The sequence below is a fragment of the Oncorhynchus kisutch genome, linkage group LG5 (assembly GCF_002021735.2).
Source record: "Oncorhynchus kisutch isolate 150728-3 linkage group LG5, Okis_V2, whole genome shotgun sequence".
Classification (NCBI taxonomy): Eukaryota; Metazoa; Chordata; class Actinopteri; order Salmoniformes; family Salmonidae; genus Oncorhynchus; species Oncorhynchus kisutch.
In genome coordinates this window covers 65,603,297-65,747,475 of record NC_034178.2, presented here as the reverse complement: position 1 = coordinate 65,747,475, position 144,179 = coordinate 65,603,297, and the positions used below count along the sequence as shown (strand labels likewise).

The window sequence follows — 144,179 nt, the reverse complement described above, 5'->3', positions numbered from 1 at the left end:
CCGCCCCCCTTTTCCTGCCTGAGAGCCCCATCTCTACCACGCCTCAGCTCCCAGCCCCCAGTCAACCCCCTTGCTCAATCTGCACACACACACACACACCATGCCAGTGCTGTCCACTTCCATTTATCACCCTTCCATCCCTGGCACCCACCACTCTCTCTTTCTCTATCTTTTTCCCTGGATTTCAGAGGAAATAGCTAAGGGCCAGATTAGGGTTTGGCTGCCTCTTTGAGTTACCAGCTAAAATAAATATTCCCAGGATGACTCCTATTGCCCGGAGGACGTTTACTCTTGTACATGCAGCTCGACACACACACACACACACACACCACACTGCTGCATTTCCGACATACAATGTGAGACAGTAGACGAGGCAAAGGGATATCCCCTCCACTCATCCTGTCCCCTAAACCCATAACCTCATCAAGACCTCCCCTCCCCTCATCCCCTAAACCCTTAACCTCATCATCACCTCCACTCATCCTGTCCCCTAAAACCCTTTATCTCATCATCACCACCACTCATCCCCTAAACCCTTTATCCTATCATCACCTCCACTCATCCCCCTAAACCCTTAACCCAATCATCACCTCCACTCATCATGTCCCGCTAAACCCTTTACCTCATCATAACCTCCACTCATCCTGTCCCCCTAAACCCTTTACCTCATCATCAGCTCCACTCATCCTGTCCCCCTAAACCCTTTATCTCATCATCACCTCCACTCATCATTTCCCCCTAAACCCTTTACCCCATCATCACCTCCACTCATCATGTCCCCCTAAACCCTTTACCTCATCATCACCTCCACTCATCATGTCCCCCTAAACCCTTTACCTCATCATCACCTCCACTCATCCTGTCCCCCTAAACCCTTTACCCCATCATCACCTCCACTCATCATGTCCCCCTAAACCCTTTATCTCATCATCACATCCACTCATCCCCCTCAACCCTTAACCTAATCATCACCTCCACTCATCATGTCCGCCTAAACCCTTAACCCCATCATCACCTCCACTCATCCCCTAAACCCTTAACCCCATCATCACCTCCACTCATCATGTCCCCCTACACCCTTTATCTCATCATCACCTCCACTCATCCACCTAAACCCTTAACCCAATCATCACCTCAACTCATCATGTACCCCTAAACCCTTCATCTCATCATCACCTCCACTCATCATGTCCCCCTAAACCCTTTATCTCATCATCACCCACACTCACCATGTCCCCCTAAACCCTTTACCTCATCTTCACCACCACACATCCCCTAAACCCTTTATCTCATCATCACCTCCACTCATCCCCCTAAACACTTAACCCCATCATCACCTCCACTCATCATGTCCCCCTTACACCCTTTATCTCATCATCACCTCCACTCATCCCCCTAAACCCTTAACCCAATCATCACCTCAACTCATCATGTACCCCTAAACCCTTCATCTCATCATCACCTCCACTCATCATGTCCCCCTAAACCCTTTACCTCATCATCACCTCCACTCATTCCCCTAAACCCTTAACCCAATCATCACCTCCACTCATCATGTCCGCCTACACCCTTAACCCCATCATCACCTCCACTCATCCCATAAACCCTTAACCCCATCATCACCTCCACTCATCATGTCCCCTAAAACCCTTTATCTCATCATCACCACCACTCATCCCCCGAAACCCTTAACCCAATAATCACCTCCACTCATCATGTCCCCCTAAACCCTTTACCTCATCATCACCTCCACTCATCCTGTCCCCCTAAACCCTTTACCTCATCATAACCTCCACTCATCCTTTCCCCCTAAAACCTTTATCTCATCATCACCTCCACTCATTCTGTCCCCCTAAACCCTTTACCTCATCATCACCTCCACTCATCCTGTCCCCCTAAACCCTTTACCTCATCATCACCTCCACTCATCCTGTCCCCCTAAACCCTTTATCTCATCATCACCTCCACTCATTCCCCTAAACCCTTAACCCAATCATCACCTCCACTCATCATGTCCGCCTAAACCCTTAACCCCATCATCACCTCCACTCATCCCCTAAACCCTTAACCCCATCATCACCTCCACTCATCATTTCCCCCTTACACCCTATATCTCATCATCACCTCCACTCATCCCCCTAAACCCTTAACCCAATCATCACCTCAACTCATCATGTACCCCTAAACCCTTCATCTCATCATCACCTCCACTCATCATGTCCCCCTAAACCCTTTACCTCATCATCACCTCCACTCATCCTGTCCCCCTAAACCCTTTACCTCATCATCACCTCCACTCATCATGTCCCCCTAAACCCTTTACCTCATCATCACCTCCACTCATCCTGTCCCCCTAAACCCTTTACCCCATCATCACCTCCACTCATCATGTCCCCCTAAACCCTTAATCTCATCATCACCTCCACTCATTCCCCTAAACCCTTAACCCAATCATCACCTCCACTCATCATGTCCGCCTAAACCCTTTACCTCATCATCACCTCCACTCATCCTGTCCCCCTAAACCCTTTACCTCATCATCACCTCCACTCATCATGTCCCCCTAAACCCTTTACCTCATCATCACCTCCACTCATCCTGTCCCCCTAAACCCTTTACCCCATCATCACCTCCACTCATCATGTCCCCCTAAACCCTTAATCTCATCATCACCTCCACTCATTCCCCTAAACCCTTAACCCAATCATCACCTCCACTCATCATGTCCGCCTAAACCCTTAACCCCATCATCACCTCCACTCATCCCCTAAACCCTTAACCCAATCATCACCTCAACTCATCATGTACCCCTAAACCCTTCATCTCATCATCACCTCCACTCATCATGTCCCCCTAAACCCTTAACCCCATCATCTCCACTCATCATGTCCCCCTAAACCCTTTATCTCATCATCACCCCACACTCATCATGTCCCCCTAAACCCTTTATCCGATCATCACCTCCACTCATCCCCCGAAACCCTTAACCCAATAATCACCTCCACTCATCATGTCCGCCTAAACCCTTAACCCCATCATCACCTCCACTCATCCCCTAAACCCTTAACCCAATCATCACCTCCACTCATCATGTCCCCCTAAACCCTTAACCCAATCATCACCTCCACTCATCATGTCCCCCTAAACCCTTCATCTCATCATCACCTCCACTCATCATGTCCCCCTAAACCCTTAACCTCATCATCACCTCCACTCATCCCCCTAAACCCTTTACCTCATCATCACCTCCACTCACCCTGTCCCCTAAACCCTTTACCTCTTCATCACATCCACTCATCATGTCCCCTAAACCCCTCACCTCATCATCACCTCCACTCACCCTGTCCCCCTAAACCCTTAACCTCTTCATCACCTCCACTCATCATGTCCCCCTAAACCCTTTATCTCATCATCACCTCCACTCATTCCCCTAAACCCTTAACCCAATCATCACCTCCACTCATCATGTCCGCCTACACCCTTAACCCCATCATCACCTCCACTCATCCCCTAAACCCTTAACCCCATCATCACCTCCACTCATCATGTCCCCTAAAACCCTTTATCTCATCATCACCACCACTCATCCCCCGAAACCCTTAACCCAATAATCACCTCCACTCATCATGTCCGCCTAAACCCTTAACCCCATCATCACCTCCACTCATCCCCTAAACCCTTAACCCAATCATCACCTCCACTCATCATGTCCCCCTAAACCCTTCATCTCATCATCACCTCCACTCATCATGTCCCCTAAACCCCTCACCTCATCATCACCTCCACTCACCCTGTCCCCCTAAACCCTTTACCCCATCATCACCTCCACTCATCATGTCCCCCTAAACCCTTTACCTCATCATCACCTCCACTCATCCTGTCCCCCTAAACCCTTTACCCCATCATCACCTCCACTCATCATGTCCCCCTAAACCCTTAATCTCATCATCACCTCCACTCATTCCCCTAAACCCTTAACCCAATCATCACCTCCACTCATCATGTCCGCCTAAACCCTTTACCTCATCATCACCTCCACTCATCCTGTCCCCCTAAACCCTTTACCTCATCATCACCTCCACTCATCATGTCCCCCTAAACCCTTTACCTCATCATCACCTCCACTCATCCTGTCCCCCTAAACCCTTTACCCCATCATCACCTCCACTCATCATGTCCCCCTAAACCCTTAATCTCATCATCACCTCCACTCATTCCCCTAAACCCTTAACCCAATCATCACCTCCACTCATCATGTCCGCCTAAACCCTTAACCCCATCATCACCTCCACTCATCCCCTAAACCCTTAACCCAATCATCACCTCAACTCATCATGTACCCCTAAACCCTTCATCTCATCATCACCTCCACTCATCATGTCCCCCTAAACCCTTAACCCCATCATCTCCACTCATCATGTCCCCCTAAACCCTTTATCTCATCATCACCCACACTCATCATGTCCCCCTAAACCCTTTATCCGATCATCACCTCCACTCATCCCCCGAAACCCTTAACCCAATAATCACCTCCACTCATCATGTCCGCCTAAACCCTTAACCCCATCATCACCTCCACTCATCCCCTAAACCCTTAACCCAATCATCACCTCCACTCATCATGTCCCCCTAAACCCTTAACCCAATCATCACCTCCACTCATCATGTCCCCCTAAACCCTTCATCTCATCATCACCTCCACTCATCATGTCCCCCTAAACCCTTAACCTCATCATCACCTCCACTCATCCCCCTAAACCCTTTACCTCATCATCACCTCCACTCACCCTGTCCCCTAAACCCTTTACCTCTTCATCACATCCACTCATCATGTCCCCTAAACCCCTCACCTCATCATCACCTCCACTCACCCTGTCCCCCTAAACCCTTAACCTCTTCATCACCTCCACTCATCATGTCCCCCTAAACCCTTTATCTCATCATCACCTCCACTCATTCCCCTAAACCCTTAACCCAATCATCACCTCCACTCATCATGTCCGCCTACACCCTTAACCCCATCATCACCTCCACTCATCCCCTAAACCCTTAACCCCATCATCACCTCCACTCATCATGTCCCCTAAAACCCTTTATCTCATCATCACCACCACTCATCCCCCGAAACCCTTAACCCAATAATCACCTCCACTCATCATGTCCGCCTAAACCCTTAACCCCATCATCACCTCCACTCATCCCCTAAACCCTTAACCCAATCATCACCTCCACTCATCATGTCCCCCTAAACCCTTCATCTCATCATCACCTCCACTCATCATGTCCCCTAAACCCCTCACCTCATCATCACCTCCACTCACCCTGTCCCCCTAAACCCTTAACCTCTTCATCACCTCCACTCATCATGTCCCCCTAAACCCTTTATCTCATCATCACCTCCACTCATTCCCCTAAACCCTTAACCCAATCATCACCTCCACTCATCATGTCCGCCTACACCCTTAACCCCATCATCACCTCCACTCATCCCCTAAACCCTTAACCCCATCATCACCTCCACTCATCATGTCCCCTAAAACCCTTTATCTCATCATCACCTCCACTCATCATGTCCCCCTAAACCCTTAACCCCATCATCACCTCCACTCATCATGTCCCCCTAAACCCTTAACCTCATCATCACCTCCACTCATCCCCCTAAACCCTTTACCTCATCATCACCTCCACTCACCCTGTCCCCCTAAACCCTTTACCTCTTCATCACATCCACTCATCATGTCCCCTAAACCCCTCACCTCATCATCACCTCCACTCACCCTGTCCCCCTAAACCCTTAACCTCTTCATCACATCCACTCATCATGTCCCCCTAAACCCTTAACCTCATCATCACCTCCACTCATTCCCCTAAACCCTTAACCCAATCATCACCTCCACTCATCATGTCCCCCTAAACCCTTTACCTCTTCATCACATCCACTCATCATGTCCCCCTAAACCCTTAACCTCATCATCACCTCCACTCATTCCCCTAAACCCTTAACCCAATCATCACCTCCACTCACCCTGTCCCCCTAAACCCTTAACCTCTTCATCACATCCACTCATCATGTCCCCCTAAACCCTTTACCTCATCATCACCTCCACTCATCCCCCTAAACCCTTTACCTCATCATCACCTCCACTCATCCCCCTAAACCCTTTACCTCATCATCACCTCCACTCATCATGTCCCCTAAACCCCTCACCTCATCATCACCTCCACTCATCCCCCTAAACCCTTTACCTCATCATCACCTCCACTCACCCTGTCCCCCTAAACCCTTTACCTCATCATCACCTCCACTCATCCCCCTAAACCCTTTACCTCATCATCACCTCCACCCATCCCCCTAAACCCTTTACCTCATCATCACCTCCACTCATCCCCCTAAACCCTTTACCTCATCATCACCTCCACCCATCCCCCTAAACCCTTTACCTCATCATCACCTCCACCCATCCCCCTAAACCCTTTACCTCATCATCACCTCCACCCATCCCCCTAAACCCTTTACCTCATCATCACCTCCACCCATCCCCCTAAACCCTTTACCTCATCATCACCTCCACTCATCCCCCTAAACCCTTTACCTCATCATCACCTCCACCCATCCCCCTAAACCCTTAACCTCATCATCACCTCCACTCATCCCCCTAAACCCTTTACCTCATCATCACCTCCACCCATCCCCCTAAACCCTTAACCTCATCATCACCTCCACCCATCCCCCTAAACCCTTTACCTCATCATCACCTCCACTCATCCCCCTAAACCCTTAACCTCATCATCACCTCCACCCATCCCCCTAAACCCTTTACCTCATCATCACCTCCACTCATCCCCCTAAACCCTTAACCTTAAAAAAAACACACAATAGAAACACATAAAAAAAATAAAAAAACAGCTCCAAGGGATTTAAAGTTTTCCCACGCATAATAGAGAGATATATGTGATTGTATACAAATATAAGCAAGGTTTGAAATGATCATGTTTTATGCAAATATTACATCTGTTTGGGCTACAAATGATAGCATAAAATAATACTTACTAGTGGCATCACAAAGGTCATACGGTGGAGGATAAAACAGCCCTGTATAATGTAGCCTAGAGTCAATGTAGGAACATTGTATTTAAAGTATGAGTATGTTCCTATATTGACTTGAGGCTGAGGTTCAATCCGATCGGGGGTTTTACACATTGCTGATGCATATGGAAACGCTGCATACGTCGGATCAATTTAAATGGCTTTTTAAAGCTGCAATGTTCCTAACCTCCAATCAGATTGTATCCCGGCCATAATCTAATGAGACCATGTTGGTATAACCTCACAAGGCAGCTGCTGCATATGACAGGAAGAGGAACACCCCTGTTAGGTTATCCACCGTGCCACAGACACTAAATACAGCATTTCACCTTTAAAAACAAACACTACCACCTCCTGCTTCTGTGACAGCTGTCGACTGTCTTACTTCCGAGAAAACTTACCAAGGCTTGGAAGTCAGATAACATGAGCACTTAATAATCATGTATGCCTTGTATGTCCGTTCAGTTTGTCGGCTAGATCCTAAAGACACGGTGTCCCAAATGGCACCCTATTCCCCATGGGCCCTGGTCAAAAGTAGTGCACTAAATAGGGAATAGGGTGCCATTTAGGATGTATGCCGTGTTTCCAGTGCATTAGTCAGCTATTGATTTGTGTTTCTTCTCTTTGCGTTGACGTGTTTACTGGATCTACCCTTTAGAAGTGAAGAGGAGAGGTTGTAGAGGGAAACGCTGGGCTGTAGCTCAGAGCACAAATGACCTGTGATCAGCAGATGTGGCATCCTGGTTTTGTGAGGTCAACATTCCTAACAGATCTGGGTAAAAAAAATAAAAAATAATTATAAATCATGTCAAATGCTCTAACTGGGCTTGATTGAGTTTGGCTGTTACAGTATTGCAGTAACTATTAGAACAATCCCTGTTCAAACCCTGTCCACCCAGGACTCCAGACAGGCTAAAGCAAACTCTCAACACAATTTAAAGTTCTTCGAATAGTATTTGAACCCAGGTCTGATTCCTAGTGTGCCAATTAAATGTTAACTATTTTGTGAGGTCAGCATTTCTAGGGGAGCTAATTCTAAGTCAACTAAGTATTTCAGACATGGATTTCACCTCTGAAAGTGTGTAAATAAGAACCAGGAAGGTCAGGATGTGCAACGCTTCCAAATGTCACTTTACAATTTGGCATCATCCCATGTAGCTCTAGTGTCTACCTTCTCCAAAGGTTTAGTAGACTTGCTCAGTGTGGTTCAAAACGTTTGAACGTGTCTGAACAGGACGATTGTTCACAGGCTGCGCATTTCCCCTTCTCAAAGGATTGCTGTTGACTGGCCTGCTGTGGGGAGGAGGTACAGCTGTAAACGTACTTGTATGTACTGTATACATAAAGTGTGTATTCACACCACATTAATTATTCCACATTTTGTTGTTTTACAGCCTGTATTCAAAACGGATTAAACATATTTTTTTCTCTCTCACCCACCTACACACAATACCCCATAATGACAAAGTTTAAATGTGTTTTTTAGAAATGTTGGCAAATGTATTAAATACTGAAATATCTCCTTTACGTAATTATTCACACCCCTGAATCAATACATGTTAGAATCACTTTTGGCAGTGATTACAGCTGTGAGTCTTTCTGGGTAAGTCTCTAAGAGCTTTGCACTCATGGATTGTACAATGCTTGCACATTATTCTTTAAAAAATTGTTCAAGCTCCCAAGTTGGTTGTTGATCATTGCTAGACAGCCATTTTCAAGTCTTGCCAAAGACATTTAAGCCGATTAAAGTCAAAACTGTAACTAAGGCCACTCAGGAACATTCTGTGTTGTCTTGGTAAGCAACTCCAGTGAATATTTGGGCCTTGTGTTTAAGGTTACTGTCCTGCTGAAAGGTACATTTGTCTCCCAGTGTCTGTTGTAAAGTGTCTCAGTAAAGACTGAGCAAGGTTTTACTCTAGGATTTTGCCTGTACTTAGCGCCATGCCATTTCTTTTCATCCTAAAAAACTCCCTAGTCCTTGCCGATGACAAGGATACCCATAATATTATGCAGCCACCACCATGTTTGAAAATATAAAGAGTGTGATGTATTGTGTTGGATTTTCCCCAAACATAACGCTTTGTATTCAGGACAAAAAGTTATTTTATTTGACACATTTTTTATAGTTTTACTTTAGTGCCTTTTTGCAAACAGGATGCATGTTTTGGAATATTCTGTACATTTCACTCTGTCATTTAGGTTAGTGTTGCGTAGTAACTACAATGTTGTTGATCAATCAGTTTTCTCCTATCACAGCCATTAAACTCTGTAACTGGCAACTGAGTTAGGAAGGATGCCAGTATGTTTGTAGTGACTGGATGTATTGATACACCATCCAAAGTGTCATTAATAACTTCACCATGCTGAAAGGGATATTCAACATCTGCTTTTTTTTAGGTGCCTTTCTTTGTAAGGCTTTGGAAAACCTCCCTGGTCTTTGTGGATGAATCTGTGTTTGAAATGTACAGCTCGACTAAGGGACCTTTCAGACAACTGTATGTGTGGGGTACAGAGATGAGGAAGTCATAAAAAAATCATGTTAATCACTATTACTGCACGCAGAGTGAGTCCATGCAACTTATTATGTGACTTGTTAAGCAACTATTTACAACTGAACTTATTTAGACTTGTCATAACAAAAGGGTTGAATACTAATTGACAAGACATTTCAGATTTAAATTTTTAATTGATTTGTAAAAATGTCTAAAAACAGAATTCCACTTTGACATTATGTGGTGTGTAGGCCAGTGACACAAAATCTTTGTGTCTTTGTGAAAAAGTCAAGGGGTGTGCTGAATATGTTTATGTGTGCTGTAGGTTTGTTTTAGTACAGTAGCTATATGTACAGTACAGTACCTGTATGTATAATACAGTAGCTATATGTACAGTACAGTACCTGTATGTATAGTACAGTACCTGTATGTATAATACAGTAGCTGTATGTATAGTACAGTAGCTATATGTATAGTACAGTAGCTGTATGTATAGTACAGTAGCTATATGTATAGTACAGTACCTGTATGTATAGTACAGTACCTGTATGTATAATACAGTAGCTGTATGTATAGTACAGTAGCTATATGTATAGTACAGTAGCTGTATGTATAGTACAGTAGCTGTATGTATAGTACAGTAGCTATATGTATAGTACAGTACCTGTATGTATAATACAGTAGCTATATGTACAGTACAGTACCTGTATGTATAATACAGTACCTGTATGTATAATACAGTAGCTGTATGTATAGTACAGTAGCTATATGTATAGTACAGTACCTGTATGTATAATACAGTACCTGTATGTATAATACAGTAGCTGTATGTATAGTACAGTAGCTGTATGTATAGTACAGTAGCTGTATGTATAGTACAGTAGCTATATGTATAGTACAGTAGCTGTATGTATAGTACAGTAGCTGTATGTATAGTACAGTAGCTATATGTATAGTACAGTACATGTATGTATAATACAGTAGCTATATGTACAGTACAGTACCTGTATGTATAATACAGTACCTGTATGTATAATACAGTAGCTGTATGTATAGTACAGTAGCTATATGTATAGTACAGTAGCTGTATGTATAGTACAGTACCTGTATGTATAATACAGTACCTGTATGTATAATACAGTAGCTGTATGTATAGTACAGTAGCTGTATGTATAGTACAGTAGCTATATGTATAATACAGTAGCTGTATGTATAGTACAGTAGCTATATGTATAATACAGTAGCTGTATGTATAGTACAGTACCTGTATGTATAGTACAGTACCTGTATCTATAGTACAGTAGCTATATGTATAGTACAGTAGCTGTATGTATAGTACAGTACCTGTATGTATAGTACAGTAGCTGTATGTATAGTACAGTACCTGTATGTATAATACAGTACCTGTATGTATAGTACAGTAGCTATATGTATAGTACAGTAGCTGTATGTATAGTACAGTAGCTGTATGTATAGTACAGTAGCTGTATGTATAGTACAGTAGCTGTATGTATAGTACAGTAGCTATATGTATAGTACAGTAGCTATATGTATAGTACAGTAGCTGTATGTATAGTACAGTACCTGTATGTATAGTACAGTAGCTGTATGTATAGTACAGTAGCTGTATGTATAATACAGTAGCTGTATGTATAGTACAGTAGCTGTATGTATAGTACAGTAGCTATATGTATAGTACAGTAGCTATATGTATAGTACAGTAGCTGTATGTATAGTACAGTACCTGTATGTATAGTACAGTAGCTGTATGTATAGTACAGTAGCTGTATGTATAGTACAGTAGCCGTATGTATAGTACAGTAGCTGTATGTATAGTACAGTAGCTATATGTACAGTACAATAATGTTATGTATAGCACAGTAACAATATGTATAGTACAGCAGTTATATGTATAGGTTTATATTTTAGCTCAGCTCATATGTATGCATATGTATAGGCTTTAGATCAGTGGGCAGTTTTGTGGTGTACCGGAGGCCAGGTTTTGAACCCCATTTAGTCACATATACAGTATTTTACATTAAAATAACAGAGGAATTGCTTAATAAATGTTTGTGCATGTTGGTACTTGCGTGTGTGTGCGTGTGTGTGCGTGCGTGTGTGTGCGTGCGTGTGTGTGTGTGCGTGTGTGTGTGCGTGCGTGTGCGTGTGCGCGCGTGTGCGTGCGTGTGTGTGCTTGTGTGTGCGTGCGTGTGGCATGTCAATAAAACTGCTGACAACATCACGAAAATGATGTGGGTGCTTCAAAGGGGCAGAAGGCCCTGTGTTGTTATGGTTCTGGATGTCCAGATAGTTATTTACAATGACAAGAAACTGCCATGTGGTAAATCGTAAGTGGCATGTTTCAGCTTGTTTATCTTGTTTTTGATACCATGTCTTGTTTTGAGATGATTTGACTGATGTCACATCTATGCTAATTTGGCTAAAATGTGCTAGCTACTGTAGCTAGCTAACCAACAACTGTAACAATGTATTTGAGAGACAATAGCTCAATGTGCAACTTTATGTATGTTTTCAATAAACATTGGAGACTAAATATAGTTTACATATTGTTAACAGTCTAAGCCAACCAAGTCTATTTTGCCCCATAGCTGCTCATGTGTCGGTTTGGTTGCTAAACAACCAAGCAATATATAGGGCGTTGCAATACACCACAAGACTCATTTGTGTTATGATACACAATGAGGAGGTTGCTAGATTTCCACAATGTAATTTAGTACAAGCTCCCTCATGCCCAGACAAAAAGTCTTGCAGTAAAACCCAAAGTGATAATGTGACGTGGTATCATTCTCAATCTGTATTATTCATGTTATAATAACTTAACACAATAACATTTACCCCTCGACACGTCTCTATGGTGACGACCGTCCGATACACACCCAACCCTCACACCTGCTGTGACAATACCCCAGCCAACTGATACCACTGCAGATATCAACACAAATACAGACAAGCACAGGGATGCAAAACAAAACAGGCACTAACACACATGCATGAACATACACACAACGTTGAATAGCTGCACTGATGTCTTGTGAGAATGTGTTTTAACAGGATACTCTGAAATGTGCTCTGGGCACGCTGTTTATCAATGTTATGAGCCAGTAGTCGAATGATTGATTTATTATTATATATATATCTTCTTTTTTTTAAATAAAAATGTATTTTTCAGCAACACACAACAATTGGTGCCCAAAGGTTTTGTATAATATCAGCCAGTAGTTTTGAAAGTGGTGCTCAAGAGCCAAAACGAGTCCCCTGAAAATTGTGCACAATTGAGTACTACAGTACGTCATCCATGTTGTATGATATGTAAAAAAATATATATATATGCATTTCGTATGATATGTTACGAATTCCAATTAGTACAATATGCTACGATTTTCAGTTGCTTAAGATTCCTGTCAAGACACTATTTCTTTAAGTAGGTGTGTGCATTTTTTTTATTTTTTATAATAATTTAACACATGAAATGCATAATTCATAATCAAAACAAAGTACAGCTATCAATCACATTATACAAAAAATACACATGTCATTTTCCTTGCAATGTCATTGTGTTCAGTTAAAATGCACATGACTCCTATTGTCAGGATTGGGTGGTAAGAAACTACAATCAGATAATGCAGACATAAAACCTTTAATCCGTTTGTTTTCTCTGAATACACCTTTGAGATACTATTTTTTATATGGCATATATAGAGTGGAGTGCTTTGATGCTGAATCTTTATTTTGATGCTGATAATTGTACTGTAAGAAAGCTGCAGTTAGTCCACAGCGTAATCAGACAATACTGTGTGCAGCATCTCTCATTGTGAAAACATGCTGAGATAAGACGTTTATCAGCCTCACTGTCTCTGTCAGCTGGGATCCATCTACTGCTATCTCGCTCTTTATCCTCCCTCTCTCTCTCTCCTATTATCTCTCTACTATGCTTCTCTCTCTCAACCTCTCTCCCCCCTCCACTTGACTTCTCTCCCCCTCTCTCTCCATGTCCTCTTCTTCCTGTCAGTCTCTCTCTCTTTCTCTCAGTGCCCTCCCTCTCTTTTTCTCTCATGCTCTACTGTATTTTGGTCGTTTTTTTTCTCTGACATACCCATTTCTCCTGAAGTGGGGGCGTCAGCAGAACCGTTGTCTGTGGTAGTCACGCTCATTTAGTCTCTCTTTACCCAGGACAGACAGGTGCATGGGCGGAGTGCTCTCTCTCTCTCTCTCACACACACACACACACACACACACACACACACGCACACACGCACACACACGCACACACACACACACACACGCACACACGCACACACACGCACACACGCACAGCCCGCAGATAAGAGAGAGAGAGGTTTCTGCATTTGTTCTGTGGTTTGACATTTTAGGCCATCTATGTGTACCCTGCTGTTCATATCTAGCCATTGATGTGAAGTCTCCTCTCCCTCCCTCCCTCTGTTTCACTTTCTCTCTCACACAAGGTTTAATATTCAAAGGCATTGGAAGCCTACCACTTTAATCCATGAAAGCTGGTCTACCACAATTTGTTGCAGCAAAGTAAGCCAATTTAATGCCGTGCACATTACAACCATATATCCCTTTGAAGTTGGTTAACTTGCCAGTGAAGCGACTCTAAAGCAAATCTAACGTGATAATATTCCTAAGCCATCGAGAGCCAGAGTTTCAAAGTAAACAGTTGTACCACCAAAAGTGGAAAAATGTTCACCAAACGCTTTGCGCTATCCTGTATTATTTCAGAAAATGCAAGTTAAGTCAAGTTTTACCTCAAAGTTACATTATGTTTTTACCTCAAAGTTACATGATGTTTTACCTCAAAGTTACATGATGTTTTACCTCAAAGCTACATGATGTTTTACCTCAAAGTTACATGATGTTTTACCTCAAAGCTACACGATGATTTTACCTCAAAGCTACATGATGATTTACCTCAAAGCTACATGATGATTTTACCTCAAAGCTACATGATGATTTTACCTCAAAGCTACATGATGATTTTACCTCAAAGCTACATGATGATTTTACCTCAAAGCTACATGATGATTTTACCTCAAAGTTACATGATGTTTTACCTCAAAGTTACATGATGTTTTTACCTCAAAGTAACATAAACATTTCACTTAGCTTTTACTGAGCTTTAAGGGCTGAGCATGTTGTGTGTGTGAACTAGAATGGACAGCAATACGCTATATCATACCATATCAGAGCTCTTTACACCTCTCAAGTCTCTTGACTTAATGGAAAGATGGGTAGAGAACATCCTGATTTAGGTAGAGAGATCAGCAAGGCTTTTCTTCCTCCCTTCCCTGTTGTTTCAAGATGGGGGAAGCCAATTTGACAGGGCGGCATTGACACTTTTCGTCACCACCTTCCCTCTTTTGGCAGACATCTGTACCCTGGCCGGATGCCAGAGTATACTGTAAGCACTAGTCTTTCTCCAACACATGAATAAGTGGGTGTGGTGGTGAGTATGGAAACTGTTACGAAACAGTATTGTCACCGGTTATAGAATGATGAATAACCCATTTCTTAATCAATGTACAGTGGGGTCCGGAATTATTTGATTCCTTGATAAAGATGAACAACAACAAAAAAGACTGTATAAATGAAATTATAAAGATGCTGAGCTCAGTATTTGTATTTTATTTTCTACTGTCTTTATTTTAATCAAGGGATGCAATAATTCCGGACCCCCCTGTACATACTGCATCCAGCACTACTCTACCAGGTTGCTTCCCAAAACAATCCAAGAGTCTATCATACATCAATTGTTTACTTGAGACTAAAACATTTTGATAGCTCAAATCAGGCATTTCTTTGGAGATATCCAACGTCAATCAAATAAGATTTTTTTTTTAAACATCCCTCTCATCGCTCTTAGAAGATGTCCTAAATGTTTCTCTTTTGGTGTTGTCTATCTTGTCTAGTCCCTAAACTATTGTCATACGGTACATTTAAAGCACAGCCATGGCCCTACCCTGGATAATACGGTCCTCTCTGTCAGCTAATCTTTTCCCCCTCCATCCTGCACATTGCAAACAAGTCGGGACAGCTTGTATCGCATCTCTGCTGAATAAACACATGCAGGAAATGAATGTGGTTTCCAGTGATTCACTCCATACTGGAAGCATTTATTGTAAGAAAGCCCATTCAACACAGCTTTGGCCTCACATGTTCACTATTGCCTCTTTATCAGATACATATCTCATTTTTTACAAAAAATATATTGTAAGCTTCTGACTTATTAATAGTTTATCGAGGGAATTTTTGTATTTAATATTGTATTAATCTTTGATAAAATTTTTGGTGTAGATGTCTGTTTCTATCTCACTGTAACGATTGACTTCCCTCAACTTTTCAATGTAACCAGAACTGCTTTCTTGGTGAAATTGACGGTGTACTCACATATTCTTTTTGGGGGGTTCTCCCTTGCTCTCCTCTGCTCTTCTATCTTTATAGTACAGCTGGTTAGGGACTGTCGGAGGGAGCAACGAGTGTTACCTTTAGCTGAACCATAAAGGCTGGTGCCTATGGGCATTCCCCCCTGTATTCTATCCCTCCCTCCCCTTACAGGACAGGCATTTTCCACACATCCAACTATGCCACAGCAACAACGACCAATCAAACAACACAAACACTGAAAACAAACATGAAAGTGGTCAAGTCAAGACGTATCACAGAATAGCACAGAATATCTCATCCAGATTTGTTTTTGAATTATTGCTGGTTGTAGTAGTTACATGAACTGTATGGTATTAATGTTCAGAAAGAGTCGCTACAATTATCCTGTTGAAGTAAATTCAAATTACGATGATAACAAATGTATTTAATTAAACAACAGTACTGATGAACGAGACTTCCTTACAAGGGTCAACTAGTACACCGTCTACATGTCATCAAGGCCAAGGTTTCACTGGGAGAAAACAATATTTAGTATGGGTTATCCCTTTAAAGGCAAAACTTAAAGATGACAGTTAAGATACTATCCTGTGAAAAGTGTGTATGATGCAAACATCTACAGGTATGACAGCGTATAACATAGACAGGACATGAAGCCAAGGGTCGGGTAGGACCTCAGAGTGGACAAAGGTTCACCTTCCAACAAGACAACGACCCCTTACTTTCTAAATGTAATCCATTACAGTTGCTACTTAACTGTCCAAAATTGGAATCAGTCATGTAATTTTTGGATTACGTAATCTGATTACTTTTGGATTACTTTCCTCCTAAGAGCCATTAGAAAAAGACAAAAAGGATCCATCAAACGCATTTGGTGTGTCATCATATGACTTGTGTTCAGACTCACTCAGGTGGAACAAACTTGAATTTGCACCTTTTTTCAATTATGAATTTAATGTCATTGGGAAAATGACAGAATGGTGTCATAATGTATTTTTTTGCAAACTGAAGTCTGAATTTAAGTAATCATGTAGTTTTTAAAAGTATCTATTGTCTGATTACAATAGTTTTGCTGGTAACATAACAGATTACATGTAACTTATTACATACTATGCATTTGGAAAAGTATTCAGACTTCTTGACTTTTTCCATATCTTGTTACTTTACAGTCTTGTTCTAAAATGGATTACATTTTTTCCCCTTCATCAATCTACACAGAATACCTCATAAGGACAATGCGAAAAAAGTTTTTTTAAATGTTAGCTAATTTCCTAAAGAAAAAAAATGAAATATCACATTTACATACGTAAGTATTCAGACCCTTTACTCAGTACTTGTTGAAGCACCTATGGCAGTGATTACAGCCTCAAGTCTTCTTAGGTATGATACTACAAGGTTGGCACACCTGTATTTGGGGAGTTCCTCCCATTCTTCTCTGCAGATCTTCTCAAGCTCTGTCAGGTTGGATGGGGTGCGTCACTGCACAGCTTTTTTCTTGTCTCTCCAAAGATGTGTGATCAGGCTCAAGTCCGGGCTCTGATTGGGCCAATCAAGGACATTCAGAGACTTGTCCCGAAGCAACTTCTGCATTGTCTTGGCTGTGTTCTTAGGGTCGTTGTCTTGTTGGAAGGTGAACCTTTGTCCACTCTGAGGTCCTGAGCACTCTGGAGCAGATTTTTATCAAGGATCTCTCTGTACTTTGCTCCATTCATCTTTCCCTCGATCCTGACTAGTCTCCCAGTCCCTGCCGCTGAAAAACATCCGCACAGCATTATGCTGCCACCACCATGCTTCACCGTAGGGATGGTTCCAGGTTTCCTCCAGATGTGACACTTGGCATTCAGGCCAAAGAATTCAATCTTGGTTTCATCAGACCAGAAAATGTTGTTTCTCATGGTTTGAGAGTCCTTTAGGTGCTTTTTTTGCAAACTCCAAGCGGGCTTTCATGTGCCTTTTACTGAGGAGTGGCTTACTCTACTATAAAGGCCTGATTGGTGGAGTGCTGCAGAGATGGTTGTCCTTCTGTAAGGTTTCCCCCTCTCCACAGAGGAAGTCTGGAGATCTGTCAGAGTGACAACCAGGAGTCTTGGTGGTTCCAAACTTCTTCCATTTAAGAATGATGGAGGCCACTGTGATCTTGGGGACCTTCAATGCTGCTGAAATATTTTGGTACCCTTTCCCAGATCTGTGCCCTGGCACAATCCTGTGTCGGAGCTCTACGGACAATTCCTTCGACCTCATGACTTAGTTTGTGCTCTGACATGCACTATCGACTGTGGGACCTTAAATCGACAGGTGTGCTTTTCAAAATCATGTCAAATCAATTGAATTTACCACAGGTGGACTCTAGTCAAGTTGTAGAAACATCTCAAGGATGATCAATGAAAACAGGACGCACCTGAGCTCTATTTCGAGTCTTACATCAAAGAGTCTGAATACTTATATAAATAAGTATTTATTTTTCATAAATTTGCAAAAAAAAAATGTAAAACCTGTTTTCGCTTTGTCATTATAAGGTATTGTGTGTAGATTGATGATGATAATAAAAATACAAAAAAATCTATTTTAGACTAAGGCTGTAACATAACAAAATGTGGAAAAAGTCAAAGGGACTGAATACTTTCAGAGTGCACTGTATAATGGTGATGCCTTCACAGACCATGCATCAGACCATTAGTTCAAGACAGAACATGACTAAGGCTGTTGCGGTGACCCCATTACCACCACACCAGCTGACACAAGTCATGAAAGCAGTCAAATTCCAGTTGACAGTTTAGTCACAGTAAATAGGCTTCTCCAAGCTCTTATGCTGCTGCTGGTCATTAGAAGTCTACCAACGTGCTAACTGCCTGGTACTCAGCACTCTATTGTCACTCTAATCACTCTGACATCGATGCTAATTTAATGGAAAATCTATTTAAACACTTAATGAGAGCCCATGTGTTCGTGTTACATAACATTTCTATAGGCTATGCAATTGCGCAAGAAAACAGAGTGATGGCCTCTTCTAAAAAGAGGAGGATCCCATCAGCTTTCTATAGGCTAGGCCTACTATATTCATTTCTCAACTTTCCTAATATCAAGCACATTCATCATATTTACAACAGGAGTATAGCCAACCTGGCTGGCATGAAAATTAACCACAGGAAAAGTGACCTCCATTCGCTATTTAAGTGCATAAATGACATGTATTTTTCCCCCTGCCCCTGTTTCGAGAGGTATATGATAATGGTCCATTCTAAATCAAAACAAATTTCACCCGTATATTATTTAGTATATGTAAAGACAAGATAAAATCAAGAACAGTCTGATGGGTGAAAATATTAGCCTATAACTTGTGAATTATATATTATCACTTGTAAATGATGCCCAGCTTTAAGAAACAATGCCTTTTTTGCAACTTTTTCGAATCATAGTCGCACACCACATGTAGCATAGCCCATAGGCCTATACGTTTTGATAAGGTTTGTATCACAACTAAAGTGGCCAAATAACTTCTTAAAATTAAGCACATTAATCCGCATTACAAGGGGTATAGAATCTAACTGCCATTTGCGGTCACTTTTGATAATGGTGTTTTCCCACTAATGGAACATTGGGGCTTATAGCCTACTGTCATGTGCACACTGCTGCGCTTATAATGTGTATAAATAGCCTAATAGTTGATCAACATTTTAAGCTAAACGTTCTGATCTGTTGCATTCATTTGGGATCTATCGCATCCCACAACTGTCTCAGACTATGTTTGGAGCCACAGCCCTAGAATTGATGCCTTCACAGACCATTCACATTAATTTGAGACAGGACGTGACTCCTTCACAGACCATGCACATTAGTTTGAGAGGACATGACTCCTTCATAGACCATGCACATTAGTTTGAGAGGACATGACTCCTTCATAGACCATGCACATTAGTTTGAGAGGACATAACTCCTTCATAGACCATGCACATTAGTTTGAGAGGACATAACTCCTTCACAGACAATGCACAATAGTTTGAGAGGACATGACTCCTTCATAGACCATGCACAATAGTTTGAGACAGGACATGACTCCTTCACAGACCATGCACATTAGTTTGAGAGGACATGACTCCTTCATAGACCATGCACATTAGTTTGAGAGGACATGACTCCTTCACAGACAATGCACAATAGTTTGAGACAGGACATGACTCCTTCACAGACAATGCACAATAGTTTGAGACAGGACATGACTCCTTCACAGACAATGCACAATAGTTTGAGACAGGACATGACTCCTTCACAGACAATGCACATTAGTTTGAGACAGGACATGACTCCTTCACAGACAATGCACATTAGTTTGAGACAGGACATAACTCCTTCATAGACCATGCACATTAGTTTGAGAGGACATGACTCCTTCACAGACAATGCACATTAGTTTGAGACAGGACATGACTCCTTCACAGACAATGCACATTAGTTTGAGACAGGACATGACTCCTTCACAGACAATGCACAATAGTTTGAGACAGGACATGACTCCTTCACAGACAATGCACATTAGTTTGAGACAGGACATGACTCCTTCACAGACAATGCACAATAGTTTGAGACAGGACATGACTCCTTCACAGACAATGCACATTAGTTTGAGACAGGACATGACTCCTTCACAGACAATGCACATTAGTTTGAGACAGGACATGACTCCTTCACAGACAATGCACAATAGTTTGAGACAGGACATGACTCCTTCACAGACAATGCACATTAGTTTGAGAGGACATGACTCCTTCATAGACCATGCACATTAGTTTGAGACAGGACATGACTCCTTCACAGACAATGCACATTAGTTTGAGACAGGACATGACTCCTTCACAGACAATGCACATTAGTTTGAGACAGGACATGACTCCTTCACAGACAATGCACAATAGTTTGAGACAGGACATGACTCCTTCACAGACAATGCACATTAGTTTGAGACAGGACATGACTCCTTCACAGACAATGCACATTAGTTTGAGAGGACATGACTCCTTCACAGACAATGCACAATAGTTTGAGAGGACATGACTCCTTCACAGACAATGCACATTAGTTTGAGAGGACATGACTCCTTCACAGACAATGCACATTAGTTTGAGACAGGACATGACTCCTTCACAGACAATGCACATTAGTTTGAGACAGGACATGACTCCTTCACAGACCATGCACATTAGTTTGAGACAGGACATGACTCCTTCACAAACAATGCACAATAGTTTGAGACAGGACATGACTCCTTCACAGACCATGCACATTAGTTTGAGACAGGACATGACTCCTTCACAGACCATGCACATTAGTTTGAGACAGGACATGACTCCTTCACAGACCATGCACATTAGTTTGAGACAGGACATGACTCCTTCACAGACCATGCACATTAGTTTGAGACAGGACATGACTCTTTCACAGACAATGCACATTAGTTTGAGACAGGACATGACTCCTTCACAGACAATGCACAATAGTCATGACCTTCAATATATCCTTGGATGTAACATTTATTACTTGAACTAGTCTAACTATCCTTAGAGACAGACTGGTTATAGGGCAGTTCTGGCAAATACAAGATGGGCTGATCCATCTTTAGCCCAGGTGGCCGGTCTAAATTGGGGATTTTGGGCAGAATAATCCCAATTTGGCTGATAATGGGTGCCTCGAGGGAAAAACAATTGGCCAGTTTAATAGTACCAAATGGGTGAGTGTGTTAGAATTGCCTGGGACAATTTCTGGTCCCAGTTCATCCCTGAAAATTGTTCATCTCAAGTGTTCACTCTACAGTCACAAACATTACCATACTTTGAAACCAAGGAGGTTAACTGTCTCAAGGTTCATTTGAAGGCATGATTGATGGTAAACAGACCAGAGAGGTTCATTTGAAGATGTGATTGATTGTAAACAGACCAGAGAGGTTCAATTGAAGGCTGTATCTACTTTGTTGCATGGGTCATTTGAATTCTGCTACAGCATACATTATCTTTCGCCGCAACGTGCTCTTGGTTATCTTTACTCTTCCTGAAATCTTTGTTGAGCAAGACATTGCCTGGACTTATTAGATGGTTCAGTGGTCTGTAAAGAAGTTGAATTACAATATAGTAAGGGGTTGAATTACAATATACAGTTGAAGTCGGAAGTTTACATACACTTAGGTTGGAGTCATTAAAACTAGTTTTTCAGCCACTCCCCAAACTTTGTGTTAACAAACTATAGTTTTGGCAAGTCAGTTAGGACATCTACTTTGTGCATGACACAAGTCATTTTTCCAACAATTGTTTACAGACAGATTATTTCACTTATAATTCACTGTATCACAATTCCAGTGGGTCAGAAGTTTACATACACTAAGTTGACTGTGCCTTTAAACAGCTTGGAAAATTCCAGAATTCTGATAGGCTAATTGACATCATTTAAGTCAATTGGAGGAGTACCTGTGGATGTATTTCAAGGCCTAACTTCAAACTCAGTGCCTCTTTGCTTGACGTCATGTGAAAATCAAAAGAAATCAGCCAAGACCTCCGAAAAACAATTGTAGACCTCCACAAGTCTGGTTCATCATTGGGAGCAATTTCCAAACGTCTGAAGATACCATGTTCATCTGTACAAACAATAGTATGCAAGCATAAACACCATTGGACCACGCAGCCATCATACCGCTCAGGAAGGAGACGCATTCTGTCTCCTAGAGATGAACGTACTTTAGTGTGAAAAGTGCTAATTAAACCCAGAACAACAGCAAAGGACCTTGTGAAGATGCTGGAGGAAACAGGTACAAAATTATCTATATCCACAGTAAAACAAGTCCTATATCAACATAACCTGAAAGGACTCTCAGCAAGGAAGAGGCCACTGCTCCAAAACCGCCATAAAAAAGCCAGACTACGGTTTGCAACTGCACATGTGGACAAAGATCATACTTTTTGGATAAATGTCCTCTGGTCTAATGAAACAAAAATATAACTGTTTGGTCATAATGACCATCGTTATGTTTGGAGGAAAAAGGGGGAGGCTTGCAAGCCGAAGAACACCATGCCAACCGTGAAGCACGGGGGTGGCAGCATCATGTTGTGGTGGTGCATTGCTGCAGGAGGGACTGGTGCACTTGACTAAATAGATGTCTTCATGAGGAGGTAAAATTATGCGGATATGTTGAAGCAACATCTCAAGACATCAGTCAGGAAGTTAAAGCTTGTTCGCAAATGGGTCTTCCAAATGGACAATGACCCCAAGCATACTTCCAAAGTTGTGGCAAAATGTCTTAAGGACAACAAGTCAAGGTATTGGAGTGGCCATCACAAAGCCCTGACCTCAATCCTATAGAACATTTGTGGGCAGAACTGAAAAAGCATGTGCGAGCAAGGAGGCCTACAAACTTGACTCAGTTACACCAGCTCTGTCAGGAGGAATGGGCCAAAATTCACCCAACTTATCGTGGGAAACTTGTGGAAGGCTACCCGAAACGCTTGACCCAAGTTAAACAATTTAAAGGCAATGCTACCAAATACTAATTGAGTGTATGCAAACTTCTGACCCACTGGGAATGTGATGAAAGAAATCAAATCTGAAATAAGTCATTCTCTCTTCTGTTATTCTGAAATGTCACAATCTTAAAATAAAGTGGTGATCCTAACTGACCTAAGACATGGAGTTTATACTGTGATTAAATGTCAGGAATTGTGAAAAACTGATTTTAAATGTATTTGGCTAAGGTGTATGTTAACTTCCAAATTCAACTGTACTTTGTAAAGAGAGAAATCTGAGAAATCTCATCTATAACATTGCTACAAAGTCACAACCAGAATTCCTGCTTCATGATTCACTGCTACCAATCCACTGTTGGTTTTTAAATTATTTTATTCCTTTGGAAATATCAACACTATATGCTTTATGCTCTGTGTGTGTCAATAGGCCATCACATAGATCAGGTTTTGTCCCAAGTGACTTTTCTGATGCATAGAAATGAGCTGTGTCATGCACCTCAGTAATTTCCCTTCATTTTCTTTTCTTTTCTGTAATTTTCCACTTTTGCAATAACATAATGTACGACAGAATTTCATAAAGTGCTTCGTCTGGCTACATTTGAGTTGTATTCCATAAAACCTTTGCTTTTTGAAAATCTGTGTTTATAATTCTATCAGCCTAAATTCTTACATTTATAGTATGTAGGTGTCACACACTGATTGCCAGTTGGCATCACCAAGCCTTCCCATGATGCATTGGGCTGGGCTAGCTAACAGGTGGCTCCTGGGTGACTCCTGTCCCTCTCCCCCACAGAGTCCTCCCACTCAGTGCTAACGGCTAGCACATTACAGCAGCATTAGGAGTCTGCTAACAATCATTAACACCGTAGGCTTGGGAATCAGCCATGTGGTCAGCAATGAGGAGGAGACAAATAGAGAGAGAGGGAGACCTAGAGGAGAGAAGTGGAAGACAAATCAATCATCTTTTCATAATCCATAAGGACCATAATCCATAGAAATTGAAGACAATACTGGACAAATGTCAAAGGATAATACTTATGCGAACAGACATTTCAACTCCATTGTTATGAAGGCTGTGTTTGTCAAGCCATTTGGGCTGTACAGTACCACATCTGTGCACATGTAGTTTGTTGACCAAACAGCTTGTTCCAATTACTGTTGCTGCTCAGTGCTAGATAGGTGGACAGGGCTGCCTGTGTGTTTGTTCGGGAGACGACAGACGCTTTTAATTTGGCTAGAGATGCTGTGTCGGCCATCTTGTAATTTATCTGTTTTTCTGTTGTTGTGCTAAATAGAAAGAGGGAGGAAGAGGAGGCCCTGGCGAACGGGGGGAATCTTGTCCTCGATAAAAGTGACCTCTTTCACATGCGGCAGAGTCCCAGTCTTTTAGCAGTTCCAGGAAGAGGGAAACATCCTTACTTTGGTTCCTAGCAGAGGTAGCTAGCAAAGCTAGTTCTCTGAGAAATCTAGACATCTGTTGTCTATGAGGGTAGTAAAGGGATAGAAGGGTCGCTGTGGCCCCGGCGACATTGCAGCCTGGACTGCAGCCTAATTGGTAGAATTTGTGAGGAGCAGGGAAGGGAGGGGTGTTGGGTCTCCTCTAGGTCTCCCGAGGAGGAAGAGGGACAGGCCACCATGTTCCCACAGAATGAGTCCAAAATAAAATAACAAAAAGCAGAGGAGTCACTTAGGCAGTGAGTGCAACCTCCACCCTCCCCCTTCCCCACTTCCCTGGGTCTATGAGCCCCTCCACCCCACCCTAGCTAAACCCATTCTCATCTGTAATTTAGATGAATTTCTTCCACATTTTCTCTCCACATTTAGTTGTTTATCATCCCCGCTGTATTTAACAAGGACCCCCCCCCCCCCCCCCCCCCCCCCCACTGACCCCCCATGTTTTCAACCTTGTGCTATTCAGTGGTCGAGAGGTTCAGTACCGATTAGAGCGACTGCAAATTACTCTTAATGTAGAGCAGCAGAATTAAAAGGCGGTTATGTTGCGTCTGTTAGGAAACGGTTAAGAATTGAGTGGATAAAAGAAGTGATGAACTTCTAATTGACGTTGACATTTCTTCTATGAAACTGACATTGACATTTTGGAATGCAGTCAATCATACATGAACACATTCCCACTGAGGGGCTGTCAACTGAACCCATTTGTTAAAATCAAGACAGGATAGTTAATTTGCCCAAAAAATGTGACACACAACTTGGGTAACAATTGCGGATTCTTGTCATCTTTGAAGCCAGTGAATGTTTCATGATCTGTCCTCATCTATCTTGAAACAACAGTGTCATGTTACTTCTCGTGACCTAAATAGAAAGGTCATCGAGTCACGGCTTACATAAAATACGTTTATGGCCCGATGAATTGAGAGTTGATAACTAGCTCCGGGCGTCGAAATGAGATCAAACAATTATTATATATTAGCTCATCAATTATGTTTTGGAGAACAGACGCAAATTAGAATCAGTTACAGGTACGAGTAACAGGTCCAAACTTGCTTCACATATAAACCACCCTGTGTTGATTGAAAATGTGTGAGTGGGTGCAGCAGTTTGGCCATGTAGTGATACAACTAAAAAACATAGTTTTATACTGCTGAACTGTCATGCTTCCTTTGCGATCAACAAAACACCATCAAAACAAATAACATGTCTATGAAAAAGGGGAAGGAGGAAAGGGGTTTTCCATAACCCTTACTACCATGTTATGAGTGGAATATTGCCAATGCAAATGAGTATCTAGTTGTGATGAATGTGGGGAAGTGGAAGAGGGAAAACACTTTACAAGTTCATCAACAGGCACAAATACAGGATCATTCAGCTTTTATTGAATATTGTACATGTTGTCATGTAAAGGAGTGAAACGTGTCAAGCTAAAGCCTAGCTACATAGAAGGCCAAGCTATCTCTGACATTACATTCTGAGTGTATGACAGTAAACTCACGAAACTAAGACATCCACTGGAGGCTTTCAAAAGGCCAAACAGCGATGGTGAGAACCTTAAACGGTTACTTAGCTAATAACTAGTTTGTGGCTTAAGCTAACAGCAAAAAAGCAACACCTGAGAGTAGACAAACATTAACAAGAGTTTGATCGTGGAGAGAAAATAAATAAAAGCTCCTCTGGTCGAAGAGGAAGGAAGTGTTGCCGTAACCGTGCTAGACCAGTAATCAAAGACAATTGAAGCAGTTCCTTGTCTCAGCTTTCAACCCCTCTGGAGAAATAAATAAATGTAACTGAAGGCAGTTACGGACAACCGCTAGCAGAGTTCAGCTACAGCGGGGTGACAGGTCTGGTCAAACAGGTTCTAAGGGAGACGCTCCTACTTGTTGGGCTGCTAGACATGACATGAGTCAAACAGCAAACTATTTGTCCAACTAGGCGGGTCTGTGTCCGAATACCCATACTAGCGTACTACATACTTAAACTGCATACTCATTTCGGTGTTTGATCTACTGTGGTAGAATTCGCTTGTCTTTTCCGATTTGCGTGTTTGATAACAGCTGATAATCAGATAAATTGACGCGCTGTACCAAAATGAACGAATGGGGTTCAACGCAGTTGCATATTAGATGGCGCATTTTGAGTACTAGTTTAGACATTTCACATACTATAAAACATATTTTCGCATACTATTTAGTACGCTAGTATAGGTATTCGGATACAACCACTGGTTTCTTAGTGAACAACACCGCAGGGCACAGGGTAGTAAAATAGGGATGTCAGTAGTAACACATTTCAATGAGGCGTTGGATAGCCCGAGATAAGAGGTATGTTGTAGGCTTCCTACATACCATACTGTATGTGTCACTTAAGTGAAAGCTACTCTGAAATCCCGCTGTAATCTTGAGTCAAGTGTCTAACATGGATAATCGTATGATACGTTTGTTTCACATGGGGGCAGGGATTTGTGTTGTGAGAGTTGATGTGATCCATGTAAATAGACTTGCTGCATGAATCAGTGGAAGATTATTAAGCTGCCTTTGCTCAAGAGTCAACACATTGAGCACCACAGCACCTTTGTTCAATCGGTTTTTTCCTCACAGATCAAAATGGTCTTCCCACTATTGTGAAACATCCAACTCACACATTTGTCAGTGTGTCACATGATAAAGTAGAGATCCGCTTAAATTAGGTAACACATGAAAACACCTGTTCCCCAGATGGGCATATGGATGTGAAAAGGGGGAACTTCCTAAAAAATAAAGTTCACAAAATGAACCACAGTTTTAGGGGGACAAACAGGTATGTGTGCTGTGCACCAAATGGTTAACTAAGTGAAGACATAAACTAGCAATGTTTGGCTCAGACCTGAGTGCATGACCCTCAAATGAGTCCTTTTTCTACCATTTTCATGCACCAATCCACATTCCTTATTTGTGTAGCTAAATTACTACATATAATGATGCCCAATGTTCCCATTATTTGTGGGACTCTTACTGTTTATTAATAGGAAAATCTTCACACACATGACTTGTCCATCATTTATGAAACACAAAGCTGAAAAACGGGCTGTTGTACTTTGTGTATGTATGTGTGTGTGCATGAGTGTGTGTGGTTGCGAGAAAGAGAGAAATGGAGAGGGACAGAAGTCCTCTGACAGCTCATTAATGTCTATGCAAGGCTCTATGCAAGGCTCTATGCAAGGCTCTATGCAAGGCTCTATGCAAGGCTCTATGCAAGGCTCTCGCCCAGAGAGGAGAAAATCAACAAAGTCCTTATAACAGGGTTGTCTTTTTATTACTTTTCCTAGGACTTTAAAACAGTTTTACACATATTCAAAAAGCATATCATACCCACTGCCTAACCTCTACATTAGAAAAAGTAACCCATTTAGAAAAGTTTAACACATTGTAAAAAGTGAAGCCATACACCAGAATGATACCATTATTTACATATCCCATTAAATTACAACATCAATTAGAAAATATTTACATTCAGGGTAAAGGTAACGGACAAAAAAAAACACTTCTCGAAAGAAATATAAACATTTTGCATACAGACACACACACAAACAATGAAACACATACACTCTTTCTGGCGTACTGGCTGAAAGAGATACAGTTCAGATGAAAATGTCTTATAAGGGTTGGATACATTTAACATCAATATTGAATAGTTTTTGTACTGAAGGTGAGGGATATCTAATCTGGTCCAGGACTGATTCCTTTTACATTGCAAAGTTTACAAATACTAAAGGAACCAATGGGCAGTATGAGTACTTAAAGACAGGGTTCAAAGTAGCAAAGAGCCCATTGCCTTTTGTCACAGCCCACAAGTAACCATCTGGTATCAAACACTGAGTAACCATCCCTGATCCAACACTGAATGGCTGCTATTGCAAATCGCCTTTAAGGTTTCTGGGGAAAACAGACAAACACACAAACAGGCTTTTTTTCCAGACCTACTAAAAAAACTCCCATGAAAAAAACACAATAACACTGTACCCATTGAAGTCATTTTGAAAATTCAAGCAATGAATAAAAAACGAATGAAGTGGATTTTCTTCTCTTCCGTAGAAAAAAAGTGTCCTTTGGTAAGTCCAATGGGAACTGAGCACCGCGGAAGAGACACAGGAAATCAGTGGCTTTGCCTCCAGACAGAAGAGGGGAAAAAAGCTGAAAAGAATTCACAGCCACAGCAACCCATCTTGAAATGATGTCCTCTAGGGAAACAACAAAGTCTGCTTTCTGTTCCTTACCCCATGTCAACTAAGTCCAGACCCTTTGGCTGTGCACAATTTAAGCACCCACTACTACAGTAGGCACCAAGGTAGGTCGATCTCGCATTGAAAGCAGCCCAAAGGTGGTAGCCGGGCAAAATCAGTGTTATTTGAGAAACTAAACTTGTAAACATTGGCCATAATGGGGTAAAATGTTCAATTCAACTGGGTGGATACACAAAAATATCTAGAATCGGAATCATACAGATCATTTTCGCTTCTACATATGGATGTCATAGAAGTCCAAAGGGGAAAGTGGGGTCTGTACAGTCCAACAGAATAGTATTTCCTCATTTCCTGTGCTTCTCCATTTTGTCAGAGGCTTTGCTACCGTTGTCGGAGGAGCCCTGCGTGTCGCTGCCCGAGCTCAGGTACATTTTGTCCACCTGTTTGAGGGCCTCATTCAGGTAGTTCTGGAGGGAGGTCATGGCGGCGCAGATGGCCGGCGAGCCGAAGCCGTGGGTGATGAGGCTGAAGTGGGTCAGGCAGCCCTGGATGCCCTGATCCAGGATGGGCGCCGGCCGCGTGTTCCCCAGAGGCGAACGGTCCTGAGTCAGCAGATCGGTGAACTCTTTACAGATTTGCCTGGTGAAAAAAAGATGACCGAAATGTTGATAGCGAAATGTACATGACCCAGACATGGAATACTGGATTTATATATAGTTGACAATGATCCAATCAGAGAAGTACACAGCTTCATGTTGACACTATGAAATTGGGATGTCTCAAAAGTAGCATAGTTATCAAGATGTTTTATAAGTCAAGAGCAGATTGAAAACTACAGAAATGTTTTTTGAAAAACTTTGAAAACCGAGTCAAAACTTCACATACCTTCAAAAGCCTGCAGGGCTTTTATGAAAATTATATCCCAGATAGAGAGAGACAGAATGACAGAGAGAAACTCACTTAGCAGCAAGGAGCATGTTCTTGCGGGAGTTGACCTCATTACGTTCCACGTGTGGTCGACCAAGGTATTCAGCGATGGCCTTTGCCGGGAACTCTGTCTCACACGAGTAGCCAAAATCCCTTGCTAAGTGAACGGCTTCTCCTATAAAGACAAAGACACCGTTTGAAAACTCCACAAACAGATGCAAAATAAGACACCAAAACTCTTATCTAGGAGAACGAAATGCAAATATGGTCTTGCTGACATACAGCCCACAGGGGCACTATATGTAGATAGTGGAACAGTGCAAGGAACAATAATCAGTCGTGCTCAGTCTCTTAGCTCGGGGGAAGACAAGCCACTGAGGGTGAATGTATCCCATCTTCAGGGAGGACTTCCTGCATGGTCTTTAATGGGCTGATGTGGCTAACTGCACCCGGACGGCCTGTAGCACCGAACAGAGTCACTTATTGATAAACACGCACATCACATGGGGAATGTAGCAATTCAGAAACGCTAGGCTTTAAGGTCAGTTGGCCCTCCTGGCAAGTGGAACACGTGATAACCAGCCTTGATTCAGACTTTGAAGGTCTCTAAATAACACCGGCCCCGAGTCATTCTCCTGCACCCATTTATAGGGATTAGGGATAAGAGGGAAAAAAGGAAATCACACGTGGCTATGAGGTTAGACGTGATTCAATTAATATTGGGCACACAGCTATGCGTCATTGTTTAGACATTGTCTAGCCGAGGTATGACTGATGAGGGCGTCAAAGATGGGATTGATAAATAAACGGAGGTGACTATTCTGCCTCAAAACAACGAAAGAATCTAGACAAGAGACATCTTCATGAAATACTTCATGAGAGGAGATGGGCAGGGCCGTTGCTACATACAGTTGAAGTCAGAAGTTAACATACACTTAAGTTGGAGTCATTAAAACTCGTTTTTCATCCACTCCACAAATTTAACAAACTATTGTTTTGGCATGACTTGCAAATTACTTGTGTCATGCACAAAGTAGATGTCCTAACTGACTGTTAGGACATCTACTTTGTGCATGACACAAGTAATTTTTCCAACAATTGTTTACAGACAGAATATTTCACATATAATTCACTGTATCACAATTCCAGTGGGTCAGAAGTTTACATACACTAAGTTGACTGTGCCTTTACACAGCTTGTAAAATTCCATAAAATTATGTAATGGCTTTAGAAGCTTCTGATAGGCTAATTGACTTAATTTGAGTCAATTGGAGAAGGACCTGTGGAAGCAATTTTAAGGACTACCTTCAAACTCAGTGCCTCTTTGCTTGGCATCATGGGAAAATCTAAAGAAATAGAACTGTTTGGCCTTAATGACCATCGTTATGTTTGGAGGAAAAAGGGGGAGGCTTGCAAGCCGAAGAACACCATCCCAACCGTGAAGCACGGGGGTGACAGCATCATATTGTGGGGGTGCATTGCTGCAGGAGGGACTGGTGCACTTCACAAAATAGATGCCATCATGAAGCAGGAAAATTATGTGGATATATTGAAGCAACATCTCAAGACATCAGTCAGGAAGTTAAAGCTTGGTCACAAATGGGTCTTCCAAATGGACAATGACCCCAAGCATACTTCCCATGTTGCAAAATGGCTTAAGGACAACATAGTCAAGGTATTGGAGGGGCCATCACAAAGCCCTGACTGCAATCCTATAGAAAATGTGTGGACAGAACTGAAAAAGCGTGTGCGAGCAAGGAGGCCTACAAACCTGACTCAGTTACACCAGCTGTCAGGAGGAATGGACCAACATTCACCCAACTTATTGTGGGAAGCTTGTGGAAGGCTACCCGAAACGCTTGACCCAAGTGAAACAATTTAAAGGCAATGCTACCAAATACCAATTGAGTGTATGTAAACTTCTGACCCACTGGGAATGTGATGAAAGAAATCAAATCTGAAATAAATCATTCTCTCTACTACTATTCTGACATTTCACATCCTTAAAATAAAGTGGTGATCCTAACTGACCTAAGACAGGGAATTTTACTGTGATTAAATGTCAGGAATTGTGAAAAACTGAGTTTAAATGTATATGGCTAAGGTGTATGTAAACTTCCGACTTCAACTGTATGAGTACACTGGCGGTCAGGACCACAGTATGTATTATTATTATTTTATTTTTTAAATAATACTGTTGAGTGTTATAGTAGTAGAATTCACAAGATGCAATTTCCAAACTTGATTGTCTATCAGGAGCTTTCCTCTTTTTAAATTCACTCACTGACAGTCAGTCAATTAGCCCATGTCAGTTAAAAAAATGTAGATTGGTAAATTAGTCTAGTTAGTCTAGCCAGCTAACTTGTAGTAATCATGTCTGAAATTACCGACCGGGCACACAGGTCATGTGCCCAGGGGCCCTGACTTCGAGGGGGCCCCCATTGATTTCGTTATTCACTCTAGCTTTGATACACTACACTTCCAAAAGTATGTGGACACCCCTTCAAATTAGTTAATTTCAGCTGTTTCAGCCAAATCAAATCAAATCAAATGTATTTATATAGCCCTTCGTACATCAGCTGATATCTCAAAGTGCTGTACAGAAACCCAGCCTAAAACCCCAAACAGCAAGCAATGCAGGTGTAGAAGCACATAAACATTGCTGACAGGTGTATAGAATTTAGCCATGCAATCTCCATAGACAAACATTGGCAGTAGAATGGCCTGTACTAAAGAGCTCAGTGACTTTCAACGTGGCACCACCACCTTTCCAACAAGTCAGTTCGTAAAATGTCTGCCCTGCTAGAACTTCCCCGGTCAACTGGAAGTGCTTTAATTGTGAAGCGGAAACGTCTAGGAGCAACAACGGCTCGGCCGCGAAGTGGTAGGCCACACAAGCTCACAGAACGGGACAGTCGAGTGCTGAAGCACGTAGTGTGTAAAATTCGTCTGTCCTCAGTTGCAACACAATACCGAGATCCAAAATGCCTCTGGAAGCAACGTCAGCACAAGAACTTATTGTCGGGAGCTTCATGAAATGGGTTTCCATGGCCGAGCAGCCGTACACAAACATAAGATCAAAATGCTCAATGTCAAGCATCGGCTGGAGTGGTGTAAAGCTCACCGCCATTAGACTCTGGAGCAGTGGAACCGTGTTCTCTGGAATGATGAATCACGCTTCACCATCTGGCAGTCCGACGGACAAATCTGGGCTTGGCGGATGACAGGAGGATGCTACCTGCCCCAATACATAGTGCCAACTGTCAAGTTTGGTGGTGGAGGAATAGTGGTCTGGGGCTGTTTTTCATGGTTCGGGCTAGGCCCCTTAGTTCCAGTGAAGGGAAATCTTAAAGCAACAGCATACAATGAAATGCTAGACAATTCTGTGCTTCCAACTTTGTGGCAACAGTTTGGGGAAGGCCCTTTCCTGTTTCAACATGACAATGCCCCATTGACAATGTATATAGCGAGGTCCATACAGAAATGGTTTGTCGAGATCGGTGTGGAAGAACTTCACATGGCTTGCATAGAGCCCTGACCTCAACCCCATAGAATACCTTTGGGATAAATTGGAACACCGACTGAGAGCCAGGCCTAATCACCCAACATCAGTGCCCGAACTCACTAATGTTCTTGTGGCTGAATGGAAACATGTCCCCTCAGCAATGTTCCAACATCTAGTGGAAAGCCTTCCCAGAAGAGGGGAGGCTGTTATAGCATGATTTTGGAATGAGATGTTTGACAAGCACGTATCCACATACTTTTGGCCATGTATTGTATCATATTAACATGGAATAAGTCATGACAAAATGTGTAGAATTTCAGGAAATTATCTGTAAAACGGCAACATTTTTTTCCACTCTGTAAAGCATTTGTTTACCTATTGTTAATACAATATTTTTTCTGATAACATCTATATCTGTTATAATTTTTCATTCCGGTGCTGAGTTAATGTGAATGAATGTGTATCGGCTAATTGTATAGCTAATAGACTATGTGTTTGTAGATCGACTGAGGTGAATGAAGCTACAGTACCCAATGTGATAATGGCTTGGGTCATTTTAGTTTTTTTGCCATTCTCCAAATAGCATTTTAGAGTTATTAAATTGTATAGAAAACCCCACCCATACCAACACTCACTCACACACATTAAAACTCACACCCTGGCTACAGCTCTGGAGATGTGTACTGTGTGGTGATTTCACATGTTCCCTTTACATCTTTGAAGAGTTTGTGTGATCTGTAAGACAGGAAGATTACAAGCTACACATTTCTTTGGTCATGTGTGTTGTATTAGATAGTGTCACAGCCGTAATAGACAGGCCTGGACTCGATAACGTTTCAGGGCTATTATTGTGCTCTTCGGTCTTGCCAGCTTCTTGATAACCTCAAAATATCACCAAGACAGTCAGTGTGGATAACGTCAACGCTGCCTTGATATTCAAAGACAGAGGAATGCCAGCAAGAACTCAAACAACAGATTGGTCACAGCCATTTTCACCAAAAAGGAATAAATTACAAGAAAAGTACTAGCCACGGTTACTATATACTATATACAGCCAGTATTATAGTAATAATGTCACAGTAGCTTAGGGATCTCAACTTTGCTGTTTATCATAGAAATACTATATAATGAATAGATAGATGGTAGAAACATCATGGGTGTAAGCAACGGTGTCTGATCACCATCTCAGACAACTTAATCAGATATTGCTGATCACATCTCTCCGTGCATAATATGTGCAATAATCAATTAAAGAGTAAAGATGGAGATGAGTTCTATGCATTGTATTTCTATGGTGTTATATGTTAAGACCACTCTGGGGCACATTTACCACAGTTTAAGTTTGAAGAGGAAATTGAGCGGCGTACCTTCTACCAGTGCAGTTAACAGGGTGACGTTAGCAGCCTTTCTCCTTCCAGCGGGCAGGTTGAGCCCAATCTTGTCCAGTTTCTCTCTCAATGACCGGCCACCATTTTTAGACTTGGCTCTGTAGGAAAAATAGCGTCATCATTAATTGACAATATGTAAGCTTTATTCTCTCTCTCTCTCTCTCTCTCTCTCTCTCTCTCTCTCTCTCTCTCTCTCTCTCTCTCTCTCTCTCTCTCTCTCAAATGTCCTTGTTTTTAAAAGAAATGCAAAAAAAACATCACTCCTGTGTTCCAATGGCACGTTGTATTAGCTAATCCAAGTTTATCATTTTAAAAGGCTAATTGATCATTAGAAAACCCTTTTGAAATTATGTTAGCACAGCTGAAAACTGTTGTACTGATTAAAGAAACAATAAAACTGTCCTTCTTTAGACTAGCTGAGTATCTGGGGAAGGCATTTATGGGTTTGCTTACATGCTCAAACTGGATTTTCTATGCAACTCTGCCTAGAAGGACGGCGTCCCAGTGTCACCGCTTCACGGTTGAAGTTGAGACTGGTGTTTTGCGGGTACTATTTAATGAAGCTGCCAGTTAAGGACTTGTGAGGTGTCTGTTTCTCAAACTAGACACTCTAATGTACTTGTCTTCTTGCTCAGTTGTGCACCGGGGCCTCCCGCTCCTCTTTCTATTCTGGTTAGAGCCAGTATGCCCTGTTGTGTGAAGGGAGTAGCACACAGCGTTGTATGAGATCTTCATTTTCTTTGCAATTTCTTGCATGGAATAGCCTTCATTTCTCTGAAAAATAATAGACTGACCAGTTTCAGAATAAATCAAACTGTAATCGAACTCACAAATGCTGACGCTCCAGATACTCAACTAGTCTAAAGAAGGCCAGTTTACTTCTTTAATTAGCACAACAGTTTTCAGCTGTGCTAATATAATCACAAAAGTGTTTTCTAATGATCAATTAGCCTTTTAAAATGATAAACTTGGATTAGCTAACACAACGTGCCATTGGAATACAGGAGTGATGGTTGATGATAATGGCCCTCTGTACGCCTATGAAGATATTCCATAAAGAAATCTACTGTTTCCAGCTACAATAGTCATTTACAACATTATCAATGTCTACACTGTATTTCTGATCCATCTGATGTTATTTTACTGGACAGAAAAGTGCTTTTCTTTAAAAAACAAGGACATTTCTAAGTGACCCTAAACGGTAGTGTATATACAGTTAAAGTCGGAAGTTTACAGGTTGGAGTCAATAAAACTCTTTTTTTAACCACTCCCCAAATCTCTTGTTTAACAACTTATAGTTTTGGCAAGTCAGTTAGGACATGTAATTTGTGCATGACACAAGTCATTTTTCCAACAATTGTTTACAGACAGATAACTTCACTTATAATTCACTGTATCACAATTTCAGTGGGTCAGAAGTTTACATAAACTAAGTTGACTGTGCCTTTAAACAGCTTGGAAAATTCCAGAAAATGATGTCATGGCTTTAGAAGATTCTGATAGGCTAATTGACATAATTTGAGTCAATTGGAGGAGGCCTACCTTCAAGGCCTACCTTCAAACTCAGTGCCTCTTTGCTTAACATCATTGGAAAATCAAAAGAAATCAGACAAGACCCCAGGGAAAAAAATTGCAGACCTCCACAAGTCTGGTTCATCCTTGGGAGCAATTTCCAAACGCCTGAAGGTACCACGCTCATCTGTACAAACAATAGTATGCAAGTATAAACACCATGGGACCACGCAGCCGTCATACCGCTCAGACAGGAGACGCGTTCTGTCTCCTAGAGATGAGCGTACTTTGGTGCGAAAAGTGCAAATCAATCCCAGAACAACAGCAAAGGACCTTGTGAAGATGCTGGAGGAAACCGGTACAAAAGTATCTATATCCACAGTAAAACAAGTCCTATATTCGCATAACCCTAAAGTCCACTCAGCAAGGAAGAAGCCACTGCTCCAAAACCGCCATAAAAAAGCCAGACTACAGTTTGCAACTGCACATGGGGACAAAGATCATACTTTTTGGAGAAATGTCCTTTGGGCTGATGAAACATAAATAAAACTGTTTGGCCATAATGACCATCATTAGGAAAAAGGGGGATGCTTGCAGGAAAAAGGGGGATGCTTGCAAGCCGAAGAACACCATCCAAACCGTGAAGCACGAGGGTGGCAACATCATGTTGTGGAAGTGCTTTGCTGCAGGAGGGACTGGTGCACTTCACAAAATACATGACATCAGGAGGAGTAATATTATGTGGATATATTGAAGCAACATCTCAAGACATCATTCAGAAAGTTAAAGCTTGTTCGCAAATGGGTCCTCCAAATGGACAATGACCCCAAGCATACTTCCAACGTTGTGGCAAAATGGTTTAAGGACAACAATTTCAAAGTATTGGAGTGGCCATCACAAAGCCCTGACCTCAATCCTATAGAAAATATGTGGACAGAACTGAAAAAGTGTGTGCAAGCAAGGAGACCTATACACTTGACTCAGTTACACCAGTTCTGTCAGGAGGAATGGACCAAAATTCACCCAACTTATTGTGGGAAGCTTGTGGAAGGCTACCCGAAACATTTGACCAAAGTTAAACAATATAAAGGCAATGCTACCAAATACTAATTTAGTGTAGGTAAACTTCTGACCCACTGGGAATGTGATGAAAGAAATAAAAGCTGAAATAAATCATTCTCTCTACTATTATTCTGACACATTCTGACATTTCTGACATTTCACATTCTTACAATAAATTGGTGATCCTAACTGGCCTAAGACAGGGAATTTTTACTCGGATTAAATGTCAGGAATTGTGTCAAATGTATTTGGCTCAGGTGTATGTAAACTCATACACTCAAACTCAAACTCGGGTGTATGTAAACTTCCGACATCAACTGTATGTATATGTATATATTATGTATATTATCTTTTTGGGGGGGCAAACTTAATATACTTTAAAATGACTGAAACCAAATAGAAACTGTGTAGAAATTATAATGGACCTACATTCATACAGTTTCTTGACTGTGTCCAGCTCGCCAAATAATCACTAATATGAAATATTAGTGCGGCCCTCCGGGCATCTTTGAAGACCGAATGTGGCCCCCGGGGAAAAATTTGTTTGACAAATCTGCTCTAACTGTAGAATTTAGCATGTTCCATTCTATAGGCTATTTGTGATGGAATGGTTTTTCTATAGTTTTTCTAAGAGCAGAGACAGCAACTCCAGACTTCCTGTAACCCTAACTCCAGACTTCCTGTATCCCTAACTCCAGACTTCCTGTAACCCTAACTCCAAACTTCCTGTCACCCTAACTCCAGACTTCCTGTCACCCTAACTCCAGACTTCCTGTCACCCTAACTCCAGGCTTCCTGTCACTTTGAGAGAGCATAGCAGTGAAAGGCCCATCCCTGAAGGAGGCCTCATCATACACTTTTGAAAACAAATAAATCCAACGAAAAAGAGCCTCCGATACCCTTCCTGACCTAAAAAAAATAAAACACTGACACAAATTATGCTTTTCCCGCCTTCAGCACATAGCAGGGAAATCACACACACACACGATTCAGTTTTCCGCATGACTGATTGGCAGGCTTCGCTCCCTCTTTGGTGGGTGAGAGAGACAGCGTCTTTGGGGAGGCATGTGTGTGACTGCCTCCCTCTCTCCACAGCCCCCACTTTATCCTATCGCTTCATGACCTACTTAACAGTGTCTCAGTGTGTGTGTGTGTGTGTGTGTGTGTGTGTGTGTGTGTGTGTGTGTGTGTGTGTGTGAGAGAGAGGCGTTTAACGTCTGTGGCACTGGCAGGGGCACATGGGAAGTGAGAAACATGCCTTCCCAGCAGAAACAGGCAGGGGCCCTGGTCAGAATCCCATAGTCCCTCAACAGACTGCCTGCTGACATATGGGGCACAAGGTCAACTACTCATCAGCAATTAAAATAGCCCTGCAACCCCCCTGAACACACACTCTGTCTCTCTCGCTCTCTCATATACTGGTGCTAACTACTCTGATGTAACCTTTCCCCAAAGCGAAGTACCAGGAATTGCAGAGTATACAAAAAGGTAGTCAAGATGCTTTCAACCACACAATTACTGAAGAGGAACGGCTGCTTTTAGAGAACCCCTTTTTTTAACATATCCGTCAACGTTGCTATACTGACCTACTGTCTGTCTATGAACCAGGTCGGAACTTTTCTTCACACTACAGACCTGCGAATGATACCAAGCTTTCGTAATGTTTAGTATCCGGCAGCACCCTGAAGCACTGTGCCTTCACAAAGTATTCATACCCCTTAACTTATTCCACATTTGTTGTGTTACAGCCTGAATTCAAAATGGACAAAAGTATATTTTTTTGTATCACCCGTCTATACAAAATGCCCTTTAATGACAAAGTGAAAACAATGCTTTTAGAAATGTTAGCAAATGTATTGAAAATACATAAATATGTAATTTAATCTAGCATGCACACCCCTGAGTCAACACATCTGAAGTAGCTCACTATTTAAAAATATATATATATTCTAAAAACCTTGTTTTGCTTTGTCATTATGGGGTATTGTGTGTAGATTGATGAGTTGTATTTATTTTTTATCCATAAGGCCGCAAGGTAACAAAATGTGGAAAAAGTCAAGGGGTCTGAATACTTTTCGATTGTACTATACATCTGTAGCTCACTAGCTATAGAACAGTGGCATTATCCAACTTTTTATTTGTATTTTTCATTTGACCTTTATTTAACTAGGCAAGTCAGTTCATTTCAATGACGGAGACATGCATGTTATGTTATGTATTGACATCTCTCAGAGACATGCATGTTATGTTTTGTATAGACATCTCTCAGAGACATGCATGTTATGTTTTGTATAGACATCTCTCAGAGACATGCATGTTATGTTTTGTATTGACATCTCTCAGAGACATGCATGTTATGTTTTGTATAGACATCTCTCAGAGACATGCATGTTATGTTTTGTATAGACATCTCTCAGAGACATGCATGTTATGTTTTGTATAGACATCTCTCGGAGACATGCATGTTATGTTTTGTATAGACATCTCTCGGAGACATGCCTGTTATGTTATGTATGGACATCTCTCAGAGACATGCATGTTATTTTTTCATGCATGCTATGTTATGTATGGACATCTCTCGGAGACATGCATGTTATGTTATGTATGGACATCTCTCAGAGACATGCATGTTATGTTTTGTATTGACATCTCTCAGAGACATGCATGTTATGTTTTGTATAGACATCTCTCAGAGACATGCATGTTATGTTTTGTATAGACATCTCTCAGAGACATGCATGTTATGTTTTGTATAGACATCTCTCAGAGACATGCATGTTATGTTTTGTATTGACATCTCTCAGAGACATGCATGTTATGTTTTGTATAGACATCTCTCAGAGACATGCATGTTATGTTTTGTATTGACATCTCTCAGAGACATGCATGTTATGTTTTGTATAGACATCTCTCGGAGACATGCCTGTTATGTTATGTATGGACATCTCTCAGAGACATGCATGTTATTTTTTCATGCATGCTATGTTATGTATGGACATCTCTCGGAGACATGCATGTTATGTTATGTATGGACATCTCTCAGAGACATGCATGTTATGTTTTCATGCATGTTATGTTTTCATGCATGTTATGTTTTGTATTGACATCTCTCGGAGACATGCATGTTATGTTATGTATGGACATCTCTCCATGATTTCCTAAATATACCAAATCAGCTGGAACAAAATTAGTGATCCTTTGAGCTGCTGTCAACCATATTTTAACAGACTAGATGTTGGCCATTGTTCACAATTGCATGAAAAAACAGTAAACCTGTCATTCTAATACATTATGATGCAGTTATAATGCATGTGTTTATTAAACCTTTGGGGTAACACTTTACCAGGTATAGCACATTATGATTGATGTTATATTGCTTTGCAAGACCTGTCATAAGCATGTTTCACACCCTTAAAATGCCTTGTAACCATCTCATAATGAATTCATATTGTGTGGATACTGACCTACGTAGGACTCCCCCTAGCAAAGAGGCGTTGAGGCATTCGGGAGGAGACAGACGCCGTTGCACCTCTGCCACAGTCACCTTGTACTTGGAGGTGGAGCTGAGAAGCGAGAGACGTCCAGGCACTGAGCAGAACACCTCGGTGGGGTTGGACACCATGCCTAACAGGGACTCCTTCTGGAATGGCAGGCCCAATGAGTTGCCCTTGGGGAGGGACAAGGGGCCTGGGGAAGGGGTGGAGAGAGAGAGGAGAGGTTAGTATGAGTGTTGGTTAATAATGTTAATAATGTTAAGAGAAATTATAATGAGAGGAAAAGTACTATGAAAAGTTGGAGTATCAAGGTTAATGTAGAGTATCTTTACTGTCCCATTGGAAATGATGGTTTGCAGAGAGGATAGACAGACATTAGACAACATTATTGGACTTTATGAAGGCTGTGCTACATTGTAAACATGTTATGGGTGAAGAGACTGTTTCTTTGAGAAATTCCTAGAAAATGTTTAGTTTTTTAAAAGGATTTGATTCATCAAGACTGGCTTCATTTGCCGACTGTTCACTCTCCACTGTCTGTTGTCACCCCACAGTGCAGCTTGGATTCCAACTTTAACATGCTTTCTCTTATAATAAATTGTGAAATGTAACATCACCATAATGATTTGTAAAAAAAAATCTATATAACTCAGAATTATTACATGTAAACAACAAACCTGTTTCCTTTGTGGAAGCCAAGATGTACACCATAAGTGGCCATTCACTAAATAACGATGATGAACTGGTGTGTTTTTCACCAACAGTCATTCCTGAGGTTTCACAGCTAAAAGTCCCCTCATTCCTACCACCCACTGCCATGACATCCACACGCATACACAACTGTTCCATGCTACTTCACAGAGAGTCCCTTCTCCCTGCCTGGCCGTAGACCAACCCTGTCTCTACTTCTAATTGAGTGACTAAAATAAAGACTTGTTTTACAGAAACATGGCCCAAATTGGAGGGCCATTTTGGATCAAACGTTCAATGGTCTGTAGCTTCTAATCGAGTGAATAATTAGAACCTAACCGAAAAACTTCTGTTGTACGGCAACAGGGCCCAAACTAGCAAACTGGGTGGCCATTTTAGATCAAAACTTCAAGGGTCAAACAACACAAGTCACACCCAGACAAACATACAAGTACACTACATATACCTTCATCCTCACCCGCAAGAATGCCCCCCTCATAATAAGTCCTCTGTAAGCGATCAAGGTTTCTGCCCCCTCGTAGTCCTAGTACTGAGACAAGAATCACAAAGGGGGACAAAATTACAATTTAGAGCTCATCTATAGGGTACAAGGCTAAGAGTGAAGTATTGCTGCCGCCGTTTACAAGAATGTAGGCTACCCACAGTCTGACCTTGAGTGGAAGATCAATAAAGTGAGCCAGCGCACACTGTACCGAAGACTATATGTCCTTTATCGTGCTGAACAACTTGCTACCTCCTTAATATTGTAGTTTTTTTTATCGGATTGTCGAATTGATTTTAAAACTAATCATCAAAAATGTCCACCAATTTAATACAATCCAAAATGGCTGCCATTGAGAAAAATGTGCAAAGCAAAGCATTGATACCATTTAGGTAGCTTTAACACAAATGCTTATACTGTAGCTGGATTTAATATTTTATTCAAGCTTTCAACTGCCTAAAAAAATGGCCATCAAAAATCCGGCAGATCTTTGTACTCATTTTGTTTATTTGGGCTAAAAATAAAAATAAATATGTGTGCATGCACGTTAGGCTATTCATTCTAAATAATGTTTACTATACATTTTTTCCACTGTATCAGTCTCATACTTCATCCTGTGAAGCAAGCAGTTTAGCATTATACATGTAGGCTTTATTACAGAAAATATATTAACTATTCTTTACCGTTCTTGCCAATGTTGCAAAGGACATTCACACAAACTATTGTCAAGCACCACATCACAATAATGTTATCTACCATCACAGTTCCTGAACCTGTATGTTCACAGTGATGTTGTTTTAACAAATCTCACTAACATCTATTATCAATTTACTACTAATATGATAACCATGAATTCAATATCTACAATTCATTAATCTATACATTCATTTGGTTACAAAGGTGGTGCAGAATTTCAAATGAACGCACAAAATGACTGAATGAAAGACTGTTGAGGGTAGGGCCTACTAGATAACACTGAATCCTCCTCATTCAAAATATTTCATGTCCCAACAAATGACTGAATTGTCCTTTGCATGCAAGGAGGATGCCACACCCCAGCTAAAGCTGGTTCTGCAGAAAGTCAGCCAGCGAGTCTCAAGAAGAGCAGCGACCCATTGGACTGCTTTCAACTGGAATTCAAAAGGAGTCGAATGCACCAGCTTAGACCTCTAAAGACTTTCCAAAGCGCTCCCTCTCCCTCTCTCTCTCTCAATGCAGTATTTCAACGGTTGCACAATGTCCTCAGTCCCATCTTGTCAGCCATAGGCTGCCATTTTGAAAAGGTTATTTTTCTGATGTTCTATTCAAACAACCTCAGCACAGGAATCCACAGAGGACCAAACTAGGCTTAGCTAAGTGAACCTCATGACTACTGGGATTATCAATGTATGTACCAACAAGTACAACTACCAGCCTTTCCTACTCAGATTTTCTATCATCAAATGCAAAGACATGTAACTGTACAAATAATTGCTAAATATTTGTAGAATTAGAATTTTCCAGGTACAGTATGTACTTAGTAACAAGCAATCTCAGCTATGGAGTAAATGTAAACAGCTCTCAGGGTTTCTCTATTGCATTCTTGTTACCTGTTGCACACCAATTTCTGGCACTGTGCCCTTATACATCAAGCATGTGTAACTCACAAACCAGTAAGGGAATATTGTATTGAAATTGTGAAAGCATTTCTCATATGTCAATATATTGTAGGCTACATATTTAGAAAGTAAAATAAACCCACCTTTTTTGATGACTGTCTGATCTGCCATTATAATACTGTGGTCATCTACATGCTGAAAAATAAGTAAAAAAGCAATATGTCATACTTATTCTTAGAATAATAATTAAGGGAGTTAATGATGAAATATGACATTTCCATTCCATTCATGACAATAAAACCATGCCTTTCCTTTGCAAGTCTATTTAGTTTTAGCCTGACCATTGTTTTAGACAGCATTCAATTTCAACCAGACAACAACATCACAATCAAATCACTCACTTGAACATCATCCAGGCCATGGCCCATTTCATGCAGTCCTATGTTATCACCAATGATGGTTGACTCAATGCTATGGGCGTGAGGCGGTAACAGCTCTGGCCGACGGAAGCCTTCTCTTCTCAAGCCGGACGAGCCGCCATCCAGGCCCAGAATCTGGCTCGCGAGTCCGCTTCGCGAATGAGGTCCCAGTCCTTCTTGACCATGTCGCCCCGGCCATGACTGCTGTTGGTTAGAGGACGACTGGTGTATGGAGTTGATGTTGAAAGGGTCGCCGAGGTGCGAGTAGGGGTCACTGGACTGGGGGTATGATATAGGCTGGTATGGAGGTGGGAAGTACGGGGGTTGGAAGTCTGAGTTGGCGGAGTGGGAGAGGGACGGCGACGGGCTGTAAATGTGCTGGCTCACTGCGGGGAGGTGAGGTAAGCGGGGGTTCCCATTGCTACTCCCGTCGTGCCTTTCCTGGGAACAGAAGAGAGACCTTAGTTTAGGTTGATAATGATATAGGGATAAATGATAATATATTGTGCCCCTTGTCAATTAGACAAATCCGTAGTGAATCAACAGTCATCGACAGAATTTATTAAAAAGACAACTGTGTGGACAGCTACGCCTGATGCAGACGTCAATATTTATTTTTCACCATCGATTAGGAAAACATTTGGTGAAATGTTTTACACATTCGTGCGTAATATTTAGAGGCCGAAATGAATCTATATATATAATGTTATTTCAGTACACAATTATCCGAAGAAGGCTGCTTAGAACAACCTTGAAAAGGAAGACATGGTTTCACAATTCAAAGTAAAAATGCATATTTTGTTGCACAGAAAAATAGCTAAAATAATTTTCTTATTTCTGATAGCATGCAATCTACGTGGACTGTTGTGATATTGCTGTTACCACATCACCTCTCAAAAGACAGTCTGGAGGGGACTATTTTACTACCCTTGTGGCCTATATTATTAATAATAATAACAATACTGTGGTAATTGTAATTATTTTAAATAACCTGACTCAGCTCAGAACATTAGGCCTGCCTAAGTAAATCAAAAAGCTTTATACTATCACCTAAATCCAACTCAAGTAACACAAAACGTACTTTATTTAACACAAAATAAAATGTTATTTATTGAAATCAAACCGCATGTCGTCAGTAGCCAATGCACTGGTCGAGATACTGCGGAAAGAGTATTCCATCTGGAATAGCCTATATACAACTTATAATGTTACATTAAGAAATATTTAGGCTACCATTCAAAGAATAAGAAAAAACCTTTCTGCTAATGCACTTGAACTTACACTCGACAATGAAAAATAACATAAGCTAACCACTGATCTTTCTTTTTCAAAATATGCTTCCTAGTTATAACCATTTCCCATGAAAATACTTTTCATTCCGTCAAACTTTTATCAAGTACTGTATCTAAAAGGGATTGCCGCACGACAAATATCTATAAACAAAAAGTCTACCCATTAAAGACGCGATAAAGCGATGGGGCGCATGAGGGCCACAATATTTTATTATGAAATAATGTTATTTCATATTTTCTAAACTTGTTGAAACGTAATGCCGTGCGGTTTGTGTAGCTAAAACTCACCTCACAGTCATCCTCGTACTTCACGTTATCTGCTAGTTTCCACAGCATAGTTTCTGACAGACAAAAGCTTAAACCAAGAAGGTTGACCAGGTAAATTGGTGGTCGTCTACCAGTTAATCCAGGTGGGAAACAAAGTAAGACTGTATCCCACTTCCTAGAAATCACGAATAGACTTATTCAACTCGAGTGGGGCTGCGGTTCCTTGAAGCGCACTGACGTTGGAGCGTGATTCCGGCGGCTATCAACATAAATCTTAACAGCAACTATGAGTAAAAACAGTTTTTCAAGCAAGATCCCTTCCAGTAGTAAGCGGTAAGCAGTTACGCAGTGACTATGGGACGAGGCGCTGAATATATGAAACTCGACTCCCTCTGACGGACAAAGTGATGATGTTCAAACCTTTGCTCCTTACTGAATCCGCTTGAAAGTATGTGTACTATATTTACATAGGTTAGATATTTTTAGAGGGCGTGCCTTTGTCGTGATGTCATCTTGAATATGGCCGAAGTCAAAGTTTGCTGATTGGTTATTATTGGAATAAGGAGCCAATCATATTGCGGTCCGTCTGCAGTTGCTCTCTTAACAAAAACATTATAGGCATATACTTTCGATAATAATGTTTTATTATTATTATGCTATTATTGGTAATTGTGGCCGAATAACTGAATGCAGAATAATGCATAGCCTATAATAATATCATAGTTAGAAACCTTGATTTAAAAAATACTGTAAGTGATAACAATAGCCTATGAATGTAATCGAGAAAATTGATATTTTTTAGCCATGTTAAGTTGACTAAAAGATCTTCAATAGAAATTTGCAAAACAATAGCCTACGAAAAGCCTTTAAACATTAATTTGCCAATTTCGCTAAAAGATAGACTCCTTAGTTGAAACAACCCCCCCCCCCCCCATGATATAAGAATTATAGTTTTAACCATGTTTTGAGGCTATACCATGTTTGTTTACATTTACGTTGTTAACAAACACTGGAGATAAAAGCGTATATTTGGGGTTCTGACAGTTGAACTAAACTCCCGATGCATTTATAGGTTATATTCTTCAAGAATCAATGGGTCAGAATTGGATCTACGATTCCAGTTTTAATAAAGCAAGAGTCAACGCGCTCATATAAAATATTCCGATTTCCATCCTAAACATTTTAAATAATTGACACCTAGACTACTTATACGTACTTAAAAAGGATTAGCTGCATTTCGGGGCTTTACCTTGACGTTTGGTACCTTCAAAACCTTAAAGCCCCAAGGCTTAAAAGCATAGTTCTTCTTCAAACCACTAAGCACCAGGCATCTCAACGAAAATCTCCCCCTTAGAGCTTCATTAACATTTTTGGTGGAGCATTGCGATGTCCAAAATAAAGGTGTCCTTGATGTTTGGATATGCATAACTTCACGCAAAAAGGGAGTTATAGCCTATTTTAAAGACCATATTTGTGTTTTTCTTTTTGTTGTTTCCAATATCATTGTGAAATATGATTTAACCTATAGATACAGCAGTTAGTTAAGCTAAGGGTTTGAATAATTTTCTGTCTGATAATTGTTAATATGCATGGAAAAACAATACACGTGTCTTTATCATTAAGGTTTTGGAAATGCTTAATAATGATTCGACGCCTGGGAAACAATAACGATTGGGGAAGATCAGCTCATCCATGAACGACGTAGTGGCTTTAAGCTGCGTGTGCTTCTTCTGAGCGTGTTAAGATATGAACCAGAAATGAATGCTCACTAATTAAGGGATGTTTACATCGCGGTGGCAGAGAGTAAATGAGGTTAGACACGCAAGAATTGCCTATCCGTTGTGTTTTGAACAGGGGTTTTTATCATGTCAATGACAATCATGGCAATGCCAATTCGTTTAAACAAGAACTCTTGACAGAAAACCCAATTTTAAAGTAGGCCTAAATTGTTATCCATAAAGGCAATGAGTTACAAGTGTTAGGCTTCACGTGGGCCATGTGGTTTAGCGTAAATATGAAATCCTCTTTCGAAATAGAACAAATACGTAGGTGAATTATGCAAAAATTCTGTCACACTGAAGAAGCTAAACTCGTGTAGAATATATAGTCTATGTTTGACTATATTCAGAGACAAATTACCAATTTTTATGGACATGCAATATCAATGTAACAGATTCTCTATTAATAGTCTAATATTATTTAGGCTACTAGTTTATTAGTGTAGCCTATATATTATTTGAAAAAAGGTGCACATTTGGTCTAGGCTATAGGCAACTGAGTATTGTGAGACATACTGATCTTGAAACGAATATTGGCAACTGGTTTACCAGAAAACCAGTTGCCAATATGAACTATAAATCTGAGTTGACGTTGGTTATATATTTTTAAATCATACACGATATGTAATGACCAAGGTGTATGGCAAATGTAGGCCTATGACTATCTCTTCTGCAAAGCTTTAACCTCCGAAGTGGTGAGCACCCGAGTATTTCAAGAGATCAACGTTATAGGGTCTATTATCATAATTATTGGTTTAATAATAATAATTCATTGAAATTGTATATTTAGCAATAGTAAAGCCACTATCAATTGCCGCGCAGTAGCCTAGTACAAACGACCACAAGGTCCTAAAAACATGTATCCTACAATTAATGTAACGTGCTGACTTATTAGGTCAAAAGATAAACAAGTAATAGTCATAAGCATTTTAAATACAAAGCTAAACATGCATTTGCTTACCCGCCAGTCTGATTCGAGCCTCTCGAGTAAAGACATCTGTGAGGATCGCGGTATAATTCCAGTGGAAAGGCTATGAAAGAGAGAATTCGCAAGTCTATATTGCTGAATTCACCTGGTTCTCTTGTCATGCGCACGCGCCCTGCATGGTAATACACCTGAGTGAAACCCTATGCACATTCCTGTGATAGGCCTACTCTAAGGTTGTTCGACTTTCCTACATATCTCTACACATTCGAGGGTAGCCTAAACGATGCGTATGGAAGTGTATCTTCATAGAATAAACGCATTTAAACCATCAGAGGAGCTTCTGAATAGCCAATAGGCGTATTTATTTTAGTTTCTTTCCATTTCAATTAACTACAGTTACATTTTATTTTGAAATGTGTTTTGTGGATTCCTTAGGCCTTCATATAAACGTTAAACGTATTTTAGCCTATCGTAAACTTGTGTAGGGTAGGCCTAATTATTAACACAATACAGAAAGGTCGCTGGTTGGAATCCCCTCGCCGACTAGGTGAGAAATCTGTCGATGTGCTCATGAGCAATACACATAACCCTAATTGCGCGTAAATCGCTCTGGATACGAGAGTCTGCGAAATTAATAAAATGTCAAATGTACAGAAATTCAAATATGTATCTTGAAATAGTCGCAACTCCAAAGCTTAGTGCCAGAGGATAACCAAAACTCTTTATTACAAAGGATAGCTTGCAGCGAAATACCGAGAATTGCCTCCTACAAACATCAAGAAAGTTGCATTGATGCGTTCCAAGTTTCGTTCAACGAACGACTGAAGACTTATAAGGCTAGCCTTTACTGTGACAAAGTAATGACGTAGGTGAATAAATGCATGGTCGCTCTATTTTATTTGATCCATCTTTAAGGAATACATGAAGATGCGTATGAACATACAGTATCTGTAAAAAAAACTGAATAATTAACAAAACATTTACAAGATAGAAATGACAAGGGAAAAAACTATCTAATTTATTTACTTGAATGGGAAATTTCCCCAATGTGACTTTTTCTAGAGGTCATAGGTGACATTTGCACAATCGTTGGCCAAAGAGCTGATATGATTGGTCAAAAGACCAATCAGTGAAAAAAAAAGATGAGAATTGGTCTACCTGCGTAAACGCATATTCTAAATTAGTTGACTCTAGACATCTGCAGAGTAGAATTCCAGAGGTCTGTCTACTCTACACTAAGTAGATTCTAAAGGCAAAGTTAAACCTCTGCTCCCATCTTGTGGCTTGACTCAATTATTAAAGCTAAGTATATATTTTTTCTGCGCTTTCAGTTTCCTTCACACTTTTGTGTGACCCTAAAACACATATTTGCACTCCATTTTGGGTACATTTCACACTTTCATGGTGTGTCCTAGAATAAAAAATAATGTAATATTAATTTAATATGAATTGAAATATAAAGCAAACGCTTTAACTCCAACACAAACCTGAAAACACAGAACATGTGACAAGGCAGTAATTTAGGGATATAACTAAAATACCAGCAGAAGGGAACAAATTGATTGTTTCATTCGACTTAATGCACCTTAACTTGTACACAGTACTATATGTTGTCCTATAATAAAAAGGAATACCCATTTTTAGGGAAAAAAAACTTTATTTTGACATTGTTTGGGTTGAGGGTTGAACAAACATGCCTGGGGAAAGTATTTAAAAGGTATCCGTTTAAATAAAAATCAAATATGAACATTGAAATGTTTATATCAATCTATATTTTGATTGCTGACAAGTTATGTAGAAGAAATGTCAATATTGAGTATAAACAGTGTTAACTTACATAAACAATAAGATGTTATGAATAAACACTCACTATTCCACTTTCTAGAAACTAAATCCTTGTAATATCATTTCAAAACATGTTTATAATATATTGCATAGCAAACCATAATCTAAAGATGAATCATAGTGATACACATCTATAAAAAACAACTAGATAAGACCATCATATAATACAGCCAATTTATAGAAAAAAGAAGAGAAAAATGAGCAACCCTAACCTATAGCACTTGTATTGATTCACCAGCCTGAGCCAAGGATACCTACAAGAGAAAGTAATGTCTAATTCAGTAACACTTTATTAAAATGACACCACCTTAAGGGATTCATCACCTACATACAACACATTCATAAGCAGTGTCAAGTTGATATTCCCTTTGTCACAGAAATGTGCACTTATACTGCATATTTCAACTTGCCGTTGTTGACATAAGCATTTATGAAACGGGCATGTGCTCATGAATACATTAATTATAGATTATAAATGACTTTATTTTTATTTTTAGGTACCCTTCAAATAAAGGGTTACCTCAAAGTGTTTCTCACTGCAAATACACAGGAGCACCTGGTTGTGGGGGGGTGATAAGGGATGGTGGGGTCATTTAGAAGTGGTAGGGGGTGTGGGTGACCCAGTTGGACGTCTGGGCTTTGGTGCGCTTGGCTGAACTGTGGCTGGTGAAAAGAGATTTGTAGGTCTCTGACTTCTCTTCCATGGACTGGATGGACCTCTTGCTCCCGGATTCCGCCAAGCCTCCAGATGCCGCCAAGGGTTTGACCACCTTGGAGGAGCTGGAAGAACCAGAGGGCCCAGGGACTGCTAGGGTGAGAAGACAAAATCACCTATCATGACCACTATTGCTAGGCATAAAATAGAATACTTTGCCACTTTTGTGATAAAATGACAGACAACACAGCTCTTAGCTCCCTCAGTAGATGCCTACTGGACAACATTTGTTTGTATTGCTTTGAATCTTTTTTATGGACTTTATCTTATTAACACTTTGTTCTAGCTAGCTATTTGTGTAGGTAGCTATCAAGTATACACACTGCCTTCAAATGAGCATGCACACACACACACACACACACACACACACACACACACACACACACACACACACACACACACACACACACACACAGGAATCCGGTCCAGGATGGAGAACACTTTAGGGGTTATGTGCCTTGCTCAGGGGCACAGTGACAGTTTTAGGGTTCAGACATCATGCTGTTGAGATATGAACTGTAAGGGGAGTAAAGTGTAGGAAAAAGCAATACAATGAGTGCAAGCTACACACTATGGTGCACTGCGTTGAATGAGTGTTTGTTCAATCCACAAATAAACACCTGGCTGGCTGCGGTCTTCACCATTTTCTGTTGAAGTTTTGCCCTCTGCAAAAACGGTTTCGGTGGAGTCTGGATTTTCTACATAGGAACAAAAAAGGTGAATGTGAACAAGAAATACATAAAAAGTTTTAACAATCCATAACATCAATCATTATCTATAAAGTCCCTCAATCGAGCAGTGAATTTGAAGCACAGATTCAACCACAAAGACCTTTCAAAGTCCTGTTGGGCCTACCTCTCAAGGGAGAACAGATCCTAGTGTCTTGTTCATTTGTTGTGATGTATGGTTTGTGTGTGAATCGTATCGACAACTGCTTTACAAAGTCATAAAATGAAGATAAGATCAAGCTAAGTTAAGACCAAGTTCATTTATAACTAATGTTTAATGTATTCAAAGCATTTGGGAATTTCCATGAATAATATGCTGTACGATTTCCATAAACAAGCCGTTAATAATATCATATGTTAAATCCATTGTGTTTAAAACATTTGAAAATGGCTTGATGTCAAAGTGGAAGTTGAATGCCATAACAGCCTCTTCCTCATTTCCATTTGTTGGACCCTGTTCTCTTCAATTGAGAACATAGACAATGTAATAATATTCCATGGTGGTGCAAATGTTTAGGCCTTGTTACAGTTTTGACTTAAATCAGCTTGAAAAGCTATGGCAAGATTTGAAAACTGTTTTAAACAATGATCAACAACCAACCTGACAGAGATTGAAGAACTTTAAAAAGAATAATGGGTGTACTATTGTACAATCCAGGTATGCAAAGCTCTTAGAAACATACCCCAAAAGACTCACAGCTGTAATTGCTGCCAAAGGTGTATTGTCCCAGGGGGGTTAATACTTATGAAGTATTGTTTGTAGGCCAGAGACACAAAATGTCAAATTAATCCATTTTGAATTCAGGCTGTAACAACAACAAAAAGATGTGGAAAAAGTCAAGGGATGTGAATAGTTACAGCTGAAGTCAGAAGTTTACATAATACTTAGCCAAATATATTTAAACTCCGTTTTTCACAATTCCTGACATTTAATTACATAAAAAATTCCCTGTCTTAGATCAGTTAGGATCACAACTTTAATTTAAGAATGTGAAATTTCAGAATAATAGTAGAGATAATGATTGATTTCCACATCATTTTCATGATGCCATCTATTTTGCGAAGTGCACCAGTCCTTCCTGCAGCAAAGCACCCCAACAACATGATGCTGCCACCCCCATGCTTCACGGTTGGGATGGTGTTCTTCGGCTTGCAAGCATCCCCCTTTTTCCTCCAAACATAACAATGGTCATTATGGCCAAAGAGTTCTATTTTTGTTTCATCAGACATTTCTCCAAAAAGTACGATCTTTGTCCCCATGTGCAGTTGCAAAACGTAGCCTGGCTTTTGAAATTGCGGTTTTGGAGCAGTGGCTTCTTCCTTGCTGAGCGGCCTTTCAGGTTATGTCGATATAGGACTTGTTTTACTATGGATATAGATACTTTTGAACCGGTTTCCTCCAGCATCTTCACAAGGTCCTTTGCTGTTGTTCTGGGATTGATTTGCACTTTTCCCACCAAAGTACATTCATCTCTAGGAGACAGAACGCGTCTCCTTCCTGAACGGTATGACGGCTGCGTGGTCCCATGGTGTTTATACTTGCGTACTATTGTTTGTAAAGATGAACGTGGTATTTTCAGGCATTTGGAAATTACTCCCAAGGATGAACCAGACTTGTGGAGGTCTACCATTTTTTTCTGAGGTCTTGGCTGATTTCTTTTTATTTTCCCATGATGTCAAGCAAAGAGGCACTCAGTTTGAAGTTAGGCCTTGAAATACATCCACAGGTACTCCACCAATTGACTCAATGTCAATCAGCCTATCAGAAGCTTCTAAAGCCATGACATAATTTTCTGGAATTTTCCAAGCTGTTTAAAACCTCTCTAGGGTATGTGGGGCGGTAGCTTCCCACCTGGCCAACATCCAGTGAAATTGCAGAGCATCAAATTAAAAAACAGATATACTCATAAAAATTCATGAAGCATACAAGTGTTATACACACACGGGTTTAAAGATAAACTTCTTCTTAATCCAACCATGGTGTCAGATTTCTAAAAGGCTTTATGGCGAAAGCATACCATGCGATTATCTGAGAACAGCGCCCAACAGACAAATCATTACAAACAGTAACCAGCCAAGTAGAAGAGTTACACAAGTCAGAAATAGAGATAAAATGAATCACTTACCTTTGACGATCTTCATATGGTTGCACTCAACTAACTCGTAAAGTTAGTAGAAACATGTCAAACGATGTTTAGAATCAATCCTAAGGTTGTTTTTAGCCTAAATAATCGATAATATTTCAACCGGACAATAACGTCATCAATGTAAAAGGTAAACAAGAAAGGCACATTATCGGCCGCGCCCATGAAAAAGCTCTGTGACACTGGAGGGTCCAGTCATTCAGACTGCTCTTACTCCCTCATTTTTCAGAATACAAGTCTGAAACAATTTCTAAAGACTGTTGACATCTAGTGGAAGGCATAGGAAGTGCAATTTGAGTCCTAAGTCAATGGATACTGTAGTGGCATTGAATAGAAAACCACAAAAATAAAAAAAATCCTACTTCCTGGATGGATTTTTCTCAGGTTTTCGCCTGCCAAATCAGTTCTGTTATACTCACAGTAATTATTTTAACAGTTTTGGAAACTTTAAGAGTGTTTTCTACCATTATATGCATATCCTAGTTTCTGGGCCTGAATAGCAGGCAGTTTACTTTGGGCACACTTTTCATCTGGAGGTGAAAATAGTGCCCCCTACCCTAGAGAAATTAAAGGCACAGTCAACTTAGTGTATGTAAACTTCTGACCCACTGGAATTGTGATACAGTGAATTATAAGTGAAACAATCTGTCTGTAAACAATTATTTGAAAAATGACTTGTGTCATGCACAAAGTAGATGTCCTAACCGAAATTTGGGGAGTGGTTAAAAAAACGAGTTTTAATGACTCCAACCTAAGTGTATGTAAAACTTCAACTGTACGTTCCCCAGCAAGAGTAATGTCGCCCAAACAGAAAGGGAACTAACAAAGAGTTACTGACAACAATCAAAACATAACAGGTGTGGTTTTAGGAGGGGTTCTGAAAGACACTCATGGGTGTGTCCACTGACTAGCAACAACAACTGGAACCTAAAAGACACCCACAATGAGCGCCCACTAAATTTGCAGAAGAAGATGCAATGAAAATAAAAACCCACACAAAATTTAACAGGAAGCAGACCAAAAAGTGGAGCAAAATTTAAAACAGGGAAGACCAGATAGAGGATTGTTTGTCTAGAAATCAAAATAGGGTTCGTCACATCTATCAAGACAACTGAAGCACTGGGCCAGCCACTTTTATTTAATATAACTAGGCAAGTCAGTTAAGAACAAATTCTTATTTACAATGGCGGCCTACCCCAGCCAAACCCAGACGACGCTGGGACAATTGTGCGACACACTATAAGACTCCCAATCACGGCCAGATGTGATACAGCCTGGATTCGAACCAGGGACTGTAGTGACACCTCTTGCACTGAGATGCAGTGCCTTAGACCGCTGCCAATAGCACTTGGGCCAGCACAGGTGAAACACCTTCCTACTAACGAGATGGCAACCAGTACAGGTGTAACACATACTAACGAGGTGAAACCAATCGGTGCGCCCTACGTGCTAAAGTCAAACCTCAAAACATAAATGGAAAAAACAAAACTTGTTTTTCATCAAACGCCTTGTTCACTCGTCAAGTAGTGCATTGTTTAATCATTTTAGGCTAAAACAGGAAACCACAGAGAGAGAAAGAGAGCTGAGCAGGGAGTCTTGCCTCTCTCCAAGCCAGACCGCAGAAGAACCTCCTCAAAATATGACTGTCTGAACCAAGTTCACACAGTGTTTGTACAGTGGTGGATATGGCGTATACTACTTTTTTCAGTGGGCATTGCATATTCTCACTTCTTAATCCCCACTGATGCGAATCAATGTAGTGTAGTGGAGGTATAATCCGTATCAATTAATAAGGCAGATGGAACAGATCATGAATGTTAATCTTAAAATTGATAAATCATTTTTTATTCACATTTTAAGCGCAGCAATATACACACTTAAGCCTACGCGCAAATGATCCAAAATGCAATTTATGGGGGGAAAAACGGTTCTAAAATGCACATGTGACCGGCTTCATGGCCAGATATGGAAATGTACAAACGGGAGATCTAAAGATGCAACAACTATCATGGGTTTCTAATATGACTAGGATAATGCCTTTGGCTGCTAAACAATGAAATGTTTTAAAAATATTTCCCTTAGATATTTCTATGGTCGGATTTTGGCTGGGTATGCTGGGTATGCTGGGTATGCCTCCATAATATGAAGTAAAACATCCAGGTTTCAAACAATTAAGGAACAGGAAACATATAGATGCTAATGATATGTCTTCTGGGAAAGGCTTTCCCATAAACCTCAATTTAATGTTAACTAGCCTTCCTGGCAGGATAATATCATGATTATTTGCATCAATCCAGTGGCCATTTGTTATGCAAACTCCATCTATTTAAAACATTTTTTTTACCTTTATTTAACTAGGCAAGTCAGTTAAGAACAAATTCTTATTTTCAATGACGGCCTAGGAACAGTGGGTTAACTGCCTGTTCAGGGGCAGAACGACAGATTTGTACCTTGTCAGCTCGGGGATTTGAACTTGCAACCTTCCAGTTACTAGTCCAACGCTCTAACCACTAGGCTACCCTGCCGCCCCATGTGCAGTACAGAAACACCTGACATTTTCAGCTTCCAGGAATTGTGTACAGAGATCCTTGCGACATGGAATTATCATACTGAAACGTGAGGTGATGGGAGCGGATGGATGGCACAGCAATAGGCCTCAGGATCTTGTCAGTGTACATTTGCATTCAAATTTCCATAGAGAAAATTGTGTTCATTGTCCATAGCTTATGCCTCCCCATACAATAACCCCACCGCCATCCTGGGACACCCTGTTCACAACGTTGACATCAGCAAACCGCTGGAGTAGGCTTATGGTAGAGAAATTAACATTAAATCCTCTGGCAACAGCTCTGGTGGACATTATTGCAGTCAACATGCTAATTGCACGATCCAAAAAACTTAAAACATCTGTGGCATTGTGTTGTGTGACAAAACTGCACATTTGAGTGGTAATTAATTGTTCCCAGCACAAGGTGCACCTGTGTAATGATCATACTGTGTAATCAGCTTCTTTATATGCCACACCAGTCTTGTGGATGGATTATCTTGGCAAAGATGAAATGCTCACTAACAGGGATATAAACAAATTTATGCACAAAATTTGAGAGAAATAAGCTTATATTTCAGCTCCTGAAACATGGGACCAACACGTTTACATGTTGCGTTTATATTCAGTGTATGTCTTTACCTTAATTATTTTTGTACTGACCCCCTTGCTGGCTCTATGCACACTCACTAGACTCTGCCCACACACTCTGCACGTACACTGCAGTTACACTGATTATTATATATCCTGATTGCCTGGTCACTTTTACCCCTACCTACACGTACATACTGTTACTTCAACTACCCCGTACGGCTGTACATTGACTCAGTACTGGTACTCCTTGTATATAGCCTCATTACTAACTTTAAAGTACTTTTTTAATTTTAAAATGTTGTGTTACTTTTTAACTCTGCACTGTTGGGAATGGTTAAGCATTACACAGTAGTCTACACCTGTTGTATTCGGTGCAGGTGACCAATACAATTTGATTTGACTATGTCCACATGGCCCATTTGAGTTTTGTAGATGAATAAAATATGTATAAAACAAAAATAAGATATGTCCTCCACACTTCCTATATGCATGCACAATATATCGGTGAACATATCGGAATCGGATGATATTAGCTAAAAAGGCTAACATCGGTGTCGGCCTCGATGTCTAGTTTAAAACCGATGTGAAAAACCGATGTCAAAGCTGACATGCATACCTATATAACGTAGGTACATGAAGTAATGACACCACGTCAAATTTAGCGCTACACATGTAACACAGCATTCCTAACCTAGCCCACAATGTCTGCTGTGTAGATAGAGCAGTCAACAAGTCAAGCAGTCGCTTGAAAGAGTAAGAACATTTCAGCAAGACAACTCAAAGGCGAAATCCATTAACGCCAAGATAATATAATTCACTGCCCTCAACAATCAACCGTCCTCTGTTGTGGGTGATGTTGGCTTTCGTGACTGGTCGAGCACCGGTACACACTAACGTTACCAAGTGCGCAGTTGTTCAGATGTTGCCCTACCGGAGTTACACAGTAATAGCGCCACTACTATTAACTTCACAACATACTATGGAAAGTCGTTTGGGTCTTTGCCTTTCAAAAAAGAAACGACAAATAACACTATTTGACAATAACACTATTTGACGCATTAAATAAGCTTTTAATTTGACACGTCAAATATCACCGTTCTATTATAGAATGTTGTGTGTTCTGAATTTGCAGGTGCAAGCCAAGCTCCACCATTACTATCAGTAGCACTGTCAAAGCTGTACAAAAAAGTGTGCAAACAAGCAAACAACGGTCCCGAACGATGTGTTTACAATACCGCGTTGGTAATAAAACATGATTTGTTTGACTGCAACTTCTGGGGTAGCTAGCTAGCTTTATCTTGGTACCTAGCTAGCAGTAATACAACCAGCCTAAAAACAATGACAAGTAGACACTGCAGTCATTTTCATGATTCTTTGAAATTATTTAAGAATTCTTGTGAGTAAGTATTAGCTATTGAACTTCAGTTCATGAAAATAAATAGCTAGCCAGCTACTTAACCCTGTTGCCCAAAGCTAACATTATAAGCAGGCAGCTAGCTTCATCTGGCTAGTGAGGCTCGATCTGACCGGGTTATGTGTTGTGAAGCTAGCCACAATAAGGATTAGGCACAAGTGGAATTCGCGGTTTGCCTTCAAAATAAAAGTACCTCTTTATAAGTGATGCAGAAGGTTACAATTGGTGGAATCATGACATATTTAGACTAGACAATGTTAAACAATGTTGGAATGTGATACAATGAAATGGGGTATCAGTCTACTCAGTGAGACCCACAGAACACAACTGTGAAGAGTTTACGCAAATATTCGTGTTGTAGCTCTTATCACGGGACTGTGACTGTGTGAAATCACCTGCCCAGTCAGCCTATTGTGTGTATTGACATTCATATTGCACTGTACAGCTTTACCTAAGGATTGGGGATTAATGAAATGGGATATCAGTCTACTCAATACCCAATATATTTTTTCCCAACGCCTCCTCAGACTACAAAACATCCACGCAGTATTATTTGTCCTCTGGAATAGTGTTCAATACACATAGGTTGACAATAAATGTGGTTCAATTCACAGTTGTTTCAGAGTCCCGCAATAAGAGCTACAATTCCAATGTTCTATGGGTGTCACTGAGTAGACTGATAACCCATGTCATTGATCCACAATCCATAGGTAAGACTGTATAGTGAAATAAGTACAACCCCAATACAATTGTAAAGTATAATACATCTAGCGTGATTTCAACAGATTTTTGTCAAATTAACAAATTATTATATTTTGTTGATTTCATATAACATTCCAACCTCGTTTAGCATGATCTATTCAATTATGGCATAATTCTACTATGAGTATTCATTTGCATCACTGTCAATTACACACCTTTATTTTGAAGGCTAACTGCAAAGTCCACTATTGTGGCTAATCCTTATTGTAGCTAGCTTCACATAGATGGATCCGACCACCATTAATTAAAAAATAACTGTTATAAATTAAGGTTATTTTAGATGATGACACCTAGCTATATAGTTAGCTAGCTAATGATAGCTACTGAAACAGATGTTGTTTTTCTCTGTTTTTAGTGAAGAACAATGTTTGCATCCATGAGCTAGCTAGCTTTTTTTATGACCAGCACTGTAGGTGCGCGAGACAACTTTACGAGCATCATAGCATACATAGATGAATCGTGGTGACATATTAAATATGAGTGATAGTGTAATCAATGTGTAATAACTACGTAAAAAATGTATGAACGTGTTAAATTATTATGTGAAGTACAGTCATATTCAGGTCCTGATTGGTCAACAAGCTTATTTGACATGTCAAATAGTGTTATTTGATGTGTATCTTTTTTGACATGCAAAGACCCAAACGGCGTTCCATAGAAATCCTGGTTGAGAATGAAACGACTGAACAACGAAACAGCACAGCAAGTAAGTGAAAGAAATAGGTTTTGATTATGTTTTACTGGTAATGGGGACATACATAAATGCCAACAAAATAACTTTTTGGTCAGTGTGGTGAATGTGTGTGTGTGTGTGTAACCTTTATTTAACTAGGCAAGTCAGTTATGAACAAATTCATATTTAAAATGACGGCCTACCCCGGCCAAACCCGGACGAGGCTGGGCCAATTGTGCGCCGCCCTATGGGACTCCCAATCACAGCCGGATGTGATACAGCCTGGATCCGAACCAAGGACTGTAGTGACGCCTCTCGCACTGAGATGCAGTGCCTTAGACCACTGTGTCCATGTGTGTGTTAACTATTTAACTGTAATAGAATGCTTAAAAAGGCTGCTAAAATGTTAAATATTGGTTATCGGTATCGTTTTTTTTGCCAAGGAAAATATTGGATATCGGTATCGGCCAAAAATGTTTTATAGGTGCATCACTACTTCCTACCTTTTGACTCTGATGGCTTGGAAACAGTCTCAGAAAATTTGCTCTTCTTTGATTTCTAAAAAAACGAAACAAAAAAAACATTTTACCGTAAATTCCAGGCAACTCGCATAACTAGGGGAGAATCCTAACTTCTACCTATGGTGAGTCAAATCTACACTTTGACATCAATGCATCATGCAAGCATCATGAATAGGTGGAAAATTGACTGAAAGGGATAGTTCACCCAAATTACACATTTGTTTCCTTACCCTGTCAACCAGATGTGTCAAACTCATTCCACGGACGGCCAAGTGTCTGCAGGTTTTCGCTCCACCCTTCTACTTCATTGATTAATTAAGTTCACTAATTAGTAAGGAACCCCCATCACCTGGTTGTCTAGGTCTGAATTGATTTGAAATCCCTGAAAGCCACAAACACTCGGCCCTCCAAGGAAAGATTTTTGACACCACTGCTGTAAACAGTCTATGGACAAAGTTTAAAATGCTAACTTTTTAGCATTTGTGGCACAAATCCATTGCAAGTCAATGGTACCTATATTACAATTTTCGCGCTTCCTCTCCAAATCATCCTAAAGTATCTTAAAATTGATTGTGTAACTCAATTAAGTTACTTAAATATGATTTGGACATGAAGCACAAAAATGTGAACCCTTTGGAATTACCTGTACTTCAGATAAAATTGTATGACCAATTTATGCAGATCTTCATCTAAGTCACAACAAGACAAACACAGTCTGCTTAAACTAATAACACAAACAATTATATGTTTTCATGTCTTTATTGAACACACCGTGTAAACATTCACAGTTCAGGGTGGGAAAAGTATGTGAACACTTGGATTTAATAACTGGTTGACCCTCCTTTGGCAGCAATAACCTCAACCAAATATTTCCTGTAGTTGCAGATCAGACCTACACGATGGTCAGGAGGAATTTTGGACCATTCCTCTTCACAAAACTGTTTCAGTTCAGCAATATTCTTGGGATGTCTGGTGTGAACCACTCTCGAGGTCATGCCACAGCATCTCAATGGGGTTGAGGTCAGGACACTCCAGAAGGCTTATTTTCTTCTGTTGAAGCCATTCTGTTGTTGATTGACTTCTGTGTTTTGGGTCAGTCCTTGAGCTTCAATTGGCGGACAGAAAGCCTTACATTCTCCTGCAAAATGTCTTGATAAACTTGGGAATTCGTTTTTCCGTCGATGATAGTAAGCTGTCCAGGCCCCGAGGCAGCAAAGCAGCTCCAAACCATGATGCTCCCTTCACCATACTTTACAGTTGGGATGAGGTTTTGATGTTGGTATGCTGTGACTTTTTTTTCTCCACACATGTTCTCTCCACACGTGTTGTGTGTTCCTTCCAAACAACTCAACTTTAGTTTAATCTATCCACGTAATATTTTGCCAGTAGTACTGTGGAACAACCAGATGCTCTTTTGTGAGCTTCAGATGTGCAAGAATATTTTTTTGGGACAGCAGTTACTTCTTCCGTGGTATCCTCCCATGAACACCATTCTTGTTGACTGTTTTATGTATCGTAGACTCGCCAACAGTGATGTTAGCATGTTCCAGAGATTTCTGTAAGTCTGACACACTAGGATTCTTAACCTCATGCTCTTGCATTCATCTTTGCAGGACGGTCACACCTAGGGAGAGTAGCAACAGTGCTGAATTTTCTCCATTTATAGACAATTTGTCTTACTGTGGACGGATGAACATCAAGGCTTTTAGAGATACTTTTTTAACCCTTTCCAGCTTTATGAAAGTCAACATTTCTTAATCTTGGGTCTTCTGAGATATCTTTTATTCGTGGCATCAGGCAATGCTTCTTGTGAATAGCAAACAAAAATTTTGTGAGTGTTTTTCTAGGACAGGGTAGCTCTAACCAACATCTCCAATCTTGTCTCATTGATTGGACTCCTCATTAGCTGACTCCAATTAGCTTTTGGAAAAGTCATTAGCCTAGGCGTTCACATACTTCTTCCAACCTACACTGTGCATGTTTAAATGATGTATTCAACAGACAGAAATACAATAATTTGTGTGTTATTAGTTTAAGCAGACTGTGTATGTCTGTTATTGTGACTTAGATGAAGATCAGATCTAATTTTATGATCAATTTATGAAGAAATCCAGATAATTACAAAGGGTTCATACTTTTTCTTGCCACTGTAGGTACCATTCTTGCATTGGAATTGTAGTGTACCAAAAAAGCAAAAAAGCTAGCAACCAACATGTCATTTTGTAATTTGGATGAACTTTCCCTTTAAGTGAAAGTTAGGATTAACCCTTAACATTTGATTTGAAAACTCTAGGAACACAAACCTTTGTTGCCTTGGCCTTGGCTCTCTTCTCCTCCATTATCTCCCTCAGTTTCTCCACCTCCTCCTTGGTCCCGTTGAGGACGACGAGGTCTTCTTCTTTGAAAGGGTCGCCACACTACAACCAAGAGAAGGTTTAGCTAAGCCCTGACATTTTTCTACATTATTTTTATGACATACATGCTTTTCAGTATCTTATTTTAATTCATGAATTTAACATAACATTGATGGCTTCATGAAAAGCTTCATTTAGGGCTTCTCACCTACGGTATGTCTATTTTATGCACAATGTTCAAAAAAACAACAAGTTAAACATATGAAATACATTTGGTGTACTTTAGAGCCGCAACAACAAAGACATGAAGCAAAGGTCATAGTTCAGTCAGTGTACTGCGGATCAATAACACAATCCAAATGTCAGTGGTACATAGTTACAATCACAAAACAATAAATAGTTGAATAGCCTAGTACTAAGATATTACAACCCATAGAGATCCTATTATATTACTAGAGGGGCTATGTCGTAAACTCTCAAAGTTCCAAAATGGGGACAAAATGGCAGCCACCTTGGTCAGGGAGAAATCCAAAACCAGTCTAATTGGAATGAATGTCAGGAGGCATAGGTGCAGGAAAATAAAGTAAGGCATGTGATGTATCAGAAATTGTGTGATGGAATTATAGTCAACCTATAATATTGTTATATAATTATAAATACAGTTTATATGGGTTTTATACACATTTTCTATTTATAGCCTCTAAAATATATGTACATAGACCATAAATGTCTCAGATTTTGTTTCCTTAGAAAGCTGTGAGTGTTATTATATGATCCAATATCAGTACTTGTTGCATTTACAACTTGTCTTAGTCCTATCATCAACTGATTAGAGTCAGTGTATGGCTGTCGATTGACTGAATTGTTTGAATGGTATTTTGGCATATTTGCAGTTAATTAAACAAAATTATGGAATCATTCCTCCAAAACTGGCTGGCTGTCGAGTTAAAAACACATACAGTGTAGATAAATTCTTCACATTCAATGTTTTGCACAATATCTTATCACAGCACTAGAACTCCCTGACCAACATGGCTGACCTTTGGACCATCATAAGAAGGCTCATGTCCATCCCAGTATTCTAATTCTATGTTACAACCCCACACAAAGCTAACAGGCATGAATGGCATATGGGAATTTCTTCCCGAGTTAGATTGGGAAGTTAGGAACAAATATACACAGGCTGTTAGGAAAGCTACAGCTAGCTTTTCAAACAGAAAGTTGCATCCTGTAGCACAAACTCCAAAAAGTTCAGGGACGCTGTAAAGTCCATGGAGAATAAGAACACCTCCTCCCAGCTGCCCACTGCACTGAGGCTAGGAAACACTGTCACCACCGATAAATCCACTATAACTGATCATTTCAATAAGCATTTTTCTATGGCTGGCCATGCTTTCCACCTGGCTACCCCTACCCCGGTCAATAGCCCTGCACCCCCCACAGCAATTCGCCCAAGCCTCCCCCATTTCTCCTTCAAACAAATCCAGATAGCTGATGTTCAGAAAGAGCTGCAAAATCTGAAACCCTATAAATCAGCCAGGCTAGACAATCTGGACCCTCTCTTTCTAAAAATATCTGCCGAAATTGTTGCAACCCCAATTACTGTTGAACCTCTCTTTCGTATCATCTGAGATTCCCAAAGATTGGAAAGCAGCCGTGGTCATCCCCCTCTTCAAAGGGGGAGACACTCTAGACCCAAACTGCTACAGACCTATATCTATCCTACCCTGCCTTTCTAACTAAGGTCTTCGAAAGCCAAGTTAAAAAACAGATTCCCGACCATTTCGAATCCCACCGTACCTTCCCCGCTATGAAATCTGGTTTCAGAGCTGGTCATGGGTGCACCTCAGCCACGCTCAAGGTCCTAAATGATATCATAACTGCCATCGATAAGAGACAATACTGTGCAGCCGTATTCATCGACCTGGCCAAGGCTTTCGACTTTGTCAATCACCGCATTCTTATCACGAGACTCGACAGCCTTGACTTCTCAAATGATTGCCTCGCCTGGTTCACCAACTACTTCTCTGATTGAGTTCAGTGTGTGAAATCGGAGGGCCTGTTGTCCAGACCTCTGGCAGTCTCTATGGGGGTGCCACAGGGTTCAATTCTCGGGCTGACTATCTTCTCTGTATACATCAATGATGTCGCTTTTGCGGCTGGTGATTCTCTGATCCACCTCTACGCAGACGACACCATTCTACATACATCTGGCGCTTCTTTGGACACTGTGTTAACTAACCTCCAGACGAGCTTCAATGTCATACAACTCTCCTTCCGTGGCCTCCAACTGCTCTTAAATGCAAGTAAAACTAAATGTATGCTCTTCAACCGATCTCTGCCCGCCCGTCCAGCATCACTACTCTAGACGGTTCTGACTTAGAATATGTGGACAACTACAAATACCTAGGTGTCTGGTTAGACTGTAAACTCTCCTTCCAGACTCACATTAAACATCTCCAATCCAAAATTAAATCTAGAATCAGCTTCCTATTTCACAACAAAGCCTCCTTCATTCACGCTGCCAAACATACCCTCTGGCCATACTACCTATCCTCGACTTTGGCGATGTCATTTACAAAATATCCTCCAAAATAACATTGAACCAGACATTGTAGTCTTCTGGTGACAGCGATGGGGAAGAAATGGCAATCAACAGTGTTGTTGTCACAGAAGTTGACCAAGTTTTGAAATCACTGTGATGCCCGGTGGAAGCAGAGTATGATGGCTAAAGCAGATGGAGAAAGTTCTGGCATTTGATTGCAAATGCCGAGGGAGTCGAAAAGAGAACAAAGATGGCTGTTGTATAAAATACCGGTCCACAACAACCATGGCACCCGTGACAGAGGGACAGAGGGAGAAGCGTTCCTCCATGTATGCGAACATAGCTAGCTAATAATGCCTGTGTACCAGTGCTGGTGTAGGTCTTGGTAAGCATGTTTCCATGATTCTAACAGTTCACATATTAACTAGGCCTATATTTTTTTTGCCCAAATGCTGCATGGACCAGTGTGGAAATGATAATAAAAGTGCAGGAATTCATTTTTTTATTTAACCTTTATTTAACTAGGCAAGTCAGTTAAGAAAAAAATTATTATTTACAATGACGGCCTACCCCTCCCCAAACCCGGACGACTCTGGGCCAATTGTACGCCGCCCTATGGGACTCCCTATCACGATTTGTCCATAAAAACAAAAAACACTGATCTATGTGGATCACTACTGAATGTTTAATTCATTAATAAAACGAGAGGTTAGACACATGCAGACTAATAACGTCACACTCAGCCAAAGGAAGACAAAAGCCAACCAGCAGGGGGGACCTATTGTGTCCTGGTGGCAGCTCAATGTGACCTCTGAACATGTGGCCCTGTTAACACAACGAGGGCTAATCTCAGTCGCTGATCAGGCAGCAAACAAACCTTGGCTGGGGCTGTCGTCGCTGCTGGCCTCCCTCTACTCAGTACTAAACAAACCACAGGCAGCATAACCACCAGAGAGGTCTCAAAGAAAATAAAGAAACACAGACAGATAGAGACCAAGACAGAAAGAGAAACAGACAGAGGCAACGAAATGAAAAAGGCAAAGAGAAAGGCAAACGGAGGCAAGGAAATTATACTCCATGCTGTGACTGCTGCACATCTGAAAATGGAAGAAAGGAGATTGGGGTGGCTTTTTAATTTAAAAAAAATCAGAAATAGGTAAATTAAAGGAAGTGAGATGGGGTGAGAGGATGAGAGAGCGAAAGAGAGAGGAGGAAGAGAAAGAAAAGGACATCAGGAGTAGTTTGAATGGGGGAGGAGACTGTTGGTTGCCGGTGCTTGTGTGTGCTTGTGTGTGTGTGTGTGTGTGTGTGTGTGTGTGTGTGTGTGAGTGTGTGTGTGTGTGTGTGTGCGCCAAATGAGAGAGAAGCCGCCTGTTACCAGGCAGGGCCGGCCAATGTCTCAGGGGAAATGCAGAGGGAGTGCCTCAAAAACAGACGCGAGGGCAAGAAATGACAGACGCAGACGCACACACAAAACAAAAAAAACTGGGAAACACGCAGAGCACAGCGACCTTGCGAGCCACGTGCTTCCCAGAGACAACTACAACAAAAGCAGCGCGCAGCAACAGCTTCAGCTCCACCCGCCCATCGCTTGCCGACCAATGGTTCCAGCTCCCTGTGTGCACCTGGCATGACTCCCTGCTGGTTCCGGCTCGCCATGTTTTGGTCAGGGGTTTAATGCTTAAGATCTTCTTCAGCAAAAGGACCCGGGCTCAACTGCAATTAAGGTAACTGGCTAGCCTTTGCCTGAGGCTCTTTCTCTGTGTGTGGGTTTCATTAACTCTTGGAGTTGATGAAAGATTGTATTTATCGAAATGGTGGTGGTTACACACATCGCCCCGATGAGCTATTAATTACAAACACCTAGGAGTGTTTGAATATTGGGTTCATTAACTGGTGATAAACAAATAAACGTATGTCTCCATGAGAACCAGCAGTGTTTAATCTTATAATGGCAACAGGTGGTGGTAAAGTCAGCTCTTTTTGGCAATCATGACTTCCTATACTGATCTATAGTGACCTACCGTATAAACTGATCTAGAATGACCTACCGGATAAACGGCTCTATAGTAACATACTGGATTAACTGATCTATAGTAACATACTGATCTATACTGATCTATAGTAACATACTGATCTATACTGATCTATAGTAACATACTGATCTATAGTAACATGCTGGATCAACTGATCTATAGTAACATGCTGGATCAACTGATCTATAGTAACATACGGGATTAACTGATCTATATTAACATACTGATCTATACTGCTCTATAGTAACATACTGGATTAACTGATCTACTGATCTATAGTAACATACTGATCTATATTAACATACTACTGATCTATACTGATCTATAGTAACATACTGGATCAACTGATCTATAGTAACATACTGGATCAACTGATCTATAGCAACATACTGATCTATACTGATCTATACTGACATACTGTGACACACTGGATCAACTGATCTATAGTAACATACTGGATCAACTGATCTATAGCAACATACTGATCTATACAGATCTATAGTAACATACTGAATCAACTGATCTATAGTGACATACTGATCTATACTGACCTATATGGATCTATAGTAACATACTGATCTATACTGATCTATAGTGACATACTGGATCAACTGATCTATAGTAACATACTGGATCAACTGATCTATAGTAACATACTGGATCAACTGATCTATAGTAACATATTGGATTAACTGATCTATAGTGACATACTGATCTATAGTAACATACTGGATCAACTGATCTACAGTGACATACTGATCTATACTGACATACTGATCTATAGTAACATACTGATCTATAGTAACATACTGGATCAACTGATCTATAGTAACATACTGGATAAAATGATCTATAGTAACATACTGGATAAAATGATCTATAGTAACATACTGGATTAATTGACCTATACCGATCTATAGTAACATGCTGATCCATAGTAACATACTGGATTAACTGATCTATAGTGACATACTGGATCAACTGATCTATACTGATCTATAGTAACATACTGATCTATACTGATCTATAGTAACATACTGATCTATACTGATCTATAGTAACATACTGATCTATACTGATCTAGAGTAACATACTGATCTATACTGATCTATAGTAACATACTGGATCAACTGATCTATAGTAACATACTGATCTATAGTAACATACTGGATTAACTGATCTATAGTGACATACTGGATCAACTGATCTATAGAAACATACTGATCTATAGTAACATACTGGATTAATTGATCTATACTGATCTATAGTGACATACTGGATCAACTGATCTATAGTGACATACTGGATAAACTGATCTATAGTAACATACTGATCTATACTGATCTATAGTGACATACTAGATCAACTGATCTATAGTAACATACTGAATCAACTGATCTATACTGACATACTGATCTATAGTAACATACTAGATCAACTGATCTATACTGACATACTGATCTATAGTGGCATACTAGATCAACTGATCTATAGTAACATACTGGATCAACTGATCTATACTGACATACTGATCTATAGTAACATACTGGATCAACTGATCTATAGTAACATACTGATCTATACTGATCTATAGTAACATACTGGATTAACTGATCTATAGTACCATACTGATCTATAGTAACATACTAGATCAACTGATCTATAGTAACATACTGGATTAACTGATCTATAGTAACATACTAGATCAACTGATCTATAGTAACATACTGATCTATAGTAACATACTGGATCAACTGATCTATAGTACCATACTGATCTATAGTAACATACTAGATCAACTGATCTATAGTACCATACTGATCTATAGTAACATACTGGATTAACTGATCTATAGTAACATACTGGATCAACTGATCTATAGTGACATACGGGATCTATAGCGACATACTGGATGAACTATAGATCAGTTAACTGGATAAACTGCATTCTACACAATGTTTTGAGTTGTCGAAATTAAACAACTCCAGTCGACGATTTAACTTCCAGTTAAAATGTTTCCTATTAACTGTTACTGCAACAATGAATCAATGGCAGTTAAAACATTTGTCATGAGCAAACAAGACAGCTACTCTACTTCACGGGTCAGTATGCCTAGACAGCTTTCTCTGTCTGTTGACGTAGTTACTGCAGAGATCAAATTTGTTTGTTCTTTTCCTAATGTCAGAATGGCCTGTGTCCTTTCTGTGAGAGACCCTTGTGATCTCATTATACTCTCACACGTTTCCATAACAAGCCCAATGTCCAAATCTCTGCGACAGGTTGCCACCGATTACAGGGTTTCAGCAAGTCTCAGGTGAGAATACGTCTCTCTAGTGTGCTGTTAGGCGACTCTAGAGGGTGTTAAAGAGCAAAACGTCTCCTTTTTCTAGACGATTCTTATTGACTCTCGGTGAACGAAGCAAAGCAGTGTAGCTCACTTCGTAGGGAGATAATTAATCTGTTAGCAGGAGCAACTGGTAGATCGACGTGATGATTAAGCCGTGTCCACTTATTATTGAAAAATGTAAATGAATGAAGGTAACGACGGCCATGTGCTTCTATTTAGAGAAGGGATATTGTATATAGGAGCTAGAGTGTTTCCGCTGTAGTCATTTACATATGGTGTGGCGCCACGGCAAAATCATAGCTAGATCCTCCAGAAAAAGATGTAATATGAAGAAATAAAAACACTTTGAAGATGCTAGAACAGTCAACATTTACTTTTCTTCTACAAACAAAACAGGTAATGAATATAAAAATCAGACTACCCCATAGTAGAAAAGTTCATCTAGTTACAGTGCCTTCAGAAACTATTCACACCCCTCGACATTTTCCACATTCTGTTGTGTTACAGCCTGAATTTAAAATGGATAAAATTGTGATTTTGTGACACTGGCCTACACACAATACCCCATAATGTCAAAGTGGAATTACTAAATAATTATACTGAACAAAAACATCAACGCAACATGTGAAGTGTTGGTCCCATGTTTCATGAGCTAAAATAAAATATCCCAGAAATGTTACACAAGCACAAAAAGCTTATTTCTCACAAATGTTGTACACAGATTTGTTTACATCCTATATAGTGAGCATTTGTCCATTGCCAAGATAATCCATCCACCTGACAGGAGTGGAATATCAAGAAGCTGATTAAACAGCATGATCATTAGACATGTGCACCTCGTGCTGGGGAGGGAAAAAAAGGCCACTCTAAAATGTGCAGTTTTGTCACACAACACAATGCCACATACAGCGTGTATGGTGTCGTGTGGGCAAGCGGATTGCCCAATGGTGGAGGTAGGGTTATGGTATGGGCAGGCATAAGCTACAGACCATGAATACAATTGTATTTTATCAATGGCAATTCGAATGCACAGAGATACCCTGACGAGATCCTGAGGCCCATTGTCATGTCATTCATCCCCCGCCACACCTCATGTTTCAGCATGATAATGTACAGCCCCATGTATCTGTACACAATTCCCGGAAGCTGAAAATGTCCCAGTTGTCATGGCCTGCATGCTCAATGTCACCCATTCGGCATGTTTGGGATGATCTGGATCGATGTGTACGACAGCGTTTCCCAGTTCCCGCAAATATCCAGCAACTTTGCACAGCCATTGAAGAGGAGTGGGAAAACATTCCACAAACCACAATCAACAGCCTGATCAACTCTATAGGAAGATGTGTCATGCTGAAAGAGGCAAATGGTGGTCACACAGGATACCGACTGGTTTTCTGCTCCACATCCCTACCTTTTTTCCTAAGGTATCTGGGACCAACATATGCATATCTGTATTCCCAGTCATGTGAAATCCATAGATTAGGGCCTAATTTATTTATTTTAAATTGACTGATTTACTCATATGAAACTTTAACTCTTTTGTATAGACTAAAAATGAAAAGCTGAAATGTCGGGAGTCAATAAGTATTCCATCCATTTTATGTGCTTAACAAGTCACATAATAAGTTGCATGTACTCACTATGTGCAATAATAGTGTTAAACATCATTTTTTTATGACTACCTCATCTCTGTACCCCACACAAACAATTATCTGTAAGGTCTCTCAGTTGAGCAGTGAATTTCAAATACAACCACAAAGACCAGGGAGGTTTTTCGAATGCCTCGCATTGAAGACAAAAAAAAAATAAAAAAAATAAGTAGACATTGAATATCCATTTGAGCATGGTGAAGTTATTAATTATACTTTGAATGGTTTATCAACACACCCAGTCACTACAAAGATACAGGCGTCCTTCCTAACTCAGTTGCCTCAAGAGGAAGGAAACCGTTCAACGATTTCACCATGAGGCCAATGGTGACTTTAAAACAGTTACAGAGTTGAATGGCTTTGACAGGAGAAAACTGATGATGGATCAACAACATTGTAGTTACTCCACAATACTAACCTAAATTACGGGGTGAAAAGAAGGAAGCCTGTACAGAATACAAATACTCTAAAACATGCATCCTGTTTGCAATAAGGCACTAATGTAAAACAGCAAAAAATGTGGCAATGACATTCACTTTATGTCCTGAATAAAAAGCATTATGTTTGGGGCATATCCAACAACACGTCACTGAGTACCACTCTTCATATTTTCAAGCATGGTGGTGGCTGCATCATGGTATGGGTATGCTTGTCATCGGCCATGACTAGGGAGTATTTTTTTAATATATAAAAATAATTGGAATAGAAGCAAGCACACAGGCAAAATCCTAGAGGAAAACCTGGTTCAGTCTGCTTTCCAACAGACACTGGGAGACAAATTCACCTTTCAGCAGGACAATAACGAAAAACACAAGGCCAAATAAACACAACATTCCTAAGTGGTACAGTTTTGACTTAAATTGACATGAAAATCTATGGCAAGACTTGAAAATGGCTGTCTAGCAATGATCAACAACCAACTTGACAGAGCTTTACGTTTTTTAAAGAATAATGTGCAAATATTGTACAATCCAGATGTGCAAAGAGACTTACCCAGAAAGACTCATAGCTGTAATCGCTGCCAAAGGTGATTCTAACATATATTAACTCAGGGGTGTGAATACTTATTGAAATACATCTGTATTTCATTTTCATTTAACATGCAAACATGTTTTAAAACATTTTCACTTTTTCATTATGGGATATTGTGTGTAGATGGGTGAAAAGAAAAATCTATTTAATCCATTTTGATTTCAGGCTGTAACACAACAAAATGTGGACTAAAGTAAAGAGGTATGGATACTTTCTGGAAGGCACTGTACCTAGTCGGCTTTTTGTTGTGTGTTCTATACAAGATAAATATTCCTCTACAGGTGCATTCATGTGCCATAGGGAGGGAAACATGCATTCTGACAAGCAGTCAATGCACAAGTTTTACAATCACGGGGAAAACAGCAGTTCTGATGGCCATTGTTAAAAATCGGGGGGATCCTAGTTTTCCATTCCTACTTTATTTATTTCTCAACTCCTAAATATGCAGAGTCATGGTTAAGCATGTTACCGCTCCACAATTTGCTATGAGTGCATAGAGGAGAGTGGGGCTAGAGGTAACAAGGCTCAATTACAGGGTAACTTGGTGTAAAACACCACCCCACCTAAAAATATGTTTATCTGAGAAGTAGAGTTACCCCGGGTAGCAGTTTACCAAGTTACCCTAAAAGGTAGTGTTACATTACATTCACTGTGTTTATGTATGTTTTTTGGGACATAAAATTAATCAATAGGATGCTATCTAGTTAAAAGATCACATTTGGTATCTAGAAAATGATTAGCCAAATAGGGTACAGTGGGTAAATGCAGATAGGCAACCCCATGATTTAGCCTATTTATTTATTGCCAAAATACTGCATCAGTTGGGCAACAGGTGATAATGCTCATTGCTAAAAGCATACCTGATAATATGGAACATGCATAGGCTATATGCATGCCCCAATATGTTAAACATAATTTAAACAAATCATTTAGCCAATATGGTGTCAACATAATTTAAACAAAAATCATTTTTGGACTAGAATGTCCTTTTAAAAAGTCACCAGAACTGAGCTTCTCAGTCCTTCTTCATACATTTGATTTTTTAAATGTTTTATTTAACCAGGAAGAAATCCCTATTTTGCAATGTAGACCTGACCAAGAAAGCAGCAGCAGTCCTTACAACATTAAAACATTTCGACATACAATACAAACAGCACAACACGTTATTAAGAGTGGATTAGGCCTACAGGAAACACGTACACACCTCCTCAACAGAAGGAGCACGAGTACATCGATGTGAAACGTAGTTTGCAGACTGTTCCATGCCTCTGTTGCACAAAAGGAAAAGGCAATATTGCCTCACTTGGTAACGGCCCTGGGGACCTGGGAAGCAATTACCTAGTAGACTGCTAGTGGTAAAGGAGAGCAAGCTACCTGTACTGCTTAGTGTTTCATTTCTTCAACTTCCTGAGCCGGGTTCCTAAGTCCATCCAGCTGCACTGGCAATGTATTTTCTCTCTAAACACTTGTTTCATGAGTCTGAATCTGTTGTTATCGGACTACCACGAGCTCCATAGAAAGCTGCTCTTTCTTGCTGTATGCTGGATCGTTAAACACCTCTAGAAAGAACCCCAACTAAGCAGCACCAAGGAAACCAAACAGAGTCTCAGATTGTAAAACATTGTCATGGATAATTTTGGGTCTTCTGTATGGAAGGGTCAGAGTCTTAGAGACTTTTACTGTCCCGAGTCGGGCTTTGTTGTTTCAAAGCACAGCCTAACCTTGGTCTTTTGTTGCAGGTGGTTGCGTGGTGACCGTCCGGTGCTGGACTATTATGCTCCAGCTGGAAGGCACCAAGTGCAGTTTCCTGTTCTGCCTGGGAATCTGCATGTTCATCTGCTCTGTGATCTACCTGAGTACCAAGGCCCCTACAGATCCCCAGGCTCAGCACGGGCCCTTGGGCTGCAGGCCCTTCTCCCAGTACTGCCAAGCCTTCCTCCCCAGCACTGATGGCTCTCCAGCATGGCAACGCCACGACTGCCAGGTGGAGAGCTATCTTCTGGGTATGGGGGGTGTAGGTGGGGACCTGGACTGCTCCCGCCTGGTGAGGGAGCTCCACTTCGTCACCAGCCCGCTGAGTCGTGAGGAGGAAGACTACCCTCTGGCCTTCATCCTCACCGTCCACAAGGAGCTCGAGCTGCTCGTGCGCCTGCTGAGGGCCATCTACGCACCCCAGAATGTCTACTGTATCCATGTGGACGTCAAGGCTCCGCAGGAGTACAGTGAAGCCGTGGATAGCCTGGTGGGCTGCTTCCCCAACGTGTTCCTGGTCAGCCGCAGCGAGATGGTGACCTACGCCGGCTACTCGCGGCTACAGGCTGACATCAACTGTATGAGGGACCTGGTGGCATCTCCGGTGCCTTGGAGGAAGGTGGTCAACCTGTGCGGCCAGGACTTCCCCGTCAAAAGCAACCTGGAGCTGGTGCGCTACATGCAGAGCAAGAAGTGGAGGGACAGGAACATGACCCCGGGCATCAAGCAGCCGGCGTCCATGAGGCACCGGACTCAGCTGAGGTACAGGGAGATCAGGGGCTTCCTTGTGGCCCCCAAGCGAGGAGCACCAAAGAAGGGTGCTCCACCCCATGGGGTGCAGATTTACTTTGGAACAGCCTACTACGCGCTAACAAGGACCTTTGTGGAGTTTGTACTGAGAAGTCAGGTGTCCAGGGACTTGCTGGAGTGGTCCAAAGACACATTCAGCCCAGATGAGCACTACTGGGTGACACTCAATCACATCAAAGGTAAAGGCCAGGCTTTAGAACTGCTCATAACAAGCAACTTTGTAATACAGTGGCCAATAGAAGTTCATCTCCACAACACCCTTGGTACTGAGCTTATGGCAATATATAGGGACATTTAGAACTGTTACATCCGTGAGGAAAACAGATGAGACTTCTACAACCCTAGACCTTTCCATATACAACCTTTCCAATTTTAAATGCATTCCAAAAGCAAACACCTAGGAGACGAAAAAGCTATGCGAAGTCAATAAATCCTGGCGGCCCAGTACCTGTGAGTTCATGTAATTTCATGAAAGGCAAACAAATTTATTTGGGATGTTCACTGTTCAAAGATTACTTTTAGCCTTTATAAAGCTTGAAACTTAAAGGAATGTGTTCAACATCCCCACATTGTTTCAAGTACAGTAGGGCAGCCTAGCTCAATCAATTTTATAAAGCCATTTTTACATGAGCAGTTGTCAAAGTGCTTTACAGATGCTCAGCCTAAATCCCCAAAGAGCAAGTAATGCAGATGCACAGTGGCTAGGAAAAACTCCCTAAAAGGACTTAAAATTAAGTTTGGGGGAATTCATTCATACTGTAGGCTCTGATTTATTTGCAGCTTGCTTTATCTACAGTATATGAGTAGATCAGTGTCCCATGAATCATTGATGACAATCAAAAGGCTTTGAATAATGAAATGTGAGAATGAGATTTAATCTGTTTTGGATCGGTTATCTGCTCCTAGAAGCGCCAGGAAGTCATGTAGACGGAGGTTGGAGCGGCGAGATCCGGGCAATAAAATGGAGGGACCAAGAGGGGATGGAACACAATGGATGCAAAGGTACCACAACTCCTGATCCCAGTCATTGTCAGTTTACAGTCTTGACCTCACTTGTCTAGGGCATGTTTTGCTCTTTGGTTCCAGATTAGATTAGCCTTCTGATTAGGAAGTAAACAGTTTACACAACAGCAGTTGACACTGATCTGATCTCATCTTGATGCCCTTTCTGCTGCTGCTCGTCTTTCCGCAGGTCGTTATGTCAGGGACATCTGCATCTACGGTCTGGAGGATTTGCAGTGGATCATCAACAGAAACAGCATGTTTGCCAACAAGTTTGAGAGCAAGACCTTCCCAGATGCTTTGGACTGCCTGGAGCAGTGGCACAGGGAAAAGGTCCTGCAGCAAGCCACGGTTCCCATTCAGTCATGGTGGCAACTTGCCACGCAAGGCAACAAAACCGGTCTTTTCAACGCCACAGTGGGACTTTGACGAGTCCGTGGGGTTCCTCCTGACCGGAATGTACATCTCCAATAGACTTGTTGGTTACTGAATCGCTTTAGAGGGCTGTACTAAAGTGTGCTGCTAGGGTGTGCTGCTTGGTGCGTTAAGCCCAAATCTTGAGAATGTCACTGCATGGATACGTAATTAAAAGATGAATTCCTCTCCAATCGTAGGAAACCGAATGTGAGGTGACCAGAGAAGACTTGTTATTGACATATCTCGGTTGTCCTAAAAATGCTTTTTGATAAAAAAAAATAAAAAACTTGGTATCACTAAAGCCACATGCCTGAATAGTTTCTGCATATATTATGACAACATTGTGAACATTTTGTTCATTTTTTCGGCTGTTTGAGCACACAACATTTTTTATTGAGACAAATCAAAGTTCAGTAGCCGAAGTCTACGCCCATTCGTCAGTGATTGGTCTACAGTGCTACTCCTACTAGGAGTGGGAATAGGGCTGGGCGATATGGACAAAATATCATATTACAATGTTTTTGACTGTATTTTATTTTTTTGAATAAAAGTTCTAAATATGCTTTATGAGTAGTTCTAGGATGGCTTCAGTGGGGGTTCTCTCTATTTATACCACGTATGAAACTCATTCCACGGAGGGCCGAGTGTCTGTTGGTTTTTGCTCCTCCCTTGTATTTGATAGATGAATTGAATTGAAATACTGTTATAGAAGGTCAAGTAAAAACTCAAACCGGTCCGTGCATCAATACTGGTACTGTATATAGTCAAATAGGGTATACCGCCCAGCCCTACGTGAGAAGTATGGACTGGATTCTTCAATCACGTGTTTGTTGTCATTCAACGAGAGAGGACTAGTTTTCATGCACATTTTTTCTCTTGAGAAATACTGCACCAAACATCTTAGATGTAAAATTGCATAACTAAGACAACCTCTGCAAAAATGTCAACATTTATTACAGATTTCTTGATGAATTTTTCATTAATTTGGGATATTTTGAGGAAGTGTACTGGCTATGTTGTTGCTAGGGTGGCTCAAGAGGGACAAATATTCATTTTTGTAATATTGCCACTTTGTTTCTAGACGAGTTCTGCTTGGAGCAAACCAAACCTCGAACTATGTATAATGACGCCTTAAGGGGCACATTGGTTGAGAGGATGACGCAACCATAATCAGTAAGGAATTCATAAGTCCCCCCCCGCTGCACCACACAAGGCCCTTCAGAGACATGTGGTGCACTTTGTCAACAGACCCAAATAGGCCACTGTACCAAAGGGATTCAGTAAACTGTACAGGCGAGACCAATACACAACTCTGAACATGGTGGCTTGGATGTGTGGCAACAACTTGAAAATGTATTGCCATTTCAAAAACGAAAAAAAAAATGTTTTTTTGTTACACTGGATTACATGTTAAGAACAATCTATTTAAAGTAAGCTATTATATTTGTCCTGCTTAAAAAGCTGTGTCCCTGTGTCTGAATCAAGTTTTCCTCTAGGATTTTGCCTGTGCTTAGCTCTATTCTGTTTATTCCCCCCCCCCCAAGAACCTCCCTAGTCCTTGCCAAGCATACCCATAACATGATGCAGCCACCACCATTGAAAATATGAAGCGTGGTACACAGTGATGTGTTGTGTTGGATTTGCCCCAAACATTTTGTATTCAGGACATAAATGTTATTTTCTTTGCCACATTTTTTGCAGTTTTATTTGAGTGCCTAAACAAGATGCATATTTTTGAATATTTTTTATTCTGTACAGTCTTACTTCTTTTCACTGTGTCATTTCAGTTAGTATTGTGGAGTAACTACGTTGTTGATCCGTCCTCAGTTCTCTCCTTTCACAGCCATTAAACCACGTTAATGTTACCATTGGCCTCATGGTTTCCTTCCTCTCCGGCAACGTCTCTGGCAAAGCCTGTAACTTTGTAGTGACTGTGTTGTATAATTGTAATGAATAACTTCACCATGCTCAAAAGGGATATTCAATGTCTAATTTTCTTAATTTTTTACAAATCTACCAATAGGTGCCCTCCCTTATCTTTGTGGTTGACTCTGGTGTTTGAAATTCACTGCTCGACTTTGGGACATTATAGATAATTGTATGTGTGGGGGTACGGAGATGAGGTAGTCATTCAAAATATCATGTTAAACACTATGGCACAGAGAGTGAGTCCATTTAACTTATGTGACTTGTAAAAAAAAATCCCCCTTAACATTTTTAGGCTTGCCATAAGAAAGGAGTTGAATACGTATTGACTCTACATTTGTTTTTGATTTTGTATTAATGTGTAACAATTTCTAAAAACATAATTCCACTTTTAAATGATGAGGTACTACGTGTAGGCCAGCGACAGCACTGTGTGTAAAGCTGTCATCAAGGTGAAGGGTGGCTACTTTGAAGAATATCAAATATCAAATATCTGGATTTGTTGAATACTTTTTTTTTGTTACTACATGATTCCATGTATGTTATTTCATAGTTTTGATATCTTCACTATTATTCTACATTTGCACCACCAATTGAAGAGAACAGGTTCCAACCAATGGAAATGAGGAAGAGGCTGTTATGGTATTCAACTTTCACTTTGACATCAAGCCATTTTCAAATGTTGTGTAAACAATGGATTTAACATGTGATATTATCAAGGGCTTTGTTTATGGAAATCGTACAGCATACATTTTTTTTTACCCAAAACTTGTTTGTTTTGAAGTGTAGCTATTCATGGAAATTCCCAAATGCTTTGAATACATTAAACATTGGAGTCAGAGAGGTGACCTGTTGTGTTGCTCCCTCTGCCTATACCACAGCAGCATCTGTTTCCTATCATCTGGCAGCTTCCTCATATAGCCTGGCTCAGCCTCCGCTCAGCTGGCAGGAGGCATCATGGGAATAATGACAGGCACAGATCTGGGGGTTATCTGGTTTCCATGACACCGAGGGGGCTCAGCATTAAAGCACCGCTAGCGTGGTGGACGGCTAGGAGTTGGTTGTTCCTGTCGTACGTTCACAGCACATAGATTTTCAGAGGCCATCTGTTGTTTCTCAATAGGACTCCCTGTGTATTGTGTGTCCTATTTCTCTTATCACATTGTTACCGTAAATAGAACATGTCGTCAATAAAAGGCGAGAACACAGTGGGGCAAGCATGGCGAATGGAGTGGTGGATGGGGCAGGTATGGAGGAAGGCATGGCAGATCGGGAAAGCATGGCGTATGGAGTGGTGGATGGGGCAGGTATGGAGGAAGGCATGGCAGATCGGGAAAGCATGGCGTATGGAGTGGTGGATGGGGCAGGTATGGAGGAAGGCATGGCAGATCGGGAAAGCATAGCGTATGGAGTGGTGGATGGGGAAGGTATGGAGGAAGGCATGGCAGATCGGGAAAGCATGGCGTATGGAGTGGTGGATGGGGCAGGTATGGAGGAAGGCATGGCAGATCGGGAAAGCATGGCGGATGGAGTGGTGGATGGGGCAGGTATGGAGGAAGGCATGGCAGATCGGGAAAGCATGGCGTATGGAGTGGTGGATGGGGCAGGTATGGAGGAAGGCATGGCAGATCGGGAAAGCATGACGTATGGAGTGGTGAATGGGGCAGATATGGAGGAAGGCATGGCAGATCGGGAAAGCATGGCGGATGGGGCAGGCGGAAGGCGTGGTGGATGGGGCAGGCATGGTAGATGGAGAAGTAGAACTGGGCGATATAGACAAAATACATATCACGATAAATGTACCCATTTCTTGCGATGAATTATGTTAAATTATTTTGGGGGAAGTGCTAGAGCTGGGTGATATGGACAAAAAGTAATATTGTGACAAATGTAGCTATTTTGCTCGATGACAATAAATACAAAGATTTGAAGAAAGTTTTAATGTATGGTGTCAAATCAGCCTCTAAAGTCCATTGCGTGCAAGATGTCGAGCAAGATGACACATCATTGAGCAAGCGAACACTGCGTTGTAAGTGCAGAAGATGGGGTCATGCGAGCAGAAGATCCCGCCCCCACACAGACCGTGGTCGAACGAGCAGAGGATGGGTCCCAGGAGCATACAAGCCAGTCGAGAGCTCAGAATGTGGTCGTGCGAGCAGAGGATGGGTCCCGCCAGCACACAAACCGGTCGAGAGCTCAGAATGTGGTCGAGCAAGCAAAGGATGGGTCCCGCCAGCACACAAACCAGTCGAGAGCTCAGAATGTTGTTGAGCAAGCAGAGGATGGGTCCCGCCAGCACACAGACCAGTCGAGAGCGCAGGATGCGGTCGAGCGAGCAGAGGATGAGTTGAGGCTGGGTTTTCCAAGTCATTCAGTGCTTACTATTCAAGCTGGCTAGCAAGCTAAACATATGGTTCTGAAGCGCATCTGTTTGACATCATGCACCCAAGAGGACTCAACCAATCACATGACAACACTGGACTGAAAAATGGCAAGCATTTGTTAGTTTGTCCATCACTCCAATGAAAGTGACCAATTTAAGGTGTTCTAGACACGCATCCGACTAAGTCAGCCCTCATCAGCCTGAAATCCAATCGAGAAAAAAAAAGAGAAATTGAAACCCAAAAGGTGTCAAGACTTGAGAGAGCAACATCAGAAATGTAAAGTTAAAACAAAGACAGTACAGTATGGTTTAGAAACTCTGTGGTGAAAACTTGACAAAGACGTGACTATTGTTGGACAATTTTAAATAAAAATGTACACATTTGAATCATGTTTCTTTGCTTAAGGTTCTATATTTTTTTATTCAAACATACTTATTTTTTTCTGTGGCAATGATGTTCTGCTTGCCCAAACTCACACTTGTCAGCTCTCAAGTTTGGCATATCCACTCGAGGAACATCTGCTCTCTCCAACAAATTTCTGCGCTCTCAACCAATATTCCCTCTAAGCTGTGCGCGGGGGTACGCAGCTCCCCCCGGGACTGCAGAACAGAAGAAATATCAGCTCGCATAGAGAAGCACGAGACTGAACTTCACTCAACTTTCGAGTTTTCCCCCTTAGTTAACACTAACCAACCTTTCTCTTCTTTGGGAATTGTGATCGAATCATCGCAATATTAGCCACTTTCAACGCAACATACCGAAACAAAACTAATTATGCAACCCTTAGTATGCAAAAGTAACTATGGAAGATTTTGTTGTAGGCAGAACGCATCGAAGTACGATTCTATTGCATCGACATACACGACTCAGCCAGTACTCTACACAGACCATAACCAATCAGAGGTGCAGTAGACCTGTATGCAAATAACTATTGCCATATATGGATCGGTGCCATTCACTTTGAACTGGATTGTGTTTATAGCATGAGCGGTTGTGAGTATTCTCTGTAATAATGGTATGGGAATATTAATGCATTTTATTTTGTAAAGTGGTTTCTTGCATCAAACACAACAACATGTTCAGTCACCTCCTTGTCTGAAGGACGAAAGCCTAAATGTTGGCCTACCATTTTTCAATGAGGTTTCATCTTGCTCGACATGGACATTAGATGCTGATTTGACGCGATATTAATGGACGGTTACTTTACAACTGAGATGGCCTACTTTTGAATCATACCATTTCAAACATATCCATGGAATGCATGATTGATATTTTGGATGTGCAACCTGTCAAAATAGGATACAGAATTATAAAAAAAAATGTGTTGCTCTACAGAGAAATTGACCAACATCTATATTTAGCCTATAGGCTATATTGTTCACCACCAGGAAGTGGGAACTCAAAACACTTAGGTAGATTGCTAACTCCAAATATGATATTGTTGCTATATAACCATGTAGGCTAATTGATTAACCTAATCAGTAACTGTTGGCTAATGTCCTACAAAACCCTTTTTCCCAGGCATTTTTTTTAACCCCCCACACCATTAACAAACATATGCATACGAAAAACAACTTACAGACGCCAACAAACAACATCTACCTCTCCTCTGCCCAGACCCACATGCTTACACCCCCATCCCTAGTGTATGCATTATTGCTTGCCACATGGCCTTAAATTGTACTAATTTGTCTTTCCTCGGTCGTCCATGCTATTTCAATATTTCAATAATAAAATCATTACATTTTTCCATTTTGGTAATGATGGCGGATTGACTTTTTCAGCGCTAGGCCTAAGCTACTTGAAGTAGGCCTATTCACTGCAAATGGCGCGCTCTACTCCGCGGGCACATCAAAGCCATACTTACAGCCTACCTCGGTTGTAAAGTGGTGCCATGAACTCAATATTAAAGGCAAGAGATACATTATATACTAGGCTACCCTGGGGCGGCAGGGTAGCCTAGTGGTTAGAGCGTTGTACTAGTAACTTAAAGGTTGCAAGTTTGAATCCCCGAGCTGACAAGGTACAAATCTGTCGTTCTGCTCCTGAACAGGCAGTTAACCCACTGTTCCTAGGCTGTCATTGAAAATAAGAAATTGTTCTTAACTGACTTGCCTAGTTAAATAAAGGTAAAACAAATTTTTTAAATAAATAAATACTCACAGAAAGCTGAGATTATCCTCACAGAAAACAATAGTTTCTTTGAAAAACAAATTTGAGCAATGGTCATATGCTTTTTCTTCTCAGAATGCATCCCTCCCTCCTCCATGAACACAGTGGGGAGAGGGAGTAAGCGTGGCTCACTCACACAGCAGACGACTGAGAAACAGGGACAGGCAGACGCTTTCATAGCAAGAATCAAAGTAATGCATAGGCTATTACTGTGGACCAAATAATGGTTTTTAAGAACCACCTACAGGAACATTGTGTAGAAGAAAAAAAAAAAATGACGGAAATTACAGAAGTACACAAAATAAGAGGAAGGCAATGTAGGTGTCAGTAATTTTGGGTTCATGGTCACAGCTTTATGGCGCAGGCATGGTGGATGAGGCACCATGGAGCTTTTCTATGTGCACCATGGTATACAGAAACAGTAGCTCCTACCTTTTATATGCTTTATTTGGCTAAACAACAAGTTGGATCATTACATTAACTCAAAAAGGGAGAGTTGTATGTTCATATCAAAGCAAATTATTGATGCATTAGCAACGGAAATGTGGCCAACTCAATGGAATCAAACAAGTCAAAAACAGTTCATCATTCACAAGTGAGCACAAACAGCTAAAAGGTCCACAGATAGAAACCCCCCCCCACCTCCATCTGACAGAAATTCTGCAGGGCACGACAGAGGACAAGCTGTACTGAAGGTTGAGTAATCTACAGTAGAAGAGTCACACAAACAGCACCACTCTCTCCATTAGCAAACTACCTGAAGTGCCTCAAATGTTATTCTTAAACTGGCAATATACAGATGACTGACTATAACAGCAGGTTTTGTATAACAAAGAAAACCACGGGGGAGTGGGTAGTGTAAGTGAGGGTTAGGCTTGGGCAGTACACCGGGGTATTTGGAAATAGCCACGGGTAGGGCTTTGGCAGTCACAAATTTCGTCAGCCGGTGATTGTCAAGCAAATAACTGTCGGTCTCATATTTAGCATCTCCTGGCTTCCACACACTGATGCAGACCTCTGAAGCATCTACATTTTAAAAGTCAAATAAATAAATAGAGAGAGCATACACTTTCACAATAATTCCATGTAATATAGCCTACACCTTCACAATAACTCCATGCAATATAGCCTACACTATCACAATAAATCCATGATTTATTTTAGACAGGTCTAAAGAAACATGATATAATGAAAATGTAGTCTATTTCAGAAGAACAGAATAGCATACTCTGAGTTGTCCTTATGTTAGGTCCTGATCTGACTATGCCATATGGCTATGGGCTAAACTAGTTCATTTAGCAGACAAGATTTGCTTAGAATTCTGTGACATTTTATAGTATGAAGAATACAATTGAACAAAGCTGAATAAAATAGAATAGGATATTTTCTCTAAGCGATTTGAGGGAGTGCGCACATGCAGCTATTCTGTGTTGAGCAGTTAACAACGAAATAGGTACTCCTATAAGCTTAATTTAGAGTTTAATTTAACAAGTTGTTCTACAAACGTGGGGGCTATATGTTTTGAATTTTTAATACATTGTAAGGCTTCATGATGCGACTAATGATGATTTGAAAAAGGTTGATTGAAAGGCATGAGCTCTGCTTAGTTTTTTGCAAAGGCTGTACACACTTCATCAGTCTCTCGTTCACAATTTGAGAAGCACCTGATAAATGCCTCGAATTTCACGGTGGCATTCCCTTTGTGTGGCCATAATACACCCTAGAAAAATCCCGAAGCACCAATCATCTCACTCACATGTCTCTCCATCACGTGATCGGGTCTTTCTCACAGGCTACAAGTGAAGACAGACACATCCGAGACGCAACTGCGCACGTCCTTATCCAATTCCGAGGTGCATATTGAAGATATTGGAAGAACTGTCCACATTTACTTTTCGTCAGCCAACAACATGAGCAGGCCTAAGCACTAGCCTATGTCAATCAACTGTCTCCCACAGTACAAAAATCGACCTATTCTATTCTGTGTGAGAAAATATTCTAAACATAGTCTGGGACAGTTGTGGGATGCGATAGATCCCAAATTAATACAACCACTAGCATCAAAACAAACGTTTTTAAGCAATGAGGCTGACACAGCAGATCACAACATTTAGCTTAAAATGTTTAAACTATTAGGCTATTTCTTCACATTATAAGCGCAGCAATGCACACATGGCTAAGCACAAATGTTCCACTAGCGGGAAAACATCATTATCAAAAGTGACCAAAAAGCATTATGCATATAATGCTTTTATTATAAAGGTGTATTTTTAATGGTGAAGATGATCTTCCCCAAACTTGAAACTCACACGCTGCTTATGTTATGCCAGTTAGGCTCTACACACCTTGTAAATTGGATTAATGTGCTTACATTTTTAGAAGTTATTTGGCCACTTTAGCTGTGATAAAAAACCTTATCAAGTATGAAGGTGAACGGAAAGGTTCTGGAGCAACGAACCGCCCTTGCTGTCTCTGCCTGGCCGGTTCCCCTCTCTCCACTGGGATTCTCTGCCTCTAACCCTATTACAGGGGCTGAGTCACTGGCTTACTGGTGCTCTTTCATGCCGTCCCTAGGAGGGGTGCGTCACTTGAGTGGGTTGAGTCACTGATGTGATCTTCTTGTCTGGGTTGGCGCCCCCCCTTGGGTTGTGCCGTGGCGGAGACCTTTGTGGGCTATACTCGGCCTTGTCTCAGGATGGTATGGTTGGTGGTTGAAGATATCCCTCTAGTGGTGTGGGGGCTGTGCTTTGGCAAAGTGGGTGGGGTTATATCCTTCCTGTTTGGCCCTGTCCGGGGGTATCATCAGATGGGGCCACAGTGTCTCCTGACCCCTTCTGTCTCAGCCTCCAGTATGTAAGCTGCAGTAGTTTATGTGTCGGGGGGCTAGGGTCAGTTTGTTATATCTGGAGTACTTCTCCTGTCTTATCCGGTGTCCTGTGTGAATTTAAGTATGCTCTCTCTAATTCTCTCTCTCGGCGTGGTAGAGATACTCTTAATGATCGGCTATGAAAAGGCAACTGACATTTACTCTTGAGGTGCTGACTTGCTGCACCCTCGACAACTACTGTGATTATTATTATTTGACCATGAGGGTCATTTATGAACATTTGATTATCTTGGCCATGTGCTGTTATAATCTCCACCCGGCACAGCCAGAAGAGGACTGGCCACCCCTCATAGCCTGGTTCCTCTCTAGGTTTCTTCCTAGGTTTTGGCCTTTCTAGGGAGTTTTTCCTATCCACCGTGCTTCAACACCTGCATTGCTTGCTGTTTGTGGTTTTAGGCTGGGTTTCTGTACAGCACTTTAAGATATCAGCTGATGTACGAAGGGCTATATAAATACATTTGATTTGATTTATCAAAACATATTGGCCTATGGGCTACGCTACATGAGGCGTGCGACTATGCTTAGAAAAAGTCATCGTTTCTTGCCTTTAGCTGGGCATCATTCACAAGTGATAATATATACATTCACAAGTGTAAGGCTAATATTGTCACCCATCAGACTATTCTTGATTTAATCTCGTCTTTACATATACTAAATAATATATGTGTGAAATTCATTTTGATGTAGAATGGACCATTATCATGCACCTGTCTCGAAACAGGGTCAGGGGGAAAGAAATGTCATCTCTGCATCTCTGTCATAGCAAATAGAGGATGCTTTTCCTGTGGTTCATTTTCATGCCAGCCAGGAAGGCTATACTCCTGTTGTAAAGATAAGCAATGTGCTTAATATTTGCTTAGTACTAGGAAAGTTAAGAAATAAATATAGTAAGCCTAGCCTATAGAAATCTGAAGAGATCCTCTTTTTAATAGAGGCCATCATTCTGTTTTCTCACAAAATTGCATAGCCTATAAAAATGTGGTGAACCGTTGAGCTCTCATTAATAAGTGTTTGATTTTCAAATACATTTGCATTGATGTCAGAGTGGTTAGAGGGACAATAGAGTGCAGAATACCAGGCAGTTAGCAAGTTTGGTAGACTACTAATGACCAGCAGCATCAGAACATGGAGAAGCCTAATTACTGTAACTAAACAGTCACATGAAATTTGACTGCCTTCATGACTCGTGACCGCCGGTGTGGCAGTAATACGGTCGCTGTAACAACCCTAGCCACGGGATGGTTTTTCAATTCCGTTGAAACTATTTACTTTTAAAAAAATATTATAAATTGAAAAATTAGTAGCTACTTTTTAAGTAGTGCCTTCAGAATGTATTCATAGCCCTTGATTTCTCTCTCTCACCCATCTACACACAATAACCCATCATGACAGGGTGAAAACATGTTTACAGAAATGTTAGCAAATGTATTGAAAATACAGAAATCTCATTTACACAAGTATTCATGTCACACCCCTTTGCTATGACACTCCAAATTGAGATTAGGTGCATCCAATTTTCTTTGATCATCCTTGATGTCACTACAACTAGAGCTCTGGTACCCAACATGAGCCAGACTGACCCCGACTGACTTCATCAGGAAATGCATCGCCGACATTGTACCCTCAGTGAAGATTCACTGCTTCCCCAATAAAAAGCTCTGGATTGACACAAGAGGTTGGCACTAAGGTAAAGGACAGGGGCACCCACACACAGAGCTATCACTGCCAACTCTGATGCCACGGCTGAGGACACAAACAAGTCCTGCTACGACCTCTGCAGAGCCATCAAACAAGCAAAAGGACAATATGCTCAAAGTGGAATCCTATTACACAGGCGCCGATGCCTGCTGCATGTGGCAGGGGCTACAGTCCATTACGGATTACAAAGGAAGACACAGCTGGGATCTGCCCAACAATGCCTCTCTACCAGACAAACTTAATGCATTTTATGCACGCTTTGACAAAAACAATACCAAGCCTTGCATGAGGGCCCCCCGCCAACCCAGAGGACTGGATGATCTCGCTCGTCGAGGCTGACGTGAGTAAGGTTTTCAATCAGGTCAACACTCACAAGGCCACGGGGCTGGATGATTTTCCAGGGCACATCCTCAGTGCATGCGCAGAAGAGCTGGCAACCATATTCCTGGTAATTTTCAACCTCTCCTTGTCCCAGTCTGTAATCCCCAAGTCTCAAGCTGAACACCATCATTCCTCTTCCCAAGAACTCTAACATGCTGACCACACCCCCCGCGTTGTATGCATGAGCGTTGCAAAACAAAATGTACACATACATGTTATTCAAGCATTGCACCCACACTGCTCGCACGCGTCTGCATAGCCAGGCGCTAAAATTGAACTTGGTTCTATTTGTGACACTTGACACTCTGCAAGTTCCACCTCTCCCATCTCCTCATAGTTTTTTAGGAGCAAATACCCACATGGGTGATTGAAAGATAAACTGTCCAGTTGGTGGTGGTAATGCAAATTAAAGTTGTAAAACCAAAATATAAAGTCCGAAGAAGAAGCCTGAAGGAGGAGAGATTACTAGAAACAAACTTAGTTTACCCTTTTATCTATGGATTTATTGTCGGTGTAGAGGAACTTGTGCATTTCAGGTAAAATAACAACCCAATGCTTATATTCCAGGACAAATTAGCTAGCTAGGTAAATTGCCAAAAATGTTAAATGATTTTTGACCTGTCCCCAAATTAATATAGTTTCTTCAGAGTTCTTTTTGATATTTCAACCTGTGTGTCCTGATCACGTCTGGTGTGGGTGCAAAAAAAATCTACATGCGCACGAGCGATGTGGTCAGCACGTAAGGCTACCTGCCACAATGACTACCGCCCTGTAGACCCCTTGGATTTCTTCAAATGTGTTACAGTTTGATTAAAATTAATTGTAATGTCTTAGTCTGTAATCAGGAATCGCTTTGAAAGGCTGGTTATTGCACACAACACCATCATCCCAGACCCACTCCAAATTGCATACCACACCAACCAACCCATAGACAACACAATCTTAAAATGAATTGTAATGTCTTAGTCAATCTACACAAAATACTTGAGTGTCAAAGTGGAAGAAAAAATATAACATTTAAGGGGAAAAAATGCATAACTAAAATATAAGTATAAAAAATATATAGAAAGTATAAAATATAAGTTTGTGGATCATAAGTATTCAGGCCCATTGTTTAGGCAAGCCTAAATTAGTTCAAGAGTAAAATTTGGCTAAACAAATCACTCCGTGTGAGTCCATGTAACTTAAAAACAACATCTGTAAGGTCCCTCAGTTAAGTATTGAATTTCAATGCGCATGCAATATCCCTTTGTCATCCAACACCATGAAGAAAGAACTGGCAGTTCAAAAGGGACTAAGACCAGGGAGATTTTTGAAAGCCTCAAAGAAGTTCAGTGATTGGTAACAATTACAAACCAGACACTGAATATCTCTTTAAGCATGATCAACTTCATAGATATGCTATGGATTAGGTATTAAACCACCCAGACACATCAAAGATACAGTCGTCCTTCTGAACTGAGCTGCAGGACAGGAATGAAACTGCTTAGGGATATTACGATGGGGCTATTGGCTACAGAGTTCAATGGCTGTGATGGGAGAACACTTGAGGATGGATCAACAACATTGTAGTGACTCCACAATAATGACCTAAATGACAGAGTAAAAAGAAGAATACAAATATACAGAATACATTTTTTTCCAACCATGAATCTTGTATGCAAAGGCACTGAAGTAATACTGTGAAAAAAACACAGCAAGGGAGGTCCCATGTCAAATCCAAATGCCAGTACATCACTGGGGCCGAGCACCCTGACATCCAGGACCTCCATATCAGAGAGTGTGAAAGGAAGGCACAGAAAATGGTTAAAGACCCCAGCCACCCAAGCCATAGAATGTTCTCTCTGCTTCTGTGCAGCAAGTGTTACTGGAGAAACAAGTGTGAAACCAACAGGCTCCTCAACAGCTTCTATTCCCAAGCCATAAGACTTAAATACAGTGGGCTCTAAAATTACTGGCACCCCTGACTGGCAATGCACAAACAATACTTTAAATATATAAACAATATAATTAGAGATCAACTCAAAATAGCAACATGTGAGAAATACTGTACTTTATTAAACCCACCAAAATACATTTCACCAAAATCAAGGTTTCATAATTATTGGCACTCATTTATAACTTAGTGCAACCACCTCTGGCAAGGATAAGAGCATGGTCTTTTCCTATAATGTTTGACAAGGTTAAGGAACACATTTGGAGGGATTTTGGACCATTCCTCTATGCAGATCCTTTCAAGATCCTTCACATTCTTGGGTTTTTCGCTTATCAACTGCCCTCTTCAACTCAGCCCACAGGTTTGATTGGATGGAGGTCCAGTGACTGACATGGCCATGGCAGAACATTGATTTTGTTAACTCAAGATCCACACAGAAATGGTTCTGTGACATGTTTAGGGTCATTGTCTTGTTGGAAAGTCCACACATGGCCAAGTCCCAGCCTTCTGGCAGAGGCAACCAGATTGTCAGCCAAAATTGCCTGGTACTTAGTGGAATTCATTATGCCATCAATCTTAACCAGTGCCTCTGGACCTCTGGAATTAAAAAAATCCCCAAAACATCACTGACCCATCACCATATTTCACCGTGGGTATGAGGTGCCTCTCCTTGTAGGCATCTCTGTTTCGACGCCAAACATGCCGATGCTGTATCTGACCAAAACGTCTCATCTGACCAGAGCACCTTCCTCCAGTCATAATTTAAATGACATTTGGCAAACTCCAAGCGCTTGTGTCTGTGTCTCGGGGTCATTAAGGGCTTTCTTCTGACAACCCTTCCAAAGAGCCTGTGGTTGTGGAGGGTGCGTTTGATGGTGCTTTTTGAAACCTGGTGACCCCAAGACGCCACCAAGGCCTGCACAGTTATTCTTGGGGATTTTGTTGCTTCTCTCACGATCCTCCTCCCCATCCTGGGGGGCAAAATGCATTTGCGTCCTCTACCCGTGAAGTTTTCAACTGTTCCATAACATTTGAATTTTTTTAAATAATTGCCCTGACAGTGCTCAGTCATATATTCAATCGTTTGTGGCTCTTCTTGTAGCCATTACCAGATTTATGAAGGTCTACGACCATCTGTCTCTTTTGAACTGCCAGTTATTTTGTTTTCTTCATGGTGTTGGATGACAAAGGGATATTGCATGCGTGTTACTTCATTTTTATACCCTAGTGAAAAAGGAAGTGACGTAATGGCTCAATATAGTTCCTCAACACTTAGATAAACTTAAATGGTTTAATTTTGGTAGATGTTATTTACAATAATATTCAAGGGTGCATTGTTTATTCAAGACATTGTTTTTTAATTAAATCAATAAATGATTTTGGTGGTTTCCATTGAAACACTAATAAAGTAACGTATTTTTCACATTTTGGTATTTTGAGTTTCTCTCTATAGTTATATTTTTATATTTTTTAAGTATTGTTTGTTCATTGCCAGTCAGTGGGGCCAGTAATTTTGGAGCCCACTGTAGCTAACAAAACGGCTACACAGACTGACTATGCACACAAATAGGATTCTACATACTGGCTGTGTCCGAATAACCATATTAGCGTACTACATACTTTAACTGCATACTATGTACTCATACTATGTACTCATCATCACATACTATTTAGCACATAACGTCTAGTAAAAAGTATGTAGTATGCCACAGCTGCAACGCAGCAGCGTCTCCCGGCTGGGTGGATTTTTCCAAATTCAACAGACATGCATCGCATTAATTTAGCCCAAACAACTACCTCTTTCCCAACTGTATTTAATTTTAATTTATTTATTTATTTTGCTCCTTTGCACCCCATAATTTTTTATTTCTACTTTGCACATTCTTCCATTGCAAAACTACCATTCCAGTATTTTACTTGCTATATTGTATTTACTTTGCCATCATGGCCTTTTTTGCCTTTACCTCCCTTCTCACCTCATTTGCTCACATTGTATATAGACTTGTTTATACTGCATTATTGACTGTATGTTTGTTTTTACTCCATGTGTAACTCTGTGTCGTTTTATCTGTCGAACTGCTTTGCTTTATCTTGGCCAGGTCGCAATTGTAAATGAGAACTTGTTCTCAACTTGCCTACCTGGTTAAATAAAGGTAAAATAAATAAAATAAATAAATAACCAGCCTGATAATAGTTCATTTCCATTTCAATTAATTTCTCCAAACTCTGAATAGAGTAGGAATTGTGTTATAGGCCTACTCAGACTGGTTATAGGCAGACTATTAGGCAGCAACATAATAAAGTAAAGCACGGATCATTGGGAGCAAGATCAGAATGACTGCAAATGCTTGATCCATTAATTAAATAATTCAACAGGAAGCCTAACATCCATGTTTAAATCAAAAGGCCTGATTAACATGACGTTAAAAACGCAGCCACATCCAGAGTCCCCCGATGCAGACACGTTCAGGAAAAAAAATGTGTTTAATATTTCGTTTAAAAGCTCTGACAACGGCCAAGAGAACAAGAAACACTTTTCAATGACAATAAAATTAATCCAGTATGGGTAAAAAATTATAATATGCCTATTATGAAATACTCATTATTTTAAGCAGACCAAAAACACCTTAGCCTACAGTACCAGTCAAAAGTTTGGAAACGCCTACTCATTCAAGGTTTTTTCTTAATTTTTTCCTATTTTCTACATTGTAGAATAATAGTGAAGACAATGAAATAATACATATGGATTCATGTAGTAACCAAAAAAGTATTAAGCAAATGAAAATATATTTCATATTTGAAATTCTTCAAAGTATCCACAGTTTTCCTTGATGCTTTGCACACTCTTGGCATTCTCTCAACCAGCTTAATCTGGAATGTTTTTCCGACAGTCTTGAAGGAGTTCCCACATATGCTGAGCACTTGTTGGCTGCTTTTCTTTCACTCTGCAGTCCAACTCATCCCAAACCATCTCAATTGGGTTGAGGTCAGGTGATTGTGGAGGCCAGGTCATCTGCTGCAGCACTCCATCACTCTCCTTCTTGGTCAAACAACCCTTACACAGCCTGGAGGTGTGTTGGGTCATTGTCCTGTTGAAAAACAAAATGATAGTCCCACAAAGCGCAAACCAGATGGGATGGCTTATTGCAGCAGAATGCTGTGGTAGCCATTCAGGAAGCCACGGTGGGAATTACACATGCGGAGATCATCCATTCTCCTACTCTGCATCTCAGAAAGACGGAGGTTGGAACCAAATTTGGACTCATCAGACCGAAGGACAGATTTCCACCGGTCTAATGTCCATTGCTTGTGTTTCGGGGTCCAAGCAAGTCTCTTATTATTATTGGTGTCCTTTAGTAGTGGTTTCTTTGCAGCAATTCAACCATGAAGGCCTGATTCACGCAGTCTCCTCTGAACAGTTGATGTTGATGTGTCTGTTACTATAACTCTGTGAAGCATTTATTTGGGCTGCAGTTTCTGAGGCTGGTAACTCTAATGAACTTATCCTCTGCAGCAGAGGTAACTGGGTCTTCCTTTCCTGTGGAAGTCCTCACGAGAGCCAGTTTCATCATAGTGCTTCATGGTTTTTGCAACTGCACTTGCAGAAACTTTCAAAGTCCTTGGAACTTTTCCAGATTGACTGACCTTCATGTCTTAAAATAATGATGTACTGTTGTTTCTCTTTGCTTATTTGAGCTGTTCTTGCCATAATATGGACTTGGTCTTTTACCAAATAGGGCTATCTTCTGTATACCACCCCTACCTTGTCACAACACAACTGATTGGCTCAAACGCATTAATTAAGGAAATAAATTCCAGAAATGAACTTTTAACAAGGCATACGTTAATTGAAATTATTCCAGGTGACAACCTCATGAAGCTGGTTGAGAGAATGCCAAGAGTGTGCAAAGCTGTCATCAAGGCAAAGGGTGTCTACTTTGAGGAATCTCAAAATCTAAAATATATTTTGATTTGTTTAACGCTTATTTGGTTACTACATGATTCCATATGTGTTATTTAATAGTCTTGATGTCTTCACTATTATTCTACAATGTAGAAAATAGTAAAAATAATGAAAAACCCTGGAATGAGTAGGTGTGTCCAAACTTTTGACTGGTACTGTACATTTGAACACCACCACAGAAGCTTTGCTATTCGGCATCTTCCCAATTAAGTAGCCTAGTTTTGTTATTTGGCTACTTGAAGAAAACTTGGGCCTAACATTCGCAGACGACCTCTTCCAATGTATTGTGGACAAGTGTGCATCGAATTCTACGAGATGAAGAGCGGAAATGAGTATAAAATCCTGGCATTAAAATATACCCGATTTTCGAAAATTCACATACTCCATTTTCGCATACAGAGAATGCATCATGACCAATTGCGTTGTTTCCCATTATTCGTTGATTTTGGTAGTGCATCCCCATAGCTAATTGATCAGCTGTTGTCAATGCAACAGCTGATCACCAACTTCAAACATCAGCTATCTGAGCGGCTAACCGATCGCTGCAGCTGTACATAGTCTATTGGTAAATAGCCCACCCTTTCTCACCTACCTCATCCCCATACTGTTTTTATTTATTTACTTTTCTGCTCTTTTGCACACCAATATCTCTACCTGTACATGACCATCTGATCATTCATCACTCCAGTGTTAATCTGCAAAATTGTAATTATTTGCCTACCTCCTCATGCCTTTTGCACACATTGTATATAGACTCCCCCTTTGGTTTCTACTGTGTTATTGACTTGTTAATTGTTTACTCCATGTGTAACTCTTTGTTGTCTGCTCACACTGCTATGCTTTATCTTGGCCAGGTCGCAGTTGTAAATGAGAACTTGTTCTCAACTAGCCTACCTGGTTAAATAAAGGTGAAATAAAATATCGTCAATAACATTTCTTAGAAGATTTTCAAACAATTTGAATATTTGTAGATACTTTAGAAGTTAATACCTGCAGTCAACTTAAGCAATAAGTTAGGAGACTACGTTCTTCATTTCACCCGTCATATTTTACATTATGAAGAGCACCGTAGTACCACATAACAGTTATGCCAGTCACATGTTTGTTTGTAAATGGCACAACGGGAGATGGCGGGAGCTGTTGTGCGGTGCACACGAGGGGATGAAGTACACATTTATGCAATTCACTTCTAAATATTTGCCATCAGATATCTTATAATAGCTTTCTGCCAGAAGTCAAAGACCTGTCTGTACAACTACCATTTGTTCCCTGTACTTCCTACAAGCATTTTTTCCCCCCTCCGTTCTTCACCCCTCTGCTCCTTGTACACATGCATGCTTTTCTGAAGGAAGAACAGCATCACAACTTCGTTCATTTGCACAATTTCTCTCGTTCACTTTAGCTTGAAAGATGTCCACATTCACTGAAAATGACATGCTACACTTGTATAACTTAATGAGCTGGATTTGCCTGTCTTAGCAATTAGTTTATGTTAGCGAAATGCTGATGAGTGAAAACTATGTGATTTCACAATTCATTTGTACAATTTGTTTTAGCATTCTGGTAATAGAGACCCAATGGGCTTTTCTTGCGTTTTTAGCGCCCCCTTGTTTGCTATGCTGCTAATACTGTAAATCCTGGGATAAGAGAAGGACAGTATGACAATTTGAAAATCTGGACACCGCCCAAGTCTAATTTAAAGTACAATCGATTTTCTAAACGTCGTATACAGTCATGGCCAAAAGTTGAGAATGACACAAATATTATTTTTCATAAAGTCTGCTGCCTCAGTTTATATGATGGCAATTTGCATATACTGTTATGAAGAGTTATCAGATGAATTGCAATTAATTGCAAAGTCCCTCTTTGCCATGCAAATGAACTGAATCCCCAAAAAATATTTCCACTGCATTTCAGCCCTGCCACAAAAGGACCAGCTGACATCAGGTCAGTGATACTCTTGTTAACTTCTCTAGGGTAGGGGGCAGCATTGGGAATTTTGGATGAAAAGCGTGCCCAAATTAAACTGCCTGCTACTCTGCCATAAAAGCTAGAATATGCATATAATTAGTAGATTTGGGTAGAAAACACTCTGAAGTTTCTAAAACTGTTTGAATGATGTATGTGAGTATAACAGAACTCATATGGCAGGCAAAAACCTGAGAAAAAAAATCCAACCAGGAAGTGGGAAATCTGAGGTTTGTAGTTTTTCGACTCTTGCCCTATCGAATACACAGTGTCTATGGGGTCATGTTGCACTTCCTAAGGCTTCCACTCGATGTCAACAGTCTTTAGAAACTTGTTTGATGCTTCTACTGTGAGTGAGTGGGGCCAAATGAGAGGGGAATGAGTCAGAGGTCTGCCAGCAGCCACAATCTCTGTCTCGCGCGTTCACGTGAGAGCGAGATGCATTCCATTGCTTTTCTACAGACAAAGGAATTTTCCGGTTGGAACATTATTGAAGATTTATGTTAAAAACATCCTAAAGATTGATTCTATACATCGTTTGACATGTTTCTACGGACTGTAACAAAATTTTGGGACGTTTCGTCTGCAACTAGTGAACGCGCTTTGTGAGTTTGGATTTGTTTACCAAACACGCTAACAAAATAAGCTATTTGGACATAAATGATGAACATTATCGAACAAAACAAACATTTATTGTGGAACTGGGATTCCTGGGAGTGCATTCTGATGAAGATCATCAAAGGTAAGTGAATATTTATAATGCTATCTCTGACTAACGTTGACTCCAACATGGCAGATATCAATTTGGCTTGATTTGTCGTCTGAGCACCGTACTCAGATTATTGCATGGTTTGCTTTTTCCGTAAAGTTTTTAAAAAATCTGACAACGGTTGAATTAAGGAGAAGTACATGTTTAATTTATCAATGTTTATTATGAGTATTTCTGTAAATTGATGTGGCTCTCTGCAAAATCACAGGCTGTTTTGGAACTACTGAAAATAACGTGCCAATGTAAACTCAGATTTTTGGATCTAAATATGAACTTTACTGGAACAAAACATATAGGACTTCATGTTACACAATATTTGTGAGTGTCATCTGATGAAGATCATCAAAGGTAAGTGATTAATTTTATGTATATTTCTGACTCCTCTCTTTGGCTGGAAAAATGGCTGTGTTTTTCTGTGACTTGGCTCTGACCTAACAATCGTTTGGTTTGCTTTCGTCGTAAAGCCTTTTTGATATCGGACACTGTGGCTGGATTTACAAGTGTATCTTTATAATGGTGTAAAATACATATATGTTTGAGGAATTTTAATTATGGGATTTCTGTTGTTTTGAATTTGGCGACCTGCAGTTTCACTGGCTGTTGACAGGTGGCACGCTACCATCCCACGTACCCTAGAGAGGTTAACAAAAGAGTGTTGACGAGGACAAGGCTGGAGATCACTCTGTCATGCTGATTGAGTTCGAATAACAGACTGGAAGCTCCAAAAGGAACGTGTAGCTTGGAATCATTGTTCTTCATCTGTCATTGTTTTGCACAAAAAGGGATTCACAGGCAAGGATATTGCTTCCAGTAAGATTTCACCTAAATCAACCATTTATGGGATCATCAAGAACTTCAAGGAGAGTGGTTCAATTGTTGTGAAGAAGGCTTCAGGGCGCCCAAGAAAGTCCAGCAAGTGCCAGGACCGTCTCCTAAAGTTGATTCGGCTGCGGGATCGGGGCAACACCAGTACAGAGCTGGCTCAGGAATGGCAGCAGGCAGGTGTCCATCTTTCCATCTGCACGCACAGTGTGGTAAAGACCTTTGGAGGATGGCCTGGTGTCAAGAAGGGCAGCAAAGAAGCCACTTCTCTCCAGGAAAAACATCAGGGACAGACTGATATTCTGCAAAAGGTACAGGGATTGGACTACTGAGGACTGGGGTAAAGTCATTTTCTCTGATGAATCCTCTTTCCGATTGTTTGGGGCAGCCGGAAAATGCTTGTCCGGAGAAGACAAGGTGAGCGCTACCATCAGTCCTGTGTCATGCCAACAGTAAAGCATCCTGAGACCATTCATGTGTGGGGTTGCTTCTCAGCCAAGGCAGTGGGCTCATTCACAATTTTGCTTAAGAACACAGCCATTAATAAAGAATGGTACCAACACATCCTCCGAGAGCAACTTCTCCCAACCATCCAGGAACAGTTTGGTGACGAACAATGCCTTTTCCAGCATGATGGAGCACCTTGCCATAAGGCAAAAGTGATAACTAAGTGGCTCGGGGAACAAAACATCGATATTTTGGGTCCATGGCCAGGAAACTCCCCAGATCTATAACCTAATTGAGAACTTGTGGTCAATCCTCAAGAGGCGGGTAGACAAACAAAACCCCACAAATTCTGACAAACTCCAAGCATTGATTATGCAAGAATGGGCTGCCATCAGTCAGGATGTGGCCCAGAAGTTAATTGACAGCATGTCAGGGCTGATTGCAGAGGTCTTGAAAAAGAAGGGTCAACACTGCAAATATAGACTCTTTGCATCAACTTCATGTAACTGTCAATAAAAGCCTTTAACACTTATGAAATTCTTGAAATTATACTTCAGTATTCCATAGTAACATCTGACAAAAATATCTAATGACACTGAAGCAGCAAACTTTATGATTTTTTTTTTCTCTGTAATTCTCAAAACTTTTGGCCACGACTGTACTATTCATCTTTCTTTTGTCACATACTCAAGCGGGACACAAACAAGCAGGCAGCAGAGTCCTGTTTTACCACCTGAGTAAGTACTAATTTAGGACACAAGTATGGGTAATCGGACAAGGCCACCCACTCACACTTCATTCTAACTCTACACAAACAGACTCATATACAATCATCAAATACACTGCTGCTAGTCTGTTTATCATATTTCCTGATACCTAGTCATACAAGTGCCTTCAGAAAGCATTCACACCCCTTTACTTTTTCCAAATTTTGTTGTGTTACAAAGTGGGATTAAAATGGATTTGTCATTTTTTGTTAACGATATACACAAAATACTCTAGTGTTAAAGTGGAAGACAAAATGTAAAATATATGTATATATATATATATATATATATAAAACACAAAAATATCTTCATTAGACAAGTATTCAATATACTGTATGTTAGAATCCCCTTTGGCAGCGATTACAGCTGTGAGTCTTTCTGGGTAAGTCTCTAAGAGCTTTGCTCACCTGGATTGTACAATATTTACACATTATTCTTTTCATGTCAAATATATTGTTGATTTGTCCATTGCTGGACAACCATATACAGGTCTTGCCATAGATTTTCATGCAGATTTAAGTCAAAACTCTGACTCAGCCACTCAGGAACATTCAGTCTTCTTGGTAAGCAACTCCAGTATAGATTTGGCCTTGTGTTTTAGGTTATTGTCCTGCTAAATGGTGAATTAATATCCAAGTGTCTGGTGGAAAGCAGACTGAACCAGGTATTCCTCTAGGATTTTGCATGTGCTTAGCTACATTTGTTTCGGTAAATAACTCCCCAGTCCTTAACGATTACAAGCATACCCATAACATGATGCAGCCACCACTATGCTTAAATATGGAGAGTGGTACTCCGTAATGTGTTCTATTGGATTTGTCCAAAACAAAACACCTTGTATTCAGGACAAAAAGTTAATTGTTTTGCCACATTTCTTGCAGTATTACTTTAGTGCCTTGTTGCAAACAGGATGCTTAAAAAAATATATAAAAAAGTATTCTGTACACTCTGTCAATGAGGTTAGTAAGTATTGGGGAGTATCTACAATGTTGTTTATCCTTCCTCAGTTTTCTCCTATCACAGCCATTAAACTCTATAACTGTTTTAACATCACAACTGGATTCATGTCAAATCCCTGAGTGGTTTCCTTCCTCTCCGGCAACTGAGACTAGGCGCATTGACACACCAGCCAAAGTGTAATTAATGACTTCACCATGCTCAAAGGGATATTCAATGTCTGCTTTTTATATTTTAACCCATCTACCAATAGGTGCCCTTCTTTGCAAGGCATTGGAAAACCTCCCTGGTCTTTGTGGTTGAATCTGTATTTGAAAATCACGGCTCGACTGAGGGACCTCACAGATTGTATATGTGGGGTACAGTGATGAGGTAGTCATTCAAAAATCATGTTAAACACTATTATTGTAGATTAAAAAAACAATGAACATAAATTATTGTTTCATTCAATTTCACATAATAATTTCATGATGCTCATTATATATTAAAGTTGAACCAAAATATTATGTAACAAAAATTAAATGAAATACGAAATGATTGTGAATTGAATGAAGCAATAATGTATGTTGATGCTAATATGATGTACAATATTCCATTATGTTTCTATATGATAATAGCGTAATATATTTAATATGCCATATAACATTTTTTTTTTTTTTTACAGTTTCCCTAATTAATTTGAATTAACGTAATCATTATGACACACCCCTCACTACTGTCATTGGTTCCACTAATTGCATTGTAAATAAGGTATAGGTACTGACCCTGGAACTGACTCTGCATATAGCTCATCTACTTCTCACGTGTACTATGGATATTAGTTACTGCATTGTTGGGCGAGAGCTTGCTAGAAACTGTACAATAAAACTTGAAAGTCAGCCAACTGCAGAACAGCAGATAGCTTGTTGGAGAGGATGCTACATAGTCTTGACCAACCTTGTGACATATCTCAGTCTTGACTTCCTTCAGGGCCCGGTCGGAAAACACACAACCACAGGTACGCAGAAAACAGAACCTGAGAGACAAGATCACACACAAGGGTTAAGGTTGTGATGCAACAAACCTCTATTGTCCCCCTTTTACTCTTGTCTACCTGCCCGTCTACTTCCTTCTATTCCTATCCAGAAGGAGTTCAGAATTATATTGTCCTTAAAAAAATTCTTAAAGAAAGTGACAATGCTCAAATAGTGGAGTGGCTCACGTTATCACTCAATCTCATCTCTACAGCTTAGCGTCCTCTACAGTTTAGAGTACTACTGCACAGACCCTGGTCCCAGATCTGTGTGCGCTCTTGCCAACCCCGTTACTGTCATTGTGAAGTCAGGCCGAGACTCAGGCTAGAGGCAACTGCATTAGATTCAGTGCCAGTACTCTGTAAGAACAAACTGCACCCATCTATGCTTCTCATTGAATAAGATGGTGAGACATTGACGAGATGCTAGTATCTAGGGTCCTATACATTAGTTCACACCGTAGCAAAACATTTTGCAAGGGAGAACAGGCCTTACTAATTGGACAAATTTAGGTAGGTCCCTCAGAGCGATGAAGAAATCCATGAGGAATGACGTGCACGCACACGCACACAGTACCTATGTTTGCCATTCATCTCCAGGCCCACTACAGGACAGATGAACATGGCACAGTGCATGTCCTCGTAGCGGTCCCCTTTGGTGTTCCTCCTCTCGCCTTCCCAGGCTGGGTTGTCAGTCAGGTTCAGCTCCTTTATATCCTGTGGAATGACACACACACCATAATATTATGGGTTATCATTTCATTTGATTCCCTTTAGATAATGCAATGATATTAGGGCTGGGAATTGCCAGGGACCTCACAATAAGATATTATCACGATACTTAAGTGGCGATACGATATGTATTGCGATTCTCACGATTCTATATGTATTGTAATTTGGTAGTGATATTTTATTGCAATGTGATGTTCCAAACATATTGCTCACTATATGTCTGCTGCAGAAATACAAGAGAGCACGAGAAAACGAATTCTGATCAATCAGGGAAATAAAAGTGCAAGAAAGATGTTGGCTTGCTATTTCAGAAGATGTTTTTTACAAATCAACACTTAAGAGTCAATATAATATCATCCAAAAATAATATTGCAATGTAACTGTAGATTTTCTCACCATCACTAAATGATATGTGTGGCCTAATTACCATACCTTAATGCCACGAAGGTGTGATACAACCTCGCTGTTGGGTCTATCTGCGGATTTATCCAGAAGGAACTCAATCACGGCATCTTTGTTGTAAAGTCTGTAAACAAGAATAACATTTAGATTACGGAATACATTTGTGATAGTTCTATCTAATAGACCTGTTTTGACAAAAATTTGAGAACTGTTAAATGTTGAATCTTGGCCCCTGACCATTTCCTGTTGCATGGGGTAAGATTTTTGATTTTATTTAACCTTTATTTAACTAGGCAAGTCGGTTAAGAACAAATTCTTATTTACAATGACGGCCTACCCTGGCCAAACCCTAACGACGCTGTGCCAATTGTGCGCCGCCCTATGGTGTAGCCCAATCACGGCTTGTGATACAGCCTAGAGTCAAACCAGGGTCTGTAGTGACTCCTCTTGCACTGAGATACAATGCCTTAGAACGCTGCACCACTCGGGAGCCCCTTAGTAACTAAAGCTAGTGAGCGCCATCAACAAGTTGCAGCTAGCTCCCCTTAGCCAATCCCCTATTTCTGTGTCCCAAATCTGTAATTCGCACTCCGACCTGTGAAAGGCAGCAATATGCCACAAAGCATCTAGTCTGAAGGAAAGCTACAACAAGAAGTTGTTTAGCTAACTAGCTAGCCAGTAGCTAACTTTAGCTACTACTTTAGCTACTGTAGCTAAGGATTGAGTGCTGTGTTGTTGGGGTTCATTGAAACACAACAGAACAACGTGCGTAGATCACTGCTATGAAGATCTGGCTACATTTCACTTCAGGTAACGTGAATGTGTTATTTGTCTAACTAATCTGCTTGCTAGCTAGTTAGCTGTTTTCCACTCAGTGTCTGAAGGCCTAGCAAAAGCTATTTATTCTGTTAAAAGCTGTCTTTACCACCCAAAAAGCTAACTTTTTATGTTACAGGAAAATAAATCTGATTGTGGGTTGCTGTAACATCTCTAGCTAGCTAACTAGCCAGCCAGCCAGTAGCTAACTAGCCAGCCAGCCAGTAGCTAACTAGCCAGACAGCCAGTAGCTAGCTTGCCAGTAGCTAGTCTGCCAGTAGCTAGCTTGCCTGCCAGTAGCTACAGTAGCTAGCTTGCCAGTAGCTACAGTAGCTAGCTTGCCAGTAGCTACAGTAGCTAGCTTGCCAGTAGCTAGCTTGCCAGTAGCTAGCTTGCCAGTAGCTAGCTTGTCAGTAGCTAGCTTGTCAGTAGCTAGCTTGTCAGTAGCTAGCTTGTCAGTAGCTAGCTTGTCAGTAGCTAACTTGCCAGTAGCTAACTTGCCAGTAGCTAACTTGCCAGTAGCTAACTTGCCAGTAGCTAACATGCCAGTAGCCAACTTGCCAGTAGCTAACTTGCCAGTAGCTAACTTGCCAGTAGCTAACTTGCCAGTAGCTAACTTGCCAGTAGCTAACTAGCTAGCTTGCCAGTAGATGGAGAGCAATTCTGGGGGGGTTTGATGCCTTGCTCATGGGCACAATGGTAGCAGATGATACATGGTATCATTGACCAGCAGCCTTCCAGTTGCCAGTTCAGTTCCATTCCCATATTTGTGTTGCCCCAGTCCGGGTCTTGAACCATCAACCTTCCAGTTGCTGGTCTGCCTCGCCAACCTCTGTTTCTCAATCCTGGTCCTGGGGATCCAAAGGTGTGCAAATTCTTGTTTTTGTCCTAAGACTACACAACTGATTAAAATGATCAATGTATCAAGCTTTGATGATTTGAATCAGGTGTGTAGTGCTATTGCAAAAAATAAAATGTGCAACCCTTTGCGACTCTAGAATCAGGAAACACAGCTCTACAAGACCAATAAATTAGTTTGGTGCATAACTACAATGGTTTCTGTCCAGGATGACTCTATTCCCACAATTGTTCTCCACCCAGGGGTGCTGCACTGCAGGCAGTTGGGAAAAGCAGAAGACATATTTCCCTTCTAACCAACAGACAATAAAGTATCTATTCTCTCCATGACGATGTCACAAGATGACTCGTTGCACATCTCTACACCCACAACATTGTTGTGAATGTCTATTACTATAACTACATAGAGTATTATTGTGAATTACTTGTTTATTGTGAAAGACTAATATTGTGAGAGACTAATATATTGCATTATAACATGTTTACTCTGCCAACAAATGAGAGAGTTGAAATGAGAGAGCTAAAATGACACTTGAACTTGAGATGGGTTAATTGATTACTAACTGAAATCTGGACACGGACAGGGCTAGAACATCTTACATGTAGCCAAATATGAAATTAACTCCTGCAGAATTAAGTATTTATTCCAGGATAATGATACACCAAATTGTATTTTTGTCTCAGGAAAAGTGGAGCAATATGCCAAGATCTATTTCTTACAGTATCTCAAGCAAAAGCGAATATGCATTCATTCAGTCAGCTCTATACGGAAATAAGAAACAGGAAACCGCTCACCCAGAGGCAGCGCTCCTTGTGTCTGGGGACTTTAATGCAGGGAAACTTAAATCAGTTTTACCTTATTTCTATCAGCATGTTAAATGTTCAACCAAAGGGGAAAAAAATTCTAGATCCCTTTTACTCCACACACAGAGACGCGTACAAAGCTCTCCCTCACCCTCCATTTGGCAAATCTGACCATAATTATATCCTCCTGATTCCTGCTTACCAGCAAAAAGTAAAGCAGGAAGCACCAGTGACTCGGTCTATAAAAAAGTGGTCAGATGAAGCAGATGCTAAACTACAGGACTGTTTTGCTAGCACAGACTGGAATATGTTCCGGGATTCTTCCGATGGCATTGAGGAGTACACCACATCAATCACTGGCTTTACCAATAAGTTCATTGAGGACGTCGTCCCCACAGTAACTGTACATACATGCAGTGCTTCGAAAGGCTGGTAATGGCTCACAACACCATTATCCCAGAAACCCTAGACCCACTCCAATTTGCATACCGCTCAAACAGATCCACAGATGATGACATCTCTATTGCACTCCACACTGCCCTTTCCCACCTGGACAAAAGGAACACCTATGTGAGAATGGTATTCACTGACTACAGCTCAGCGTTCAACACCATAGTGCCCTCAAAGCTCATCACTAAGCTAAGCATCCTGGGACTAAATACCTGCCTCTGCAACTGGATCCTGCACTTCCTGACAGGCCTCCCCCAGGTGCTGAGTGTAGGTAGCAACACATCTGCCACGTTGATCCTCAACACTGGAGCCCCTCAGAGTTGCATGCTCAGTCCCCTCCTGTACTTCCCTGTTCACCCACGACAGCATGGCCAGACACGACTCCAACACCATCATTAAGTTTGCAGATGACGCAACAGTGGTAGGCCTGATTACAGACAACAACGAGACTGACCACCCTATAGGCTGAGACATGGCCGGGTGGTGCCAGAATAGCAACCTATCCCTCTATGTAATCAAGACAAAGGAGATGATTGTTGAATACAGGAAAAGGAGGACCAAGCACGCCCCCATTCTCATCGACGGGGCTGTAGTGGAGCAGGTTGAGAGTTCAAGTTCCTTGGTGTCCACATCACCAACAAACTAGAATAGTCCAAACACACCAAGACAGTCGTGAAGAGGGCACAACAAAACCTATTCCCCCTCAGGAGACTGAAAGGATTTGGCATGGGTCCTCAGATCCTCAAAAGGTTCTACAGCTGCAACTGGTTGCATCACTGGCTGGTACGGCAACTGCTCGGCCTCCGACGGCAAGGCACTGTAGTGCATACAGCCCAGTACATCACTGGGGCTAAGCTGCCTGCCATCCAGGACCTCTACACCAGGCGGTGTCAGAGGAAATCCCTAAAAATTGTCAAAGACCCCAGCCACCTCAGTCATAGACTGTTCTCTCTGCTACCGCATGGCAAGCGGTACCGGAGTACCAAGTCTAGGACCAAAAGGCTTCTCAACAGCTTTTACCCCCAAGCCATAAGACTCCTAAACGGGTAATCAAATGTCTACCTGGACTATTTGCATTGTGTCCCGCCACCTGCCAACCCCCTCTTTACCGCTGCTGCTACTCTCTGTTTATCATCTATACATAGTCACTTTAACTATACCTACATGTACATATTACCTCAATCAGCCCGACTAACCGGTGCCCCCGCAAATTGACTCTGTACTGGTATCACCTGTATATAGCCTCTCTACTGTTGTTTTCACAGTAAAAAAAAAATAATAATCTTTATGTATCTATTGTTTACCTACAACCTATTTTTTACTTAAAAATTGCACTGTTGGTTACGGCTTGTAAGTAAGCATTTCACTGTAAGGTCTACTACACCTGTTGTTTTCAGCACACGTGACAAATAAACTTTGATATGTCTATATCTATGTCTTATATAACAGCGGTGTATATTTTAACGAAGGAGAATATGCATCAATGAAGAAGTGAATTCTTAACAGAAACATTCATTTTCATTGCTTTTATCCTGAAAATGTTTGCAAGGAAATAGTATTTAGGATACATTGTTTAGAACTATTGCGCTTTCTCCGCGGTCCCGTCAAGAGGAGCAACATTGAAAGATGTTTACAGATGTCAGCTAGATGATTGATGCATTCATTCTACCATAAGACATTTATTTGTGAATACCAATTTATGTAATTATCCTAATTATGTCTTCTAGGAAAATAAGTTATAACTGAAGAGAAGCTACAGGCCTAGCCTTGGCCTATTTGACTAGACAAGTTAACAAAAACACGTAATGCTGTTGCTAAACTAATCGTCACGCAGTGAATTTATGCTACAATTTACCACAGTCGCTACTAATACCACCACGATTGAAGTAATTACTACCACGATAATCCATCCACCTGACTGGTGTGGCACATCAAGAAACGGATTCAACAGCATGATCATTACACAGGCCCACCTTGTGCGGGGGACAATAAAAGGCCACTCTGAAATGTGCAGTTTGATCACACAACACAATGCCACAGATGTTTTGAGGGAGTGTGCAATCGGCATGCTGACTGCAGGAATGTCCACCAGAGCTGTATTTATGTCTGTAATAAAGCCCTTTGTGGGGAAAAACTCATTCTGATTGGCTGGGCCTGGCTCCCCGGTGGGTGTGCCTGGCTCCAAAGTGAGAGGGCCTATGCCCCATCAGGCCCACCCAGTTATGTAAAATCCATAGATTAGGGCCTAGTGAATTCATTTTATTTGACTGATTTCCTTATATAACTGTAACTCAGTAACATTTTTGAAATTGTGTTTATATATTTTTGTTCAGTGTAAATACATAACAGTGTCACACCAGCTATATGACTAGTACACAACAACGGAGATGTAATTTATGGATTGGCAGGTAAGGGTGCTCTCAAGCAGCTAGATGTCCTTTACCATTCAGCCATCAGATTTACCACAATGGTCCTTATAGGACACATCACTGCGCTCTATACTCCTCTGTAAACTGGTCATCTCTGTATACCTGTTACAAGCCCCACTGGTTGATGCTTATTTAGAAAACCCTCTTAGGCCTCACTCCCCCCTATCTGAGATATCGACTGCAGCCCTCATCCTCCACATACACCCGTTTTGCCAGTCACATTCTGTTAAAGGTCCCCAAAGCACACACATCCCTGGGTCACTCATCTTTTCAGTTCACTGCAGCTAGTGGCTGGAATGAGCTGCAACGAACACTCAAACTGGACAGTTTTATCTCAATCTCTTCATTGAAAGACTCAATCATGGACACTCTTACAGACAGTTGTGGCTGCTTTGCGTGATGTATTGTGGTCTATATTCTTGCTCTTCCTGCTGTTGTCTGTGCCCAATAATGTTTGTATGATGTTTTGTGCTGCTACCATGTTGTTATGCGTTTCTGCCATGCTATGTTGTCGTCTTGGGTCTCTCTTTATGTAGTGTTAACTCGTCGTGATGTGTGTTTTGTTTGTTACCCCATCCCTGTCCCCACAGGGGGCTTTTGGTAGGCCATCATTGTAAATAATACTTTGTTAACTGAATTGCCTAGTTAAACAAAGGTAAAATAAAAAACAAACTGATGAAAATCATCCTCACCTTCCCAGATCACAAGTAACAATTGGGCGCCGGAGTTTCTCCGTACTGAGAGCACAATACTTCCACCGAGCAGCAAGCGCTGCATTTTTGTCAACCTTGAGTAGAGAGATTCACACTTCCAACTTAGTTCATGCCCACTGCTGTTCCGTTGCATTTGGTTTATATCTTAAATATTTCGTCGCTAGCTAAATACAGTTAGTGATAGGAGACAACCAAGGAAGGAATTGTTAGAGTAACTCTGATTGAGATGCAAGACCACTGCACTATCTCCTGTCCCATAATGCTCCGTATTAACTAGCTAATTACACAGCCATGTCAAAGTATCTCATCCAACTATGATGAATGTTGATGGTTTGTTATTTCTGAAACTAGCATAACAGGCTAGCTAGCTAGCAGACTTTACGTGTGCATGGCGAGTTAGTAAGCGAACTAACTGATTAATAAAAGCAAGCTAAATGATTACATGTATGTATCTAACATTAAGGTCGTTTGGGTGGACTATAGCTTCTCTGTTTTGTTTTTTACAAAACCTCCATAACGTTAACTAGCTCAAACGCGTTAACTAACGTTAGCTAGTTTAAGCTAGCTAGCTATAAGGTTACCTTCTCAACTTTCTTTGGGCCTTTCACCAACTCATGCCTTTTAGGAATAGTTCCACCATCACATCCCATTTTGACAAAGAGCACAAAAAGTGATTTCTTGGCCTGATATCGCCTGATAATTTTGCTCGGAGAAAATCCAAACAGGCTGGTTGTAAATAAACAAAGAATATTCAAAGAACATCTCTCAATGTTCCACAAATTTGGATGTCGCTCTCTAGTGTTCAGAAATAGGTTTGCCTGTTAAAATATTTTCCAGTAATGACCACCAGGAAGCAGCATTTCGGTTTTTACTACGACTTCAACTAGTTCAAAAACCTTGTCAAGAGGAAATTATACCAAAATAAGATGAATAGCTATGCTATTGTTAAAAAAGGGCATTTAAGTTCACATTCTTTGTCAAAGAATGTTGTAAGAATTGGTAATATTTTGTAAGCTTCTTTCTTGCACTTAAACTACAAGACATGTTCCCAAATAAACAAATTAATATTAATATTTCATCAGGTCACTTCTAACGCAATACTTCGAACTTTGCAGATCTACAGCATTCGATTGTAACTAGAAAAATTACATTTCCTGAAGAAAATGTGGTTTGCTTGCTTCTTTTGATGTGTTTTTCATGTTATTTAAAGAAGTGGTTGTGGTAGGGACGGCGTTAGAAATTGTAGTAATATGGTTGTCATAGGCTATGGGTTAGTCATAGTGACCTATTTTGGGATGGTTTGTAGGTGTGGAGGTATTATAGTGGGTTATAATGGGCTAGTAGTAATGGTAGTGGTACTATAATAGTTGTTACTGTAGCAGTAGTGGGGGTGGTGGTAGTAGTAGTGGTAGTTACTTCAATAGTAGTGGTATTAGTAGCAACTGTGGTAAATTGTAGCATAAAGCTTTATTGAAGCAAAACAAACAAAACTACACCTTATGGAACAGCAGGGACTGTGAAGAGACACACACATAGGCATCGAGATACTGGTGTGCAAAAGAGCAGAAAAGTAAATAAATGAAAACAGCATGGGGATGAGGTAGGTAAATTGGGTGGGCTATTTACTGATGGACTATGTACAGCTGCAGCGATCGGTTAGCTGCTCAGATAGCAGATGTTTAAAGTTGGTGAGGGAGATAAAAGTCTCCAACGTCAACGATTTTTACAATTCGTTCCAGTCACAGGCAGCAGAGAACTGGAAGGAAAGGCGGCCAAATGAGGTGTTGGCTTTAGGGATGATCAGTGAGATACACCTGCTGGAGCGCGTGCTACGGGTGGGTGTTGCCATCGTGACCAGTGAACTGAGATAAGGCAGAGCTTTACCTAGCATGGACTTGTAGATGACCTGGAGCCAGTGGGTCTGGCGACGAATATTTAGCGAGGGCCAGCCGACTAGAGCATACAGGTCGCAGTGGTGGGTGGTATAAGGTGCTTTAGTAACAAAGCGGATGGCACTGTGATAAACTGCATCCAGTTTGCTGAATAGAGTATTGGAAGCCATTTTGTAGATGACATCGCCGAAGTCGAGGATCGGTAGGATAGTCAGTTTTACTAGGGTAAGTTTGGCGGCGTGAGTGAAGGAGGCTTTGTTGCGAAATAGAAAGCCGATTCTAGATTTGATTTTGGATTGGAGATGTTTGATATGAGTCTGGAAGGAGAGTTTACAGTCTAGCCAGACACCTATAGATGTCCACATATTCTAGGTCGGAACCATCCAGGGTGGTGATGCTAGTCGGGCATGCGGGTGCAGGCAGCGAATGGTTGAAAAGCATGCATTTGGTTTTACTAGCGTTTAAGAGCAGTTGGAGGCTACGGAAGGAGTGTTGTATGGCATTGAACCTCGTTTGGAGGTTAGATAGCACCGTGTCCAAGGAAGGGCCAGAAGTATACAGAATGGTGTTGTCTGCGTAGAGGTGGATCAGGGAATCGCCCGCAGCAAGAGCAACATCATTGATATATTCAGAGAAAAGAGTCGGCCCGAAGAATTGAACCCTATGGCACCCCCATAGAGACTGCCAGAGGACCGAACAACATGCCCTCCGATTTGACACACTGAACTCTGTCTACAAAGTAGTTGGAGAACCAGGCAAGGCAGTCATTAGAAAAACCGAGGCTACTGAGTCTGCCGATAAGAATATGGTGATTGACAGAGTCGAAAGACTTGGCCAGGTCGATGAAGCCGGCTGCACAGTACTATATAAGATCCCACAGTTGACAGTGCATGTCCGAGCAAAAACCATGCCATTAGGTCAAAGGAATTGTCCATAGAGCTCTGAGACTGGGTTGTGTCAAGGTACAGAACTGGGGAACGCTACCAAAACATTTCTGCAGCATTGAAGGTCCCCAAGAACACAGTGGCCTCCAGAATTCTTAAATGGAAGAAGTTTGAAACTACCAAGACTCTTCCTAGAGTTGTTCGCCCGGCCAAACTGAGCAATCGGAGGAGAAGGGCCTTGGTAAGGGAGGTGACCAAAAACCCGATGGTCACGCTGACAGAGCTCTAGAGTTCCTCTGTGGAGATAGGAGAACCTTCCAGAAGGACAACCATCTCTGCAGCACTCCACCAATCAGGCCTTTGTGGCCAGACGGAAGCCACCCCTCAGTAAAAGGCACATGACTGCCCACTTGCAGTTTGCCAAAATGCACCTGAAGACTCTCAGACCATGAGAAACAAGATTATCTGGTCTGATGAAACCAAGATTGAACTCTTTGGCCTGAATGCCAAGCGTCACATCTGGAGGAAACCTGGCACCATCCCTACGGTGAAGCATGGTGGTGGCAGCATCATGCTGTGGGGATGTTTTTCAGCGGCAAGGACTGGGAGACTAGTCAGAATCGAGGGAAAGATGAAAGGAGCAAAGTACAGAGAGATCCTTGATGGAAACCTGCACCAGAGTGCTCAGGACCTCAGACTGGGGAGAAGGTTCACCTTCCAACAGGACATCGACCCTAAGCACACAGCCAAGACAGCGCAGCAGTGGCTTCAGGACAAGCTTCTGAATGTCCTTTAGTGGCCCAGCTAGAGCCCGCACTTGAACCGGATCAACCATCTCTGGAGAAACCTGAAAATAGCTGTTCAGCAACACTCCCCATCCAACCTGACAGAGCTTGAGAGGATCTGCAGAGAATAATGGGAGAAACTCCCCAAATAGAGGTGTGCCAATCTTGTAGCATCATGCCCAAGAAGACGCGATTGTAATCGCTGCCAAAGTTTCTTCACCAAAGTACTGAGTAAAGTGTCTGAATACTTAAGTAAGTGTTTCAGTTTATATATTTTTTATAAATATGCAAACATTTCTAAAAACCTGTTTTTGCTTTGTCATTATGGGGTATTGTGATGTCATTATGGGGTATTGTGATGTCATTATGGGGTATTGTGATGTCATTATGGGGTATTGTGATGTCATTATGGGGTATTGTGTGTTGATTGATGAGAAACAAAAACAATTTCATCAATTTTAGAATAAGGCTGTAACGTAACAAAATGTAGAAAAAGTCAAGGGGTCTGAATACTTTACGAAGGCACTGTATATATACGCTGTATATACTTTACCAACAATGACGAGACAGCCTACAGGGAAGAGGGGAGGGCCCTGGCAGAGTGGTTCCAGGAAAATAACCTCTCCCTCAACGTCAACGAAACTAAGGAGCTGATTCCGGACTTCAGTAGAGAGCAGAGGGAGCATGCCAACATCTACATCGACGGGACCACAGTGGAGAATATAAAAAGTTCCTCGGCATACACATCGCTGACAATCTGAAATGGTCCACCCACATACACAGTGTGGTGAAGAAGGCGCAACAGCTCCTCTTCAACCTCAGGAGACTGAAGAAAATTTGCGTGGCCCCTAAGACCCTCACAAACTTTTACAGATACACCGTTGAGAGCATCCTGTCGGGCTGTACGGCAACTGCACCGCCCGCAACCACAGGTTTCTCCAGAGGGTGGTGCGGTCTGCCCAAAGCATTACCGGAGGCACACTGCCTGCCCTCCTGGACACCTACAGCACTCAAATAACAGCCTGTTCACCCACTATCATCCAGAAGGCGAGGTCAGTACAAGTGCATCAAAGCTGGGACCGAGAGACTGAAAAACAGCTTCTACCTCAAGGCCATCAGACTGTTAAATAGCCATCCAGCCAGCCATCCTCCACCCAGCACCCTGCCCTGAACATAGTGACTTTCACTAGCCGACTACAACCCAGTTACTCAACCCTACACCTTAGAGGCTGCTATCCTATGTACATAGACATGGAATCACTGGTCAATTAAAAAATGGAACACTGGTCACTTTAATAATGTTTACATACTGTTTTATTCATACAATATGTATATACTGTATTCTACTGTATTTAATCAATGCCACTCTGACATTGCTCATCCTAATATTTATATATTTCTTAATCCCATTATTTTACTTTTAGATTTGTGTGTATTGTTGTGAATTGTTGATACTACTGAACTGTTAGATTTTGATCACACAGAATTAATTCACAGAATTCTCAAGATACCAAACAATAAAGACACCACTTTATTCAGTTTCAATATGTTAATATCTTTAAGATCACAATCTTCTCAAATAAAACACAAATATGGGGAAAAAAATGTACCTTACGTGAGACAAATGCAATAATTCTCATTCAACATTTTAAAGGAAGAAATCTATTGGAAAACAATGTTTTGAAGTAAGGTACTGTATATCAAGGTAGACCTATTTGTTGAAATAGACATGTTGTCTGTGTTTGTGGTTGAATAACTATAGGATAGCCTACCAAATACAGATGCCCTAAAGTTAGAGAGATTTTTGATTGAGCTTATTAATAATGTCAATATTTTCTTGAATCTATGATAACCATGGATAAGAATGAGAAAATAATGTTATTGCTGAAATCATTTATTTACCTTGTGGTGCTATGGTGTATCTTTCAGCAGGGACCCTGAATGACACGGTCATATGCCAATGCTTTCATTGGAAACAAGACAACATTCTAAGTCTGTGTGACAGTGATAAATACCCATATTCTCCAGCATCTAATACAATCTCTCTATGGGTTGATGAGATAGATGTGTGGGAGCCAATCGGCAGTATTGAATCACCCTCCACCATACAGTTGCTCCTAAAGGACCTGAAAGACCAGGTCGTCAAGCCCAGTGCTGAAATAGCTTCAAGTGGCCTGATTCAGGATCTAAACATGGTGTCAGAAGGTGAGTGTAGCTGGCACAAGGTAAACAAATACACTTGACCAATAACCAATGGTAAATATAACGCACGGGTAAACACAGCACCCGTCGAAAAAGCAGCCATCATGAACCGAACTGAACATAGAAATAATCACGCACAACAAACATGGGGGAAACAGAGGGTTAAATACATGAACACGTGATTGGATAATGAAAACCAGTTGTGTAGAATATAAAGACAAAACCAATGGAAAATTAAAGATGGATCAGCGATGGCTAGAAGACTGGTGACAACGACCACCGAACGCCGCCCGAACAAGGTGAGGGACCAACCTCGGCAGATGTCGTGACAGTAGTACCCCCCCCCCCCCTTGACGCGCGGCTCCCCGAGGCCGACATCGGCCTACGGTGGAACTCCCCCGGCATCTCTCCTCCGGACCGTACCCCTCCCACTCCACGAGGTACTGAAGGCCCATCGCCTGACACCTCGGTTCCAGTATGGATCGAAGTGCATACGCCGGGTCCCCTCGATGTCCAGAGGGGGTGGAGGAACCTCCCGCACCTCAGACTCCTGGAGCGGACCAGCCTCCACCGGCCTGAGGAGAGACACATGGAACGAGGGGTTGATTCGATAATGGGGGGAAGCTGTAACCTGTAACATACCTCGTTCAATCTCCTCGGGACTTTGAATGGCCCCACAAACAGCGGTGGCTGGGAGGCCCCGGTGTTTGCTCCTCCACCTGCCCCGGCATTGAACACCATAGTGCCCTCCATGCTCGTCATCAAGCTCGAGACCCTGGGTCTCGACCCCGCCCTGTGGACCTGGGTACTGGACTTCCTGACGGGCCGCCCCCAAGTGGTGAACATTTCCACCCCGCTGATCCTCAACACTGGGGCCCCACAAGGGTGCGTTCTGAGCCCTCTCCTGTACTCCCTGTTCACCCACGACTGCGTGGCCACGCACGCCTCCAGCTCAATCATCAAGTTTGCGGACGACACAACAGTGGTAGGCTTGATTACCAACAACGACGAGAAGGCCTACAGGGAGGAGGTGAGGGCCCTCGGAGTGTGGTGTCAGGAAAATAACCTCACACTCAACGTCAACAAAACTAAGGAGATGATTGTGGACTTCAGGAAACAGCAGAGGGAACACCCCCCTATCCACATTGATGGAACAGTAGTGGAGAGGGTAGTAAGTTTTAAGTTCCTCGGCGTACACATCACAGACAAACTGAATTGGTCCACCCACACAGACAGCATCGTGAAGAAGGCGCAGCAGCGCCTCTTCAACCTCAGGAGGCTGAAGAAATTCGGCTTGTCACCAAAAGCACTCACAAACTTCTACAGATGCACAATCGAGAGCATCCTGTCGGGCTGTATCACCGCCTGGTACGGCAACTGCTCCGCCCACAACCGTAAGGCTCTCCAGAGGGTAGTGAGGTCTGCACAACGCATCACCGGGGGCAAACTACCTGCCCTCCAGGACACCTACACCACCCGATGTCACAGGAAGGCCATAAAGATCATCAAGGACAACAACCACCCGAGCCACTGCCTGTTCACCCTGCTATCGTCCAGAAGGCGAGGTCAGTACAGGTGCATCAAAGCTGGGACCGAGAAACTGAAAAACAGCTTCTATCTCAAGGCCATCAGACTGTTAAACAGCCACCACTAACATTGAGTGGCTGCTGCCAACACACTGACTCAACTCCAGCCACTTTAATAATGGGAATTGATGGGAAATTATGTATCACTAGCCACTTTAAACAATGCTACCTAATATAATGTTTACATACCCTACATTATTCATCCCATATGTATATGTATTTACTGTACTCTATATCATCTACTGCATCTTTATGTAATATATGTATCACTAGCCACTTTAACTATGCCACTTTGTTTACATACTCATCTCATATGTATATACTGCACTCAATACCATCTACTGTATCTTGCCTATGCCGCTCTGTACCATCACTCATTCATATATCTTTATGTACATATTCTTTATCCCCTTACACTTGTGTCTATAAGGTAGTCTATAAGGTGTCTCAGCCTCCAGTATTTATGCTGCAGTAGTTTATGTGTCGGGGGGCTGGGGTCAGTTTGTTATATCTGGAGTACTTCTGTCCTATTCGGTGTCCTGTGTGAATCTAAGTGTGCGTTCTCTAATTCTCTCCTTCTCCCTTTCTTTCTCTCTCTCGGAGGACCTGAGCCCTAGGACCATGCCCCAGGACTACCTGACATGATGACTCCTTGCTGTCCCCAGTCCACCTGACCATGCTGCTGTTCCAGTTTCAACTGACCTGAGCCCTAGGACCATGCCCCAGGACTACCTGACATGATGACTCCTTGCTGTCCCCAGTCCACCTGGCCATGCTGCTGCTCCAGTTTCAACTTCCACCTGACTGTGCTGCTGCTCTAGTTTCAACTGTTCTGCCTTATTATTATTCGACCATGCTGGTAATTTATGAACATTTGAACATCTTGGCCATGTTCTGTTATAATCTCCACCCGGCACAGCCAGAAGAGGACTGGCCACCCCACATAGCCTGGTTCCTCTCTAGGTTTCTTCCTAGGTATTGGCCTTTCTAGGGAGTTTTTCCTAGCCACCGTGCTTCTACACCTGCATTGCTTGCTGTTTGGGGTTTTAGGCTGGGTTTCTGTACAGCACTTTGAGATATCAGCTGATGTACGAAGGGCTATATAAATCAATTTGATTTGATTTGATTTGATTTAGTAGTTTTGGAATTGTTAGCTAGATTACTTGTTGGTTATTACTGCATTGTCGGAACTAGAAGCACAAGCATTTCGCTACACTCGCATTAACATATGCTAACCATGTGTATGTGACAAATAAAATTTGATTTGATTTGATTTGATCTGCGCAGGTTTTCTGGCGCCTCACGGCCCGCTGAAGGTGCACATGAATGGCGTCCTATGTCTCCTCAGTGCGCCTAAACCAGTCATCCACCACAGGAGCCTCGATCTGGCTCTAATGTCAAGGCGCCAGAACTGGCTGGTACCCCAGTTCGCACTGGAAGGGTGAGAGGTTAGTGGAGGAGTGGCGGAGCGAGTTCTGGGCCATCTCTGCCCAGGGCACGAACGCCGCCCACTCCCCCGGCTGGTCCTGGCAATAGGACTGCAGAAACCTACCAACATCCTGATTCACTCTCCCCACCTGCCCGTTACTCTCAGGGTGAAAACCTGAGGTAAGACTGACCAAGACCCCCAGACGTTCCAGGAACGCCCTCAAGATCCTTGACGTGATCTGGGGACCTCGATCAGATACTAAGTCCTCAGGCACCCCGAAGTGCCGGAAGACGTGTGTAAACAGGGCCTCCGCAGTCTGTAGGGCCGTAGGGAGACCGGGCAAAGGGAGGAGACGACAGGACTTAGAAAACCGATCCACAACGACCAGGATCGTGGTGTTACCCTGTGATGGAGGAAGATCTGTTAGGAAATCCACCGACAGGTGCGACCACGGCCGGTGTGGAGCGGGTAGGGGTTGTAACCTCTGGGCAAGTGCCTAGTGGCCTTGCACTGGGCGCACACAGAGCAGGAGGAGACATAAACCCTCACCATCAGTACTTCCCACTAAGACAGTGCACTGTCCGACCAATGCCCGGATGAACAGAAGAGGGTGACGCATGGGCCCAATAGATCAAACGGTTGCGGACAGCAGACGGAATGCACAGACATCCAGCTGGACATTGGAGGGGAGTGGGCTCTGCACGTAACGCCCGCTCGATGTCCAGCTCCCACACTTCCGGTGCCACCAGGCAAGAGGCCGGGAGTATGGGAGTAGGATCCATGGGCCGCTCCTCTGTGTCATACATTCGGGACAGTGCGTCTGCCTTAACATTCTGGGAACCTGGTCTGATAGAAAGGGTGAAAACAAAACGGGTAAAAAACATGGCCCACCTTGTCTGAAGAGGATTCAGTCTCCTCGCAGCCCGGATGTACTCCAGATTGCGGTGGTCAGTCCAGATGAGAAAAAGGTGTTTAGCCCCCTCAAGCCAATGTCTCCCCGCCTTCAACGCCTTGACAACAGCCAACAACTCCAAATACCCCATGTCATAATTTCACTCTGCCGAGCTGAGCTTCTTCGAAAAGAAGACACAGGGGCGGAGCTTCGGTGGCGTACCCGAGCGCTGAGACGCACGGCTCCTATCCCAGCCTCGGACGCGTCAACCTCCACTATGAACGCCAAAGAGGGATTCGGATGAGCCAGCACGCGAGCCGAGGTAAACAGAGCCCTCAGCTGACCAAATGCCCTGCCCGCCTCAGCTGACCACTGCAAACACACCAGTTCCTTTGTCCTCTCTTTGTACTCTGTCCCTCTCTTCCTGCATGACCTGGGGGAGAGAGTCTCTGCCAGGAATTTATGACCTGCGATAATTAAACCTGGGTTAGGAGAGAGAGAGGGGGGTGGGGGCACGATCTACACCCAGAAAGAGCTACATCATGACATCATAATGACTGCTGTTTTCACCCTGCTCTGAGCTGGTAAGGATTTTGCATCAGTTCATTTTGTGTAGAAAGAGATAGCAAGGTGCTAAATCAGGCCAATAGACATAGTCACTGTAGGATGTCATTAATTAGCAATTTAACCATAGGCTGCCAAATACAAAAAGCCTAAAAATTGACATTTTTTGTTATTGTTTGAGCTACAGTATATGACGACTGTGCATTAGTTGAGGCCCCTTCCATCTCCTCTGCAGATTGGGAGCCCAGTTTAGATTTGCTAGATCTACATTTTTATCTATTTTCAATAAACCTTTTTAAACAGGAGAAGTACCTTCCAGGATTTAAAACATTCAAACCCAAGGATGAGCTGAACAATGATACCTGCAAAAAGAAGTCCAAGGAGGCAGAGGGGAATGTAGACGTCCTCAGCCAAGGGGGAAATGGCCTTCCTTTCAGCAGCATCTGATCACCCCTCATGGTTCAGCCCTGTTTAGACAGCCTCACCTTGATGTCCATTGGAGAGACCCTCATGGTTCAGCCCACTGTTTAGACAGCCTCAACTTGATGTCCATTGGTGAGACCCTCATGGTTCAGCCCTCTGTTTAGACAGCCTCACCTTGGTGGTGGTGGTGGTGGTGGTGTGTGTCTGTGTGTGTGTGTGTGTGTGTGTGTGTGTGTGTGTGTGTGTGTGTGTGTGTGTGTGTGTGTGTGTGTGTGTGTGTGTGTGTGTGTGTACAAGGTGTCAAAAACATTTCACAGGGATGCTGGCCCATTTTTACTCCAATGCTTGGCTGGATGTCCTTTGGGTGGTGGACCATTCTTGATAAAAAACAGGAAACTGTTTAGTGTGAAAAACCCAGCAGCGTTGCAGTTTTTGACACACTCAAACCAGTGTGCCTGGCACATACTACCATACCCCATTCAAAGGCACTTCAATCTTTTGTCTTGCCCATTCACCCTCTGAGTGGCACACATACACAATCCATTTCTCAAAAGCCTGAAGGCTTAACAATTCTTCTCAATTCTCCTCCCCTTCATATACACTCATTGGATATACCGGTGACATAATTCAGGGATCATAGCTTTCACCTGGTCAGTCTATGTCATGGACCGTTCCTAATGTTTTGCACACTCAATATATCATGTTACATATTTGTGTATTATTTATACTCAATTAATTTATCTGTAACAATGTGCACAATAACCTTGTAAGAGGTTAGTTATGTTTTTCACTGAACTGTTTTGATCATGGATACCAAAAATGACAAAAACAGACCTTTATTACGGCAATCATTAGTTAGGCATGAACGATAATACACTTTTACTTTTTACAGCTACTATATACAGCACCAGTCAAAAGTTTGGACACACCTACTCATTCAAGGGTCTTTCTTTACTTTTCCTATTTTCTACTTTGCCGAATAATAGTGAATATATCAAAACTATGAAATAACATATATGGAATCATGTAGTAACCCAAAAAGTGTCAAACAAATAAAAATAAAAATATATTTTCTATTTGTGATACTTCAAAGTAGCCACCCTTTGCCTTGATGACAGCGTTGCACAGTCTTGGCATTCTCTCAACCACATTCATGAGGTAGTCTCCTGGAATGGATTTCAATGAACAGATGTGCCTTGTTAAAGTTAATTTGTGGGATTTCTTTCCTTAATGTGTTTAACCAAATCAGTTGTGTTGTGTTTTGGTACAGACCTGGATAGTAAGACAGAACTCTGCAGGCTATCTCTGCAGTAGATTGCAACACCGCCCTCTTTGGCAGTTCTATCTTTGCAGAAAATGTTACAGTTAGGGATGGAAATTTCAGGATTTTTGGTGGTCTTCCTAAGCCAGGATTCAGACACAACTAGAACATCCGGCTTGGCAGAATGTGCTAAAGCAGTGAATAAAGCAAACTTATGGAGTAGGCTTCTAATGTTAACATGCATGAAACCAAGGCTTTTACGGTTACAGAAGTCAACAAATGAGAGCACCTGGGGAGTAGGAGTGGAGCTAGGCACTGCAGGTCCTGGATTAACTTCTACATCACCAGAGGAACAGAGGAGAAGTAGGACAAGGGTATGGCTAAAGGCTATAAGAACTGGCCGTCTAGCACGTTCAGAACAGAGAGTGAAAGGAGCAGGTTTCTGGGCATGATAGCATAGATTCAAGGCATAATGTACAGACAAAGGTATGGTAGGAAGAGAGTACATTGGAGACCTTCTAGACCCAAACTGCTACAGACCTAAATCTATTCTACCCTGCCTTTCTAAGGTAGGTCTACCGACCATTTAGAATCTCACCGTACCTTCTCCGCTATGAAATCTGGTTTCAGAGCTGGTCATGGGTGCACCTCAGCCACACTCAAGGTCCTAAGCGATAACCGCCATCGATAAGAGACATTACTGTGCAGCTGTATTCATCGACCTGGCTTTGGTAGAGTCGAAAGCCTATCACAACATTCTTATTGGCAGACTCAACAGCCTTGGTTGCTCAAATGATTGCCTCGCTTGGTTCACCAACTACTTCTCCGATAGAGTTCAATGTGTCAAATCGGAGGGCCTGTTGTCCGGACCTCTGGCAGGCTCTATGGGGGTGCCACAAGGTTCAATGCTCGGGCTGACTCTCTTCTCTGTATACATCAATGATGTCGCTCTTGCTGCTGGTGAGTCTCTGATCCACCTCCACGCAGACGAACCGACACCATTCTGTATCCCTCTGGCCCTTCTTTGGACACTGTGTTAACTAACCTCCAGATGAGCTTCAATGCCATACTACTCTCCTTCCGTGGCCTCCAACTGCTCTTAAATGCAAGTAAAACTAAATGCATGCTCTTCAACAGTTCGCTGCCCGCACCCGCCTGCCCGTCCAGCATCACTACTCTGGACGGTACTGACTTAGAATATGTGGGACAACTACAAATACCTAGGTGTCTGGTTAGACTGTAAACTCTCCTTCCAGACTCACATTAAACATCTCCAATCCAAAATTAAATATAGAATCGGCTTCCTATTTCGCAACAAAGCATCCTTCACTCATGCTGCCAAACATACCCTCGTAAACTTCAGCGATGTCATTTACAAAATAGCCTCCAAAACTCTATCAGAGTGCCATCCGTTTAGTCACCAAAGCCCCATATACTACCCACCAATGCGATGCGACCTGTACACTCTCATTGGCTGTCCCTTACTTCATACTCGTCGCCAAACCCACTGGCTCCAGGTCATCTACAAGTCTCTGCTAGGTAAAGCCCCGCCTTATCTCAGCTCACTGGTCACCATAGCAGCACCCACCTGTAGCACGCGCTCCAGCAGGTATATTTCACTGGTCACCCCCAAAGCCAATTCTTCCTTTGGCCGCCTTTCCTTCCAGTTCTCTGCTGCCAGTGACTGGAACGAACTGCAAACATCTCTGAAGCTGGAGACTCTTACCTCCCTCACTAGCTTTAAGCACCAGCTGTAAGAGCAGCTCACAGATCTCTGCATCTGTAAAGAGCCCATCCAATCCACCTCATCCCCATGCTGTATTTATGTATTTATCTTGCTCCTTTGCACCCTAGTATCTCTACTTGCACATTCATCTTCTGCACACCCTACCATTCCAGTGTTTAATTGCTATATTGTAATTACTTTGCATACCATGGCCTACTTATTGCCTTACCTTTGCACATTTGCACATGCTGTATATAGATTTGTCTACTGTATTATTGACTGTATGTTTGTTTATTCCATGTGTAACTCTGTGTTGTTGTATGTGTCGAACTGCTTTGCTTTATCTTGGCCAGGTCGCAGTTGCAAGTGTTCTCAACAAGCCTACCTGGTTAAATAAAGGTGAAATAATAATAAAAAGGGGTGGTATACAGAACATAGCCCTATTTGTAAAAAGACCAAGTCCATTTTATGGCAAGAACAGCTCAAATAAGCAAAGAGAAATGACAGTCCATCATTACTTTAATACCAAGAAGGAGAGTGATGGAGTGCTGCATCAGATGACCTGGCTTCCACAATCACCCGACCTCAACCCAATTGAGATGGTTTGGGATGAGTTGGACCTCAGAATGAAGGAAAAGCAGCCAACAGGTGCTCAGCATATGTGGGAACTCCGTCAAGACTGTTGGAAAAGCTGATTGAGAGAATTCTAAGAGTGTGCAAAGCTGTCATCAAGGCAAACGGTGGCTACTTTGAAGAATCTAAAATAGTTTAACACTTTTTGATTTTGGACACACCTACTCATTCAAGGGCTATTTAATTTTTTAAAACTATTTTCTACATAATTCCATATGTGTTATTTCATATTTTTATGTCTTTACTATTATTCCACAATGTAGAAAATAGTTTTAAAAAATTAATTTGCCCTTGAATGAGTAGGTGGGTCCAAAATTCTGACTGGAACTGTATATGCTAGTTCTCAAAGTATTATAATTTCAATGTATCATTATTTAGTGAACAACTTCTACATTGGCTGTGGGGAGGCTGAGAGGACAATATTAATTTCTGCCCTCGTGAATTTTTTCAATGCCACAAATTGGTGTGCAGATGGGGTTATTATAAAGAGCACCAAACATCTCCAGAATGGACACAAAGGGTAATTACTAGACACGTGATGATGAGGGATAAACCTTACACAGAAACGGCTCTGGATAACCTCTTTCCTAATGAGCAAGTATTTCCCCTCCCAAACCTTTAACAGTGTAAGTTGTTGGTGAACCAAGCGATTGAACATATGGAATTGTTTTCAGATGGTCCTATCATGGATCATTTAGCTATTTGATTAGGAATTTTAGAACCCCTTTAGGTATAACAAATATATATTTTAACATTATTTGATAAAATATTGAACTTGGCCTTTATTAAACATAGAAACGCATTGAATAACATATTCATGAATGGCAAAAAAACAAACATAAATAATTCATTAGGAATAAGGTTTTGAAGTGTCTGTCCTATATCTAGGAGATATAAGAAAGCTCAGGAAATATTTTTGTTTTTTGGGACACATATTTAATTAACCCCTTATTTTTGTTGGCACAAAACTACCTCCATACTTCCATTCATTTGCATGCAAATCGGTCTTCTCATGAAAATGTTTTGTAGAGTCCCACGGGACTCATGGGACCCGTCTGAAGGTAACCCATACAAATGAATGGAAGTATGGAGCTCCGGACAGACTGGCGGCTCTGGCAGCTCAGGACAGACGGGCGGCTCTGGCAGCTCAGGACAGACGGGCGGCTCTGGAAGCTCAGGACAGACGGGAGACTCTGGCAGCTCAGGACAGACGGGAGACTCTGGCAGCTCAGGACAGACGGGAGACTCTGGCAGCTCAGGACAGACGGGAGACTCTGGCAGCTCAGGACAGACAGGAGACTCTGGCAGCTCAGGACAGACGGGAGACTCTGGCAGCGCTGGACAGGCGGGAGCACCTGTAGGAAGGAGACGGAGAGACAGCCTGGTGCGGGGGGCTGCCACCAGAGGGCTGGTGCGTGGAGGTGGCACCGGATAGACCGGACCGTGAATGCGCACAGGAGGTCTCGAGCACCGAGCCTGCCCAACCTTACCTGGTTGAATGCTCCCCGTAGTCAGGCCAGTGCGGCGAGGTGGAATAGCCCGCACTGGGCTGTGCTGGCGAACCGGGGACACCATGCATAAGGCTGGTGCCATGTACACCGGCCCGAGGAGATGCACTGGAGACCAGATGCGCTGAGCCGGCTTCATGGCACCTGGCATGATGCCCAACCTAGCCCGGCCGATACGAGGCACTGCTATGTACCACACCGGGCTATGCCTGCGCACGGGGACACTGTGCGCCTCACGGCATAACACGATGCTGGCTCAGGTCTCCTACCTGACTTAGCCACACTCCCCGTGTGCCTCCCCCCAAGATATGTTTGGGGCTGCCTCTCGGGCTTCCAACCGCGCCACCGTGCTGCCTCCTCATACCACCGCCGCTCAGCTTTAGCTGCCTCCAGCTCTGCCTTGGGGCGGCGATATTCCCCAGCCTGTGCCCAGGGTCCCTTGCCGTACAAAATCTCCTCCCATGTCCAGGAGTCTTGCGATTTCGGCCGCTGCTGCTGCTGCCCGTTACCACGCTGCTTGGTCCTTTCTTGGTGGGTGGTTCTGTAACGGCTGTCGTGGGAAGAAGGTGAGAACCAAAGCGCAGGGTGGTAAGTGTTCATCTTTTTAATAAAGTAAACTGAACACTGAATAACATAACAACAAAGAAACAACCGGAACAGTTCTGTCTGGTGGAGACACACAAAGACTGGAAACAACCGGAACAGTTCTGTCTGGTGGAGACACACAAAGACTGGAAACAACCAGAACAGTTCTGTCTGGTGGAGACACACAAAGACTGGAAACAACCGGAACAGTTCTGTCTGGTGGAGACACACAAAGACTGGAAACAACCAGAACAGTTCTGTCTGGTGTAGACACACAAAGACTGGAAACAACCAGAACAGTTCTGTCTGGTGGAGACACACAAAGACTGGAAACAACCGGAACAGTTCTGTCTGGTGGAGACACACAAAGACTGGAAACAACCAGAACAGTTCTGTCTGGTGTAGACACACAAAGACTGGAAACAACCGGAACAGTTCTGTCTGGTGGAGACACACAAAGACTGGAAACAACCAGAACAGTTCTGTCTGGTGGAGACACACAAAGACTGGAAACAACCGGAACAGTTCTGTCTGGTGGAGACACACAAAGACTGGAAACAACCGGAACAGTTCTGTCTGGTGGAGACACACAAAGACTGGAAACAACCGGAACAGTTCTGTCTGGTGGAGACACACAAAGACTGGAAACAACCGGAACAGTTCTGTCTGGTGTAGACACACAAAGACTGGAAACAACCGGAACAGTTCTGTCTGGTGGAGACACACAAAGACTGGAAACAACCGGAACAGTTCTGTCTGGTGTAGACACACAAAGACTGGAAACAACCGGAACAGTTCTGTCTGGTGGAGACACACAAAGACTGGAAACAACCGGAACAGTTCTGTCTGGTGGAGACACACAAAGACTGGAAACAACCGGAACAGTTCTGTCTGGTGGAGACACACAAAGACTGGAAACAACCAGAACAGTTCTGTCTGGTGGAGACACACAAAGACTGAAAACAACCAGAACAGTTCTGTCTGGTGTAGACACACAAAGACTGAAAACAACCGGAACAGTTCTGTCTGGTGGAGACACACAAAGACTGGAAACAACCAGAACAGTTCTGTCTGGTGGAGACACACAAAGACTGGAAACAACCAGAACAGTTCTGTCTGGTGTAGACACACAAAGACTGAAAACAACCGGAACAGTTCTGTCTGGTGGAGACACACAAAGACTGGAAACAACCAGAACAGTTCTGTCTGGTGGAGACACACAAAGACTGGAAACAACCGGAACAGTTCTGTCTGGTGGAGACACACAAAGACTGGAAACAACCAGAACAGTTCTGTCTGGTGTAGACACACAAAGACTGGAAACAACCGGAACAGTTCTGTCTGGTTGGAGACACACAAAGACTGGAAACAACCGGAACAGTTCTGTCTGGTGGAGACACACAAAGACTGGAAACAACCAGAACAGTTCTGTCTGGTGGAGACACACAAAGACTGGAAACAACCGGAACAGTTCTGTCTGGTGGAGACACACAAAGACTGAAAACAACAGGAACAGTTCTGTCTGGTGGAGACACACAAAGACTGGAAACAACCGGAACAGTTCTGTCTGGTGGAGACACACAAAGACTGAAAACAACAGGAACAGTTCTGTCTGGTGTAGACACACAAAGACTGGAAACAACCACCCACCAAACACAATCAAAAACAGGCTAAATATGGCTAAATATGGTTCTCAATCAGGGACAACGATTGACAGCTGCCTCTGACTGAGAACCATACCAGGTCAAACACAGAAATAGAAAATCATAGAAAAACTAACATAGACAACCCACCCAACTCACGCCCTGAACAATACTAAAACATAAGACAAAACAAAGGAACTAAGTTCAGAACGTGACAATACTTCCATTCATTTGTATGGGTTACCTTCAGACGGGTCCCATGAGTCCAGTGGTACTCTACAGACATTTTCGTGAGAAGACCGATTTTTGGGATGTGTCTCATGGTCTGACGAACACCACTGTAGCGCGGCCACCTTCCACCGCAGATGCGAAAGGCTGACATAGGCTGATGAAAAAAAACGGATATCTCTATCTTAAACTGACAGATTTTGATGGGGATTTTTAATTATTACTTAGATTGACACACAGGTGCATCAATAGACTCTTAATTAAGTTGAGTAAAAGTAAGTCACCATACTAGTTTTAAGCAACATTACCTTAATTCAAAATAACTACTCATTTTTTTCTAGTTCAGAGGTTTCCAAACCTGTTCCCCACTTTAAAAAATACTGTGGATTTATTTCACAAAAATGGCAGGCCAAAAAGACAACGATGCACGAAAATCACATATCAATCACAAAATCGATATTATAACCTACTTTTACAATGCCATGTCACCAACAAAGGTGCAATGTGTAGCTACTCTCAAGTTAATCAATGTTTACATTTTCATGTGCAATTGATCTGACATTAGGTACCACTAGCTATAGGACAAATATAAGCACTCATCAAATTATTATTATACCCTTTGTGTTTAGGCCTAATATTCTATTGGGGGTCTACCGAGACCCTTTATCTATTTTTGTTTGGGGCCATGGGAGAAAACAACCGGTTGGAGCCCCTGCGCTGCTTGATAATGTCTTCAGTCTGTTATTGACCGACTCATCCGTAAGTATAGTAGGTCTCAACACAGAAGTGGTAAGTGACATTAGACTTGCTCTTAGGCTTTTTGTCAGGGTGGTTCGAAGATAAAAGTTTCCTTGGAAGATAGCTCATTGAGTGCTAACAAGATTGGCTTCCTGTGCTTTCCAGCGCTAAGATTAGTTTACCATCGACGTCCTCGTTGGAGAGTGACCATTAGTTTGTGGAATGGTACCTTTGTGTAGACGTCTGCGGCCACATGATTGATTCGCTGTTTGGAACTGCAGGTCAGAAAAGAAAACAGATTTGAACTTAATACGGGGCAAGAAATAGATTTCTGGGGATTTCCTAGGTCACCATCGTAATACAGTAATTTTTCGTTACGCAAAAATACTAAATAAAGGAATAGACAAACAAAGACATATGCTCCTCCATTATGTTGGCTGGTTCGATTAGGCCTTCCTGTAATTCAGAAATTGTGTTATGTGTCTTATTACATTTCCTTCTCTCACACACAGATAAATGTTTTGAGGTATGGATTTTCATTAGGCTATGGAGTGCTCTCACTGTTAGTAAACTCTCTTTCGAAATACTGAAACTCCCTAGGCTGAAGCAAACCAAGCCTCCAAGCTTCATCCTGGTGTTCTACCACTGTGTTATTTACCCAATTACTTAGCTCTCAACCCACTGGGCAAAGACGTCAGATAAGCCATCCAATTTTGGTTGATATTTGATTGAGCAGTCAACAAACTTGAATTCAACCTGAGTCTTGTTGATTTCTGGTTGAAATCTGGGTTTAAATTGACAGAAAACTATGCAGGTTGATGACTTTTTGAAAATCCAACCAATTAGCTGCATTCATGCAACAGGTGTATGTTAATACATTGAACTGTACATACTGTAATAACAACGAAACTATCTTGAACCATGTTTTGCCCAGTGGGAAGCCGCAATGTGACAGTGATGTGTCAAACACTGATGTAAACAAAATGTAGCATATTTACAGTAGCACGTTAACATTCACCTGAAAATCAAGTGACATTTTCACATTGTTGTGATAGCACATCCCTGTGCTATCTGTGGTACAGTTATCAATGTTTCTATAGTCCATCCTCTGTGGCGATGTAATGTCATCATCAACTGCCCTGCAGTACTTCCCCTCAAACCCTGCAGTACTTCCCCTCAAACCCTGCAGTACTTCCCCTCAAACCCTGCAGTACTTCCCCTCAAACCCTGCAGTACTTCCCCTCAAACCCTGCAGTACTTCCCCTCAAACCCTGCAGTACTTCCCCTCAAACCCTGCAGTACTTCCCCTCAAACCCTGCTGTACTTCCCTTCAAACCCTGCAGTACTTCCCCTCCAAACCCTGCAGTACTTCCCCTCAAACCCTGCAGTACTTCCCCTCAAACCCTGCAGTATCTCACCTCTAAATGTAAATGTAAGCCCTAATGGCTCCAACAACAGATAACTGTGTGCTGCTATTAAGGTCACACACGGCAGCCACAGCCCCTGAACGTCCACGTCACCTCTGACCCCCCCCCCCCTCCCCCTCCCCTCCCGCTGGCCTTGAACTGTGACTGTATCCATCTGAACCAGCCAGTGGAGGTTTACTCTGGGAAGGGCACCGAGTCAAATGCATTTAGCGTTTCTGATTGGGAAGGAATTACTCTGTTTGGATTGGCAAGGGCTGCCAGAACTAGACCCCAGTCCAGATACACATACTCACACACGAACCAAATACACAAACATACTACAGCCAGTTCTAGACAGAGGGATACTTCAGCCAGTTCTAGACAGAGGGATACTACAGTCAGTTCTAGACAGAGGGATACTACAGCCAGTTCTAGACAGAGGGATACTACAGCCAGTTCTAGACAGAGGGATACTACAGCCAGTTCTAGACAGAGGGATACTACAGCCAGTTCTAGACAGAGGGATACTTCAGCCAGTTCTAGACAGAGGGATACTTCAGCCAGTTCTAGACAGAGGGATACTACAGCCAGTTCTAGACAGAGGGATACTTCAGCCAGTTCTAGACAGAGGGATACTTCAGCCAGCTCTAGACAGAGGGATACTACAGCCAGTTCTAGACAGAGGGATACTTCAGCCAGTTCTAGACAGAGGGATACTACAGCCAGTTCTAGACAGAGGGATACTACAGCCAGTTCTAGACAGAGGGATACTTCAGCCAGTTCTAGACAGAGGGATACTTCAGCCAGTTCTAGACAAAGGGATACTACAGCCAGTTCTAGACAGAGGGATACTACAGCCAGTTCTAGACAGAGGGATACTTCAGCCAGTTCTAGACAGAGGGATACTTCAGCCAGTTCTAGACAAAGGGATACTACAGCCAGTTCTAGACAGAGGGATACTTCAGCCAGTTCCAGACAGAGGGATACTTCAGCCAGTTCTAGACAGAGGGATACTACAGCCAGTTCTAGACAGAGGGATACTACAGCCAGTTCTAGACAGAGGGATACTTCAGCCAGTTCTAGACAGAGGGATACTTCAGCCAGTTCTAGACAGAGGGATACTACAGCCAGTTCTAGACAGAGGGATACTACAGCCAGTTCTAGACAGAGGGTTACTTCAGCCAGTTCTAGACAGAGGGATACTACAGCCAGTTCTAGACAGAGAGATACTTCAGCCAGGTCGGGTTAGAATAAAGTGAGGGTCTTGTGAAAAGCTTTTTCATGATTCTGTATGGGTACAAAGATGGTCTAGGATATGAGCTATCGTAAAATTCTGTTTTACTGTATTGCCCCTCTATAACTGTACAATTTATTGATGGGCTTACATTTCACAAGTGGAATATTTAAAATTTAAAAAAGATACTTACAGTGCCTTCAGAAAGCGTTCATACCCTTGACTTGTTCCACATTTTGTTGTCTTACAACCTGAATAAAAAATGGATTACATTTGTTTTCTTTTCTCACCAATCTACACACAATGCCCACCCCGTAATGACAAAGTGGAAACATCCTTTTAGAAATGTTAGTAAATTTAGTAAATTTATTGAAAAGGAAATCGAGAAATATCTATGAGTATTCCATATAAATTAGAATCACGTTTGGCAGCGATTAGAGCTGTGAGTCTTTCTGGGTAAGTCTAATAGCTTTGCACACCTAGATTGTACAGTACTTGCACATTATTATTAAAAAAATTATTCAAGGTCTGTCAAGTTGGTTGTTGATGATTGCTAGACAGCCATTTCAAGTCTTGCCATACATTTCCAAGCTCTTGCCTATCTTCCCCATTATCCCCTGTGTATTTATACTTGTGTTCTGTTTGTATGTTACCAGTTCGGTTTGTTCGTGAAAACTACCAGCATTTGTTCCCATTGTCCTGCCTGTTTCTTGATCCTGTTTTCTAGTCCTCTAGCATCGGTCAAGGCTTCCGCAGTGTCACAGACAATGCAGTGGATTTCCGCATGTTGGCAGCTGAGAGTGGCTGGAACACGGAAGCACTGTTCGACATGTTCCTGCATGGAGTTTCGGAGGAAGTAAAGGACGAGCTTGCTGCCCGGGAACTACCAACGGATCACAACTCACTCATCGCCTTGACCATTCGGATCGATGGGCGACTATGGGAACAAAGGAAGGAGAGGAGATTCAATTTCACTCGCCCATCCAAGTATTCCAACTCGCTTCTGAGGTAAAGTCTCCGACTGCTCCGATGCTGAGGAAACCAGAGGCTACCCGAGTTCCCCCGAGAGTCTCCAAAGGCTGCTGATTCACCTCTTCCCAAGCCCATGCAACTAGGCAGAGCTAGGCTGTCTCCAGCTGAATGGCAATACAAGCTTCACACTAAGAGCTGCCTGTATTGCGGGACTACTGGACATTTAGTCTCCACCTGTCCACTAAAAGACCAGGCTCACCGGTGGGTGATACGAATAACTTTTCCTCTCCCCTTACTTGCATCCCTTTTCATGCCATGTTGCTGTGGGGGAACCAGTCGAAATCTCACATAAGAACTTTATGGACGCTACGCTGGCTTCCGAGCTGGATATCCCCACTCAGCCCCGCTCCATTCCCATGGATATTAGAGCACTGGACGGGCGCTCTATTGTTCGGGTTTCCCACAATACCACTCACATCAACCTACGTGTGTCAGGGAACCACAGTGAGATGATCCAGTTCCTGCTCATTAAGTCTCCTCAGGTTCCCATTGTATTGGGATTCTCCTAGCCCATTCTGCCATGCCCATTGCCCGATGTCAGCGCAGCCTGCCCCAGGACGTCTCCCTGGGGCCTCGGAAGTTGCCCCAGACCTCTCTGCCATTCCCTCGGAGTACCAAGACCTCTGGGAGGTAAGACCCGGGCCACATCGCTGCAGCCGCACCGACAATATGACTGAGGGATCCCATTCGTCTTTCTGCCGGCACAGGTTTCTTCTTTGTGGAGAAGAAGGACAAAACCCTGCGCCCGTGCATCGACTACCGAGGTCTCAACAACATCACGGTGAAGAACCGCTACCCGCTACCTCTCATCTCCTCGGCCTACGAGCCGCTCCAGGGGGCCACCGTGCTCTCCAAGCTGGATGTACGGAACACCTACCACCTGGTGCAGATACGGGAAATTGACGAGTGGGATACTGCTTACAAGACGGCCAACAGCCACTACGAGTACCTGGTCATGCCCTTTGGCCTTACCAATGCCCCTACTGTGTTTCCGGCTCTGGTTAATGATGTTCCCGCAACATGTTGAACCGGTTCGTCTTCGTCTACCTCGATGACATCCTCGTCTTCTCCAGTTCCACCCAAGAACACGTCCGACAGGTTCTCCAACGCCTCCTGGACATTATCGCTGCAGGGAGAGTACAGATGGATCCCAGGAAGGTGAGAGCGGTGGTGGATTGGCACCAGGCTACTCTAGCGTACAGCTGCATTAGTTCCTGGGTTTTGCCAACTTTTATCCAGGGCTACAGCACCCTGGCTTCCCCCCTATCTGCAATCACTTCTCCCAAGGTTCCGTTCACATGCTCCCCAGCTGCTGGGATCTCAAACACCGCTTCACCACAGTTCCCGTCTTTGTTCACTATGACATGCTTCGGATGTCATAGTGGGAGCTGTCCTGTCCCAGTAGGCATCCCTGCAACTTCTTCTCCCACCTCCTCAATGCCACGGAGTGGAACTTTGATGTGGGGAATCGTGAGCTTCCTGCGGTGAAGATGGTGCTGGAGGAGTTGAGGCACTGGCTGGAGGGGGAGGAACATCCATTCATTGTGTGGACCTAGAATATCTCCACACCGCCAAGCACCAGGCAGGCTAGGTGGGCCCTACTGTTCACCCAGTTCAACTTCTCCCTCTCCTACAGACCAGGATCCAAGAATGTCAAGCCAGATGCGCTGTTACTTCACTATAGCCCCACGACTACCACCTCAGAACCTGAGACCATCCTTCTTACCTCATGCCTGGCAATTGCACTCAGCTGTGGAATAGGGAAGCAGGTTCAGGAGGCGCAGCATTCCCAGCGAAACCCCGGGGGTTCCAGATAACTGGTTGTTCGTGCCTGACACGGTCCGCCCCGCGGTCCTGGAGTGGGCCCACTCCTCCAGGCTTGTCTGAAACCCGGGCTCCCAACAGACCCTGGCTTTTGTGTGACAACGCTTTTGGTGGCCTACCATGGTTCCTGATGTCTCCGCATTTGTCACCGCTTGCATGGTCTGTGCAAAGAACAAGACTCCTCTGCAAGCTCCGACTGGTCTCCTCCAACCTCTTCCTGTCCCTCACCGTCCCTGGTCTCACATCTACCTGGACTTTGTCACGGGTCTCCCCTGTCTGATGGCAACACCGCCATCCTCACCGCTGTGGATTGGTTTTCTAACGCCGCCCACTTCATTCCTCTCCCAAAGCTACCCTCAGCTAAAGAGACAGCTCAGTTCATGGTGCAGCACATCTTCCGGATCCATGGATTGCCCGTTGACATGGTCTCCGGCCAGGGTCCTCAGTTCTCATCCCGGTTCTGGAAGGCGTTCTGCACCCTCATTGGGTCGTCAGCCAGCCTGTCCTCCGGGTTCCACTCCCAGTCCAACGGCCAGTCGGAACAAGCCAACCAGTGGTTTCCTTCCTCTCAGGCAACTGAGTAAGGAAGGAAGCTTGTATCTTTGTAGTGACTGGGTGTATTGATACAATAACTTTACCATGCTCAAAATTATATTTTTTACCCATCTACCAATGTTGCGAGGCATTGAAAAACCTCCATGGTTTAATTTGTGTGTGAAATTCACTGCTCGACTCAGGGACCTTAAATGTAATTGTCTGTGTGGGGTACAGATACAGTATAAGGTAGTCATTCAAAAATCATCCTAAACACTATTATTGCACACAGAGTGAATTTTATTATGTGACTTGTTATTCCACATATTTTACATATTTGATGACCAGGAAGAAGCATGAAGCCGAAAGTTACAACTGTTTCTCATTTCACACTTGAACTACAACTCCCACCAGATCTATAATGACTTTCTTTAGAAAGCTTACCGGTCAATACCAGGTGGTGAAGTACTGGCTGGCAATGTTTAGTAAAACAAACAAACAAACACATAATCTAACATAAAATGCATATTTCACAATCCTGTAAGTCTTCAGCTCGAGGGACTCAGGTGTGACGTCTAATCTAGCAGGCAAACAAAGCTGCGGGAGTTGTACTGTAGTTCAAAATAGACTTTTCGAATTATCTGAGGGTAGGATAGCCAACCTGAGCTAGCGACCAAGCAACGACATTGATCTATGCACTGGGAAGGAAATGAGAAGTATGTTGTGTTATGAGAAGACCATTTGTAATATGGGTTTGCTTTACTCCTGAGGTGGACAATAGCAAGTAATTGTTCTTAGTGATCCTGGTTGCCTCACTTCTCTTTCTCAGTGTCAACTAAGATTTCTCTCAGAGTGAGCAAGCCGTAGCCACCAACACGTGTTTCAGTAGGCCTAAGGTCGTTCTTGAATCTTGGTGGCATTTGCATCCCTTCCCTTTGCAACCATGAAAAACACTTCAAAATGACAAATAGTTACACATCATACATGTTTTTGTTTATATTGAACTGTTTATCAACAATGCAAGTCCGTTATACTACAAAGTCTTATTCATTGTCAAAGTTTAAAGTCCTTAGGGTAAGCAAATTGGCCTGTCTCAATAATGACCCAGGAGAGTTGCAGTGACATGTTTTGTGGATTTACACATATCTATCTATTATTTGGAATGCTAGAAAGTAGTCTGTAGTATCTTGAATAGAGCAACATGTAATTGGAGGACACAGCATGTAATATTTGCTTGTCATTTATTAGGAACTGATTTACACCACTATCTATCATGGAGACCAATACTCAATACTGATTTACGCCACTATCTATCACGGAGACCAATACTCAATACTGATTTACACCACTATCTATCACGGAGACCAATACTCAATACTGATTTACACCACTATCTATCACGGAGACCAATACTCAATACTGATTTACACCACTATCTATCATGGAGACCAATACTCAATACTGATTTACACCACTATCTATCATGGAGACCAATACTCAATACTGATTTACACCACTATCTATCATGGAGACCAATACTCAATACTGATTTACACCACTATCTATCATGGAGACCAATACTCAATACTGATTTACACCACTATCTATCATGGAGACCAATACTCAATACTGATTTACACCACTATCTATCATGGAGACCAATACTCAATACTGATTTACACCACTATCTATCATGGAGACCAATACTCAATACTGATTTACACCACTATCTATCACGGAGACCAATACTCAATACTGATTTACACCACTATCTATCACGGAGACCAATACTCAATACTGATTTACACCACTATCTATCACGGAGACCAATACTCAATACTGATTTACACCACTATCTATCACGGAGACCAATACTCAATACTGATTTACACCACTATCTATCACGGAGACCAATACTCAATACTGATTTACACCACTATCTATCACGGAGACCAATACTCAATACTGATTTACACCACTATCTATCATGGAGACCAATACTCAATACTGATTTACACCACTATCTATCATGGACACCAATACTCAATACTGATTTACACCACTATCTATCATGGAGACCAATACTCAATACTGATTTACACCACTATCTATCATGGAGACCAATACTCAATACTGATTTACACCACTATCTATCATGGAGACCAATACTCAATACTGATTTACGCCACTATCTATCATGGAGACCAATACTCAATACTGATTTACACCACTATCTATCATGGAGACCAATACTCAATACTGATTTACACCACTATCTATCATGGAGACCAATACTCAATACTGATTTACACCACTATCTATCATGGAGACCAATACTCAATACTGATTTACACCACTATCTATCATGGAGACCAATACTCAATACTGATTTACACCACTATCTATCACGGAGACCAATACTCAATACTGATTTACACCACTATCTATCACGGAGACCAATACTCAATACTGATTTACACCACTATCTATCATGGAGACCAATACTCAATACTGATTTACACCACTATCTATCATGGAGACCAATACTCAATACTGATTTACACCACTATCTATCATGGAGACCAATACTCAATACTGATTTACACCACTATCTATCATGGAGACCAATACTCAATACTGATTTACACCACTATCTATCATGGAGACCAATACTCAATACTGATTTACACCACTGTCTATCATGGAGACCAATACTCAATACTGATTTACGCCACTATCTATCACGGAGATCAATACTCAATACTGATTTACACCACTATCTATCATGGAGACCAATACTCAATACTGATTTACACCACTATCTATCATGGAGACCAATACTCAATACTGATTTACACCACTATCTATCACGGAGACCAATACTCAATACTGATTTGTATACGAAATATACAATATATACAATGTATACGAAATGCTTCAGTCTGGTTTTAGACCCCATCATAGCACTGAGACGGCACTTGTGAAGGTGGTAAATTACATTTTAATGGCATCGGACCGAGGCTCTGCATCTGTCCTCGTGCTCCTAGACCTTAGTGCTGCTTTTGATACCATCGATCACCACATTCTTTTGGAGAGATTGGAAACCCAAATTGGTCTACACGGACATGTTCTGGCCTGGTTTAGATCTTATCTGTCGGAAAGATATCAGTTTGTCTCTGTGAATGGTTTGTCCTCTGACAAATCAACTGTAAATTTCGGTGTTCCTCAAGGTTCCGTTTTAGGACCACTATTGTTTTCACTATATATTTTACCTCTTGGGGATGTTATTCGAAAACATAATGTAAACTTTCACTGCTATGCGGATGACACACAGCTGTACATTTCAATGAAACATGGTGAAGCCCCAAAATTGCCCTCGCTAGAAGCATGTGTTTCAGACATAAGGAAGTGGATGGCTGCAAACTTTCTACTATTAAACTCGGACAAAACAGAGATGCTTGTTCTAGGTCCCAAGAAACAAAGAGATCTTCTGTTGAATCTGACAATTAATCTTAATGGTTGTACAGTCGTCTCAAATAAAACTGTGAAGGACCTCGGCATTACTCTGGACCCTGATCTCTCTTTTGAAGAACATATCAAGACCATTTCGAGGACAGCTTTTTTCCATCTACGTAACATTGCAAAAATCAGAAACTTTCTGTCCAAAAATGATGCAGAAAAATTAATCCATGCTTTTGTCACTTCTAGGTTAGACTACTGCAATGCTCTATTTTCCGGCTACCCGGATAAAGCACTAAATAAACTTCAGTTAGTGCTAAATACGGCTGCTAGAATCCTGACTAGAACCAAAAAATGTGATCATATTACTCCAGTGCTAGCCTCTCTACACTGGCTTCCTGTCAAAGCAAGGGCTGATTTCAAGGTTTTACTGCTAACCTACAAAGCATTACATGGGCTTGCTCCTACCTATCTCTCTGATTTGGTCCTGCCGTACATACCTACACGTACGCTACGGTCACAAGACGCAGGCCTCCTAATTGTCCCTAGAATTTCTAAGCAAACAGCTGGAGGCAGGGCTTTCTCCTATAGAGCTCCATTTTTATGGAACGGTCTGCCTACCCATGTCAGAGACGCAAACTCGGTCTCAACCTTTAAGTCTTTACTGAAGACTCATCTCTTCAGTGGGTCATATGATTGAGTGTAGTCTGGCCCAGGAGTGGGAAGGTGAACGGAAAGGCTCTGGAGCAACGAACTGCCCTTGCTGTCTCTGCCTGGCCTGTTCCCCTCTTTCCACTGGGATTCTCTGCCTCTAACCCTACAGGGGCTGAGTCACTGGCTTGCTGGGGCTCTCTCATGCCATCCCTGGAGGGGGTGCGTCACCTGAGTGGGTTGATTCACTGTTGTGGTCATCCTGTCTGGGTTGGCGCCCCCCCTTGGGTTGTGCCGTGGCGGAGATCTTTGTGGGCTATACTCAGCCTTGTCTCAGGATGGTAAGTTGGTGGTTGAAGATATCCCTCTAGTGGTGTGGGGGCTGTGCTTTGGCAAAGTGGGTGGGGTTATATCCTTCCTGTTTGGCCCTGTCCGGGGGTGTCCTCGGATGGGGCCACAGTGTCTCCTGACCCCTCCTGTCTCAGCCTCCAGTATTTATGCTGCAGTAGTTTATGTGTCGGGGGGCTGGGGTCAGTTTGTTATATCTGGAGTACTTCTCCTGTCCTATTCGGTGTCCTGTGTGAATCTAAGTGTACGTTCTCTAATTCTCTCCTTCTCTCTTTCTTTTTCTCTCTCGGAGGACCTGAGCCCTAGGACCATGCCCCAGGACTACCTGACATGATGACTCCTTGCTGTCCCCAGTCCACCTGGCCATGCTGCTGTTCCAGTTTCAACTGACCTGAGCCCTAGGACCATGCCCCAGGACTACCTGACATGATGACTCCTTGCTGTCCCCAGTCCACCTGGCCATGCTGCTGCTCCAGTTTCAACTTCCACCTGACTGTGCTGCTGCTCCAGTTTCAACTGTTCTGCCTTATTATTATTCGACCATGCTGGTCATTTATGAACATTTGAACATCTTGGCCATGTTCTGTTATAATCTCCACCCGGCACAGCCAGAAGAGGACTGGCCACCCCACATAGCCTGGTTCCTCTCTAGGTTTCTTCCTAGGTATTGGCCTTTCTAGGGAGTTTTTCCTAGCCACCGTGCTTCTACACCTGCATTGCTTGCTGTTTGGGGTTTTAGGCTGGGTTTCTGTACAGCACTTTGAGATATCAGCTGATGTACGAAGGGCTATATAAATAAATTAGATTTGATTTGATTTGATTTACACCACTATCTATCATGGAGACCAATACTCAATACTGATTTACGCCACTATCTATCATGGAGACCAATACTCAATACTGATTTACGCCACTATCTATCATGGAGACCAATACTCAATACTGATTTACGCCACTATCTATCATGGAGACCAATACTCAATACTGATTTACGCCACTATCTATCATGGAGACCAATACTCAATACTGATTTACGCCACTATCTATCATGGAGACCAATACTCAATACTGATTTACGCCACTATCTATCATGGAGACCAATACTCAATACTGATTTACACCACTATCTATCATGGAGACCAATACTCAATACTGATTTACACCACTATCTATCATGGAGACCAATACTCAATACTGATTTACACCACTATCTATCATGGAGACCAATACTCACTACTGATTTACACCACTATCTATCACGGAGACCAATACTCAATACTGATTTACACCACTATCTATCATGGAGACCAATACTCAATACTGATTTACGCCACTATCTATCACGGAGACCAATACTCAATACTGATTTACACCACTATCTATCATGGAGACCAATACTCAATACTGATTTACACCACTATCTATCATGGAGACCAATACTCAATACTGATTTACACCACTATCTATCATGGAGACCAATACTCAATACTGATTTACACCACTATCTATCATGGAGACCAATACTCAATACTGATTTACACCACTATCTATCATGGAGACCAATACTCAACTAACTCTCTCTATTGCTCACAGAACAGTTACCATCCTAGGAACGATGATAGCGCCGCCTATTGGTTAGATGAGCCAGCATCATTTATCACTCTATAACATAGACGTTGTATAGATCAATAAAAACAGAAAAGGTTATTAAAATACCTATTTGTCACGTACGTGAGGAGAGACGGAACAAGGCGCAGCGGATGTTGAGTTCCACATATTTATTATAAAGTGAAACTTAGCAAAAACCAAATAATAAATCAAATAAACTAACAATGAAACGTGACTACGTGGTGCACATGCACAAAACACAAACATAATATCCCACAAACACAGGTGAGAAACAACCTACCTAAATATGATAATTTCTCCTTTGCCAAGATAATCCATCCACCTGACAGGTGGCATATCAAGAAGCTGATTAAACCGCATGATCATTACACAGGTGCACCTAGTGCCGGGGACAATAAAAGGCCACTCTGAAATGTGCAGTTTGGTCACACAACAGATGTCTCAAGTTTTGAGGGAGCGTGCACTTGGCATGCTGACTGCAAGATTGTCCAAATCAAATCAAATTGTATTGGTCACATACACATAATTAGCAGATGTTGGTGTAGCAAAATGCTTGTGCTTCTAGCTCCGAGAGTGCAGTAATATCTAACAAATTACATACAATACACACAATATACCTACACAATATGCCCAATACACACAATATACCCAATACACACAATATGCCCAATACACACAATATACCCAATACACACAATATACCCAATACACACAATATGCCCATTACACACAATCTGCCCAATACACACAATATACCCAATACACACAATATGCCCAATACACACAATATACCCAATACACACTAATCTAAGTAGGAATGAATTAAGACGACATGTACTCTTTTTTATTCTGTATATATCAATTACAAATCTGCCTTTACTTAAATCATGTTCCTAGTCTATTGCATAGTTACAATGTGTAATCATTGATGTCCCAGGAGCCGGAGTGGTAAACACTGTTGAAGTGTATAATTGTAATACATCATTCAAATATCGTGGTATTGGATATGACTGGAAAAAAACTTTCTAAATAGCGATTTTTGTAAATTAACTTTGTGACAAAAAAATATGCACAATCGTTTGTCTCTACATGAACTAACATATTCCTCTCAATTGTAATTTTTTTGCTTGACTCTTTATGACGTTATAATTACTTAAATTTGCTTCCACCATAATGTTTTGTCAGCCATCTTTGCTGAAGAAATTCACCAAGGACGGGTGGCTCGCATCAAATTCGTCGTTGGATCCACTCGATATGATTGATCATATATAACCTTGGGACCCAAATGCATAATGAGTGCTCTAACTCTCACTTACGGTAGTCTGGAGCAATGAAGCCATGGCGCTGGGTACCTCTAAGGTGTAAGCTTCCAACTTTTAAATTCATAAATTCACTGTACATTCATATGGACGAGAGACGTCAGAGCGGAACAGACTAAGATACAGTAGAATAGTATAGAAAACAGTATATACATATGAGATGAGTCAGAGCGGAACAGACTAAGATACAGTAGAATAGTATAGAAAACAGTATATACATATGAGATGAGTCAGAGCGGAACAGACTAAGATACAGTAGAATAGTATAGAAAACAGTATATACATATGAGATGAGTCAGAGCGGAACAGACTAAGATGCAGTAGAATAGTATAGAAAACAGTATATACATATGAGATGAGTCAGAGCGGAACAGACTAAGATACAGTAGAATAGTATAGAAAACAGTATATACATATGAGATGAGTAATGCAAGATTGATTAAGAAGCCGCACCTTTTTTTCAATGTTTGACTTAAATGACATACCCAAATCTAACTGCCTGTAGCTCAGGCCCTGAAGCAAGGATATGCATATTCTTGGTACTGTTTCAAAGGAAACACTTCGAAGTTTGCGGAAATGTGAAAGGAATATAGGAGAATATAACACAATAGATATGGTAAAAGATAATAGAAAGAAAAAAACAACCATTCTTTTTTGTACCATCATCTTTGAAATGCAAGAGAAAGACCATAACGTATTATTCCAGGCCAGGTGCAATTTAGATTGCAGCAGTGTATGTGCAACGTTTTAGACTTATCCAATAAAGCATTTCTGTTCAAAATGTTGTATCAAGACTGCTCAAATGTGCTTAATTTGTTTATTATTAACTGTTCATGTTCAAAATTGTGCACTCTCCTCAAACAATAGCATGGTATTATTTCACTGTAATAGCTACTGTAAATTGTACAGTGCAGTTATATTAACAAGAATTTAAGCTTTCTGCCAATATCAGATATGTCTATGTCCTGGGAAATGTTCTTGTTACTTGCAACCTCATGCTAATCGCATTAGCCTACGTTAGCTCAACCGTCCCGTGGAAGGGACACTGATCCAGAAGAAGTGACTAGTGTTCCATTCCTTAAAGTGGCCAGTGATTCCGAGTCTATGCCTATAGGTAGCAGCCTCTAATGTGCTAGTCATGTTTGTTTAACAGTTTGATGGCCTTGAGATAGAAGATGTTTTTCAGTCTCTCGGTTCCAGCTTTGATGCACCTGTACTGTCCTCGCCATCTGGATGATAGCGGGGTGAACAGGCATTGGCTCAGGTGGTTGATGTCCTTGATGATCTTTTATGTCTTCCTGTGACATCGGGTGCTGTAGGTGTCCTGGAGAGCGGGTAGTTTGCCCCCGGTAATGCGTTGGGCAGACTGCAGCACCCTCTGGAGAACCTTGTGGTTGTGGGCAGTGCAGTTGCCATACCAGGCGGTGATACAGCCCAACAGGATGCTTTCAATTATGCATCTGTAAAAATGTGTGAGGGTTTTAGGTGACAAGCCAAATTTATTTTGCCTCCTGAGGTTAAAGAGGCTCTGTTGCTCCTTCTTCACCACACTGTCTGTGTGGGTGGTCCATTTCAGTTTGTCAGTGATGTGTACGCCATGAACTTGAAGCTTTCCACCTTCTCCACTGCGGTCCCGTCGATGTAGATAGGGGGGTGCAGCCTCTGCTCTTTCCTGAAGTCCACGATCATCTCCTTTGTTTTGTTTACGTTGAGTGAGAGGTTGTTTTCCAGGCACCACACTCCCAGAGCCCTCACCTCCTCCCTGTAGGCTGTCTCGTCATCATTGGTAATCAAGCCTATTACTGTTGTGTGATCTGCAAACTTATTGAGTTGGAGGCGTGCTTGGCCACGCAGTCATGGGTGAACAGGGAGTACAGGAAGGGGCTGAGCATGCACCCTTGTGGGGCCCCAGTGTTGAGGATCAGCAGAGTGGAGGTGATGTTTCCTACCTTCACCACTTGGGGGCAGCCCGTCAGGAAGTCCAGGACCCAGTTGCACAGGGTGGGGTTCAGACCCAGGGCCTCGAGCTTAATGATGAGCTTGGAGGGTATTATGGTGCTGAATGCTGAGCTATAGTCAATAAACAGCATTATTACACAGGTATTCCTCTTGTCCAGGTGGGATAGGGCAGTGTTCAGGGTGATGGCGATTGCAACGTCTGTGGATCTATTGGGGCGGTAAACACATTGAAGTGGGTCTAGGGTGGCAGGTAAGGTAGAGGTGATATGATCCTTGACTATCCTTGACTAGTCTCTCAAAGCACTTCATGATGACAGAGGAGAGTGCTACAGGGCGATAGTCATTAGGTTCAGTCACCTTTGCATTCTTGGGTACAGGAACAATGGTGGCCATCTTAAAGCAAGTGGGTACAGCAGACTGGGATAGGGAGAGATTGAATATGCCCGTAAACACACCAGCCAGCTGGTCTGCGCATGCTCTGAGGACGCTGCTAGGGATGCCGTCTGGACTGGCAGCCTTGCAAGGGTTAACACGTTTAAATGTTTTACTCACGCCGGCCACAGAGAAGGAGAGCCCACAGTCTGCACTGTGTTATCCTCAAAGCGTGCCTGGAAGCAAGACGTCGATCTCAGCGGCTTGGCTGGTTTTCTTTTTGTTCATGACTGTATGAAGTCCCTACCACAAACGTCTTGTGTCTGAGTCGTTGAATTGCGACTCCACTTTATCTCTATATTGACATTTAGCATGTTTGATTGCTTTGCAGAGTGAATAACTACACTGTTTATATTCTGACATATTACCAGTCGCCTTGCCATTGTTAAATATGGTGGTTCGCTCTTTCAGTGTTGTGCAAATGCTACCATCTATCCATGGTTTCTGGTTAGGGTAGGTTTTAACATTTACAGTGGATACTACATCTCCTCCTCCTTATGAACTCAATCACCGTATCGTGTATGCATCTTGATTATTTTCGCACGCTACCCTGAACATATCCCAGTCCACATGATCAAAACAATCCTGAAGTGTGGACTCCGATTGGTCAGACCAGAGTTGAATAGCACAAAGCACAGGCACTCCCTATTTGAGTTTTTGCCTATAGGACGGGAGGAGCAATATGGAATTGTGGTCAGATTTGCTGAAAGGAGGGCGGGGGAGGGCCTTGTAAGCGTTCTGGAAGTTAGAATAGCAATGGTCGAGAGTCTTAGTAGATAGTCAATATGTTGATAGGATTTTGGCAGCCTAGTCCTCAGATTTTCTTTGTTTAAATCCCCAGCTACAATAAATGCAGCCTCCGGATATGTGGTTTCCAGTTTGCATAAAGTCGAGTGAAGTTCTTTGAGGGACGTCGAGGTTTCAGCTTGAGATGGGATGTAAAACGGTCGTGGCGATGACAGAGATTAATTATTTTGGGAGATAATATGGTCAGCATTTAATTGTGAGGTATTCTAGGTCGGGTGAACAAAATTACTTGAGTTCCTGTATCCTAGAATTACACCATGGGTCGTTAATCATGAAACGCACCCCTCCTCCCTTCTGCTTCCCGGAGAGATATTTATTCCTGTCTGTGCAATGTACTGAGAATATTGCTGGCTTTACTGACTCGGATAGAGCATCCCGAGAGAGCCATGTTACTGTGAAACATGTTAAAAGTCAAAGTATGTTACAGGCCCGATGTCTCTCCGGAAAGAAATCCTTACTCGAAGCTCATCAACTTTATTTTCCAAAGACTGAACATTAGCGAGTAATATACTCGGAAGCGGTGGGTGGTGTGCGCGCCTCCTAAGTCGAACCAGCAGGCCGGCTTGAGTGCCTCTCCTCCACCGGCGAAGTTTTGGTTCAGCCTCTGGAATAAGTTTGATTGCCCTGGCTGTAACGGCCGTCGTTGGTGGAAGAAGAGAAGGACCAATGCGCAGCGTGGTATGTGTCCATGTTAATATATAATAAATCAACTGAACACTGAGTAACAAAACAACAAAGTGAAAGAACGAAACAACAACGAAACAGTCCTGTCTGGTGAAGACACAAAACAGAAAACAATCACCTACAAAACACAGGTGGGAAAAGGCTACCTAAGTATGATTCTCAATCA

The 144,179-nt window shown here is 41.9% G+C and overlaps 3 protein-coding genes across 10 annotated transcripts; 1 reads left to right on the top strand and 2 right to left on the bottom strand.

Moving 5' to 3' along the window:
• Positions 1-28,225: 28,225 nt before the first annotated feature.
• On the bottom strand, positions 28,226-49,360 carry tfap2c (transcription factor AP-2 gamma (activating enhancer binding protein 2 gamma)). 5 transcript variants are annotated; one of them, XM_031825687.1, is made up of 8 exons: positions 48,571-48,682; positions 44,255-44,713; positions 43,997-44,048; positions 42,220-42,303; positions 41,034-41,256; positions 34,975-35,093; positions 30,136-30,277; positions 28,226-29,814 (listed from the first exon to the last, which is right to left on the bottom strand). In XM_031825687.1, the coding sequence occupies exons 1-8, from the start codon at positions 48,604-48,606 to the stop codon at positions 29,520-29,522; spliced, it is 1,410 nt and encodes a 469-aa protein (XP_031681547.1). In that variant the 5' UTR covers positions 48,607-48,682; the 3' UTR covers positions 28,226-29,519. The 5 variants fall into 5 exon arrangements, with proteins under 5 accessions (XP_031681547.1, XP_020337870.1, XP_020337871.1 ...); XM_020482281.2 differs by lacking the exon at positions 48,571-48,682 and adding an exon at positions 45,853-46,271; XM_020482282.2 differs by lacking the exon at positions 48,571-48,682 and adding an exon at positions 45,853-46,271 and having other exon boundaries at positions 42,232-42,303.
• An 814-nt stretch (positions 49,361-50,174) lies between these two features.
• Positions 50,175-108,513, bottom strand: rtf2 (replication termination factor 2). 4 transcript variants are annotated; one of them, XM_020483988.2, is made up of 9 exons: positions 108,298-108,513; positions 107,696-107,790; positions 101,677-101,770; positions 101,090-101,229; positions 100,437-100,515; positions 62,782-62,895; positions 60,461-60,515; positions 51,718-51,795; positions 50,175-51,190 (listed from the first exon to the last, which is right to left on the bottom strand). In XM_020483988.2, the coding sequence occupies exons 1-9, from the start codon at positions 108,364-108,366 to the stop codon at positions 50,976-50,978; spliced, it is 939 nt and encodes a 312-aa protein (XP_020339577.1). In that variant the 5' UTR covers positions 108,367-108,513; the 3' UTR covers positions 50,175-50,975. The 4 variants fall into 4 exon arrangements, with proteins under 4 accessions (XP_020339577.1, XP_020339578.1, XP_020339580.1 ...); XM_020483989.2 differs by having other exon boundaries at positions 50,175-51,187; positions 108,298-108,511; XM_020483991.2 differs by lacking the exons at positions 60,461-60,515; positions 62,782-62,895 and having other exon boundaries at positions 50,175-51,187; positions 108,298-108,489.
• Positions 66,738-76,723, top strand: gcnt7 (glucosaminyl (N-acetyl) transferase family member 7). Its single transcript, XM_020483987.2, has 4 exons — positions 66,738-67,104; positions 74,181-75,182; positions 75,910-76,005; positions 76,196-76,723. The coding sequence occupies exons 2-4, from the start codon at positions 74,216-74,218 to the stop codon at positions 76,432-76,434; spliced, it is 1,302 nt and encodes a 433-aa protein (XP_020339576.1). The 5' UTR covers positions 66,738-67,104; positions 74,181-74,215; the 3' UTR covers positions 76,435-76,723.
• Positions 108,514-144,179: the final 35,666 nt, after the last annotated feature.

Bases quoted from the DNA above. Each gene is read 5' to 3' on its own strand.
- tfap2c (XM_020482281.2), bottom strand. From the start codon at position 45,900: ATGCTGTGGAAACTAGCAGATAACGTGAAGTACGAGGATGACTGTGAG. The intron at 44,714-45,852 runs GTGAGTTTTAGC...TTCTGTTCCCAG, and splicing joins AGTACGAGGATGACTGTGAG to GAAAGGCACGACGGGAGTAG. The intron at 42,304-43,996 runs GTGGGTTTATTT...TTCTTGTCTCAG, and splicing joins TCAGACAGTCATCAAAAAAG to TACTAGGACTACGAGGGGGC.
- rtf2 (XM_020483988.2), bottom strand. From the start codon at position 108,366: ATGGGATGTGATGGTGGAACTATTCCTAAAAGGCATGAGTTGGTGAAA. The intron at 107,791-108,297 runs GTAACCTTATAG...TCTCTACTCAAG, and splicing joins GCCCAAAGAAAGTTGAGAAG to GTTGACAAAAATGCAGCGCT. The intron at 101,771-107,695 runs GTGAGGATGATT...TCTTGTTTACAG, and splicing joins GTTACTTGTGATCTGGGAAG to ACTTTACAACAAAGATGCCG.
- gcnt7 (XM_020483987.2), top strand. From the start codon at position 74,216: ATGCTCCAGCTGGAAGGCACCAAGTGCAGTTTCCTGTTCTGCCTGGGA. The intron at 75,183-75,909 runs GTAAAGGCCAGG...ATCTGCTCCTAG, and splicing joins GACACTCAATCACATCAAAG to AAGCGCCAGGAAGTCATGTA. The intron at 76,006-76,195 runs GTACCACAACTC...GTCTTTCCGCAG, and splicing joins GGAACACAATGGATGCAAAG to GTCGTTATGTCAGGGACATC.